We start from the raw sequence: 133,491 nt of genomic DNA on the forward strand, positions 1-133,491 counted from the left end.
CAACCTTGAGCTGGTGATGAGATTTGAACTGCTGACTTACAGATCTGCAGTCAGCTTCACTGGCCTGCAAAACAGCACTCTACCTGCTGTGCCACCCCGGCTCTCTCTATTACTAGTTCTATAGAACCGGACCAAACCGGCAGGAACCCACTTCTGCCTATAACGTTTAATATTACAAAATGCAGCTTTTTTCAACCTATGTCCATTTAAATGAACTACAGCTGTCATCATCATTAGTATCAGATGATCAGGGATACCAGAAGTTGTAATCAAATAGAGGCCATTAGTTTGGAGAAAACTGGCATGGTGCAAATGTAGTTTAAAGCACTCTGCATGCATTATCTCAGTAATCCAGATCATTAGAATTATCTATATATAGCAGATGTGAAGTTAGAGCATGGAAGAGATGGCTGGTTTAAAGCCATATAAATATGACAAGCCACAGAAGACACATCAGTAAATATTATAAATAAACTATACTGGCAAATCTGGAGAATGACTCAGTAGCCAAAAGTTTGGAAAAGATCTCTTCATATCAATAGCAAAGAAAGAAGTGCAGTGGTGGGTGCAAGCTATTTGTAAAATATCCTTAATCTTGCATGCTAGCAAAATAATGTTTAATATCATCCAACAGAGATTAGATTTCCATAGTTGCATGGAAGAAGAAATGCCAGATGTTAAAGCTGGTTTTAGAAAAGACGGAGGAAATCAAACTGAATGTCAGAACAGATGGTGAAAATAGACATGGTTTTAGAAAAGATTGAGGAAATCAAACTGGATGTCAGAACAGATGGTGAAAATTGCCAAAAATGTATGAGAAGCCAAAGGACAGATACCGGCAATTGATTCAAATATCAAACAAATATGCAATACATTGAAATTCTATATAGTAAAAATGACAACATCCAACATACCTTGTTTATAAGAACTTGCACTACAAGAAGATAAAATGGTTAGATCAATACTCTGGTAATTACCAAGCTAGAAGATTATAGGAAATCCTTCATTTTACTTTCTAGGAAAATAATGCTAAGGATCATCCATTGCAGATTAGAGCTCTACATGAAAAAAATTGCCAGATGTTCAAGCTGGCTTTAGCAAAAGTAAAAAAAAGAAACATTATTGCTGATGTGTGCTGGATAATTGAATAAGTCAAAGAATACCAAAAGGAGGTCAATATGAGCTTTATTGCATCTAGAAAGGTCTTTGATAGTGTCAACCATGTCAATTTGTGGAATATCCTTGGGAAAATGAGAATCCTAGAACATTTTTGCAAGATAGACCTTTAGAAAATGACTGTTCCTTTGTTGAATGACTCTTACAGGTGAGAATTTTATTCCTTATATCTATTTTCTTGCATGTATATCCATTTAGACATGCTCTAATTTACACGTTGTTATATTCCCAACCAATCCCTCAAGCATAGAATGTAACATATATTATAAAATGAAGAGTATCTAATTATAAACTTTCTTGGACAACTTGCATTTCGCCATTTTCCTAATTATTGGAAGGAATGGCAGCATAGGATTGCTTGCAGAAGCAATTGTTTTAGAAGCTAGGGACTACCACAAAAAAGCCGGAGTGGCGCAGCAGGTAGAGTGCTGTACTGCAGGCCGCTGAAGCTGACTGTAGATCTGTAGGTCAGCGGTTCAAATCTCATCACCGGCTCAAGGTTGATTCAGCCTTCGATCCTTCCAAGGTGGGTAAAATGAGGACCCGGGTTGTGGGGGCAATATGCTGGTTCTGTTAAAAAGTGCTATTGCTAACATGTTGTAAGCCGCCCTGAGTCTAAGGAGAAGGGCGGCATAAAAATTGAATGAATGAATAAATGAATAAATAAATAAAGTACTGATCGCTGTTCCTTCCAAATTGCTTAAAGGGGAAATTCTCTGTATACCCATGTTAAGAAAATTGATGAGTAAGTTGTGTTTGAAGCAGACAATCCCGCATGTAATTGACAACAAATTATATATATAATTACTTAGATTTGTTCAGTGATCATTGAAACCTACGACCCTAAACAGGTGATAGTTAGAGAACCGGAGTCCATAGATTATGTCAGTTCCAGCATCCTGCAGTCATGTAGTTGCCATTTGTGACCTTTGCTGGCTTCCTATAAGTAACATTAATGGGGAAACTGATAGGTGGTTACAAATAAGCCAACAACACAGGCTGTTAAGTGACAACCCCACTTAACAGCCTGTGTTGTTTCATTTAAGGATGGCAACTGGTTGGTGTTCTGATACAGGCTACTCAGATGATAGTTAAATAATTTGCTTCTTGGACACTTAAAGTTCAAACAGTTTCTATTTATTTCTTCATTCAGTACAATACAATTCTGTGACACAGCAGAATTACTTTCATTTTTTCCTGTGATAAACTAGATAATTTATCTCTAAAATTGCTTCACTGGCTGCTAGGAGGAATACTTTAATTATCTGGCCAGTTTCTGGTGATTAGAGAGGCAATAAAAATGCAATAACTCACACAATAAAAATGTCACATTCCGGAGCTTTTCAGGCAGATCCATGTTGGCTGGATGTCAGATTGACGTAAACAGTTACTGCTTCCATCCAACTCAGGACATGATGCAATTAATTAATTAATTAATTAATTAATTAATTAATTAATTAACAATGCTCTAAACCAGTGGTCCCCAACGTTTTTTCCACCAGGGACCGGTTTCAGCAAGACAATTTTTCTATGGCCCGGTGGGGGTGGAAAGGGGTGTGGTTGGGGGGCGGGATTAAGCATGGTGGTCCTCCCCGCCCCTCTTTCCCGCCATTGCCTTGTGGCCAGCAGAACCTGCCTCCCAAGCCCTCTTGCCCGGAGGGAGGCGAAGCGCTGGAGGGAGGGGGTCAGGCCGGCCCTCCTGCCTCCCCCCCAGCCAAAAACGCAAAGGCATGCCACGGCAGAAGCTAAAAGAGGCTTGAGCCTCCCGGTCCTTCCTGCCCCTCTGTCCCGTCCATCACCCTGCCTCCTGAGGCCTCTTGCCCAGCGGGAGGTGAAGCACTGGAGGTAGGGGGCGGCGGCAGGAGGGCCGGCAGCTGCTGACTCCGCGGACCGGTGCAACATGCCCCGCGGCCCGGTACTGGTCCGCGGCCCGGTGGTTGGGGACCCCTGCTCTAAACTGCATCTTAAAATCTCTTCCCAGTAACTTCTTCTGACCTTTTCTGCTGCCTTTTGAATTTTGGATCTATCCATCTCAAATCCTGACAGCTGGAACTGTCTGAAGACACAACTATCTGTAAGCTTTCACTCGAAACCTGTTCTCCCATTTCAACTTATCCCTCGCTAAAATTCTATTCATCTCCTAAATCAGGTAAATTGACAGGTTCCATTTCACCTTCTCCCTCTGAATCTAAGCATTCCAACGGCTGACAGGAAGCAGACACAACAGTTGGCAACTGCTGCCAACCTGCCTTTTATTGAGGACCTGTATACTGCATGAGCCAAAAAGAGGGCGGTGAAAATATTTACTGACCCTGCACATCCTGGACACAAATTGTTTCAACTCCTACCCTCAAAACGTCACTACAGAGCACTGCACACCAAGACAACTAGACACAAGAACATTTCCCCCCGAACACCATAACTCTACTAAAACAAATAATTCCCTCAACACTGTCAACTTTTTACTAAATCTGCACTTCTATTCCACTAGTTTTTCTCATCATTCCTATCATCCTTTTCCTCTCACTTAAGACTGTATGACTGTAACTCGTTGCTTGTATCCTTAAGATTTTTATTAATATTGATTGTTTCTTCATTGCTTATTTGACCCCTATGACAATCATTAAGTGTTATACTTCAAGATTGGTGACCCAAATCTTCTCTCTTAACCACACAGTATTGGTCTTACCTGATCCTCAGCCTAAAACTGAAACTATCTTAGGTTGCCACCTTGTGTACCAGGATAAAAAATAATTTCCCCCTTTAATAATATTCTGCCATTGATTCAAAGTGTGCAAAATTTATAACATTTGGCTTCCAACTTGGAGGCAAACTCCTTGTGAGCATACTAGATGTCTTAGGGAATTTGTGGCTTCAAACCTTTAGTTCCTAGGAAATAGTTTATTTATTTATTGTTAGTTTATTTATTTTGTCCAGCACATATTAGATAACAGATGTAGGAATAAAGGGGACATTAGGACAGGCACATTGGTGCGCTTACGCATGCCTCTTAACACAATATATGTGATAGTCACACCTATTTTTCTACAGATATGCATTTTTAACATTCCTTTCATATCTGTTATTTTATTATGCTCTTGTTTTGAAATCAATTTATACCTGCTATATTCAGGGAAGTAAATTGTGTTTATTTTATTTATTTATTAGATATGTATGCTGCCCCTCTCCGCAGACTCGGGGCGGCTCACAACAAAATACAACAATTCATGACAAATCTAAATAATTTAAAATATTTTAAAAAACCCCATTTACTAAGTAAACATACACACAAACATACCATACATAAATTGTATATGCCCGGGGAGATGTCTCAGTTCCCCCATGCCTGACGACAAAGGTGGGTTTTAAGGAGTTTACGAAAGGCAGGGAGAGTAGGGGCAGTTCTAATCTCTGGGGGGGAATTGGTTCCAGAAAGTCGGGGCCACCACAGAGAAGGCTCTTCCCCTGGGGCCCGCCAACCGACATTGTTTAGTTGACGGGACCCGGAGAAGGCCCACTCTGTGGGACCTAATCGGTCGCTGGGATTCGTGCAGCAGAAGGCGGTCTCGGAGATATTCTGGTCCAGTGCCATGAAGGGCTTTAAAGGTCATAACCAACACTTTGAATTGTGACCGGAAATTGATCGGCAACCAATGCAGACTGCGGAGTGTTGGTGAAACATGGGCATACCTAGGTAAGCCCATGACTGCTCTCGCAGCTGCATTCTGCACGATCTGAAGTTTGTATATTTGTATTATTCAACTCTTTATTGCACATTTCAAAATAGCATTAGAGAATATAAAACACATTTACTTTTCCTCCATGCAACAAACAGAAAACAATAGGGAATGTTGAGATGGTCTTTTCTCAATTATTTCCCCATTTCTTTATGTTTGCCAATTTTAACCTCTTTCCCTGAAGAAATTAAAATTAAAGATTTCTGACCAACTGTAATTGGGTTCATTTACTCCATTCTACAAGGGAAGATTGATTGATTGATCGATTTCATTTCTAAAAAAGAACTCTGGGTGATATATAGCAAAACATAAAAATATAAATTAGTACATAAAAATTAAAATGTTAGAATTAAAATGTTAGAATTAAAAATGTAAAAAGTTATAACAATTTTTAAGGAGGCAAAAATAATTAAACCCTGCTAAAAATTAGCTGAGAAAGGTAAAAACTAAAGATAGAGGAAGGCAAAAAGTCTTCTCAGCATGAAAACATCATATGAAAAAAAATGCCAACAGTAGCCTAGAAAAAGACATTCACAAATCTTTGACCAATACATGGAATGCACTATTCTTTGTCAAAATGCATTTATGTTAATAATTTATTTCACCTTTAAAATTTTGCCTTGAAATTAGGTTATTATGTTTATAGCTCTTATAGATATCAACAAAAATAATGGCTGATGTTGTATTTTAAGAATTCTGTTTATGATTGTTAAGGTATTATAACAGAATCTTGAGGTTTTTGGGATGTCTCTCTCTACATTGTATAACAAGCAAAACAAGATTAGGTTATTTTTGTAGTTTGGGGGAAGAGATTGGGATGATTTACTATTTTTTTCTTTCTCAAGATTGAGCAATGCTTTCTAGGCCTCTTCCTCTTTTAACAGTTTATTCAATCCTTGTTGCTTTCCAGAGCCAAGTTTACACTCCAACTCATGCAGGTAAAATAATAGAATAAGAGTTGGAAGGGAACTTGGAGGTTTTCTAATCCAACTCCCTGCTCAAGCAGGAGACCATATACCAATCTGGATAAATGGACGTCCAATTTCATTAAAAAAACGTCCCACGATGGAACATCTACAAGTTCTGGAGAAAAGCTGTTCTGGTTAATTGATGTGTCAGAATTTCTTTTTAAATTTTAGGTTGGATCTATCTTTGATAAATTTCCACCCGTTACTTCCTGTCCTGCCCTCAGAGGCTTTGGAGAATAGGTCAACCCACTCTTCTCTGTGATAGCACCCCAGCAGGCCTGCGGTCATTGATCTGATAGTATACCATCTGGATCTAGCTATTAGGGGATCTGAGTCTGCAGATAAGGGTGGCATAGAAATCCAACTAAATAAACAACTAAATAAAACAATTAATGACATGCATGTTTTTAAAAATGTTGTTTTTAATTGTTGGTTTTTAACTCTCTTGAACTGTTTTAAGGGGTTTTAATATTACATTGTATGTGTTATTTTTGGGTTGTGAGCTGCTGTCTTTACAAATCTGAATAAATAAATAAAACACATAAATATCTGAGGGACTGTCACAGAGAAGAGGGGGTTGACTTATTCTCAAAAGCACCTGAGGGCAGGAAAATAAGTAATGGATGGAGTGAATCAAGAGATCCAATTCACGGAATCACAGAATTCAAAGGGATTTTGGAGGACTTCAGTGCTCCTCCAGAACAGTGCTAAATCTGTATCCAAAAATAGCCTTGCTGACAAATCACACACGCAGCAGCAAATAAACCTGGGATGAATTTGGAAAAAGGTCCCAGGAGAACTCTTTTCATGCTTCAGTCCACATCCTTCTGAGTCTATGCTAGCTTCAGCCAAGCAAACTCTACTAAAGCCACCACCCCAGCTGCACGATGTATAATGCGTAGATTACACCCTCCCAAACTTAAGATTTATTGTTGAATAGAATTTTATTTATTTGTAAAACATGTATAGGATAGCAGTAGTTTGTATAAAAAGTCATGATAAAAGAGGACAATAGGACAGTAGGACAGGGATGGTAGGCACAATGGTGCGCTTATGCACGCCCTACAGTCCTCTTAGAAACGGGGAGAAGTCGACTGTAGACAGTCTAAGGTTGAATTTTTTGAGGTTTGGGGAAGAAACTAGAGTCAGGTAGTGCATTCCAGACATTGATGACTCTATTGCTGAAGTCGTATTTTCTGCAGTCGATTTTGGAGCAGTTTACATTTAGTTTGAATCTATTACATACTCATGTATTGTTGCGGTTGAAGATGAAGTAGTCATTAACAGGAAGGACATTTTGGTATATGATTTTATGAACTACATTTAGATCAGATCGCCTCCGATTTGATTTAAATGTAGTTCATAAAATCTAAATCTAACAGAAACCTACGAAATGAGTGATTTGGAAAGATGGGACATTCTACCATAGCACCATTGTAGATTTTCAGCAAATTGGAGATTTAGGATGCTGTGCTGCATGGGAGAGAAAATGTCTTATATTTTATTTTTTAAGAGTAGCGTGCTGCTCTTTATGAAGTTTTAAGACCAGAGATCTGAAGTTAAAAAATAAAAAGAGGTGTTATTGACATATTTAGAAAAATGATGTGGTCACCTACTCATTCAGTGACTCTGGCCAGCTCACAGAAAAACCCCAAATACCAAATTCAGCCCCCCCATCCCCAAACAACAATCCAACCTCTTGGGCTCCACATCATCCTGGGGTCCTCTTCTAAAACTGCCACCCTGGCTGCACATTATAATGAGAGTGGCTGATGACTGTTTTCCCTATCCGCAGGTGAATATAGATGAGAAGGGAAAGGGGAACTTTTATTTATTTTATTTATTTGTTTTGTCTACTACATAATGGAGGTATGTGAAGATATAATAGTATTTATATACATGGCACTAGTAGAGATAAAATATTAGAAAAACATTATAAATAATAATCATATACATGATGCTAGTAAAAAAATTATATATGTGTATATATGTGTACATACATACATACATATAAATATATACATACATATACAGTGGGTATGGCTAGCTGATGAAGCCAAAATAAGGCCGAAATAGATCTATCCTAGTCTCCCTTAATTTTCAAATTCAGCAAAAAAACCCAACATGTGACACATATATATACGTACATACATACATATATATACGCACACACACACACACATATATAAAGAAATAATAATACGGGACGGAAGGCACGTTTTGCACTTATGCACGCCCCTGAATTGGACTTTTGAATTGAATTGCTTCGGACTAAATTCCTAACGGCCCCTCTCCAGCTTCGTCTCTGAGGCAGGCAGCGCAATTAATCCCTGCAGATCTTTCGGGTAATTTGAAAGCCTGCAGGAATGCAATTAAGCAATCTGGAGAAAAGGCAACATGCCAACTCTCCCTCCACGCGCTCCAAACCGTTGAGCTACAGAAGCTCGACTCTTACAAAAAAGATATATAATTGGACAGCAAGGGGGAGGAGCGGCGCATGCTTATTGAGGCGGCCACGATCTCGCGCCTTCTCTCGCGAGCGTTCATTTCAGACCCTTTCTCTCCCCCCTCCCCCTCTTTTAGTGACGGCGATTGCCATAGTGACGGCAAATCGAAGGCCAACCGTCGCCGGAGTTTTGGTGTCATCTGGTTTTTTTTCCCTTCCCTCCCTCACCCTCCGGCGCACGCGCACGTCCTCCCATTTCGCCGTCCAGGGCGAGAGAGGCGCGAGCGAGCCTCCTGCGTTTGAGGGCGTGGGAGAAAGGGGAGGGGAGATGTGATGGCGACCGAGGGAGAGGCGGAGGTTGAGGCTGAAGTGGAATGGGTGGTAGATAGCATCGCCGGCTTTCTCCGCAGCCCCGCCTGGTCTATCCCCATTCTGGAGTTTGTGGAGCACAAATGTGAAGGTGAGAAAGCCTGTGGGGCCTGTGGAAATCCCGCCCATGGGCTGGTCGCCGCGTCCGAATTGCTATCCTCGGGCGGTGATTTTTCTGTATTCTGCTGGCTTAACGGTCTATGGACTGCTGCTGCTATTATTATTATTATTATTATTATTATTATTATTTTATTATTATTATTATTATCATCATCATCATCATCATCATCATCATCTCCGCATTACGGTAGTTCATGTGGAATGGGAGTACAGTATGTGGAATGGGAGTGGCTGCTGGTCATGATTCAGCCGAAGCTGTTTTGGTTTAGTATCGCATTGATTTCGGTGAGCCCGCTAACCAAAGGGGTGTTTATTTTTCCCTTACGATGTACAATGCGATGTAGAATTATTACACTCCCCAAATTAAGATTTCTTATAGAATATTATTTATTTATTTATTTTATTTGTCAAACATGTATAGGATAGTAGCAGTTTGTATAAACATAACGTGTTTATATGGTGGAAAGTCTTAAGCATAAAATGTATCAGGAAAGACTTAATGAATTCAATCTGTATAGTCTGGACTCGCAGTATTTCCCAACCTTGGCAACTTGAAGATATTTGGACTTCAACTCCCAGAATTCCCCAGCCAGCAAATGCTGGCTGGGGAATTCTGGGAGTTGAAGTCCAAATATCTTCAAGTTGCCAAGGTTGGGAAACACACTCTGGAGGACAGAAGGGAAATGATTGAAACATTTAAATATGTTAAAGGGTTAAATAAGATTCAGGAGGGAAGTGTCTTTAATAGGAAAGTGAACACAAGAACAAGGGGACACAATCTGAGGTTAGTTGGGGAAAAGATCAGAAGCAATGTGAGGAATTATTATTTTACTGAAAGAGTAGATGCTTGGAACAAACTTCCAGCAGACATGGTTAGTAAATCCACAGTAACTGAATTTAAACATGCCTGGGATAAACATATATCCAGACTAAGATAAATACAGGAAATAGTATAAGGGCAGACTAGATGGGCCACAAGGTCTTTTTCTGCCGTCAATCTTCTATGTTTCTATGTTTCTAAGTAGAATGTAACGATAAAAGAGGACAGTAGGGCTGGGACGGTAGACACAGTGGTGCGCTTATGCTTGCCCCTTACAGACCTCGTATAAATGGGGAGAGGTCGACTGTAGATAATCTAAGTTTAAAGTTTTTGGGGTTGGGGGAAGAAACCAAGCATTGATCGCTCTATTGCTGAAGTCATATTTTCTGCAGTCGAGTTTCAAGAAGTGTACATTTAGTTTGAATCTATTACGTGTTCGTGTATTGCTGTGGTTGAAGGTGAAGTAGTCATTAACAGGAAGGATATTTTGTTATATGATTTTATGAACTACATTTGGATCAGATCGGAGGTGATCTGATCTAAATGTAGTTCATAAAATCTAAATCTAATTGAAACCTATGAAATGAGTGATTTGGAAAGATGGGACATACTACCATAGCAAGTTTGTAGATTTGCAATAAATTGGAGATTTAGGATTCTGTGCTGCATGGGAGAAAAAGTGTCTTATATTTTATTTGATAAGAGTACCGTGCTGCTCTTTTTATGACATTTTAAGACAAGAGATCTGAAATTTTAAAAAAAGAGGAGTTTTTAACATATTTAAAGAAAAATGATATGATCACCTACTCATTCCTAGTGACTCTAGCCAGTTCATAAGAAGAAAACCCCGAAATACAAAATCCAACTTCCCCCACCCCAATAACAATCAAACCTTTTGGTGGGCTCCACATCATCCTGGGGTTCTAGGCCTCTTGGCAAAACTGTGTCTTCTCACTCTTTCAAAGGAGTATCAATGTGGGAGCCAATCTTCTCTCCATGTGGATGATGCTTCATAGGGAGGGAGCCTATTGTTCCCACTAGATCATGGGTGTCAAACTCGTGGTATCACCTTGCTGACACATGACATTTTGTGATTCCACCCCCCCCCCCCTTTGTGGAGCTGGGGTGGTCTCCATCCTGCAGGCCACCAGCTTGATACCCCTGCACTAGATGGACCTCTTTAATAAAGAGGACCATCAATGTACCCTTCCTCACTGATCTGTTGGTTGTAACCTGTAAAAGATAATTCTTCAGATAACTTGACCACAAATCATGGAGGGCTTTAAAGATGACAACCAGCACCTTGAATTGGACCTGGAAGCAAATCAGAACCAGTGCAGCTCCAACAAATGCAGTTATTTGGAATGGAATGTGTAGAATTTTAAGTATTTCCCCCCTTTTATCATGAGGGTTCTATTAATCTGTAGTTGCTTCTATTTTTCTTATAGTAGGTGTTTTTGTTATATTTTAGTTTATTGTAAACTTCTGGGAGTTAAAATTATTTGGTGGTATATAAATTTAAATAAATAGCAAATAATAAAACTACTAAAGTATACTACAGGTTAAAAACTTTTGTATGTATGTATGTATGTATGTATGCATGCATGCATGCATGTATGTATGTTTAATACAGTATATCCCTTGACATCTGTTTAATATTTTAAAGAATGGGATGAAAAAAATATAGAATGTTTTATGGAACTTGGTAGATTTAAAAGTAAGAATCAGAATGAGAGAGAGACAGTCAGACAAAGAGAGAAAGGAAGAGGATGTATATATATATATATATACATCTATGAGAGAAGACAGAGATGACAGGGAGGAAAGAATAATGGGGGAGAGTGAAAGAGGAGGAGAGAAAGAGATGTCAGAGAGAGAAAGAGAGAGATGAGAAAGAGGGGAGAGAGAAAAAAGGAGGTAGGGGGGAGAAAGAGGAGGTGGAGACAATGCCTGAAGGACTCCATCTTATCACTGGGTGTCCAGGTGCTTCAGCAAGTGGTGGGCTGGATTTCTATTAGTGGTTCGCGGGATTTAAAATTATGAATGTAGTGGTCCCTGAGGTCCAAAGGTTTGGGGACCCCTGGCCTAGGACACTGAAGCTGCTACTTCATTTGTTCATTGTCAAGATTACAGAGTGACTTGGCTCAGGTGAGCTGTCAAATCTTCCAAACGCTTTCTTGCAATTTCCTAAAATGAATAAATAGTGCGTGTGCGTGTGTGCGAGCGAGAGAAAGAGAGAGACACACACACACAGAGAAAGTGCTAGCTCCCTGACGTGTTACATGCACCCTCTTGGGGTGCATAAAATTGCCTTTGCAACACATTTGATACCAGCTGGAGCTTTTATTTTTATATATTTAATATTTTAGTTCAGATAAACTTTGTAGTGTGCAAAATGCAATTCTAACATATTAGATGAAACTATTTTTTTAGTTTGCATATTTTAAAGAACCACAAAATATTATTTTTTTCAGTTTTTGATGATGAGGAAGAAAGCAAGTTATCTTACACTGAAATTCACCAGGAATATAAAGCTTTGGTAAGTAGAATTCCTTAACCTTTAAAACATAATATATTAAAGAAGAAATGTGCTGTGTATCTTTTTGAATATACAGTGATCTCTTGGTTAGCGCGGGGGTTACGTTCCAAGACCTCCCGCGCTAACCGATTTCCGCGTTATACTGGATGCGGAAGTAAAAACCACCATCTGCGCATGTGCGCCATTTTTTTCATGGCCGCACATGCGCAGATGGTGGAGTTTGCGTGTGGGCGGCGGGGAAGACCAAGGGAAGGTTCCTTCAGCCGCCCAACAGCTGATCTGCTCCGCAGCGCGGAAGCAGCGAGGAGCCGAAGATGGGGTAAAGGCAAAGGGGAAACCCCATCTTCGGCTCCTCGCTGCTGCCGCGCTGCGGAGCGGATCAGGTGTTGGGCGGCTGAAGGAACCTTCCCTTGGTCTTCCTGCCGCCCAGGCAAAGGGGAAACTCCAAGATCGCTTGCCGCTTGCCGCTTTGCAGCTTGGAGCCTTGCTTCGCCTCCTTCGCTGCAATAGGCAAGCGGCAAGCGGCAAGCGATCTTGAGAAAGAGAGAGAAAGGAGGGCGACTTGCCAGTCCACGCCCCCCTGGATGAACAGCCTCGCATGGCCCCAGCGCCGGGCTCCGCTGTTGCCTCTGCCCCCATTCGGCTCTGCAGCTGAGAGGCCTTCCCGGCAGAGCCCTCCCCAACAGCTCCCGCTGCCAGCGCAAAAAAGAAAAGAAAAAGAAATCCCCAAAAGAGGCAGGCACAAAGCGGGGGCACAAGGGGAGCTGCCCGGCAGAGGTTGCTTTTTTTCTTCTCGTGGGCAAGTGGAGGGGGGGAGAGAGAAGGGAGGAAGAGAGTGTGAGAGAGGAAGAAAGAGAGAGAGAAATGATAGAAAAAAGGGGAGAAAAAAGAGAAATGAGAAAATGATTGAAGCATAGTGACAGGAAAGAAAGAGAAAGAGACAGAGAAGTGACTCTTGGTGATGACGTATGACGTCATCGGGTGGGAAAAACCGTGGTATAGCAAAAAAACCGTGGAGTATTTTTTAATTAATATTTTTTGAAAAACCGCGTTGCAGCGTTTCGCACTAATCGAGACCGTGCTAATCGAGGGATCACTGTAGTATAAAATGTAGTTTCATTATTTGGTGAAGTCTGAACCCAGAGATTCTTATGTATTTATATAATTGATTAGTACCTGTGTATTCCAAGAAAATATGCATTGATTAAGGAGGTGTTATATGTATGATGTGCAAACTCACATGATCTGAATTCACCTCTTCTATTTTGAGTCTGGATTGCTGTAGAACTCCACAAGAATATATTTTATTTATTTGTTGAATTATATGCTTCCCATCTTACTCCATAACATGGAGGAGACATCTGAATCTTGCTGTATTCCATATTGGAGCAACGTTTCTCTTTTCCTTATAACTACTGTCTTATTTTTTTTTAAATATTATAGCTACATTTATAAGGCCAGTCATCTCAAACAGTGTGACTCTCTGGCATGCAGCAAGAAAAAAAATTACAATAAAATATATATAATACACAAAAATACTGAGGGATTTGGGAAATTCTGTTGTGGAAGGTCATTCATCTACTAATAAACCATTTATATGATTTTTAGATTTTAACCTCTAGATATATACTTTTATTAATGTGATTTCATTGTATTTTGTATAGAAGATACAACTACTGTATTTCTTCATTTAAAATAATTTATGTCCCAATTCTTCGATAAAAAGATGAATAAAAATTCTGTTTTTGTTTTTTAAAGGTTGAAAAATTATTAGACAGTTATCTTAAAGAAGTTGGAATTAATGAGGACAGGTTCCAGGAAGCTTGTATGTCTCCTCTTGCTAAAACACGAACCTCCCAGGTAAACTTTTTAACAAAACTAAAAATAGCAGTCAGCAACCTTTTTGTAGCTAATACTGTACTTATTAAAAAGACATGGATGAGACTTGCAAGTGATCTAGATGGATTTTTTTTGTTCCTTTCCTGCAGTTAGTTTGGGATGTAATATATCTACTACAGTATACAGTAATACAGTTTTAATACAGTTTTTTATAGCAGGGAATTGGGCTGGAGTGGCATTTTGGGAATGACAGAGTGCTTTTAGGGATTATAAACGTCTGCACTTTATCAGTTTAGAATAATAATATTAAGCTAATGGATATGAATAATGTCATAAATCTGAAAATTAGGCAAATGTGATTTAAAATTATTCATTGAAAATAATGGAATTTATGCATTATTACTCAAAATGGCTAACATTTTGGCCAGACACAGACAAAAAAAATCAGATTGGTCCACAGAAAGAAATAGACATGGATTGCTAGTAGATTGGGACCCTTGTTGTCCTTATAGAAGAATTAAGGACTGAAATTTTCCTCAGTGTCAGTGAATGTATCTTGCAGTCAACTAATCAATCAGCTAAGAGTTGCTCATATATTGCTCAATGACTTCTAGAATAGCCACCAAGCAATTCAGTGTTCAGAGCATTCAATGCTAGCTGAATGCTCACTTTTGGGACATTTTTTCTTCCAAAATATACTTATTTTTTTAAAAAGTCTCCAGAGCAGTCTTAAAACTACATTGGTTTTGGCTTTATGTCTCCCATACCTGAGACCTTACTACATGTCTTCCTAACATTTTGATTATTCTCATAAGAAAATTTGGAATTGTTTACAATTTGAATTTGTTGGCACCCTGAGATAAAACACTTTTCATTACTTTCAGGCCATTTTGCAACCAGTACTGGCAGCAGAAGATTTCAGATTGTTTAAAGAAATGATGGTCCAGAAAAATATTGAAATGCAGTTGCAGGCCATTAGAATAATTCAAGAAAGAAATGGTAAGAAATAATAAAAAGAATAATATTTTCATTTGCTGTGATTGGCTGGAACATGGGTTTATGTGGATTCCCTAAATCTGGAGATATATAGCCAAGTCTGAGGGAGAAAATCAATACTGATCAAGGAAATCTGATGGTGCAGCAACGTAAGGACACCAGATCTGCCAACTAGAAATAATTTAATTTTAATCTAATCTAATTTAATTTATTAGATATGTATGCCACCCGTCTCCATGGACTCGGAGCGGTGAAATAGTTAACACTGGTGGTTTGAGTCCTGGTAGCACCACAGGACAGGATGAGCTCCCATCACTCATCTCTAGCTACTTCCTTGCCCATTTAGCAGTTTGAAAGCATTATTGTAAGTAGATAAATGGGTACCATTTCGGTAGGAAAGGCTAGCTGCACTAGGAGAACAGGCGTTGATGAGACGAGACAAGATTGGCAGAGGAGGCCCCGGAAGATGTCATCAACTTGAAAGCCATTAGCCAATTTGCTACATGCCACTGCCAAGCTAGTTCGCCCCCCTCCCCACATGTTGCACCATTATAAGTATACAGGAATGAAACCTAACTAACTAGCAATTAGACTGTCAGGACTACTCTGTAAAGTGTAGATCTCCCTGACAAATGTATGCTTTACGAAATAAATAAAGTAATGATGAAAGGAAGGCAAAGAGTCTGAACTATATTATTGTTTTAAATTCTCTAGACAGTGATTATTTACTATGGTATATTTACTTGCTTTCCCATGTGTGAAGAAATTGATCTAGTATCAATTGGAAAAAATGATTTTATTAAAAAGGAACATAAAAGCCAAAATATGTTGGGTTAAAACCAGGGGTGAAATTCAACCGTTTTGAACCAGATTGCAGATATACTGGTAGCGGTGATTTGGTTCGCTGAACTGGTAAAATCCACCCCTGGTTGGCCCCACCCACCCTTGCCGCTCACCCCTTCCGCTCTGTGTGTATACCCGAGAAGGAGAAGAAGACTGGCCAAACTTTTCTTCCTTCACAATGAAGGGAAGGAATCCTGCTTGGAAGGGAGTGCCTGTCCCTTTAAAGTACTTCAATCCCCAGGAGGGAGGGGGCTGGGCAAGGAGCAGAAGCTCTGCTGGGAATCGGAGGAGAAAACTTAGGCTTCTCTCTGCCATAGCATTCAATGTTAAATGCATCAGCAGAGAGAATCTGAACTTTTCTCCCTCCATTCACAGTGGAGCTGCTGCAGTCTGCCCCTTAAAGGTACTTCGACCCTTGGGAGGGAGAGTGGGGGGACTATAAAAGGAGCAGCTCTGCTGTGAAGGGACGGAGAAAAGTTCAGTTTCTCTCTGTCACACCATTCAATGTGGCTGCTTCTCTCCTTGGGCTCATACACACAAAGCAAACACGAGGAGATGTGAGAAGCAGCCAGGATGAATGCTAGAAGATCTGGCCGAACTTTTCTGTTGATTCTGCGGGTGTGCCTTGGTCGGGTGCCACCCCCCCCACCTTGCCGTGAGTGACATCAAGTTGGCCATGGCCTCTTAGTTACATGACCACAGAAGCCATGCCCACAGAACCTGGTTAAAATAGTTTCTAAAGAAACAGTATTTAATAGCCAAATCTATTTTCATATCACCATAAAGGCTGTTGCAATGGCAAGTACATCATCCTAAAATCAAACCATATTTATATTTCCTTGTGCAGTACAGTGATCCCTCGATCATCGCGAGGGTTCCGTTCCAGGACCCCTCGCGATGATCGATTTGTCGCGAAGTAGCGGTGCGGAAGTAAAAACGGTGTTTTTATTTCCACAGCAGCAGCGAGGAGCCGAAGATTGGGTTTCCCCGCCGCCTCGCTGCTGCTGCTTGTCCGCGCGCGTGCCGCCCGCCCCCCGCGCTGTTGCTGGGGCCGCTTCTCAGCTGAGAAGCGGCCCTGGGGTTTCCCCCGCGCGCGCGCGTGCTGCCCGCCCCCCGCGCTGTTGCTGGGGCCGCTTCTCAGCTGAGAAGCGGCCCTGGGGTTTCCCCCGCGCGCGCGCGTGCCGCCCGCCCCCCGCGCTGTTGCTGGGGCCGCTTCTCAGCTGAGAAGCGGCCCTGGGGTTTCCCCCGCGCGCGCGCGTGCCGCCCGCCCCCCGCGCTGTTGCTGGGGCCGCTTCTCAGCTGAGAAGCGGCCCTGGGGTTTCCCCCGCGCGCGCGCGTGCCGCCCGCCCCCCGCGCTGTTGCTGGGGCCGCTTCTCAGCTGAGAAGCGGCCCTGGGGTTTCCCCCGCGCGCGCGCGTGCCGCCTGCCCCCCGCGCTGTTGCTGGGGCCGCTTCTCAGCTGAGAAGCGGCCCTGGGGTTTCCCCCACGCGCGCGCGTGCCGCCCGCCCCCCGCGCTGTTGCTGGGGCCGCTTCTCAGCTGAGAAGCGGCCCTGGGGTTTCCCCCGCGCGCGCGCGTGCTGCCCGCCCCCCGCGCTGTTGCTGGGGCCGCTTCTCAGCTGAGAAGCGGCCCTGGGGTTTCCCCCGCGCGCGCGCGTGCTGCCCGCCCCCCGCGCTGTTGCTGGGGCCGCTTCTCAGCTGAGAAGCGGCCCTGGGGTTTCCCCGCGCGTGTGCCGCCCACCCGCCCACGCCGTTGCTCGCGCCTTACCGGGGCAAGAGGGGGAAGACCCAGGGAAGCCTCTGCCCGGCGGGGAAACTCCACCATCTACGCATGCGTGGAAGGGCACGCATGCGCAGATGATGGAGTTTACTTCCGGGTTGAAAACTCGCGATATAGCGTTTAGCGAACATCGAGATCGCGAAACTCGAGGGATCACTGTATTTTATTTCATACTGAAGTCAGATGTGTACAACCTAATTGTCCCCTCAATAAATCTAATTGAGGTTGCTACGTCTAAAAAAAACAAAAAACATTTTATTTAGAAAAAAGCTTTGACGAAAATTCATATTTTAAATATAATTTATTTTCTAGAAAAAAATTTGGACTTTGATAATTGAATAGTTTCTTTATCTAATTTATGTGCCTCTCAACTCCTCAAGGACTCTTGAAATTAAAACTTTTAATCGTCTTTTGAAACCTTTATTCTTTTTTTTTTATGAAATAGGTGTGCTACCTGACTGTTTGACAGATGGATCTGACGTATATACTGAAACTGAAGAAGAAGAAATGAAAATACTAAGAGAGGTTCTTAGGTTAAAAATAGTTTTTTTCTTTGTTTTATATCACTTACTTAGGTATGGTCTCTTAAAATAAATTTTGATTGCCACAAGACCCACCTAATTTGCACTTGAAAGCATTTTGCAGCATAGTGACTGAGGAGGAATTATTCCATTCTGGGTTAAATTATAGCTATATCGTTAAATATTTGGAAAATTTGGGATACAAAATTCTAGCTCGACAGACAAATAAATATTGATGATATTTTTACTGAAGGGCAATGGGAAATGTTACATTTATTCTTAAATCTTTGTTTTAGAAAGTGTCATTGCAAGTAATCATTTAGCAATTGTTTCTGGCAAAAGAGTTGATAAAGAGGGAGGGAGAGAGGGAGAGAGGGGGGGGAGAGAGAGACAGATGGCTGCTTGCAATGTTATATGCTTACTTGAGTAAATATAACATTTTGAATTTGAGTAAATAAAGTATGTTAAATAATAAAAGTCTCTTTTGAAAGTTCCAGTTTGGAAGATTCACATTTATTGTAATTTATTTTTTAATTTACATTTATATACAACTTTTATTCTAAGAACTTTTATAGATGGGGTCTTCTAGCCTGCATTTGTTTACCCTAAAATCTAAGCAGAGTCTTAAGTTAGTTACTTGGCTTACATCCAAAAATCCCATGGCTAGCCTATACTGGGAAATTAAAAAAAAAAACCTAACATAGTGGAAGACAATGTAGGCTCAGCATTTAAAGACACTGAATCTCTTAGCTGGAAAGCTGACAGTCCGGGTTCAAAACCCAAGCACCACAGTATAGGGTGAGCTCCCATTCCTGTCCAAGCTCCTGCCCACCTTGTAGTTCAAAGGCATGCAAATCTGAGTAGGAAGGTAACATTGCCTGTGCTTTTGGGCATGGAGTGGCATCCCTGCATCTATGATCATGGAAATGCTGGCTCCCTCAGCTAAAGAACAGAATTGACCCTTACACTCTAGAGTCTTTACCTTTTTATTTCATCGTCACTAGAAGCAAAATCTTCTGTTTTTTTCTTCTTCAAGGAATTCTACAGGGCATATAGAGATCTCTTATTTTATCCTCAGACCCTCAAAGCTATGATGTAGATTAGGATGGGCATAAATAAATCTACTGTCTAAATAGCAAAAACAGTAGTCAAGATTTGGGTTCCCTGGGTTTAATTATTCCTAATATTCATAGTGACATCTCACTTCTCTCCAGTCTCTGAATTCGCTTTTTCTATGATTTTGATTATTACATTTTCTTTCATTATGTTAGCTTAAATTTTGTATATTAGTCTTTTTTGCAAACCTTTTAAAGATGTATTTTAATAGAGGTAAATTTGCTCTGATTTTTCTTGTCATTTTTAAAACCTTTTTCTCTTTTGTAGGTTTATTACATTAATTATAAACTGCAACAATCATATAACTCTTAAAGAATGGTAAGGTAGTGTATATATTAAAGTAATTCTTGTTTATCTTTGCAGGAAGTCTAAGGAAGAATACGATCTAGAGCAAGAAAGAAAAAGAAATAATGAGGTATATTGGGAAATCAATTCAACAAAAACCCAAATGGTTGCAATTATATAATTATTAAATTATATAATTCAGTAAATTATTCAGTAAATTCAACCTTCAGTAAAAGCTGCCCAGAGTTGCTTCATAGTTAGATAGGCAGTATATAAAATTAAATATCGTATTTTTAGAGTATAAGATGCTCCTGAGTATAAGACACACATTAGTTTTTGAGGACAAGAAAAACTAGAAAAAAATAATTCTGTCTCTGCCCACTAACATCCATTGGTATTCATCTGGCTAGTGTATTTGTAGCAAACAGCAAACAGCCTGGTCAGTTTCAGCACTTATCGCAGCCTGATTCACAAGAGCAGCTGATTGGTGATTGGATTGGCCTCCCAGAATACTGTCAATCAGCTGTTCCAGGCTGTGGGGATTGCCACAGCCTATCGCTGCCTCTGTGTCACCTTTTTGGCCTCTGTCACTTTTTGGCCTCTGCGCATTACATTTTTGGCGTCTGCATGCACCATTTTAGATCTGTTACAGGCTGCCGGGATCGCTACAGTACATCGCCACCAATTGCCGCCTCATGTTGTGTTTTTGGCCTCCACATATTGCATTTTCGGCTGGTTCCCTGCCGCCGCCACCCCCACCAATCCCTGCTGCCTGGAAACGGCTAAAAATACACCTTGCGGATGCCAAAAATGGGACATGGAATTGGCTGAAAATGTGCCACATGGAGGCTAAAAACGGGACATGAAACTGGCTGAAAATGCGTTGCACAGATGCAAAACACGGGGCCTATGGAGATCAAAAACACGATGCGCAAGAACCGAAAACACGATATGCGGAGGCGATGATGTGATGCGGTTATTCCTTTAGCCTGGAACGGGTCAAAAATGGAGCTTGCGGAGGCTGAAAATGTAATATGTGGAGGCCAAAAACAGCTGAAGTGTGGGGGTGGGCGGGGCTTCATCAACATTTGTTGTATAAGATGCACCATTTATTATTTATTTATTATTTGGACTTCTAGGCTGCCCTTCTCTGTAGACTCAGGGTGTTTGGAAATCCAAACATTAAAATCTATAAAACTAATCATAAAGCCTAAGACAATAAATATTAAATTAGTCCTAAAAACCCCAATAATAACCATTCAACCACAACCACATTGAAGGACAAATGGAAGTGTCCTTGGAAGACAAAACCCACAGCCACTCCTTGTCACGGTTGAGATTGAGCCTGTTGGAACCTATCTATGCTGTTTTTTTATCACTGTTAGCCACCCCGAGTCTACGGAGAGGGGCAGCATACAAATCCAATAAATAATAATAAGCTCCAGAGACTGGCACATCACCTCTTCTGCTTCAATGAATTGGCACGAGGTGGAAATGTACAGCTGAGTCATCAGTGTACTATTAGTAACTTGCCCCATATCAACAGATGATCTCACCCAGGGGTTTCATTTATTTCTCATCATTGATTGAATAAAATGATTAGCATATTCCTACCAAATGAAATAGTTTTTGTTGTTAACTCTTGATTATTTGCTTGTATCCACCTGTGGTTTTGGCATGATTATGATGCATATCTTGACTTGATGATACTAAGAAAATAATACAAGCTGACATTTTTGTCCCTGACAAAACAAAAAGCTGATATTTGGAATTGTAATTGATGCATGACATAGTCAACCAATTCAAAAGTTCTTCTAGTTAATTGACTCATCCTTGTGCAGTGCTAACATATTTCTTCATGGAAGCTGCTGTTTCCTCAGTACTCAGTTGCCTGTGAGCTGTAGAGAGGTACACCACAAAGTGGTTTACTCTGCCTCAGAAAATGCCAGCAATAGTTCCTGGCAAAATATTACACAAAACTAGGTAATGGCCATTTGCCTGGAAGTTCATCACTGTTTCTATGCTGCCAGCCATGAAAGCTTATGCCAGTATATTGTTCTGGGTCTGTTTACCTAACTTACCATGTTGGATAAGTTGAGGTAGAAATTTGCACAATGAACTCCTTTCCCTATACATTTAAACGTTCAGTGCTAAGGTGTTTGCTGAGTATTATGAAAAAGGTTTTTTGTTTTTTGTTTTTTAACGAGAGACGGTAGTTTTATTTGTAAACTAGAAAAGTACAGGAAGCGATGAAACAAAATCTTGCAAAATCCTAATACATTCTTTCTTTAGGATAACAACTTAGTCTTAATGTTTTAATTATTCCTAAATCCTGCCAACTATTTTAATAATAAAGATAGTAACTAGATTTAAATAACGTTTATTAAATAATGCATTTTATGATATGTCCCCAGGGATTGGGCTGCATACAAATTCAAATAAATAAATAATAAACAGATGTTACAGTATTTTCTGCTTTTGCAATGCTTAAATTGATTTCTCAATATTTTTTCTTAAACATTCAGGCACATGATAAATTGAAATCATCTGACGTTGCACATAAATCTCCAGGACACTTTAATGAAAGTGCAGGATCTAAGAGGCCTCTAAAACACACTACAAAATTGCCAGGTATGATTATTTTTAGCTATTTGCCACATTTATATTAAACTTTGTGTATGTATGTACTTTCCAATTCAGCTTGATTCCTATTGAAAGAGCAAGTCCATGTAGTTTTCTCGGCAGCAAAAATTTTTGGAAATAGTTCCTCACTGCCTTCTAAGAGAGTGACTGACCTAAAATCACTCAACTGGCTTTGGGCTTAATGCAGGACAAAGCTGTCTCACAGTATCTAACCTAGTGGCTGTAATTACTACCTGGCTCTTTTATAAAACATACTTAGTATTTATTCATATTTCTGTTGAAATAAATTTCTTGCTTCAACTAAATTAATGCCAAACTTTGTTAGTTGGTGATATCCATTATAGCAATTGGTCAAAACTCCATCACAAACAAAATCCTTATTTTCATTTTAAGATAAATTTAAGAAGGTATGTCTTTGCTACTGAATACACGGACAGTGGTTATACTCATTAGATGGCGTAGTTGGGGGGGTGGGAGGAATAAAAGATATTCACTGTCTAATTCAGCTTTACCTGAAAGTAATTTGTTCATGACATGTATTTATTTCAGGTTTGTGGTTTTTCTGTTCTTTAAAGTTGCAGCTCTAGATCAAATGTCAAAAAGCTGTTTTTGATACTGAATCCCAGTTCTGCTATGGATTTATTTAGTTTTTCATCGCTTGTGAAATGGAGAAACAAAATAGTGGTTTTCCTTGTCTAATGGCTAAGGACACGTCTCCATCAAATTTAACTCTGAATTGCTTTGCCTATTTCATCATTTGCAATTATTCTAAGAAGGGAAAAATTACATGAAAAACCTTTGATTTTATTCTATTCAAGTTATGGATGATTAATATGTTCGTATATGGCAGACATGAGTATATGCATTTATTTCAATATATATTTAGGTCCAGAAGCAAAACAAACTGATGTATCTATTCAAGATAATTCCTCTGTCAAACTGAAGGAAGATAGCTTCAGGAAAGCAGTTGGGGATGGCTCTGAATATGTAACAAAGCAAGGAGTGCTAGAAGGACGTGTAAGCTGAATGCGTGCTTTATTAAAAAATATTAATGAACTAATATTTTGTAACACACACCCACACACCCACTCACATAACATGCAATAGCTATATAACAATAACATTCTAGGATCTTATAGATGTTGTGCATACCTAATAATACAAAGCATTCATTGTAGCTTACAGATTAAAGCAAGCCACAAGGAAAAAACTGATATATAAGCTCAATTATTGTCAAAGTGATAAGAGCAATTTTGTCAGGTTTTTAAATGTACTATATTCATCCCAGGATCCAGACAGATAGCAAAAGGTAGTGAGTTTTAATGGTGGGGAGCAGTAGAGAACAATAGATTATTTGTGGACTTCTGTTATGATTAGATCATTCTTTGATTGCTTTGGTGGCATTCCAACCTGCATGTAGATAGGGCTCATTAGGTCAGCTTGCCCCAGTCAACTTAAGAACTCTAGAGCAGTGATTTTCAACCTTTTTTGAGCCGCGGCACATTTTTCACATTTACAAAATCCTAGGGCATACCACCAACCAAAATGACACTCTAACACAGTACATATTATACACCATCAGGACAGACATAACTAGCTGAGGCTGAGGCTTCATCTAGTGGTGGCAACATTTACCTCCAGTCCTGACCAGGATTAGAAATCGGGACCACGGGGAGGATTAGCAACTTCAATTATTCGCCACGGCCACACAATGACAAGTGCGTGGCAGCCCGAGCGGTGACCTTCCTGGGTGTGAATGAGAGGTGGCATGCTATTGGTTTATCGCTAGTGGTCAGGATGAATCCTGGATGGTGATTGGTCAGTGAGCATTCCCTGTGCCTCCACTCTTCCTGTTGCTGATAGCTAGAGGGTTTGTGAGGAGAATGTTTATGTTCGGATGGAGGTGACTGGCGGCGGGCCAGATATATGGCCTCCGTGGGCCATATCGAGCATGCGGGCCAAAGTTTGGGGACCCATGTTTAATTTCTCCACGGCACACCTGACCATGTCTCACGGCACACTAGTGTGCCACGGCACACTGGTTGAAAAACACTGCTCTAGAGGGTTCCAGGAATAGCTTAGTTTTCTCTGAAGGTCTGATGGGCTTTAGAGGTTCTTGTAAATAGGGAATACTTTCTAAGTATCTTGGATACTGAAAGCTCTACAATACAGTGTTTGGTACACTACTTCCATCTTCCTTTGATCTTTTTAAAATCAGTTGCTGTGTCCATGATTCATTCTGACATCCAATTACTTTCTTCTTTTTCTTCATTTTTGGCAGTCTTTTTCACATTCTACTTGTGAAATTAGAAATAGAACAAATTCTTTAAGTTCATTCCATAATTCCTCTGGTTCTCAATGGCCTTTTACACTCCAAAGTGATCCTGGAAAATGATGGGCATATCTGCAAGATCTTATTGTGGAAACTGACTAGCTTTCTTTTTTCATTTTAACTTGGAATTTACATATGAGCAGTTGGTGATCTGTTCCACAGTCAGCATCTGGTCATAAATTTGATGTTGTAATGGACACTTCCATCTCCTTTTTGCAATAATTTGATTTTTATGTACTCCCATCTGCTAATGCCCCATATATTAAAAAAGGCCATCTTAAAAGCCACAAGACTTTATGTAAAGCAAATAACTAAAGGTAAAAGGAAGAAGAAACCGCTATGGTTTAGCAATGATGTAAGGGCTATAGCCAATGAAAAAAAGGCTGCCTATAGGAGGTATAAAGAGTCTGGAAGTATAGCTGATAGAGAGGTGTATAAAATGAGACAGAAGGAGGCGAAACAGATAATATATGCTGCTAAAGCCTCAAAAGAGGAAGAAATTGCAAAATCTGTAAAGAAGGGGGATAAAACCTTCTTCAGATATATTAGTGATAGGAAGAAGAAAAACTGCAGCATCACAAAGCTTAGTACCGGGAATAATACATGCATTGATGGGAATAAGGAAATCGCTGACCATTTCAATAGCTACTTCTGTTCAGTTTTCTCAAAAGACAGCTTACAAAATAATACTATAGAGGGATATAGCATTGCTTCCAGCTGTACGGATTCAGCTCCAGTGATCTTAGAAGCCGATGTCTTAGAAGAACTTGAACGATTAAAGATAAATAAGGCAATGGGTCCAGATGGCATCCACCCCAGAGTTCTTAAAGAACTCAGATCTGTCATTGCTACCCCCCTGACTGATTTGTTTAACCAATCCCTGTTAACAGGAGATGTTCCTGAGGATTGGAGAATGGCCAGTGTTGTGCCTATCCACAAGAAGGGCAGTAGAGAAGAAGCTGGTAACTACAGGCCAGTTAGCTTGACATCAGTTGTAGTTAAAATGATGGAGACTCTACTCAAAAAGAAGATAAACCAGCACCTAAAAAACAATAACTTATTGGACCCAAATCAGCATGGCTTTACTGAAGGCAAATCATGTCAGACTAATCTCATTGATTTCTTTGACTATGTCACAAAGGTGTTGGATCAAGGTGGTGCCGTGGATATTGCCTATCTGGACTTCAGCAAAGCCTTTGATACGGTTCCACATAAAGAGCTGATAGATAAATTAGTGAAGATTGGACTTAATCCCTGGATAGTTCAGTGGATTTCAAGCTGGTTGAAGCATAGACATCAGAGAGTTATTGTTAATGGCGAGTATTCTGAGCAGAGAGGTTACAAGCGGTGTGCCACAAGGGTCTGTTCTGGGTCCTATTCTTTTTAATATGTTTGTGAGTGACATAGGGGAAGGTCTGGTAGGGAAGGTTTGCCTATTTGCCGATGACTCTAAAGTGTGCAATAGGGTTGATATTCCTGGAGGCGTCTGTAATATGGTAAATGATTTAGCTTTACTAGATAAATGGTCAAAGCAATGGAAACTGCAGTTTAATGTTTCCAAATGTAAAATAATGCACTTGGGGAAAAGGAATCCTCAATCTGAGTATTGCATTGGCAGTTCTGTGTTAGCAAAAACTTCAGAAGAAAAGGATTTAGGGGTAGTGATTTCTGACAGTCTCAAAATGGGTGAGCAGTGTGGTCGGGCGGTAGGAAAAGCAAGTAGGATGCTTGGTTGCATAGCTAGAGGTATAACAAGCAGGAAGAGGGAGATTGTGATCCCCTTATATAGAGCGCTGGTGAGACCACATTTGGAGTACTGTGTTCAGTTCTGGAGACCTCACCTACAAAAAGATATTGACAAAATTGAACGGGTCCAAAGACGGGCTACAGGAATGGTGGAAGGTCTTAAGTATAAAACGTATCAGGAAAGACTTCATGAACTCAATCTGTATAGTCTGGAAGACAGAAGGAAAAGGGGGGACATGATCGAAACATTTAAATATGTTAAAGGGTTAAATAAGGTTCAGGAGGGAAGTGTTTTTAATAGGAAAGTGAACACAAGAACAAGGGGACACAATCTGAAGTTAGTTGGGGGAAAGATCAAAGGCAACATGAGAAAATATTATTTTACTGAAAGAGTAGTAGATCCTTGGAACAAACTTCCAGCAGATGTGGTTGGTAAATCCACAGTAACCGAATTTAAACATGCCTGGGATAAACATATATCCATTGTAAGATAAAATACAGGAAATAGTATAAGGGCAGACTAGATGGACCATGAGGTCTTTTTCTGCCGTCAGACTTCTATGTTTCTATGTATAGGGCATCATTTTGGTTGTTTGAAGCTACAAGGAAATCAAGGGAGCCATAGAAATTAGTAAGATGCCCTTTTTGGTTTCCTAAGCCAATTAAGGTTCCAGTCTCGTCACAAGCAGCACATTTTGTTTGTATATTGCTTGTATGTTCTGACAATTTCAAATGGAACTTGATCATGTAAACTTCTGCATCTGTGGTTGGAAGTCAACCGCAACAACACACAAGCACGAAATCAATTTAAACTAAATGTCAACTGCTCCAAACTTGACTGCAAAAAATATGACTTTGGCAACAGAGTAATCAACGCCTGGAATGCACTACCTGATTTTGTGGTTTCTACTCCTAATCCCCAAACCTTTAACCTTAGATTATCTACAATTGACCTCTTCCCCTTTCTAAGAGGTCTGTAAGGGGCGTGCATAAGCGCACCACTGTGCCTACCGTCCATGTCCTATTGTCTTCGTTATTTTTTATCATTAGTTATCTAATATTTTATTTGTACAAATTACCACCCTATAATTGTTTGACAAAATAAATAAATAAATATATATATATATAAATAAATAAATAAATTTGGACATTGACTGCATTTTATCAAAATTCTTACTTTACTCCATCTAAGCAATGCTGTCTTTCTTTACTTTTTGTCCTGAATGTGTTCTTTTGACTGAAAGATCCATTCCAATCAATCTTAATTCCCTGATGCTTAACATGTCCATTTTTAATTGCTTGAATTTTCATGTTGAGTTTTCTATGTTCATTTTAATTTCAACATCACAGAAAGCTGCAAACATAGGACCACATTTTCCTGTGTTCCATTTTTTCTAAACTTTGTTTTTCAGTCTCATTTTCAGCTGAAAGAGCATGATGTTTTGTGACATGGATGGATTTTGGGAAGGTTTTGATCACTTCTGCACAATATTGTATTTTTTTCTCTTGTTTTATAATTTGTTATTGGGACTTTAGCAACTGTATCTGATAAAATGTTTTTCAGAAATTATATATAAAATCTGATTTTTAAATTCAAATAGAAATTATCAGAACTTGGAGCAAAAGAGCTGAGAGAGCGTGAGGACTATCTAAAACAGAAACGAGATGCACTGATGGCTTTGAAGAAGAAATCAAAAACAAGTATCCCACCACAAAATATAGAACAGAAAGAAGAGTTGTCCACTTCCAAAGAGGTGAAGGATAACAAATTGCTGGTCTGTAACCACCTGTCTTCTTTAAAAATCAGTCTACTTTGGAAAACCATGGTTGTAATCTGAAAATGTACATCAGACTGAATATACTTTTACTAAGGCAAACAAGTTAATCTATTTAAAGTCAGTAGTTAATCTATTTAAAGGCAGTAGAGGACAGATAGTGAAAACAGCTAAATCTCACCAGTGGGGATGACTGTGGCTAGAAAAAGTTAATTCAGTTACTGACTAGCTCCTGGCAAAACATTCCTTTCATTCACCTGCAGCTGAATTGTGTTTGAGTGTTAAACATCTCAAGAAGTTGTCAAAAATATTGTCTGAAGTGCAGCCCTAGGAAAAAAAATTGAGATACCTTAGAAATTTCTTTTGATCATTTGACATGTCATCCCCTGCCTTTGACTAAACAGGGAAGATCTAGAGATAGGTTGCTTTGACTCTGCCCATAGTGGCATACAACTGTCTAATGCCAATGTGATCTTTTCCCCTCTTAAAAATAAAAGTAAGAAAAAAGTTTTTGAAAGCGATAGCCTACTAACATTCTTTTGGCCAGTTGAGGGAGGATAGATGATATTGAACATTTTTACTTTCCCATTGATGAAGTCATTGACAAACTTCATTGGCAATGCGATAAAGGTATAACGAATTTTCCCAGCATATAAATCAGAAAATACTATTACAGTATAAGAAAATGATTTAAACATTAGGCATAAATACAAATAAGAACTGAAATCACAATCATACATATTCCTGTCCAGGACAGAGCTAGTTTTCCCTTTCTAATATGTGAAGTAGCATTTTATATATTGCTTTTCTTGCTTTAATATAACCTATATAATGGTGATTTTATTTTTGTTTTAGTGTACAAATAAAAACAAACATTTATTTACATGTTCTACTAATTGTTTTTCGTCTTTTGCCTACAATCCAATTTATCTTGAGTGGAAATTTCATTGAAACAGATGTGAATACTAAACATAATTACTGTAAGCTAAAATATTTTTTCTTTTCAGGCAATGTCAGAAGAAGAGGAACAAAGATTGTTAAAGAAGCGAATCCTTGCAGCAAAACTAAAAGAAGAAGTCATTAATAAGCGATAGTTTAAAGAAGCTGCTTCTAAGGTTATATATTTGACCATGAACTGTTTGCTTACAACCATTCCATGCATTAACTTGATTTTATATATTATAAAAACAGTAATTCTTTAAATCGGTTCAAACGTAGAGTGGAAAGCAATGATTCCACTATTTTGTTTCTTGCTATTTCTGATATATGCTGGGTCAGGCTGGTGACTGTTGTACTTTTGTTGGATTTAATATTACTTTTTGAATGTTGCTGTCAAATACTTTTATTAAAACATTAAATTGGCTAAACTTAATTTTTGTCTTAAGATGGCCTCATCCTAAACAAGAGATGGGAAAAACATCTTCATACATGGGAAACATCAGTTCACACACTAATTAAAAACTGGGAAGATCATACATGTGCTTCACTGTGTCTGTTACCATAAGCAGATAGAAAAGGTTTAGTATTTCATAGGAATTGGATTTAAACTGTGTCATTGTGTGAATCAGGCTCAGCATGCATTGTACAAATGATAGCATGATTAACCAGGTTAAATGTTAGCATTTCCAAACCTTTTAAATGAGCCAATGCCATGATGAATTGTTTTGTATATACCATTCAGCTTCATTGTAATCATAATTATGCCAAACAGCTTTCTAGTATTGCTTATATTTCATTAGTCAGAGTAACTTAAAAATTCTACCTCTGTGGTAAGAAAACTTTTCATTCTTGTAACACAGCATAAACACAGGTCATCCACATTTCATATAACTTTTTATTAAAATAGTATTTAACTCAGACATGTTGGCAGATGTCATCTTTAAAAAAAAAATTAGTTGAAGGACCCCAGGCATTTGAAATGTAGGCTGTCTTGTGGCAAAGAAACCAGAATAAAAGAACTGAGGTGGAAGTATGTACCTGAGGCAGATTGTGTAATTTAAACGGGAGAAATTCAATGCATTTTTCACAGCTTTGCTGAGTGTTCAGATATTGACTGAAAAGTCACCTATTGTTTATATTGAAGTAAAAAACCCCAACTTTTTCCTCATGTATTGAAGCAACTTAAATGAATCAGCATATTCTAGCGTTTTTAATAGTCTTTAAAATAGGGTGAAAAGAAAATGATCCAGATGTGTATTGGATCTTTTTTCAATGATTTATTAAATAGTTTGGATCCAGGCCAGATGAACATCACTGTCTAGGAAATGGCACACCTTTATTTTCCTATAGTTTGCTATTCAGTTTTATGGGAAAGAGTTATTCTATGAAGGGTAAAGACTTGCCAAGAGTACTTGAAAAAGTGCAAGTCAACATATAAAATCTGCTGAAACAAATTGTTTCCGTAACAACTTCTTCTAAGTCTTCATTGAAAAAGAGAAAAGGAAAGCCCCATTGTTGGTTGCCTGGAGCCCCTAAAGGGCAGAAATATGTCCTTCGGACCACATTGTCAGTCATCACAACACACTGAATCAAATCTAAGAGTATTGCTTTTTCTGCTAGATTTGATTCAGATTAAATTGTACAAATCACTATCATTAAAATAAACTAAAATGGCCAATAAACTTACCATTTACAACAATAAAACAATAAAAAACCATTAATCATGGAATTACAGGGTCACATTTTAATTCCTGAATTTTACAGGTCAGCATTAGTATTACCACATGTATACAAATGGTGTAAAACAAGTACAGTGGTTTTCCCCCCCCCTCCAATACAAAATAAACTTCTGTTTCATGGAAAAAACTATACTTCATATCTACAGACAGCCCATCTTTTCAAACAATAGCTAAAATCAAAACTATGAAATTTCCAGGAGAAATGGACCCAAGACATACGTAAGAGTGACCAATAACTGAGGATTCCTGCTGGTTTCAATTTGTATCACTCTTACCACAATTTGTAATTTAGATAATTTTTTGTCCATGATCTCAGATCATATATGGCCAAACTAACATTAAAATATTTACAATTCAGTTGCTCTGAAAGGAAAAAAGTCTTTTTAAAATGGTTGCCTTCATCAATTTCCCTAGTGTACTTTTAGATATTTGCTTAAATACATGGAATGTGTTTAAGAAGCAGCTTTATGCTAAACCCCTTAGGTTTATAGTGCTGCTTATTAACTCTGCCCCCCAGATTACATATATCGTTGAAGTAAGATTTACGAGTTTCTGGTAGCATTTCACACCACCACCTGCTTTTCCTAATGTGAAATGTGGATGGCTGAAGGAAAGATTTTTGGAAATTAGCAGGGAGCAATTTCATTCAATGTTATTTCTGTAAAATGCTACTAATAACTGCAATCCAATTGTCATTTCAAGTACCAAGGTTTATTGATAGTTTCTAGAAGGTTGTGTTTTTTTTCTGGAAAGCTGATGATCTATAGAATGATTTTCCTGGATAGCTCCTTCTAGTCTGCTTGCATTTAGAACCCAGGTTCTTTTTTTCCCTTCCAAAATAATGGGAATTGAGAAAAAAAATAAAGTTTGCCACTCAACATGCACTATGTAGCAGTGTGCAACCCTCATAATTTGGCTGACTGTGCAAACAGTGGTCCCCAATTCTGATTTTTTTTAAAATGAAAAGATTTTTAAAAAGGCAATTGCTAAAAAAATCCCCACAATGGACAGCACCATTACGAAGTTATATTACTAGATTTGCAACTGAAGCCTTACAAGTTTCTTCTAGCTTGCTACAAACTGGGGAAACCCTGCAATATCAAAATTTCTTCTCCCATCCCCATCCCCTCACAGTACCCAAGATGACTATTTTTTCTGGCAAGCTTTCATTCCAGGTGCTGATTACTAATCCACTGTTTAAACATTTTAACAGTCTGAATGGCAGACTCCTTGACTAGAAAGGGATTAGGTTCTTTGGAAGCGTGGTGTTCTCAGAACATAACCTTTCTAGTAGATTTTTGTTTGCTACTCCTTGTATTCTCATGTATTTTCCAGGGAGAACGCTTTCTGAGTCAGACTATTTAGTTCAGTCACAGCATTTAAGCACCCTCTATCAGAGTTTGTTCCAACAATTTTAAGAGCCAAGACGAGGTCTTTTTCTTGGGGATGTTTCTTCTTCTTCCTCTTCCTCTTCATCATCAGGATAATCCACAAGGCCAACTAAACTTCCCTGTTGGATGTAAAGAATCACATGTGAACCAATGGAGAAGGACCTTACGAATAGCAATGCAACTATCACTCAATGAATTAATTTTAGAAAAGCTTTTCCAAGAAAAGATCAGAGACTAGCAGCTATGATAGCTAAATGACATTGCCATGATAGAAAATACTGGGGCAAAATATTAAGGAAGGTTAATTAAAGTCCTTGTTCTGATTAACTAATATAGTATAGATTGGGGTCATCAACCTTTCGGACCTCAGGGACCACTAAATTCATAATTTTTAATCCTGCAGATCACTAATGTGATCTGCCTAATGACCGGCTAAGTAGGTTTGGCGAAATGGTCATGTGGTTGGGTGGGCGAGGCCAACTTGATGTCACTCGCTGGTCTCTACTTGCCCCTCCCCGTCTCCCTGCTCAGGCTCATGAGGGCCCTAACAGGAAGCAGTTGTTAGAACTAAGCAGCCACCCTGAGAAAGAGTTGGCAAAACAGCTAATTCAGTTCAAATTGCATCTGGCTGACAAGGAGGCTCAGCAGAAGCACTTCACTGAGGATTGACGAGCACAGGCTTTCCAAGCAGAGAAAAGACTTGTGGGAGTTCAAGACCAGGTACTGGCGCCTGGAGGCTCAGTGGGCTGAGATGGTCAGCCAGTTACAGGCCATGATGCAGTTCTATTGGAATGAGGCCCTCCAGATCTTCAGCAGCAGTTATCTCCAGCCTTCGCCCAAAGCCTCGCACCAGGAGGCCAAAGCAGACACCAAGTTGGAATTTCTGCCTCTCTGCCCTGCACGAAAAGACCCTAAAGGGGGAGACTCTTTCCAGCAGCGCAAACATTTATTGAACATATTCAACCCAGAGGCCATAGTTTGAGGACCCCTAATTTAGTACAAATAAAATTGCAAATAATTTTTCTGTGGACCACCAAAATTTTCTCAAACCACCAGTGGTCCACGAAACACTAGTTGGTCACTGTTGGTATAGATGGTCTTACTTTCATGCAGCAGGACAACATGTTAATTTACAATTCTGGTTACTATATCTAAAGCTGTCTATATTCAAACTAGGACAATTTAAACAATGTAAATTTTAACAGTTGCACCTATGAACATGAAATCTGCAGATACAAAATTCAGCATTAGAAACAACCCTAATGCCTATCAATATCAAAATGGCAAAGTAGCCATTTTATGGCTTCAATATAGTACATTTTCAGTTTATTAAATATTTAACTTCCCAAATAATACATTTTAAGTGAGACAGATATTTTATCTATGTACTGTATTACACCTTAAGTGTTTCAGCTGGCCTAAACTTGCCAGACTTTATAAATGACTAAAAATAAAAACTATGTATTTATTTAAAAATTTATAAGGCTGCCCCTATCATAAAAATTATACTGGCAGTAAAGAATTAAAAATAATTTCATAAACCAAACAATGCATGCGGTTATAAGCACAAACCCTACTTAAAATAGGTAACATTATTTAGCAGAGTTTGCCTAATCATACTACCCAAATGCATAGGGCAGTGGTAGCAAAAGTGGAGCATGTGCAAATATTTTATGGAACCACCAAAATGGGTGTGCATGTGCAAATGATGATCTGGTTTTTAGCACACGTGTGCACACCGGTCATCTGGTCTGCCAGTTTCTGGGGCAAAAAACAGCTATCTGGTGCATATGTGTTGGCTCTGAGGATCCTCATACTTCCCTGCCCGCCTCCCCTGGTCCCCGTCAGGGTGCCGGACATCCTCACTGATGAGCCAATTCAGCAGTCCTGGACAGGGAGAGAAAGTTGGGCGGGAATTGCCACCTCCCTCCACGGGAAAGCCAGAGCCCCTTCCCGGCCTCGGAACAAGCTAGCGCAGTCCGCCTCTCTCCCACCACTTCTTCCAAGGGAGAGTTACTGCTTCCTGACCAACATGTCTCCATGCATGAGGAGCTGCGGAGATGGGGGTTGTGGGTTTGAGGACCCCCAGCCATGGCGAAGGGCCCAGCAGAACAAGCCTATAGGGGATGTGGAGAAGGAAATGAGCGTTCGACATAATCTAAAAATTGGGAAGGAACTGCTTTGCTGTATAATTTAAGCCTTGGAGGAGACAAATGCGCATCAAGAGCAGAACTGCAATGCAAAATGAAATCAGGAAAGGAAATCAGTGGGGAGCTGTGGGAATGGGGGGGGGGGCAGGAGGAAGAAGGGGAACAGCCTTTCTTTTACAATATTTATATTCCCCCCCCCCCAAATCAAACACACTCATTATCCTTAAATATACTTAGAGAGATTTGGCTGCATTCCTCCCGAAAGCCATACAAATTATTCATATGGCTCGGATTTGAGTGAGATGCATGCATGTTTGCGGAGTGGTGCCTGGCGGTGGGGGGGGGGGGAAGTTGATGGGAGCGGCATCAAGCCGGAACAATCAAGGTATCCCTAGCCTTTGAATGAACCTGAAGGGGGAGCCACATTTATCCTGGCAGCTGACTTGGACGGAAAGGGGACCAGGGGGCAGTGCCCCCCCCCACAAGTCCCATCTGAAGGGGGCAGTGTTCAGCAAGCTTTGGGTATCCTCCTGGATCCATAAGGGGGCAGCGTTCGCAACTTGGGTGTTCCAGATCCAAAACTGAGATTTGGCCAGGGAGACCATTGCCCAGGTTTGCCTGGTTTACCAGTTGTGGCCCTATTTGGACCAGGAGGCTCTACGCACAATCACTCAGGCCTTCATCACCTCTCGTCTCGATTATTGCAATGCGTTCTACATGGGACTACCCTTGAAGAGTGTTCGGAGACTCCAAATTGTCCAGAATGCAGCCGCGTGAGCTGCCATGGGTATACCTCAGTACACCCTTATAACACCTACGCTCTGCACTAGCTTCCTATTAGTTTCTGGGCACAATTCAAGGTGTTGGTTATTACCTATAAAGCCCTACATGGCTCAGGGCCAGACTATTTACGGGACTGTCTCTTTCTGCATACCTCCCAGAGACATTTAAGAGCACACAGAGTTGGCCTCCTCCGGACAATGCAGGTTGGTGGAGCCGCGGGGGAAGGCCTTCTCTGTTGCTGCCCCGGCTCTATGGAATCAACTCCCCTCCCCCAAATTCGTATTGCTCCCATCCTAATGGCTTTCCCTAAGGCCACAAAGACCTGGCTTTGTCGGCAGGCCTTGGGCCCATAAATTAATAACCATCATGCCTATATTGTATGAATGTTTATGCATGTTGATTGTTTAGTTAGTGTGGGTTTTAAATTGGATTTTATAGTTAGAATTGTATATTTGACTTCTTTTAATTGTTCCTGTATTTTTATATTGTTATAAGCCACCCCGAGTCCTTCAGGATTGGGCGGCATAGAAGTTGAAATAAATAAATAAACAAGCAAGCAAGCTCATGGCTTCTGGCCTGCCTTCACCTCCCAATCCATCCCATCAAACGGCAAATTAAAAGCTGTTTTCTAAAAGGCAGCAGCGGAGCCTCATTTGGCCTCTCCAAGATCCATAAATAAATGTATTCCTGCCAATAAAAATGCCTTGTTTTTCCCCTCTCCTCCTCCAGATTGCAACTCAACATTTTCAATTGCTGCTTGGGTGGAAGGCGGGTGGGAATGGGTTTGGCAGAGGGGCTGACCACAGAGCCCCTAACTGTGCTGAACCCCCTTCTCCTTCCCCAAATCTCCCAAGTGGAACATTTCTAGAAAGCTCCACATAAATAGATGAAAAATGCTTTGGGTTTTTTTGGCTGCCCCAGTTCAGATGGGGCTGAAGAGTCCCCGGGGTTGGTGTGTCTGTGGGCAATCAATGGGGAGGGGACTATGGGGTATCGGCAAGGAGAGAACCAGTTTTGATGAAGGGGGGTGAATATTTGGTGAAGCGTGCTGCACCAGCTCAAGGTGCCCTCGCTTGGAGGAAAGGAAGTGGTCTGGGATGGACCCTGAGCCAGTAGGGTGGGGAGGGGAGGAACTGCACTCTCCTCCGGCCCTCCTGGGGCAGCTCGCCTTCCCCACAGCGGCTTCTCCTTCTGGCTGCTCCAGCATCCTGGTCAGAAATGGCGCAACAGCCACCGGCAATGGGGAAGGAGCAGTTGCTCTGTGTGCCTGAGCTGGCTTGGTTGTTCCTGGTTTTTTGCCCTGCGGCTGCTGCCACAGCTCTTCTGGGGCTGCACAGCACGGACACAGGGGGAAGCGTGCAAGCCAGGAAGCAGTATGAGGCATGCCTGATAGGAAGTGGTCACGCTTCCTTGGCAGAAATGGGAAGGGGCTGTGTGGATGGCGGGCGGCTCTTTTGTGTTCTGGACCATGGATGTTCTGCAGGCTGAAAGTCTGGGGCCATGCAAGAAGCCTGCTTGGGTGGGGAGAAAGGGAAGCCGCCCCAGCCTATCCATCCTGGCAGACAGCTCAGTTTCCCTAGGAAGCGACCGATGGGTTCCCCTATTCTCTTTTAGCATGCCAGCCTGCTGCTCTTGCTGTCGCTGGTCTTTGCTCATGCGTGCCTGCCAGAAACCAGAAGACCAAGTGGACGATGTGCATGCATGTGCTGGAAACAGGAAGATAATGTTCCTGGTGCACACATGTGCACCAGGAGGCTACTCTTCTGGTTTCTGGTGCGCCTCTGTGCATGAAAATCAGCTGGCCGATGCACCGGAACCTGAAAGAGCAACAGGTGATGGCTCCACGTGACCAGACAGATGGCTGTGTGTGCACACATAGGTTTGCCATTTTGGGCCGAGGGAAACACTATGAAAATTATTTCAACTCATGTGCTCATAAATCAAAGGCACAATTAGGGTCAAACCTAATCTGACTTGGCTGAAAATAGTGCAGGTTGTAGTAGAATACTACTGACAAAAGATAATAATAATAATAATAATAATAATAATAATAATAATAATAATAATAATACAATAATAATTTATTAGACTTGTATGCCACCCCTCTCCGAAAACTTGGAAAGATATGCAGCTTCACTTCACGCACTGAGCAAATCCCCACTCTGGATTCTTAAAGTGTTATATATGGATGTTCACAGTATTTGTCCTTATCACATTACTAACAGAATTTTAAACTGCACAGCTCCATGTCACATGTTTAACTCACCTTTGTGGCTGTGACTGCTGTAGTCAAATTGGCATTCTTGGAAGAAGAACCGTTTGAACTTGCTGGTGAAGTCTGAGCTGCTACAGATTTATTGTTTGTACTATTTGCTCCATTAGTTGCACTAGTAGAATGGGAAAATGTAAATTTGAAGCCACCTGTGGAAGTCCTTTTGGGGAGATTTTCTTTGTCTTCACTTTCTTTTGCTAAAAGAAAAAAATGCTTATAGTAATCATTGAGATAGATGAAATCCACTAATTCAATCTGTTCATTATTTTCTTAACAAAATAGCATATTAGCAAGGGTGGAAAGGGGCATTTTATTTAGCTACATGCTTAGAACTTTTCTGATAAAACCAGAACATGACTCCTGATATGATTAGACCAACATTCTCTATCGATGGTTTCCTCTCATTACCAGCTGTAGTCATTTTAATTCCTAGTTAATCATCAATTTATTCAATTTTATTTTATTTATTCGATGTTTATGCCGCCCTTCTCCTTAGACTCAGGGCGGCTTACAACATGTTAGCAATAGCACTTTTTAACAGAGCCAGCATAGTGCCCCCACAATCTGTTACAATAGCATTTAGAAAACTAACTTTTGACCTATATTTACACTGACACCTGTTGCACCAGCCCACAGTCACAGGATCACAATTCAAGTTCTTGACAACTGGCTTGCACTTATGGCAGGCTGCAGCATTCTACATTCATGATTTATGTTTCTTTTTATAATTTTCAGGAAAGAGTCCCATTGGGGAAGCTGGATTTGCTTAATGATAACAATAAAACAGTCATAAAATCACCTGATGAGTTATGACTGAATAATTTAGGAGAGAAATTTCAAATTAAGGACTGCTTGTAAGTCACACAGAAATAGCTTGCGCAACAAAATAGAAAAAAAATACCTTTTTTTGTTTCCATAAACTTCTCATAACTTTCTGGAAAATCATCCTCAGACTTGGATTTCTCTACAGGTGGTACAATTGCTTCACCTTCTTCTTCTTCATCTTCATTGAACCACATTTCTTCATCTTCCTCTAAAGTTCTGGCATCTCTACGAAACCTATTGCTACGCAGTATAGACGGGACGCTGTAAAACATACAAAAAAACCCCCCAAAACAACCCTTTACAATTTGGTAATGTGTTGCAAGCAAGGCTGATAAATATACATTACATTTGTTTGTTATAGTATGGAAAAATTATTAGTACTATATATAGTTTTGAGAGTTTATGTTTTCATTAATGTTGCTATTATTTTAGGCTTCTCTTAATAAGTTGAGGGCGATACATGGAGTTTCATGAGTTTCCTTTTGAGCCTAAAGGCCAGGTGAAGCGTAACGCACATTTTCTATGCTAAACATAATCTGGATTTAATAAATGAAGCCCTGACATATTTTATCTTTATTATGGAAAATTTCAAGATCTGTTAAATTTTCTTTCTGTTATCTTTTCCAATCATTCTCTTTCTAGAACTACAGAGCCTGTTTTATTTTGATTTATAGATAGTTCATAGTTGATGAGAATAATAAACAAAATTATGCTCTTAAAATATTGTCAAAATATGTTTTTCAAAAAAATGTGCTTTAGTATCTAAAATACTGAACTAAGTCCTAAAGAAGATAATAATATGCCTAATGACAGATTCTATGGTAATATAGAAAGCTAACTGCTTAACACATATAAAAGAAAAGTCAAATGCACACCTTCTGATGGTTTGGAACACCAAGCTAGAAATATCCTCTTTAAAAACATCTTAATGTGCCAAGGAAAAAAAATCATTGCTATTACCTTTGCACTGACATGCTTGGTGGTACAGTTAATATCTATTCCCTTTCATTTATCACCCCATTTTCTACAATATCTTAACTTGAATTGGGCGTGCAAACACACCAAGACTATTTGTAAGTTGTGCTTGCTTAGAGCCCCTAGAACTTTTTCCAAAGTTCGGAAAAATTAATATCTGGAGACCATTCAATAATTTAGCTGTTCATCTCTCAGAGTACTACTGAAAGTCATAAAACATAACTCAACCAAGAATACAACATCCTTCCTGACAGCATGAATCTGAATTCTTTGGGTTTTTAAGAAATTTTTAAAATATATTTTTCAGATTAACTAAGAAGAGAATCCTAAGCATTAAAACATCACTAAAACAAGGACTGGAGACAGATATGGATTATATATAGAAATTCCTGAGACAATTAAAAATTGCACTGCTAAATATGATATAATATCTATATGAAAATTGCATATCACAATATTAATGGAACAAACAATAACAGCTCAGGAAACCTGCAAGATAGACTATCCTGTACTGGGTTTCAGATTTTAGTTTTAAAGTGTGTACCTGTTCAGTTTCTGGCTCTGTCTGTCTTTCTCCTGCTCATATTTTGTCTTCAAGCCTTTGAATGTTTGAACATATTCAATAGATTCAAGTGCCTTATAAAAGTTTTCAACAATATGGGCAGTAAGTGATTTGATATCTTCCTGCATTAATACAAAATAAAAGTTTAGTGCTACTCAGCTAAAAAAGGTAAGAAACATCAGTATGAAGCTCTTATTGAAGTTACAGTAATTTATGATAGCAAAAAACCTGTTTTTTTTAAAACCTCTCTCTTGAAGAACAGGACCATAAAGAAATTCTAAGTGATTCACATTTCTTTCCTACCTTAGTGAGATAATAGGTAATTTGGATATATAGAACAGTTTATACAACAGTTTGTTGCAGGATAAACAAAAGCAAGGGAGATTCGGACACCCGGACTTTGAGCTTTATTATCAAGTATTGTCATTATTATGGATAAAAGATTGGATTTAAATTAAAAATCAAAGACTTCTGGCTTTAGAAAGGCATAACTTACTACAAGGATGGCACGGATTTCTATGGAATGAAAAAAATAAAATACCCGCATACTTTAGAAACCATAAGATTAGAGACGCATTAATGGAGACATGGAATAAAATAAAAAAAGCACATACCAAGATGGTTTTCCAGCATGGAAGCCAGAACACATCCAAATACAATAAAATTAAATAAAACGGTTAATTATGAACAAATATAGGATAAAAAAGGTAATTCAAAATCAAGGCAACAATTAGCGAACCAATAAATTATAATTGGTGGCCATACACCCAGATTCAGTCTAGATTACAAAAAGACAAGAAGAATTTTGGAATTCACGAACAATTTTGAGTGTTAAATAAAATATTATTAGGTGAAGAAAAAAAAGGAATCACTAAATTATACAAATTCTTACTTGAATATAAGATGGAAGTAGAAATAGTGAAAGGAAACATGACCAGCTGGGCAAGACACATAGAATTTAACATAAACCTAGATCAATGGGAAAGCATATAGACTAGAAATTATAAAATTACAAAGTCAATAGCATACAAGGAAAACATCCACAAGATGTTTTACAGATGGTATCCCAATCTAAGACTGAATTGCTGGAGATGTGGATATGATAATGGAACTTTGTTTCATATATGGGGGACATGTCCCCAAATAAAGAAAATTTGGAATAAAATTAGGATACGGATGAAAGAAATCACCTTAAAAAACTTAAATTAAAACCTGAAATCTTTCTGTGAGGCATAATAGACCAGAATGTTTTCCAAGCTGTAAGTCTTTGCAGGTTTTTTTTTCATTATTCTTTCTCTGAGTAAGTTTCTTTCTAGCCCTAACCAGGTGCTAGCAATGTTCCCAGCTTTTACCAGCTTGCAAGCTTTTTCATTGTTACACTCTGCCAAGAATGTATTCCAACCCTGTCTTTGTAGGTTTTTTCATTGTTTTACTTGCTCCAAATATTTCTTTCCTGCCCTAACCAGCTGCTAACAATGTTCCCAGCTCTTACCCGCTTGCAAGTTCTTTCATTGTCTCTGCAATGAAGAATGTTTTCCAAGCCCTAAGTCTTTGCCAGGGTTTATCCATTGCTCTACTTGCTCAGACTGTTTCTTTCCAGGTGCTAATGATGTTCCCAACTCTTACTGGCTTGCAAGCTCTTTCATTGTTAGTTTCTCAGAATAATTTTTTTAAGCCCTTAACCAGGGGATAAAATAATGTGCTGAAGCTGACCAGGCTAAGGATGCAAGCCAGATGAATACCTGGTAAGCAGATTCTTTCCCCTATTTTCCTCCCCCAAAACTAAGGTGCGTCTTAAATTCTGGTGCGTCTTATATTCCAAAAAATATGTTACATAAATCAAATCCAAAATCTTTAATAATATAAAATAGTTACATATATTTTTATTTAAAAAGTGGGAATTAAATTCAGATTATTATAAATTTTAGTTATCTCTTGGGGAGGGGAGAATACAACATATAAATACAATGAATGAATGAAATTTTACCTAAAGCTCTATTTGCACATAAATCTATGCCTTGTCCAGCAGTTTGTGCAATTGCATGAAAAAGGATGTGGAGCACATAGATAACAATACTGATATTCATGGGAACAAAATAAATTATCAGAACTATAACCTTTAATTTTTATGTACATGTTTTTCCTTCATAATGTTTTCCCACAAGGGCAGTATCTATTAATTTCAGACCAATTTTGTGTTGATCCATTGGCTATGATAGGAATTGACCAACCAGCTTGGTCTGAGAGAGAGAGAGAGAGAGAGTGATAGGCCCCAAATTACCCATCCAGTTTTCATGTCTAAGGTAAGGGTAGAACTCAGTCTCCTGGTTTCTAACCTGGTGCCTTAACCACTAAATCACTAAATTATTAATTAAAATTACCTTTCCCATTAAACAAGAACATGTTTCCAGGAAAGGTTGCATTTGAATCACAGGGGAAAAACAGTTTAGATGCATAGCAGGGAAGTCCCGGGAATAGTTCTGAACAGAAGCAGTTTTTAGCTCACTGAGTAAGTAAAGTGGGAGTAGTCTAGGTGTTTGTTTTATGGAATTTAAGGGGAAGTCCCTAAGAATGTTTTCCTCTAAATCAAACTCAAAGAGGAAGGCAAAGAAAATGCTATATAAACCTACAAGACAGATTGTCATGATAGTGATTCATTACTGTAAGAAAGTGAAGCAAACACGTGCTGCTTGTGAGTCATGCTATCTGTTAAGATCAAAAATATGACCAATATAGTCACATCAATTTACAATCATAATTCTCTTCTTCTGCAGATAAATTACAATGCAAATAATAGCCAAATATGTATTACTAGAGACTTTGAAAAGGTGTAGAAGAAGACTTTGGGAGCTCAGGTGGCATTCTTTTCTTCCCGTCTAATCATGGTAATAGACCAGAAAGAAAAAGAATATTACTCATAATGGCATCAATAAGGCACACTTGGTCTAGATCCAGGGTAGACAAAGTTGGCTCTTCTATGACTTGTGGACTTCAACTCCCAGAATTCCTGAGCCAATCACGCTAGCTCAGGAATTCTGGGAGTTGAAGTCCACAAGTCATAGAAAAGCCAACTTTGCCTACCCCTGGTTTAGATAATCTACATTGTGCCTGTACACTAATGCACAAAGCCTAGGGAACAAACAGGACAAACTGGAATTACTAAGGCATGAGGGCCAATACGATATAATTGGTATTACAGAAACCTGGTGGGACGAAACACACGACTGGAACATGCAGATAAAGGGTTACCACCTCTTCAAGAAAAACAGGTCAAATAAGAAAGCAGGTGGAGTTGCATTATTCATAAAAGACCACTATACTGCCACAGAGCTATACCAATCCAAAGAAGATAACCCCCTAGAAACCATATGGGTTAGTATAAAAGAAAAGCGCAACACTACAATTGGAGTATACTACAGACCACCAATTTATACTCTAGTTTTAACCTTATCGTCTAATACCCCCATCATCCAAAGTCACCTGTCGTCAAAGTATCCAGTTTCCAGCATTATCTATGTACAGTGGTACCTCATCATACGAACTTAATTGGTTCCAGGAGGAGGTTCGTAAGATGAAAAGTTCGTAAGATAAAACAATGTTTCCCATAGGAATCAATGTAAAAGCAAATAATGCGTGCAAATCCTTCAGGAAAATCCCAAACTTTAGAAGGGAGGCGAACAGAGGGCAGGGAGGAGCAGCTAAAGGGGCCGGGTGGAAGAAGCAAGGCTAGGCTAAAGGGTGAGTGGGAAGGAAGAAAGGCAAGGGGGGCGCCCCTCCCTTTTCTTTTTTCAAAAGACACAGTTTCAGTGCCTTTGCAAGCATGCAAAATCTTTACTCCTCCAAGCTGCCCCTCCCTTTTCTTTCTTAAAAAAAGTGGAAAAAAAGAAACCCCTTCATCCCAGCAGCACCTGCTTGGGTTCGTAAGGTGAAAATAGTTCGGAAGAAGAGGCAAAAAAATCTTAAACACTGGGTTCGTATCTTGAAAAGTTCGTTAGAAGAGGCGTTCATAAGATGAGGTACCACTGTATTCATTATCTTTTCTAATTTGGATCTAGCAGAGAGGTCCCAAATCCCCAGATTGGCACCGGCAGTGGTATGCCAGAAGCCAGGCCACAAACAAGCGAAGCCCTATTTGAGGGTTAAAGCATGGAATACTATACTCCTTCTGGTCCATGGAAAAACCTCTTTCTATGGAACTGGTTGCTGATGCCCAAAAGGTTGAGAATTACTGATCTAGTAGATTGACAGGGGGTTTTAACTGAAAGCTTTGGTAACAAAAATAAAATTTTCATTTATTATTACTGAAGATGATTCTGAACTCACAAGTTGATGAGCCATAAGTTGATGAGTGAATGCCATAGAAGTTGTTTTAAAGAACAGCAGAAGGGTGTCCATAATCATATGTATACAGTTGTAACTATTTGGCTCTAAGAGATAAAGGGTCAGGGAGTATAAGTGAAGGATCAAATTTAGGGTCCTTTCATCTTACAATAATATCCTTATGGAAAAGAGGCCCTTTAATATTGCTACCTTTTTTTTTCTATTGTGGTTTTATAATTAAATTCTTGAGGTATTTCTACGCCTAAAACAATTATGTCTGATAAAGTTGAAAAACATACACAAAACTTACCACTCTGATGAATTCAAAAAGTTCAACGACTGCTGAATTCAAGAGATTATACCTAGTTCCATTATCCAGAAGAGCATTTATGACTGGTTCAAATAAGTTTCCTTTGGTAATATAACGGTTATAAAATTCATCTTTTAGGCCAATTATCCTCCTCAGAAAACGAAGGGCACCTATAACATTAACATATTAAAAGCATATTTCTTGTCTTTTCTCACATTCTTTGCATTTTATAATAAACATTAAAGGTTATTCTACTTCAAAGAAGAGCAACAAAAAAGTTGCACAAGAATTTTAAATATTTAAAAAGGAGCCAGCTGGCCTACTGTCCCTGTCCTAATGTTCCCTCTTATCAGTACCCATCCTATGTATATAAATTATGTTATATCTATGTATATTACCAATATGTACTTGACAAAAAAAAATAATTAAAAAAAATAAAAATTTTACAAATACATTAACCCCATGGATCTAACTAAGAGAAGTTACAGTATCTTTAAAAAGTGAAAGCATTTAAAAAGTACAAGCATAATCGTTTAGTTAATGAAAAGCAAGAGGGTTGATTGTGGATCGCTAAGTTTTGTGTTTAGGATATGTTTAAACTACAGCTTACTTATCAAGCCCTGGGAATCTTTCTGGAGCCAGCAGTACAGAACCACTGAAGATATATACAAATAAATAATAAAAACCAATATCTGGATTTTTTTAAAAATTCAATTTTTAAATTTCACAGTTTTAGCTTCTGTTTCCTTTGCTCTCTTATTTTCACTGCCCATCTAGTGGGAATTAGGAAATATTTTGGGTGTGTGTGTGCTAATGTTTAATTATCATAAAAGGACATACAGGCATTTATTATTATTATTATTTATTAGATTTGTATGCTGCCCCTCTCCGAAGACTCAGATTATGTGATAATTTTATTGCAAATACAATTTATTAATTTAATTTGTGACTGATAATATGATGACATTAAGACCAAATGCAATTTATAGCTCACTTTAGCTGCATTATTTCTTTATATATATGGTGTCATAGTTTTGAGTAATGACCCTAACTAAGTCAGAACTCTGAGACTGGAATTCTTCTCAAAGATATTCTTTATTGGGTACATCAAGATTAAATGTGAAGCCAACTCTAAATATTTCCTGTGGTTCAGTGTAATTAAAAGAGCAAATGATTCCCTCCCTTGAAGTGTCACAGATCACCTTGCCCAACTGGGTAAACGGCAGGCTCTTCAGGCACCCCTCTCCTTCCTTCCTCACCAATTGTTGAGAAGACTTGGCTCTACCAGCCTCTACCTGTGCTAAAATAGCATTCCAAACCTCTATTCTCCCATCTGTATAGCAACTGATAAACAAAACAAAACTGCTTTAGCCAGAGTTGTTTTGAAAATTGAAACATGAAACAGAAAGCACCCTGAAATTGTCCTGAATAAGCCACAAGAAGAGAACTGATCAAAAGTTTTAAAAATTCTTCTGTCAATTTCATTAAGTATTACAACTTTGTTTGGATTCAAGAAGACTTACTCAGTTGTGAATCTACTGATTGTCTTTATGAGTAAGGTTACAGGAGGAACTAAAATAGCATATCTTAAGATCTGGGCCAAACAAACCAAGGTACAAACTAGGAGTATTCAGTTTATCCCCAATATTGTCTTCTGAAATTTTAATTCACAGAAAATTTAGAAAAATGATTTGATGTCTTAAAATAGGGCTGTCAAAGTCCTGGCCTGCATGCTGGGTGTGTCACGTGCTGGCCATATCCATGCCCGGTTTAGCGAAGGGGAAAAAAGTCCCAATAGGTCACATGATGACGACGTGAGTTTGACACCCTTGTCTTAAAACATATTGAAGCTAGTGGATTACTTGAGGATTTGTAGATTTTGAATTGCTGAATAAAGGAAAAATAAATGATGTGCAACCTCCCATCAAGTCTATTATGCAGTGAGATATATTTAATTTTGGTTTATAAGTGTCTGCCTTCTCTTATTTTGCACATTTTTTACTGATTCTACAGTTCATAATGACAAGACTATAAACAGGCAATTATCCCACCTTAATTTCTGAGATTTACCATGTACTTGCTCAAGCATTTTTTAATTTTTCTCAATAGTATTTCTCTATTCATTTGTTCAGGATAGATTTGAACAAGTTCAAAACTGTGCAGAGCCACCCAGAGTCCTTTGACAGTGATACAGGTGGCATATCAATTTGATAAATAAAAATGAAATGTATCTTTTAGAGAAAACTCTGCTGCTACTTACACAGTGCCAAAAAGGTGTGTTTTGAATTCATCAAGACTAAAACTCTTCTCAGCAAGTCCTTGTTCATAATATAGTTTTTGATGTGATAAGTGTGATGTTCCACACAAAAAGTAAGCAGCTCCAAAATTAAAGCAAGCAGCTGTGCTGTCTGATAGTTATCTGCAAAATAAACAACACAGAGACTCAGGCAACCCTATGAAAAATCACACAAATATTACTCCTGAAATATGACTTATAATGCAGTCAGGGTTTTTGTAATGCAACAGAAGGGTCGTTGGTCTTACCTGCTAGCACCCAAATTTAACAAAACCGAAGACTAGACTGGACATAGCAAAACTCAGGCAATGTCCAGTAATAATTGGCTCCCATCCAGTCAACAACCTCCAACAGTCCAAACCCACTGTCCAAAGCAAATTTCACATGAGGAGTCAGCCAAACCATACTGTCCATGGGACTGAATGTTGGCTCCACCCTATGAGAAGAGGCATATCAGGTAAGACCAATGCCTCTTCTCCATTGTGGTTCTCAGTCTTGATGCCTCTTTCATAAGTGCCCTGGAGCGAGTGCCCTCTTGCCGGATGACATGAGCCTTGGTCATAATTTTGTCTGTTAGCACCAGGACATGAGAGCCAGACACTTGGCGTTGGAAATATTGGAGAGCCATTGACACCATCTGAGCAAGCTCTGAGGGATTAGGATGCCTATTTTTACCATATTATGATAACTTAAGTGCAATCGGAAATCAGCTTGGTAATGGTTGCGGAGAGGCATGCGACTTAAAAGGCAAGCTTCACAGGAGACCCGTGAATTCTAGGCTCCAGCAGATTGAAAACCCCGGGCATCCTCTTTTGGTGTGGCAGGTGGGGGAGTGGCTGAAGAGTGGCGAGTCCTTCTGATCACGTCGCCTGAGCATGAGGATCTGGTGGCCGTTGGGCGCAGCAAAATAAATCAGTCATTTGCTGCCCAACTATCAGCTGGAGCAGGAGATGGTAGCTGCCGTGGTTAGAATGAAGCCCAGAGCCCCTTTAAGTGCTAAAGACGCAAAGGAGCTGAAAAACCAATTCCTGTGGCAGACTGGGCTAAAGCCCCAGAAGGTCGATGCCACCCTGCATGGCCTGATGCCCACCAAAGCAGTCAGAGCCAAAGCTCTGCTGAATCTTTGGGCTCTCAAGATGGAAAGCAAGAGCCCAAACTCACACAACAGATCTTCTTGTGAATTTTAATCGGTGAAAAGTTTTGCCACATTCATCCTGCTGAAGACTGAGTCGAACCTGGGTGCTAGCAAGGTGGATCCTGGCAAAAAAAGACTCAGTCCTCATTCTGAGTGGAGGAGGACAACCCATCCTGAATGCTGGCTCCACCCACAATACAGAATGCTAAATAAGTCGTTACCTTAAAACAGATTCTTAAATGGACAAGTTAAATCATAATTAAGAAGTTGTCAAGCATAGATAATTGTTATTCCCTGTATTAATTACAAATTCTATAATTCTTAGATTCTGATGAATTTTAAGGGAACTAAGTCTATCTATGTATCTGTAACAGAACATTTACTCTATCCTGACAAATTACTATTGTTATTGTATTCTAGGATATCATAACAGCAAAGATAGTAAAAAGCAAATATATTCTTAAAATTTAAAACACTAACAATGATTTTGCTTAATGGTAGAGCAGAGTTGTTAATTTCTCCTATACTGTATATCAACTGAAAACATAATATGAAAATTGCATTTTTTCCTTCCCAATCCAGGAGAAATGGGAGATATTAATCTAAAATTTAGAACATAATCTTGCATGTCATTTTAAGTAATTTAAAGACTACATATATTTTGCACAATGATTTTCACCTACCTGGGCAAATGGTATTATTCTTGTTTGCGACTACAGCATCTTAAAAAAAAGAAGAAATGTTTAAGTCCCTACTTAGTATCTATGGTACAGAAAAAGTATTTTAGATAAGAAATATACTCATTTCAGAGCTGGAAACTGCTAAAGAATAAAAAGAGAAGAAAGAAAAATGATGCAAAGAAAAACAAAAAAAGCTGAAGAAACTAAAATAGATGTTTAGTAGATGACTTTTTTCATCAGATATTAATAAATGCATTATCAATCTTCCTTCTTAACTATTCAAGAAACTCCTGCAGCCCCTTTTCATCTTTTTCAATCATTAAATCAACAAATCATCATGTTATGTGTTTCCAGTCTTTTAAAAAAGGACATTCTTTTCTCCCTAGCGAAACAAGTCAATTTTGCCAGTTCTGCCATTTTTATAATCCATCCTTCACTGTGGGAATTCAGAACTATTTCACCTTTGAGTTTGCAATTTAGTTACTGTCAAGGCTTTAAATTTTAAATTTAAATTTCCAAACATACCAGAAGATGTTCTTTTATCATCACAGACGTTACAATGTTAGTCCACCCAATTTTGTCTGGAATTTCAATATATCCTCACATAAAATAGCAAGGAGCTGGTTTCTTATTAGCATATGTGAAATACAACTAAATAAGCATGTTATTATAGAAATACAGTAGTGGCACAGCCTGGGTCAACAGAGGGATCAGCCAAGAATCCCTATGTAGCCACAAATGTACCATGTCCAACCCACTGCGAACTTCCAGCAGGTGCTAATCATTAGCTGCTGTTAAAATTTATCATAGTTGCCACTTTGTATTTTTAAGCTACCCAGAAGCTTAAAAATACAAATGCAAAACAATAAAAAAAGTTAGAAGAGTGCAACCTTACAGGCAGCCTGGACTAAAATAATCAAATCAAATGAGGGGACTCACTAATGCATTCACCTCACACCTGAAAACAAAGGCAGGATAAATTTCCTGTATTGGATTTACAAAACAGACTTGTTAACACTTTGAAAAATTTTGCGAGGAGAGAAATAACAAATGAAAAGAAATGAAGTTACTGGATCTTATTTGAATGGCCTAAAGATAATAATAAAGATAACAATAAAGATAATAATAATAATAATTTATTAGATTTGTATGCCGCCCCTCTCCGAGGAGTCGGAGCGGTTCACAACAATAAAACATCATATACAAATCCAATGTTAAAACAGTCTTTAAAAAACCCCTATTAAAAACAGTCCTACAACCCAAACACACCATCCATAAAAAGGCAGCTAAGGATATATCAATTCCTCCATGCCTGGCGATATAGATGAGTTTTCAAAAGTTTGCGAAAGGCAAGGAGGGTGGGAGCAGTCCTAATCTCTGGGGGAGCTGATTCCAGAGGGCTGGGGCCACCACAGAGAAGGCTCTTCCCCTGGGTCCTTCCAGACGGCATTGTTTCGTCGACAGGACCCGGAGAAGGTCAACTCTGTGGGACCTAATCAGTCGCTGGGATTCGTGCGGCAGCAGATGGTCCCAGAGGTATTCTGGTCCAATGCCATGTAGGGCTTTATAGGTCATAACCAACACTTTGAATTGTGACCGGAAACTGATCGGCAGTCAGTGCAGCCTGTGGAGTGATGACGAAACATGGGCATATCTGGGAATGCCCATGATAGCTCTCGCAGCCGCATTCTGCACGATCTGAAGTTTCCAAATACTTTTCAAAGGTAGCCCCATGTAGAGAGCATTGCAGTAGTCCAAGCTTGAGGTGATGAGGGCATGAGCGACTGTGAGCAATGACTCCCGGTCCAAATAGGGCCACAACTGGTGCACCAGGCGAACTTGGGCAAACGCCCTCCTCGCCACAGCTGAAAGATGGTTCTCTAATGTGAACTGTGGATCGAGGAGGATGCCCAAGTTGCGGACCCTCTCCGAGGGGGTCAATAATCCCCCCCACAGGGTGATGGATGGACAGATGGAATTGTCCTTGGGAGGCAAAACCCACAGCCACTCCGTCTTGTCAGGGTTGAGTTTGACCCTGTTGACACCCATCCAGACCCCAACAGCCTCCAGGCACCGGCACATCACTTCCACTGCTTCACTGACTGGACATGGGGTGGAGATGTACAGCTGGGTATCATCAGCGTACTGATGATACCTCACCCCATGCCCCTGGATGATCTCGCCCAGTGGTTTTATGTAGATATTAAATAGCAGGGGGGAGAGGACCGACTCCTGAGGCACCCCACAAGGGAGAGACCTAGAGGTCGACCTCTGACCCCCCACTAAAACCGACTGCGACCGGCCAGAGAGGTAGGAGAACCACTGAAGAACAGTGCCTCCCACTCCCAACCTCTCCAGCCGGCGCAGGATACCATGGTCGATGGTATTGAAAGCCGTTGAGAGGTCGAGAAGCACCAGGACAGAGGACAAGCTCCTGTCCCGGGTCCGCCAGAGATCATCCATCAGCGCGACCAAAGCAGTTTCCGTGCTGTATCCGGGTCTGAATCCTGACTGTTGAGGGCCTAGATAATTGGCTTCTTCCAAGGACCGATGGAGTTGGAGTGCCACCTCCTTCTCAACAACCTTCCCCATAAAGGGAAGGTTGGAGACTGGACGATAGTTATTAAGCACGGTTTGGTCCAGGGAAGGCTTCTTGAACAGGGGACGCACAAGTGCTTGCTTGTAAGGAGCCGGCAAGGACCCCCTCCCGAAAGAAGCGTTGACAATCTCTTGGACCCAGCTCCGCGTCACCTCTCAGCTGGCCAAAACCAACCAAGAGGGACACGGATCCAGTAAGCAGGTGGCGGAACTCACAGCTCCAATGGCCTTGTCCACTTCATCAGGTGTCACCAAATCAAACTCCACCCAGACAGATGGACAAGGACGGGCCCCAGTCACCTCGACTGACTCATTGTCAGCCGACACTGCTGTCCAATTAGAGTCGAGGTCTGCCTGGATCCGAGTGACTTTATCAGCGAAAAACGAGTTAAACTCCTCGGCACTGCTCTGTAAGGGCTCCCCAACTCCCCCGATTCAGAAGGGAGTGGGTCATCCTAAACAGAGCGGCCGGGCGGGATTCCGCTGATGCAATCAAGGCGGCATGGTACGCGCATCTTGCCGCCTTGAGCATCACTTTGTAAGTCTTAATGTGAGCTCTTACAAGTGTTCGGTCGGATTCAGATTTACTCTTCCTCCATCGCTTCTCTAGATGTCTCTTCTGGTGTTTCAACTCCCGGAGCTCCTCGTTGAACCACGGACCTCTATGGGTTTAGTGCGGCGGAGAGGTCGCAACGGCGCAATCTGGTCAAGAGCCTCTGTCGCAGCCTTGTTCCAGGCCACAGCAAGAGACTCTGCCGAACTGTGTATAAGTGAATCTGGTATAACCCCAAGCACCCTCTGAAAGCCCTCTGGGTCCATTAGGCGTCTGGGGCAGAACCACCTAGTCGGTTCCGCCTCCCTGCGGAAGATCAGGATTCTTACAAAGAAAGTAATATAAAGTTGGTTTATTTAATCAAGCTTAAAATAGATACATTGTTATATCTGATATCTCTTAATAGACATGCTGACATCACAACTGAAATGATAAAGTTTTATGGGTTTATGGATGAGATAGGAGAAGGGAAGAAGAGTTCACTTATATTTTAAGAGAATATGATATTAAAATTGTTTATAGAAACACAATACATGTTTCATCCAATTTAAAATTCATAATATATAATTCTGTTACTAACTTTAACAAACATAGATCCTGAATAAGAAGAACAAACAAGAGCAAGAAATAATTATACCTTTGTCTGTTTTATCTTCAGATGTATTTGCCAAAAGTGGAGCAGTGAGGACATGCATGCAATGATTGTAGAAAAAATTTAGAAATTCACTTTTCTCAGTTTTCTAGAACATAAATATGTAATATATTAAGGACATATTTGAAGTTATGAAATCACAAATAGAATCAGTCATTTTACACAATTCCTAATTTTAATCTAAGTATCATTTTGGTGTTCCCTTTTTCTAATATCAGATAGTTTGTTCTCTGTTCTAACAGTTCAATTACTAATTTAATTGCAAAAATTATTACAATTAAAAAAACATTTTAGGCTAAATTTTCAGGATAAATTTATTTATTTATCTGACTCTATCACTATTATCATCTATTTTTAAAAAGCCTGTAAGCCATCTTGAAAGTGTCATAACACAAAATATTAAAATATTATCATCTCTTTTATTCATTAAACATGAAACTCAGTCAATTGAACATTTAAAAAATGTCACAAATATCTTTTATTTATTTACCTTTTATCCAATTGTACCTCACAATTTAGCTTGCTCAAAGGACTACTGAAATGAGTAGAATTGGGGCCATTTACATTAAAATCCCAAACTATTTCTATTGTAAACGCTGCCTATATTTTAAAACATTTACAGACCAGATTATATAATATACTAGCATAAAATCTGTAGTCACAGATTTTATGTGAGCATAAAATGTTATTCTATCTTTTTGGCTCATGGTCATGAGACATTATTGTGGAAGTGTTGCATCCCCCAAATATGACTTATAATCAAAGAAATAACTGGTCTGTATAAATAAAAATCAAGTTTCTGAAATAACAACAACAACAACAACAACAACAACAGAGTTGGAAGGGACCCTGGAGATCTTCTAGTCCAACTCCCTGCTTAGGCAGGAAACCCTACACTACTTCAGACAAATGGTTACCCAACATCTTCTTAAAAACATCTAGTGTTGGAGCATTCAGAACTTCTGGAGGTAAGCTGTTCCATTGGTTATTTTTTCTAACTGTCAGGAAATTTCTCAAGTTACTTCTTGTTTAGTTTCCACCCACTGCTTCTTGTTCTACCCTCAGGTGCTTTGGAGAATAGGTTGACTTCCTCTTCTTTGTGACAACCCCTGGGATATTAGAACACTGCTATCATGTCTCCCCTGCTCCTTCTTTTCATTAAACTAGACATACCCAGTTCCTACAACCGTTCTTCATATGTTTTAGCCTCCAGTCCCCTAATCATCTTTGTTGCTTTTCTTTATACTCTTTCTAGAGTCTCAACATCCTTTTTGCATTGTGGCGACCAAAACTGAATGCAGTATTCCAAGTGTGGCCTTACCAAGGCATTACAAAGTGGTATTAATACTTCACATGATCTTGATTCTATCTCTCTATTAATGCTGCCTAGAACTATTTTGACTTTTTTGGCAGCTGCTGCACACTATTGGCTCATATTTAAATGGTTGCCCACTATGATCTAATGCATCTCTGTATAGTGGCAATAATACAGATTGGCAGTATGCTATGTGGCAGTATGCTATGTGGACCATTTTGAAAAATAAAGCTTTAAAAACATTTTTAAAAATTTGCTCAAAATGTAAAATGTTCTAAGCAGTTTTTCAAAGTTAACAAGTATGCTTAAAGTTTTTATTAAATGTGTTTTTAGACAGTAAAGTTTCTTTACCCCTTTCCATTTTCTTACATTAGCTGTGGCCAACATGTTCTCAGGATCAATTAGAGTACGCAAGAGACCCATTAATTGAACAGCACCTCCAAGTTCAGGATCAGTGTCACAAATCATTTGCTCAATGACTACATTTATGAGAAGGATATCCTGTAACAAACCAAAAACAAGTTATGGCTTGCTTTCAAAAAATTAACAATATTAAAACTTCATAGCTCTCAAATATTTTGCACCCATATTGTGCCTAAAAATAACTATTTGATAACTATTTTTACAGAGTTTTTTAAATTTTGTGTTAAAATAACCTTGTAGTGAAATCAACGCTATACAGTACATCATACAAGACTAACACATACATTCCCTTTTAGCAGTGTCACATGACACTGCTGTGACGACACAAGTTTGACACTCCTGCTATACATTGATGAAGTTTTTTCTTTTGAGCCTACATACCTACAAATAGTCCTTGACTTATGACTGTAATTGAGTCTAAAATTATTATAGTTGTAAATTGTGATGATCCTTATGTGGGTTATTATGTGATTGTCACCAATTTTTACATTTTTTTTGTACTGGTTATTGTGATCATAGCGGTTGTTAAGCAAACATATTATTTGCTGTGGGACATTTGTTTTTCCCAGAAATTGGAAATGAACACTAGATTCCAGGGAAATGTTATACTGTATATCGTAGTCACATGACTGTGGGATCCTGCAAACAGCTATAAATGTTTGATTACGGAGCACCCAAAATGTGGCCACATGACTACTGGAGGTTGCATTTTCTATAGCACATAGAAAGGTGAGACTTGTGGCTCACACCCCTCATACTTTTGTAGGGACAGGATCCACAGGACACTCTGTTTTTGGACTATACAGAATGAATAAAATCTTGTTTGGTTTGATTCAGTTCCATACAATTATAATTACAAATGTAATTGCAATCATAATTGGTAATAATCAACAATTTGAATTGACCAGGATGCCTCCTGGCAAGCAACGCAGTGACCACAAAATAGTATTATTCTGCAATAGCAGATTTGAGCTGCTAGCAGCATGGTGGTGCATTCTGTGCCAACTGATGTTTCCACAATTTAAAATGAAGTTCTATATAGAGTGCATTACAACAGTCAAACTACATGATAATCGTCACTGTATTTTAGGATACATTACTGATGCAGGAACTAAAAATGAACAAGGTCTGGTTAAGGCATCCAGTTGAAGTTCTGGCAGTAGGTATGGATTCAGGAGGACCCCATTGATAAAGACCTGATTGGTGCAAGATCCACTATCAGAATTAATATTTTTGGAAAGCCTATTTATTGGCAAACAGGACCTCTAAACAGGACCTCACTTTCCAAACTCTGCATAGATAATGACAGTATTGTAACATGATCGTAACATGATAATAACATTAAGAAGATAATAATAATGAGTAGGGAAGGGCCTAGGGTTATTCAGAACAATGGTGGTGTAAAACCACCATAGGAACATTTGTTACATAGGAACAAAATTGTAGATAACAGAAGTATTAAACTAGTTTAGTTCTTGCTTCTTGAAATTTGCTGGGACATTTGTATTATTAATTAAATTTATTTAAATAACATGTCATTTATTTAATTCATACAGCTTACCCATCTCATGCTTGTGAGTCTGGGCAGCGCAGCGCACACCATTAAAAAACATATAACCAAATAAAATAATTTTTAAAATCCCATTAAAATACAAACAAAACACTTAAAATTATAATAACAAAAACATAGTCAAATGAATTATCAACCGATATACAACTATTTAGTGGGCTTCACATTTCCATGTTTGCGCATTAGCAAATCAAGGAGATGAAATTAACTACAGTGGTAGCTCTACTTATGAACTTAACCAGGTTCTTAAGTAGAAAGGTTTGTAAGAAGAAGCAATTTTTCCATAGGAATCAATGTAAAAACAAATAATGTGTGCGACTGGGGAAACCACAAGGCGGGTAGAGGCCCTGTTTCCTCCCAGGAGATTCCTAGAGAGGCCCCACGGTGGCTTCTCTCTGCCTTTCCCAGTTACAGTTTTGGAGGCTTTGGTTTGTAAGTGGAAAATAGTTCTTGAGAAGAGGCAAAAATTTTTGAGCACCCGGTTCTTATCGAGAAAAGTTTGTAAGTAGAGGCGTTCGTAGGTAGAGGCACCACTCTATTATGTCCTCCAATCCATATTTTGCATCTGATTTCCAGAAGCAGAAAGACAGAAAGTGACTGATTAAAGAATACATTGTTTAAACATATTATTGAGACAACAAATCCATGTTTTTAGGAGTTGGAAGAACATCATTACACAGAGAATACTATGTTTTGACAGAAGAACTTTGATTCTAGAAATGGCCACTATCTTTACTTATGGATATAAAATATATCTAAGAAAGTTGCATGGTTCTTACATCATCACTCTGCTGTGCTTCTTGCATTACAAATTCCCGAACCATAGATGGACTGAATTCTACCAGATAAGAAAATATATCTGTAGCAGCAGATCTAACTTGTAAATCATCCATACCCTGAAATAAAAATCAGATCACTTAGTTAAAATGGAACATTTCTGATAGAGCATTAACTTTATAGAAAAATTCAAGTGAAACGAAGACCTCAAATACTAAGTAGGGAAGGAACTAATTCAAGATACTGCGAGGCAATCAGATTGGATCTAAAGACTGAGGATCCTCCATCCTGCTATAACTTATCTCTATCTCTATCTCGGTCTCTATGTAGACAGCCATGGAGATGGCTCTGCAGCAGAAATGGATTCCTCCTGGTTCGGAATGGAACTTGGCAGCCTGGGTTGCTAGAACTTGCAGCGACCCAGGCCTGCCACATCCCTGAATTGGTTCTTCCAGCAGAGCCATAGGAACTGCCATCTTGTTTTTAGCTTCTGGGCATGCACAGCTTTTAAAAACTACTACATATGTGCATACACGTGTTTAAAGTGCGCTCCTGAGCAAACCAGCAGCAGGAGAAACCCGAACCCACCCTTGACCTGTAGGGAATACTCAGAAACTATTAATACAAATAGTTGTTTAACCATTCAGTCATGTCTGACTTTTGGAGACTTTACAGGCAAATGCTCTCCATACTGTCCTCTCAAGCACAACTTTTTTAGTTGTTGGATGATCATCTTTGTATCAGTTTTGATCTTATCAAGCCGGTATGTTCTTTGCTTGCCTCTTCTTCTTGTTCCACTAATCATTGCATCTATTTATATGCAAGACATGGCCAAAGTAAATCAGGTGTTGTTTTGTGATTTTGAGTTTTAATTATGTGTCTGGTTTTATACAATTCATCAACCATACGTCAGTCCCATGCCCACCCATATAAATAGAAAGGGTCAGGGAAAGCAATGGTGAACTATACTACCCAAAAAAAAATCTCACCAGAGCACCTTATGGGAATAACTCAGCAGGACTCATAAACAAGGGAAGAAGCATTTTTTAAACCCTGGGAAAGGAAATATGATTAGGAAGAGGTTCATGTTGGCTCCTCCCTAACTGTGGCGTATCAAAGGGAGAAAAGGTAAAACAGAAGCAACTTAGCAAGATTCTTTACTATCAATAAAATATAATGAAATATAGCATTTAAATAGCATGAAATATAGCAATAATGAAATATACCATTTTTGTAGAGTCAGTTTCTTGATCTGATCTAACTTGTTCAATTTGTTTCAAACATGTCCCCCCCAAATTTGATGTTCATATCCACATACGCACTGCATACTAGGTACATTTTAATTATTACATGTGAGTCAAAGTTCAGATGTCTGTTGAGTATATTAAGTTAGTATGTAAATATTTATTTATTTATAAATTATATAGCCATCTAGCTTATGTTAAACTCTTCAGTGCTTCCAAACAACAAACACCCAGAATAGTTTATTATTATTGTTTGGATTTCTAGGCTGCCCTTCTCCATAAACTCAGGGTTATGTGATAAATAAATTAAATAAATAAATAAAATTGAAGCTTCAATAAAAATTAGTTTAATACAATGCACATATACTGTATATCTATTGAAACCATAAACTTTTAAAAGGAATCAAAATTAAGCTTTCAATATCATTAAATTTCTCATACTTCTCATCCTACTCCAACATTTATGGAAAATATGCAGGGTAAATAATATGCAGAGTAACTCTGAACTGTATCTATTTCAAATGATAAGTATACACTGGAGAATGATTATAATCAATCATACAACATGCCTTGCCTGGAATTCAACTTACCATTACTATTTCAAGAGCAGGAAGAATTCCTAATTTTGCCAACGTTTTGAAAAAGGTGTCTCTGTTTTGAGGCTGTAATGTTTGAGAAAATGCACAGAACTCTTTGAAGAAATTAACCTGGACCAAGTTAAAGAAAAGATGTATATTAGGAAAAAAATACATTGACGATAGTTTAAATGAGCACAGAACATGTATTGTATGGCTCAGCAAAAAGTGTATGCATGTTTTAAAGGAAATATAGGTAAAGTACTAATTCAGTTTTTGCCTCTTTTTTCATTATTTCTTCCCCAAACACATCAGAATATTGTTCTTAGATCCAACTGGTATCTGAAACTACTGAATGAATACTTACCTTATTCAGTAAAAGTTTCTTATGCTTTTAATGTGTAATGAATCATAGGGACCTAATTATTCCAACATTTTGAATTTCAAACTCCTGACAAAGCTACAGAACACTATCTATTTGTTGACCTTACATTTATGTAAATCTTAGATCCAACTGGTATCTGAAACTACTGAATGAATACTTACCTTATTCAGTAAAAGTTTCTTATGCTTTTAATGTGTAATGAATCATAGGGACCTACTTATTCCAACATTTTGAATTTCAAACTCCTGACAAAGCTACAGAACACTATCTATTTGTTGACCTTACATTTATGTAAATCAGTCCCAAAACAATCAAACCAAACCAATGTAGCACTGAAGTCTTGGGTGCCATGTCATGATATAAGCACTCACACAAAGTCCGTCTCTGAGGGAGATGGGCAATTTTAAAATGTAATAAATAAAAAAATAAAGCAATCATAAATATAAACTTTCCACACATATGGAAGAGCTATGAACAATGAGAAGAATTTCAGAGTTAAATCTACAGATGAACTTACCAGTTCACGTCTTTTGTCATCATCAGTAGCTTCGTCAGTTAGTTGTGCAAAAACTTCAGACAAAAACTTTTCATCCTCCTATAGAATATTGTAATGTATAGTTTTAACACAAAGCTTGCTATTTTAAGAATTAGAATGTAAAATAATTTTATCTACAATTAGTACATTTTGTGTGCTACTAAAGTTATACATTTTTATGTTTTATTTTTACTATTATTTCATATCACAGCTTTACAAATGTTGTTTCTTTTCAGTCTCATTGTAAATGGTAAATTTACAATTTACAGTTGTAAATGATTCATTTGATATAAAATAACACTGCCTGTGGATAATATTGTAATTAACAATAAGTAATTCTCCAAATCATGAAGATCAGTTAATGCTGAAATGGTTCAAGTACTGTAGTTAGCTTAAGATATTTCCAAATAGCCACAATCTACTGAAATTCATATCATTATCACCTATCTATTACTATCCCTACTTAAATAACTAGAATGGCAAGAGAAAGCAGGGTTCTAAACTGCCTGAAGAGTTTAAGAATGTAACATAACCTCCCTGCTTCAGACTTGTGTGGCATGTATAAAATGATGAAGCCAGGCAAGTGATATGGTTACAAGGAGAGCCATTCTGAATTTTGAATAAGCTTGAACTAAATGCCTAATTTATGCCTCATCACTATTTTTAACAGATAGGTAAGAATTGCTATTGTAACTTCCCTAACCTAAAATTGTGTGCTTCAGAAATTGAGAGAGGGAGGGAAGATGGAAAGGTCCTCATATTGTTACTACTTTGTATTTTTGTTCTAAAATAGATTCTCCTCTCACAAGTCTCATTTGTTCCCAAATTCAAATTGGAATACAGGAAAACTGATAGAGGGGTGGATTTGATTTAAATTAAGTCAATTGAAATCATAATTTTAAAAGAGCAACTGTCATGTCTGCCCCGAAGCAGCTCCTCCTCTGATCCACTGTTGACTCACTGGCAGTCCCAATATTGCAGAATATACAACCTCATGCTACACACCAAGCTCCATTTCATGCTGAATAAAGTAAATTATTAATGTATCTTACATAAAATACAGCCTTTATATATTTACTCCAAAAGCATTTTATTAAAATAAGTTTAGTAAAAATTAAAAAAATCCAATTTAAAATTTTAAAAATGATTGTTTTAATTTTTTTAAAAGTCATTGACTTTTATCCTCCCTGACTGATAGGGTTGGAAGCCAAAAGGAAATTAATTGAATTGTTAATCCATTTTTTTCCTCAAAGGTGCTCTCTTTTCCAGCATTGATCTGTAGTTTCTACACATCACTCAAACTACTAGAAAATTATGGAATTATTGGAAGTGCCAAGGATTTATATAATCCTTGGTTAAGGCACCTTAAAATAAGAACATTGAAACAAGCAAAAAGAAAAAAAGATGCAGCAGGGCTCTTAACCAATACTGTGAATAGCTTTATTATAAAGAATTTAAGAGCTCAAACATTTTAAATTTCTTCTTTTTGGAATACCACATTTAAAGGTACCCTGTCATTTGGGAACTGTACAAAATAATCCAGAAAAAAATGTGGACATGAGTACATCGGTTTCCCAAGACATGTACTTTCAAAGGCAATTGCAGATCAACAGTTATTTTACTAATCTTAAGTATTCTCCCAATTGATTTACCCTATGTCAAAGGTATAGAGCCATGAGGGTGAACCTATGGCATGCATTCTGGAAATGGCACACAGAGACATCTTCTGGTTTTTGGCATGCGTACACACTCCTATTTGTATCTATTCTATATGGCACCAACACTGGTATAGAATATCTAGAAATAGTCATTTGTAATGTCAATAGTTCTAGTAGTAAATTCAACCTGTATTGGGAGTTTAATTTGTAAAGACTATACCAAGATTTAGAAAAAGAAATATTATGCATACTTGAAGTAATCATAAACGGTCTATTGTTAAATAAAGGCACATGATTACTTTTAGTTAATATTTTTTTAAATTAGGTACATATGGAAAAAAAATGAATTAATCTCATCTTTTTCTAGCATATCAAACCTACCCATATCCACATTTATGGTAGCTATGCTATGTTGTAAGCATAAAATCAATATAATCTTGCCAAACAGGTACAGGTGAAATATACTTTGGAACTGGGGAAGATAGTAGCACAAAAAGTAAGTCACTATTTCCTTCTTCCCACTATAACGTTTTCCAAATGTCCCTCTTTCTCATCCTTCCTGTTTCAAGAATAAGTTTACAAATTAGTTACTGTCGTTGATCTCTGAGAAATGTGTCATGCGATACAGTCATGATTACTAGTCAGTAGGCTGTGTTTCTAAATATTCCCTCCACAATTAAGAGTTAGTGTCAAAAACCTCATACTCATGACACATCTTTTTATCAAAATATCTAGCCTAGAACTAGTTACCACAAAGGATAATTACTGTGGCTCCCCCACATTTTGAATAACACTGCACAACACAAACTGATATTTTCAACGCAAACTGATATTTTTAGAAAAGGAATTCTGAAGGTACAGTCTGTTCTCTTTATTGCTGCTTGGCTACACAGTTAATAATATAATTAACAGTAGTTTGTGTGTGAAGTTGTTAAGCATGTGTCATAGTTTCTAAAAGATAAAATGTACTCTATAACTTTACCATTACATCGCATTAATAGATTATTTATATTTTAATTACAGATCATGCTTCTAAATATACAGCCATATTATTGTTATTAGGAAGCAAAATATTTACCTTAAAATATTTTGGTATTCAGTTTTTTGCTTGTAAGAAATATATATTTTATTAGAATAGAATAGATTAACAGAGTTGGAAGGGACCTTGGAGATTTTATAGTCCAACCCCCTGCTTAAGCATGAAACCCTACATCACTTCATACAATAGTTTGACTTCCTCTTCCTTGTGGCAACCCGAGATATTGGAACACTGCTACCATGTCTTCCCTAGTCCTTCTTTTCAATAAACTAGACATGCCCAGCTCCTGCAACCGTTCTTCATATGTTTTATTAATTTTTTTAATCAATAAAAAAAGTTTTAGCTGTATTGGAAATTGAAAAAAACTACTGTGTATCTTCCACCAGAACAATGTTTTCCAGAAATCACAGTAAAATGAGCTATAATGTTATCATTTCAACACAAAAGGAAAATATTTTAACTTAATAAGGAAGAGACCGGCAGCAGTTAGATCTCCTTAGTTGTTAAATTCAACATGGAATTACACCGTGAAAACTACTTTCACTTATTACTGTCCACAATTTAGTTTGGATCTGGATTACCACAATTGATTTCTAGGCATTTGAACTGAAACATCTTTATAGAATCCTCCTGCTTTTGAATCACTATTTACTTATATACAATATAAGAGACCAACATCCTACAGCTTTCTCTACAAATTGCCAAATGCTTTGGTTTTTTGAAAGGTCCTAGCTATGCATACTGTACAGTTTATTGCCAGTTCAGCATTGTTCATACAATAACACAAAGATTCATCCAACGTTTTTTTCCCTTTCTGAAGCAGCCTTGTAGAACAGGCAGTAACAAAACTCAAAATACACAATTTCATATTGTTGCAGTAGTGTTAACATAGCCAGAAATAAAGGAGACTTGTTTCTACAACATAGCTGTTGACAAGTATACACATTTATCTAACATGGGTCATGCTTTTTAAAATGTGAAGGGGTGGAAAGGGAAGAGCAGTAAGGACTACTGTAACACTAAAAGATTGCCTATAACTTACATTTATCACATACTCAGAAGTTTATTACAATTAATGCTGCAACATTATTAAAACCAAACCTTAGAAATCAAGACTTAAACACAATATTAAATATCTGCAAATCTAAAACTTTATTAAAACATTACCTAAGAGCAGTATGACACCACCCTGAAAAAGCCAATTCAGCTCAAATGGCATTATGATATTTCAGTAGAATACTTTAACTAAAACAAAAATAACTATTACACAGGTAAAACAGCTACTAAGAACCAAATTGCAAACTGACACAATAACACCAATAGCTTGTTGAAGAGAACCCCGAAAAAACATTGACACTACAGCTTGATGCAAAAAGTCCAAATGATCTCAAAAACCAAACAAGCTAAATATTTTGGAAGTTATGGTTATGCTCAGAATTCAGGTTATCAGTACATGCTAAAATGTTGTACTCCAATTGATTTTGATGACCTTGCATTAAATGAACTATAATTTATCTGCTTAATACTGAACTATGATATACTTAAAAAAAACTAATCCAAGAATTATAGGATGATACATGAGTTTTAAAAAAGTAGCTTTTGTTGCATCACCAGATTTACTATTAAGTATGATGGTCGTTTGTTGATTGAGAAGGAATAATAACTACAAAATACTTTCTAATGATTTTAATTCTTCATGTCACAATGTTTAACTATCACCCCAATTTGAAATCTCAGGTTGCATTTTGTTCCTTCCTTGAATTCTTCAGTGAATTCCCAGAGTTGTAAAACGGTCATTCTGCTGTAACTGATATGAAAATATTAAATCCATTTGAATAATTGATTACAATAATAGCATTTAACTAATCTAACAACACTGAAATGATTTTTGTTTTTCTCCTAGTCTTTATACCCTCATTCAAAGGCCAAATACAGAACTTTATTCTCTAAAAGTTCTTTGTAACATAGGCTTTGCATATAAACTATCAATTTTCAATTCCTATGCAATTTTGGAAAATATATCTTAAACCTGAGTCATTATCCATTAACCCATATGATATTGATCTAGGTAAACCAGTGATTTCACTTGGTACAAAGCAAGTTTTTTAAAATTCCTAATTAAACTTTCACCAATTTAGCTTCAACTCAACTTCTTCCTTCAGTCAACTACTATGATATGTTGGACATACATACATGCACAAAGGAAAAAAAACTGAGAAAAAAGTAAAAGCATATAATAGAATATTATAATCAGACTGAGAATACTTACAATAATAACTCAAGTTCTTATTTCCTGAGTTCTTTTCCAATTGGTTTTTATAAGAGTTACTGTTTATTTTAAAATGTCAGAAATTTATTTCCCTTTCCTCTTCCCACCTCTCTCCATTTTTATTTTATGTTGTCTTTTTCTGACTGTAAGCCTATGAACAAGGATTAACTTGCATTTACTATATCAGGCTAACAGTTCTAAGAGACTTTTTGCTGAATACTATGGTAAAAATACTTTAAATAAATAAATATCAGATAAACAATTCCAGAAAATTCTTAATGTACTAGATCATATAATTATTTACTTAATCAATTAATCACAACACATATCTCCATTCCACTTCTTCCTTTTCAGTGAACTTCTGGATTTCATTGGACCCAAAATATTTCACACTGAATTTAATTTAAACTATTGCTTAAGGAGAGGAGAGTGCAAATTCTACCCAGCTATCTTTGACAAATTTTACCCAGAGTTTAACTGAGTAAAAAACAGCCAATAGCTATGGCAGTAGCTAAACCTTGACATCACAACACAACATTTTAGAACTACATCAATATAAATATAATTCAGTATTATCATCTAGATTTGCTCCTGTGATAACATTTAGGAGGCAAATAAGGACAATAAATGTTGTCATCCTAATCTTGTTCATCAGGTTCATCAAAATAAGGAACAACTAGCAAATACGTAGGGTCTATGTATTTTTTTTCCAAATATATGAGGACCCGGATTGTGGGGGCAATATGCTGGCTCTGTTAAAAAGTGCTATTGCTAACATGTGGTAAGCCACCCTGAGTCTAAAGAGAAGGGCGGCATAAAAATCGAATAAATAAAAAACAAACAAACAAACATTCACTGTCATTAGTACAACTGAAATAAATGGGAAGCCCAACAAGAGCTTAGATATATTTTGCATATATAAGGTTCTTGGGATCCTGAATTTAAAATAAATTACGCCAATTATAGACTGATAAAAATAGGATGTTTATATTATCAGATAAAGATGGACAGATCAGTACATTCCCTATATACAGGGAGACACAGAGCCCAATCTGTGTATCATCAATGAAGATAAAAAGATCTTAAGAGTCACTGAAATCCTTTGGAGTTATTGCCAAACAGGCTATATAAGATTGAGTTATATGGTCAAAGTAAATTGGCAAAAGAAAACTTTCTATGTTCCTATCTCCCTTTTCTGGTTTTATCTCAATTCTATATATTTTTCTTAACTCAATATCAATATTTATAAGTATAATTTTAACAATCAAAGCAATAGCCAGAATATTTTACATTTATTTATTTATCCCTTTCTTTCTTTCTTTCCTTCCTTCCTTCCGACTTCTATGCCGCCCAATCCTGACAGACTCAGGGCGACTATTTATTTTCTTTTTATTTCAAAAGGATTTTTATTCAGGCTTTTTATGATTACAGTATACCAGTAGAAATTACTATATGTTTTAATATTTTTGATTAATTTTCAGAACCTTATGAATGGTACTTGACTAATTTTCAAAGAAATAAATTTTAACAAAATTAAAAAGTAACATCCTTTCCATACAGCCTATAGAAAATGTTCACTACTCATATATTGCTGCATATAGATGGCAGGGGGATAATAATGATATTATAAATATCTGTGATCATAGCATTTTACTTTCAGTACCATGTTTAACACAACTGCTTAAAAACTAGCATCAATGCTAACTAATATAAAAGAACTGTCAGAAAACCATGTACATCTCATAGCATTGATAAGAACTTATGTGTTATCAGAGAAATTTACTGTGTTCATGCAAAGCTTATGAAATACATCAATGGGTACACAAACAATACAGCTAAATTATGTTCTGAGTAGGCAGTGAAAAGTAATTTATCAGAACCGGTAAATAAGCATATGCAAATAACAGCAACATATTAAAAAGCTTTATGGTTAGCATCATTATTATATTTAGAATTTTCAAAATGAAACTCTTTTAGACGTTTGAATTCACTTACCTGCAGCATACTGACAATCTCGACTTTGTTAAAGAAAATGAATGAAGTAAGTGTAGAAAGAAAATTCTCTTCAAAAACAGAGGGTGTTGGCAAGATGATGTCCTGAATGTATTGTACCCTGTAAGTCTGATGAATCTTTTGTCTCAGTTCAGAGTCTGTTATGGGTATAACCTCTTTAAATTTTGCTGTTTTGGTCAAAAATTCCCTATGCCTTTTTGGTTGAGCTAATGCAGGGTCATATTCAAGGCATCCCACAACATCCATAATGCACTCATCTGAGAACATCACCTCAAAAAGTGTTGCTTTATTGAGGAACAAAATTCCTCGAATAATTTCATACAAATGATGCAAGCCTTCAGTATTTTCTAGGTTTTCACAAAGTTGGAAAAGCTGTAATAATTTTTTAATATAGCCTTCATTTTCCAGTGCTAAGGCTAACTTTTCTCTACGAATGGGTGATGAGAGAACTGAGGTAACTAGATCTGCTATTTCTTCGAGTTTGTTGAGTTCACAAGTAGGGAGATCAATCAAATGACTAGTTTCAGGCATTTCCTCAAAGCGCTCTTCTTCTGATTCATCAATGAGATCCTGTGTAACTTCTACAGAAGGGTCCTTCCCTTGAACCTAAAATTGAAAACATTAATAATTATTGACTTATTCTGACATATATTATAGATTTTGAAAGGCAAGGCGAAAGAAGTATGAAAATCAATGTTATAACCAAATATTTAAATCATATGTTAAGTATAGTTCTGACATTCTGTGAACTGTCAGTGAAATGGGACTGGTGGACTGCACACTAAATTTAATTTGCTGCAGCATGTCAGCTGATGAAGGAGTAAGGAAGGGAGGAGGAAGGATATTACGGTAAACCATCCCGAAAAGCTATCCACTTTTTCTGAGCAATATCAATGGTATAAGTTAATAACAGTATTTGTAATTGATGTTATACAGTAGAATCAGTCACTGGAAATCTCAAAATAATTTCACTGATATAAGCTGTGCTGAAATGGTATTTTTAAAAATGCCACTGAAAAATCACACATCAGCTAAACCAGAAAATGTATTTAGTAATTCATACTAAAAAAATTAAGATACAATTAAATGGGTCACCAGAACATTATTTCAATCACAAAGTTTATGAACAATCAAATCTAATTTTTTTTTAAAAAAATAAGAACTTTAAATGTAATCCTTACCTGGCAAATTTTTTCCCAGATCTCATCACAGCCAGCTTTTTCTTGAAAACTCAGAGCTAAATCATAATTTTCTGCTTCTGACCAAACAATCAAAGTGTCCTATTTTAAAATGGAATATTAAATTTATTATTTGACTCCACTGAAAAAATGTAATGTACAGCTAGGTTTAGGTATCCAAAAAATAGCTTTCAACCACCAGTGCAAAATGTAAGAGAATATGGGAAGAAGAGGGGAAAAGAAAGACAATCCAGCACTATTATATTTTTCTCCATGACTAGCCATACAACTTTTTTTTTTAAAAAACCCACATTTTATGTAAGATAGAAAATCCTGAATCACTCACAACCACTCATTTATTAGGAGCTTTAGTCCATAGAAGCATCTTACAAGAAAGATGGTAAACAATACACTATATCACGCTTACTATTTAATTGCTATAATTTTATTCACTTGAGTTGGATTTGCACATTGCAATAAACCATTAATTTTTTTAATTAATTAATTTATTAATTAGATTTCTATGCCGCCCTTCTCTGCAGACTCAGTGGGGCATTGTGATTGAAACATTATACTCTGGATTTATATAACATGCTAAGATAGAATTTTTTTTAAAAAAATCATAGTGTGCAAAGTCAAGCATACTTTGCATACATCAGAAGACAACAAAGAAAAGTTTTCTTCACATTTCAATGAGTACTGCATTGGGATTTTAATCCATGTAAATACTATGGAGTAACAGAATGAAAGGTATTCAAGTCCAGCATCTGTCATATGCAGCATTCTTTTTTTAAGTCTGTAAATGATTGCAAATAGTATAATAAGTATGAATTCAACTTTGAAGGAAGATAAAAAACAATTTTAAAAAGCAGTGGAAAACACTTTCTTTTTTTAATATAGTTTTTATTGAAACACTTCAGCACAGATTATCTTTCAAGAATTCTTATTACTATAAAAGAGTTATAGTGGGGGAATGTGTGTGTGTGTGTGTGTGTGTGTGTGTGTGTATGTATGTGTACGTATACTGCTCAAAAAAATAAAGGAAACACTCAAATAACACATCCTAGATCTGAATGAAAGAAATGTTCTCATTGAATACTTTGTTCTGTACAAAGTTTAATGTGCACAAAAGCATGTGAAATTGATTGTCAGTGTTGCTTCCTAAGTGGACAGTTTGATTTCACAGAAGTTTGATTTACTTGGAGTTTTATTGTGTTGTTTAAGTGTTCCCTTTATTTATTTGAGCAGTGTATGTATGTTCAAATCCCAGTGAGGGTAGGGCTAGCTGATGAAAGGAAACAATCTCAAAATAGATCTATACTAGTCTCCCTTCATTTTCAATTCAGCAAAAATATGTTATATATATATACACACATATGTGTATATATGTTACACATGCGCACACACACACACAGAGTTAAAGGCAAATATAGGCAGGGGTGAGCTGCTACAGGTTCGGCTGGGTTTAGGAGAACCTGTAGCGAGCATTATGGCTGCTTTGGAGAACCTTCAAATCCCACCCCTGGCTGACTCCTCCCACCCTGCCCCTCCCAAGAGTCTCCATGCGGCCCATTTTGGATGTGAGGTAAGTGCAGGGCCTGCATGGAGGCTTGGGTAGGGGAGGAAAATGGGCCTCCCAGAAGTTCTGGAAGGCTAGTACCAGCCCATTTCTGGCCACCGGAGTCCGGAAAACAGTAGTGGGTTCTAAATCTCTTTGCTACTGGTTTGCTGGTATGTGTGCATGTGACACATGCACAGAAGCATACTGGTTGGGTGGGCGGAGTTTCCAGAGCCCGGGAAAGGCAAAATTCTGTCAAGGAAACTAAATAGTCATTCATAATCAATACAATGCCAAGATGAAACTGGAAGATGAACTCTTCAGATCAGAAAGTATTAAGGGAGCAACTAGAAAAGAACGCACAGCTCTGAATACTACTTATGATGTGGTTTGATAAAAGTCGATAGGAACCCAGGGGTTGATGTGGCCAAAGGCAAAAGGAAAATATAACACAGAAAACATATGTATCCCATTTGTACGTGGAATGTCAAAACTAAATTGTTGTCAAAAAAAGAAATATCTAGATATAATACTGACATTATGGAAATCAGTGAACTGGATTAAACTGGGTCACTTCATCTCAGAATGACGTCAGATCTTCTATTGAACATTGTAGAACAAATGGAACAGTGAAAATTAACAAAAGATATCAAGGCTAGTGTTCGGACATAACAAAATGACAGATGATCTCAATTTGAGTCCAAGGCAAATCAACTGATATTGCAATGATTCAAATCTATGTTTCAAACAAGAAGTAGCAAGGAAGTGCTAACATCAGACTAAAAAAAGGAGATATATAGAAGGGTGGAATGCAAAATTAGAAATAAAATAACAATTGGAATAATGGGAAATGATGGCTTTGACGTACAAGATAAAGCAGAGACAAAGTATTAGGGAGCAACCAAGAAAACGGATTAGCTATAAGAAATTCTTCTTTCAACAGTCTAAAAAACAGCTTTATATTTGGGCACCACCAGATTAAAAAGACAGCAAGTACAGCTGGAGATGCTCAACTGGTTCAGCAAAAACAAGACCTAATCTCACTGAAACTCATATCCCAAATTATTTTTTACAAGATTATAATTTAACTTAAAATAAAATTTATAAGAATCAAGCTCAAAAGATACTTCAACAATATTACATGATTATGCATAGAATGTAAATTAAATTATGATAAAGATGAAACAAATAAAAATATCTCAAAATGCAAAAGGTCAGAGAAGGTAAGTCTGTAGACATAATGAAGCTGAGGGAAGATGACAAAAACACTGGGAATTTTATAGTCTATGGAAGAATTTGTATAATAATCAAGTCAGAACAGAATGTATTGGGAAAACAGCATACCAAGGTTTATATTGTCACCATGTTTATTTAACTTGCATGCAGAATTTAGCATTTAATTTTAAAGAACATATTCAGAATTGTGGAATTTTTAGATGTCAGCAAGAGTCTCTTGTGATGATTTCTTTCACTAAAAAACTATGAATATGGCATTGGAAATGCCAGACTAGGAGAAATTGCAACTGAAATTAAAATTACTGGGAGAAGTATATGAGGAGAACCACCTCATGTATGCTGATGATGGTATTTGATGGCTGGAATTAGGAAAGACTTAAAAAGTATCTATTGAAAGTGAACAGCATTTCAAAATTAATGCAGAGTTTAGTATCTGTGGATTGTGTGAAATTTAGGGATCATGTGAAAAGGTACCAACCAATGCATATAACTAGAGAAATTGATATAGAACAGACTTTTATCTTTCTAGGTTCAAAAATTAACAGTCATACTATGGCCATGAAAATAGAAAAAAATCTACTTATTTGTTGTAACATATTGGTTAAAATCGTGTCTATCAGAAAAACTGAACAAAAATCTTGAAAGTACCTTGTATATCTGAGGAAAAACAAATAGCAAATAATTCAGGATTAGATGAACTAGATAAAATCAGATTGCTTGCTGGAATCACTAATAATACAGGTAAAGTTTAGATATTTTGGACATATAATGTGGAAATAAAAGTTACTGGAGAAGACTCTGAAAATGAAAGGCAATTGAAAAAGAGGCTGGCAAAAGAGAGGGTGGCTTGATACTATCATCGCTGACAAAAGAACAAAGTCATAAGTATTCCAAGAAGCATTTACTGAGACAAAATCCCAGCAAAATTGTGTTCATTGGAATACAAAGAGTAAAAAATGATTAAAAGAACAACTAATTCAAATTATATAATTGTGAATAGAAAGGACAATTGTCTCTGGTGAGATGGGCAGCACATAAATATAATAAAAAATAATTATTATAAATTTAATAAATTATGAAAGTTTTACAATAATTAAAATTGAAGCAACCCTAGCCCCGTATCTTAATAAATATTTAACAAATTACGTATCTTTATTTATTTTATTGAAATAAAAGCATCATTAACAATAGTAGTTATTTTCAAATAACTGTAACCTACTACTTGGCACCAAACTTTGAAGTTTGCTGAACATTTATAGAGGCTGCAATAAATAGCTAAATAGATGCATTCGGCATGGAGTAATATAATGTAAACTAGTACATTGCAAAATAAATAATAATGTATTGATAAAAAATAAAACACAAAATAGTATTATTAAAGCTGGATTTTGACATATAACAAAACTCTAGTTGACCATTCCGCACACTGAATGATCCAATGATTAACACAATTGCCAGACTTTTTTTTTTTTAATAGCATTTTCAATAATAGTAACAGCTGAAATATACAGTTGAAAAAAAATACATGCCTGTTGTTTTTGATACGCAGTGTTTGGATTGATCTTCGATTCCAACAAGAGTGAACCTGAAATTATGAAAAAAAAATCCACTAGGAACTTAATAGGTAAATAAAAAGTCTTAGGAAACTTAAGTAATCATTATCCACTTTAAGGACTGTACTTTATTCTAAAATTTTTATGCAAACACTGATCAAATCTGGGAATTTTAAGATAAAATTTCAGTGTGTCCTTCACAAGCTGTGCACAATTCATTTACCTATGAAAATATATATTCTTATTTTTATTTGACAGCTAACATGCATTAAAATATATATTTACAAAGTAAATTATGTAATCCTGAATTCATGTATTATATACTGTGTCTAAGCAATTAGGTTTCATGGCAACAACTCTCAAGCAATCACTTCCAAGGTTCCTAAGATTTATGTAGTACACTAGCACTTGTTCCTTAACAACATCAATACAATTTCTCCTTCTAAAAACAGCTTTTCTAATTTTGAAAACTAACTATCATGGCTTTACCACAAAAATACTGAAACAGTAAAAAGGCCTTCCATCAGCATATAAAATTTGATACAAATGTATATTTTTCATCAAGTACAGCCAAGTTAATGACTAGAGATACTTTGCTTTCAAGTATAGTTTTAGGTTACATGTACTGAAATATGTCCTTAAATTCAGACACACTCAAAAAAACAAGAAAACAATATGTTGGATAAATGTTTAAAATGTAAGAATTTTAAGTATCCAACATTCTAAACAATAGAAAATATAGTAACACAAAGTACAATTTTTTTCAAGAGAAAATTTATAGTTTGTTGTAGACCTCTAAAAATTAAACAATTAAAATAATTGTGTTAAAATTTAAATGCCATTAATGCTACTACTTTCTTTGCCCCACACTAAACTCACTAAATTCCTGAAAATAAAGTTTAGATATAAGATGATGGAAAATAAGCAAATCCCTGAAGAATACTGTAAAATTGAAAGAAAATATGAAAACTGGAGCACTTTAAAAAAAAATGTTTTCATCGAGCAAGCTTCAGAGAAAACCAACCCAGAGTGCTGGGACATATCTGAAAAGCTAATAGTATCTGAAAGTGTAAATCTGTACTAGGAAAGGCGTATGGGAAAAAATAATCATTAGCCAGAACATCTTCAATAAATAACAGGATTACCAGAGTTTAGGATCATGAAAGTTCTGAAAGTTTTCTCTAAGTTAGCGTTTCCCACTCCTCACAACGCATTTAGTATCTTTTCCCCAAAGTCGCCCAATTTAACACTGACAGAGGAGTTACCAAATAACTTTTATAATCAAATGGAACAAACGAATCCCTTAAAGTAGTCAGTAAGGTTCCCTAACTGTAACATACACGAATTCAGGGGACTATCAAGGAGGTGCTTAAGGGTTTAGGGGTGGGAAGCCTGTAACATTTGGGGTGAGGGGGCTCCAATAACCTGACCCTACGATTTCGCCTAAATATAGAGAGAGACTGCACATTGCGGGGAGGAATCCGTGGCCTCAGCCCAGGGTGTGAGGTGGCGGAACTCTCCCACGGATTGTTTCCCATTCCCCTGGCTGGGCTCTATTGTCCCAGAGAGATTAGCAGCTGCCGCCATCCCCTGCCTGCCATTATCCTTTTCCCTTTCTCACCGTCCGACTCGGCTCGGACAAGCAGCGACATCCCTTTGAGCCGCTCCACGTATGTGGACGAGACGTGTCCGGTGCCTCTGTCGTCCCATTGCCGCTCTTCGTTGAGCGTGTAGACCTTCACCCGCCGCCGGGTATCCGACATGGTGGGGCCCCGGCCCGATCGCTAGGAACGGGGTGGGGGCGAAGGGCCGGCCGGGGGCTTGAGAGCGTCACTCAGGAGGCCTTTAACTCGCCGCTTTTCATGACGTTCAGGCCGGAGCCGCCGCCGCTCCGCTGCCTCAAGAGTACCAACTAGCAGCAGCAGCCACTAACGCCGCGGCGTAGCCGCCATCTTGTAATTCGACTCCTGTCCCGTCCCTGCCTTTCTCTTCCTCTTCTGCCCGGGGGAGGGAGAGGGACGGAAGGCCTGCACGGGCTCCACTAGCAGGGGCTATGGCGGCCGTGAAGGGAAGTAAAAGAAAAGGCTGTCAGATTGCGAAAGAGGAAGGGGTTGAGAATACGTCGCGCCTGCGCGCTGCATACTCGTCTGCTGGAGGCGGGAAAGCTGCGGTGTTCTGGCTCCCCCGCCCCCCTGCGGTTTCTGAGAAATGATGTCGTCTCTAAACAGGAAGTGTCTCTGAAAGTCCGTCTCTAAGATTCCCAGAAGTATTATCTCTTTTATTGTTTTATTAAAATAACCTGGGTTTCTTTGCTGACGGCGCTGTTGCCTTTGAGATGAAAGTCCTGTTCGCCTGGTTGCAAAGGCATTGAAGACGAGTAGTTAGGACCATACTATACTATTAAGAACGTGGACACGAAATCACCACCTACCGCGTTCGTCAGTTGTAAAACTATTTTTTCCCCATCAAGATTTTTAAAGCTGTTTTACCCTCGAACTCAGAGGTCTTCAAACCTGGCAACTTTAAGACTTGTGGACTTCAACTCCCAGCATTCTCCAGCCAGCTTAATCTTTTCCTTCAACAGTCTTTAGAAAACAATGCTACTTGATACAGCTGGAACAAAGCGGGGAAATAAGTAGGGTGGTATAAAGACCTTAACTTTAATTTTTGGAGTTGGAGTCACCTTTAGAGGCAAACTGACTTGCTTAAGGATTTTAGCTATACAGTACAGTGGTCCCTCGATTTTCATGGGTTCGAACTTCGCGAAATGGCTATACCACGGTTTTTCAAAAATATTAATTAAAAAATACTTCGTGGATTTTTCCCCTATACCACGGTTTTTCCCACCCGATGATGTCATATGTCATTGCCAAACTTTCGTCTTCCTTTAATAAATATATTTTTTAATAAACTTTAATAAATAAACATGGTGAGTAATAATCTGAATGGTTGCTAAGGGAATGGGAAATTGCAATTTAGGGGTTTAAAGTGTTAAGGGAAGGCTTGTGATACTGTTCATAGCCAAAAATAGTGTATTTATTTCCGCATCTCTACTTTGCGGAAATTCAACTTTCGCGGGCGGTCTCGGAACGCATCCCCCGCGAAAACACTGTAATTCATAAATAACAATCTTGATGCCCTACACTTTTCTTCAGTTCTGCATGGTTTAACGCAGGGTTGGCACTCTTTGGCCTCTTGAATGTGGTTCTTCTGTAGAAGCTGAGTTTCCGGCACTGCATATGTTGCCATTTTGTTTTAGGTATTTTTAAAAAAATTATTTTCAGGTGTTTTGCTTTCTGGCCATGTGGCACAGGAGGAAGCGAACCCAGCAGTGAGTTAAGTTGGAACCCACCAATTGGTCTCCCAAAGGTTGCAGGGATGGGGGGAGGAGGACAACCCAGCTAGAAGATTTCTGGGCTTGTGGTCCCATCCTACAGCCAGTCAGCGCTCTTCTTCTACCCTTTCATCCGGCCATTTAGTTGTGCGGGACATTGAAACTTAGGCAGGCAACTTGCATGCTGGGAGGGGGGCTGGGGGAGGGCATTTCTCTAGGATGGCTGGGTGGCATGTGTGATTCATGCACCAGTTGAGTGAGCCAGTGATGTTGGTGGCTTTATTATTATAAAATGAAATATCTTTTTAGGTGCCCTGTTTGACATGGCTACAAAGAAGCTGCAAAGAAAAATGGAAGACATGGAAAACAAAAATGGAAGACAAAAACAGTGAATTTAAAGTTGAATGGACCAATGCAAGGAAGAAAGCAGTTGAGGAACTTCAGAACAGTCAAGAAAAATCAAGCTCTATATTTAATTATTTGGATGCAATCTTCCAACAATCGTAATATTGCAAGTTTTGTGGTTAGGCAAGAGATTGCCAAGAGAGGAAAACCATATACAGACGGCAAATACGTAAAAAGTTGTTTTATAAATGCATCCAAAGAGCTATTTTTGGATTTTAAGAATAAGATATTCTTTAAAAAATAATAATAAAGTTACCATTGTCTGCTATAACAGTGAAAGATAAAACAGTCTAGATGTCTTCAAATATTACTAGCCAGCAAGTTGAAGATCTTAAATTGATTTGTTTTATCAATAGCACTTGATGAGTTTTGTAACATAAATGATACAGTGCAAGTTTCACTCTTTGTACGATTTATTTCAGCTACAGGTCCTAAAGAAGAACTTTTAGGATTATTGCCACTTAAAGGTCAAACATGTGGAGAGGATATAGCAAATTCTTTGAAAAGTGCTTTGAAAAACATATTCCACTGGATAAAATTGGCTCAATTTCAACAGATGGTGCAAAAAGTATGACCGAGGTAAGAAATGGGTTTGTTGCTATTTTGAAAAAAAAAAAAAATCACAAGATACTTACCATTATATCATTCATCAAGAAGCGCTTTGTGCGCAGGCATTTACAGAAAAAAATTTACAATTATGGAATTGGTGATTAAGATTATCAATTCAATTATAGCCAAAGCTCTTAATCATCGCCAATGTAAAGATTTTTTTTTAGTTGAAATGGAGAATGAGTGTTCACATCTGCTGCGTAATAAGGTACTGTACGTTGGTTATCAAGACGAAACATTTTGAAACATTTCGCTTCCTTATTAACAGAAGAGTATTTCTCCTTGAAATGGGTCACTATCTAGGACTAATGATCTATCAGTGGATCCAAAAATTTTATTTCATGATAGATGTTACATATCAGCTTAATCATAAACTACAGGGGGAAAGAAATACATTTTTTTTGATGTTAGAAGTTATTTCATTCAAAAACAAATTAACTCTTTTTGCTCAAGATTTTGAAAGAGAAACTTTGATTCACTTTCCAAGCTTGTGAAGCCTCATTGCCCTGAAAATCTGATATTGACATTGCTATTTCAAAACAACACTTTTAAATACGAGGAAAGCTTTTCTCAACAAGTTTTAGGAATTCAGAAACAGCAAAGCAGTTAGCCTTTGTTAAAAATCTTCTTAATGCTACTGTAACAAAATTAAATTTATCTCCCTTTAATATTAATGACTTTGAAATGCAATTGCTGGATTTAAAAAACAAAGGAGTATTTCTCACACCTTTGTGTAACACAAGTCATAGGGGTGGACAAACAAATGGAAACACCTTGAAAATCATCAAAATATATTTTAATATGGTGTTGGTCCACCTATTGTGGTAAATACAGCCTCAATTCTCCGAGGTATTGATTCATACAAATTGTGAATTGTTTCCAAAGGAATTTTAGCCCATTATTCAGTTAAAGCACCCTCCAGTTCTTTTAGAGACGATGGTAGTGGAAATCGTCTCCTTACGTGAATCTCTAAAATCGACCATAAATGCTCAATAATGTTGAGGTCTGGTGATTGTGGTGGCCAGATGAGATGCTGAACTTCATTAGAATGTTCCTCGTGCTATTCTTTAACAATTCTTGCTCTATGGATTGATGCATTATCATCTTGAAAGATGGCATCCCCCTCTGGAAATAGTTCTTGAACCATAGGATGAATTTGGTTGGCCAAAATCCTAAATAGTGATGGCGGTTAATTCTTCCATGAAGGGAAATGATTGGCCTGGTGGATTTCCAAGAAATAGCACCCTAGATCATTACTTAAGCCCGCCACGTTTGACGGTTGGGAGAAGGCAGTCTGGATGAAATGATTCTTTTGGCTGTCTCCAAATGTAAACATGGCCGGAGGTCGGAAAAAGGGTAAACGATGATTCGTTAGAGAAAATCACATTTTGCCACTGCTCGACGGACCATTTCCAGTGGTTTCTATACCTCTCTAAACACTTTGAAACGTTTGTCTTTGAGAGCAGAAATTTTCTAATTGCAGCTCTTCCGTGGAATCCAGATTTATGAAGCTCCCTTCGAACTGGGTTCTGTATGTGTCTATTGAGCTCTGCAGTGATTTTAGGAGCTGTGGTCTTACGATCCGCTCTAGCAATTCACTTTAGAGTCCAACGGTCTCTCTCAGACAACTTTGACTTTCGACCAGACCTGTCCTTGGCTGAGGACGTTTTCCCTTCTCTTTCAAAAGCAGTCATTACTTTTGAGAAATTACCTCTTGAAACGCCAAACATTCGGGCACTTTCTGTTACACTAGCGCCTGCCATTCGAGCACCAATAATCTGGCCTCTTTGAAAGTCTGAGAGGTCTGCCATTTCTAGGTTATAACCAATTTCTGTAAAAAAGGGTAGTTTAAAAAGCATATCAAATTACAGAATTTTTTAAAAAAACATGTCAAGTTTTGATTGATTTGAACATGTTCAAACATTGCCAAAAAGTCAAGTGTTTCCATTTTTTTGTCCACCCCCTGTACTTTGAAGTTGCCCAGAAAATAATACACCACTTTTCCCCCCTCAGCCTACAGTAATTGTACAAATGTGAAACTTTAGATATATGTTATTTGAATTGTCAGGAGTGTGTGTGCAAATTTTGCGTTTTTTCAGACAGATAGCGTAGCTGCAGCAGTTTTTTGAAAAGGCATCTGTAAGTGATGTACATTACAAGCAGTATGTTGTCATTGAATTTCTCACTGCGGAGAAACTATTGGGAACATTCACAAACTTTGGTGTAGTTTATGGAGAATCTGCAGTCGACAGGTGGGCACAGAGGGTGAGGCCATTAGAGGTGATTTGCACAGTGCATTATGGTTTGTGACCAGAACAAGGAGTGGTACTGACAGGGCATACATGCCCTTGTGTCTCGCTGGAGGACAGCCATAAAATGGGATGGAGATTATGTGGAAAAATAGGGAGTGTAGAAGAAATATCATTCTTTCTTGTAAGTTTCACTGTGTTCAAGAAGTAATTGTTGAAAAAAAATGTGGTGCATTACTTGCTGGGTGACCTTCGTGCAAGGGAATTTTATTGCCGTAATAACATCAAGGCAACACCAATTCCCAGTCAAAAGCCAAGCAAAGCTTATTATTTATTTATTTATTCGTTCAATTTTTTAGGCCGCCCTTATCCTTAGACTCAGGGCGGTTTACATGTTAGCAATGGCCTTTTTTAACAGAGCCAGCATATTGTCCCGACAATCTGTGTCCTCATTTTACCCACTTTGGAAGGATGGAAGGCTGAGTCAACCTTGAGCCGGTGATGAGATTTGAACTGCTGACCTACAGATCTACAGTCAGCTTCAGTGGCTTGCAGTACAGCACTCTACCTGCTGCGCCATCCTGGCTCTTAGGAAAAGCTCATGATAACCCCCATTGTGGATCAGAAGGGTAAATATAGCACTTTGTATAACAGCAAATAAACATTTGTAGAGTTTATTTTGTCTACTTCATGTTTTAAAATGTAGAAAAAGTTTCTACAAATGATGTGTGTAGTTTTGGAAAAGCTAGTACAAAGGCTTTCACAGACAGTAAATTAAATATTATAAAAAATCTGAAAGTATCTCAGCCTCTGAGACACTTGAGATATTAAAACTTATCCAATCAATTAAAACTAAAAAAACTTAGGTTTTTTTACAGATTTGTTACAATAAATCAATTTGACATGCAGATGTTAAGAAATGATCGGAATAAAGAAGTTGATATTCCTATATTATGGAAGTGTTTTAACTTCTATAGCAAGAGTGTCAATGGATCTCAAACTACAACTTACACAACAACATTTAGAATTTATTTGATTCTATTATGTTCATACAGAAACACTGTCAAAAACAGCATTTTTTGGATTTGTAATAAGTTTTTTTTTAAAAAAAAGTTTCTATACATTTTTGGGAGAAAACATTACGTGATTATGCAGCAAAAGCTAAAAAATGTAAATTATATTTTTCTAAATTATATATCTAATACATGGAATTTGACAAACAATGTATGTAGATTCTATAGCCTTATTATGACTAAAAGGTTGAAATTGCAACATTGAAAAGATAAAAATATGGCTCATTATCTGAATGGATTAAAGACCCGATTGCCCTTGCTATTTCTTATGAATGTACAGAATACTATTTTGCTACTTTGATCTATCTATTAAAGATATATAAATTTGTTCACATTCTTATGGATATTTTTGTTTAAGTAATTGTCAAAAGAAAAACTGTGTTTTAGAAAAAAGTTAAACAAATACAACAAAGAAAAATACAAATAATAAATTAGACATATATATATACTAATTGAATGCAAATGTTCCAACTGTATATATTTCTAATATATTTATAGTTTTTTAATATTTTGTATAAATGAGTCCCATATTTCATTATACTTGCCTATACATGTATAAGCAATCTGCTCTCATATTTATATTACTTCAACACCATTAATGAAATATTACATAATAATCAAAAATTATATGTACAAATTATTTTTTGGGGTAAAATTTTGGCATTTGTTTTTTAATCTCCTTATACTGAATGATTATATTGAGATCATCCACTCAGCATAAATGACAAGGCTCAAATTATCCTATTTCAAACACATTATACAAAATACTCAGCTCTCTGGAAAAGGCTCTAAAGTTGGGGAAAATGGCAGAGAGGAGGAGGAGAATTATTTTAGGAAGATTGTAATGGAGAAAGTCTATCTATGTAGTAGATAGCAAGTTGAAATTGATGGCACATAATATCAAATGACTTTTCTTGTGGTAGAAACAAAGATAAATTATATTGAATGAAAGAATTTTCCATCTTAAAAGTATTTGTAGATTCTGTAATTCCACAAGAGTATTTATTGTCAATAAAAGCTGCTAACCACTTTTATTTGCTTGTCAAGATTCATAATTTGAGATATTATACTTTCCTGGAATTAAAAAAACCAAACTTTCAAAAATGTGTTACAGGCAGGTATTGCATTTACATGTTTATGTTCAGAAGCATCTTCTTCAATGTGATTGTTCTTCCATTAAAATTATTTCTGAGAACATACAGTATATTACATAAATGTAATAATACAGATTTCTATGGTACATATATAGGAAAATAGCTTATGAATGTGAAATGTCTTTTTAGCCTAGAAATAATGATTTAAATAGATATTTGGATGGTATTGTATACTTCTGGAAACAGTCATTCTATTCATTTGAAATTGTCTGTCACCTTTTAGACAATGTATAAAGGACTATCAATTCTTATTTTTCAAAAGAATTCCAAAGGCATTAAACAAAAGGAAAAATTACATGATATTCAATCATATTTTTATGAAATTTAACATGCACGTGGTCATATAGAAACTTGTATATATTACCAATAATTAGTCTCTATCAAAGGAAACAGTTCTTCAGAATTATTTTTGTGTTATGCTGAATTGGCAGACTCATGAACTGCATTTCCTATTACTATATTTTTTTTGTCACTTAATGTTTTAACAACAGATGTAGCTGGAGCCTGAAGTACTTTTCGTGAAAGCCTCATTCTTCCATCAGTTGGATCACGTCCAAAGTACTTCACCTGTTCATAGAAGGAAATGAAATTAAGCTCAGGATGCAGCATGATTTCTGTAGTTTGCTTTACAACCATGTTGCCTAACAATATGGCAATACTGGCAGCCCCTCAACTTCTTATATATGAAAGAATTTTCTTAGCATTTTAAAAACATACATGTGTACATATACACAAACACTTTTAATACATACACACGAGGGCGTATACACGCACGCACACACACACACTCATTCTCTCTTTAGAATATTCTGGCATGAAATGTAACAAGTTTATGATCTGAAATGTAAAGTGGTACCTCTACCTAAGAACGCCTCTACTTAAGAACTTTTCTAGATAAGAAATGGGTGTTTAAGATTTTTTTTTGTCTTCTTAAGAACCATTTTCTAGTTAAGAACTCGAGCCTGGAAAAATTTCCCAGAAAATTTGAGAGCGGCATGAAGGCCCGGCCAGTTTCCTGCCATTCCCCCTTTAATCCCGGTCATCTTGGGCTTTTCTGGGTTGCCAGAGGAGCCTTTCAGTGGCCCTTAAGGAGGCAGTCCAGAGCGAACGAAGCATTTTCCTTTCTCTGGGTACTTGGAGAGGGAATAAACCTCTGCCAGCACCCGGAGAAAAGAAACGCTCCCTTTGCTCTGGGCAATCCAGAGCGAACGGAGCATTTCCCTTTCTCTGGGCGCTTGGAGGGGGAATAAACCACTTTGCTGTAGTGACATCCTCACGCTTCTTCCCATATGTTGTACATACTCCTGGTCAGTTGGAGGATTATGAAGAAATTGTAGACTCTGATAGAGATAGTGTTTATGAATTAGTGGTGGGCCAGGGGTTACAGGTAGTAGAACAGGTGGGAGGCCAGCCACAGGATGTGGCTATGAGGAATCTAGCGAGGAAGAATCAGATATTTGCTGGGTCAATCCTAAATTCAGAAGGGTCCAAAAACGTAAGGAACAGGTGTTTGGAAGAAGATATTAAGGGGAGGAATGGGTTAAATACTGGAGTGATGTATTTGGTACGTCAGGGGGTCAGTGGGGAAGAAGGGTGGAGTTTCAATGTTGTAGGGCTAAAATGAAAGGTATTTCCATTCAGCTCCCAAGCAAGCCAATGCATGCTGTGTTATTTTAGTCATTTCTACTGTTTTTGAATCATGCTGTCAATACATAAATCTTGTTAAAGGGAGAAGGCTGGGAGGAATGTATGAGGAATGCAATTAAGAAAGATAACGGGAGGAAGAGGAATGTGCTAGTATGAACTGTATTTTGAATATAGAAGGGAAGAGAAATAAAGATGGGAGTTTCTTTGTTTATGAAATACTGCATTTATTAAGAGTTATTTGTAATAGCTAAAGTTCTACCAGAAACTAGAACACCATACACCTGGCGTGAGGTTGCCTCCCAGAGCGTCTGAGTGCGGAAAGGCAAAAGGGGGCGCTTAGTCTTGGCCGGATCAACTTGGCTTCACCAAACCTAGGAGTCACCACAGTGAAGGAAAAGTGCCGGCTACAAAGCGAGCGAGCAGGAGGAGAGGGGAACCCTTCAGCATAAGAAGGAAGACGAAGCAGGTGGCAGCAGCAGCAGCAGTAGTGTTTTGGTCCAAGGAGCAGGAGGTTCCCTGCTCTTGCCCACCTGGGTTTCTTTCTCTGGCGCGGTGTATGGGAGGCAGCCATGCACTGGGTGTATAGGAGATGCGTACTCCTCCTCGCCGCCTCAGAGTCCCTCTTTTTTTTTAACCTTAAAGTTTTGGATTTTTTTGATTCCCCTCACCTCACCTTCTTCCTTCAGCAGCAACTGTCCTCCTCTCCTTCCTCGTCCTCCTCCCACCCAAATTCTGAGCTTTTATTTCTTTCCTAATGGGTTTGCACGCATTATTTGCTTCTACTTACAAACTTTTCTATTTAAGAACCTGGCCACGGAATGAATTAAGTTCTTAAGTAGAGGTACCACTGTATTTCCCAGAATTCTGAACTAGTGAAAGTAAACAGTTCATGGGGGAGAATGTGTCTGTAGTTAATCCTATTAAAAATGATAATCTCCAAGCATATATAATAAAGATGTAACAAGTTACCTGGATTTCTTGACCGATCTGTAATCCAATAGCACTAGGATGCTTAATCTAGAACAAAATATAATCTCATTAGTTGTCTCATAGCTTCAGATTGCTTTCAGTACAACAGCATAAATAGTTTCTATAAAATACTTTTCTTATGAATTATTTCCCAATTCCCCTTTACTCTATATTAACAACTAATGAGAGAATCAGCAGTTACACAGAATGTTTCAACAATATTGTTTAATATAGGAGAAACAAATTTTAGAAGTATTTAAAGTAAATTCTAATAGCAGACATACGATTCTACTTGGTGCCACATTATAAACCACTGCTTTCTATGGAAACACAAGCAACAAATGGTAATTTACTGAACAATATTGTTATATGGACAGAAAAATTAAAAAAAGCACCTTTCGTTGATCCAACTGCGAGTTGTGAAGTAGAACAGAACTCATATTTGGGTATAATTTTACCATCACCCCAGAATCTCTGCATTTTTTAAAAAGAAAAAAACCCATTTCATTATTTTTTATTTATTTTGCAACATCTGTATAACTCTTTAATCAAGGATTTAACAGTGAAAGAGCAGGAAGCCTAATATGGGGAAGGCCTAGTATCTCATCTGCATCCTATGTACAGGTATTTGTGCAGAAGTGGTGAGCTTCTTACTTGTTAGGCAACACTGACTTTATTCCCTCTTTGTTTCAACATTTTACCTAAATAAAGAACCTCATTTTATCTGACAGAGCAGATGTTATACATTATTTAACTTTTAAAAGTATTTTATAATCCTTTCCTCAACTGAACTTTGTAAATACTGTACAGTATTGTCAAAAATGGTTACACAGTTGAATTCTCTTCACTGAAAGAAAAAATATTTATGAAATCATCACCTTTTCATAGTTTTTGGAATAGAAAAAGGAAAGTCCTTATAAATTACATTTTCAGTCTTTTATTGCTTCTCTTGTATGACTTCACACACAAGGTACTATTGAAACTCCCAGAGAATCAAATGAATCAGTGTTAAAACACAATTAAGAGTCTGGGATAAGGTTGTGATAGTGGGCATTTCTGCCTTACATTATTTATGCTATATCTATGGAATTAAAATGATTAAAATTATTTTAAAAAGCATACACATAAGTAGTTGGGCAAGAAGGAGTCAGACATAAAATGAAAGATTTTAGATTAATGCCTTAGTTAAGGTATTAACCCATCTTTTCTCACTTCTTCATTTCATTTGAACAGTCTGTACATTACTGCCTGTTTCTTAATAATCCCTCCATCTAATATTGATTTTCCCCTCCTTAACAAAATTAGAACACTCCGCCCCTAAGAAACAGCCAAGAACGGTTATATATAAAAATGGTGATTTTTTTAAAAAAAATAAAGATTGCATGTAGTAAGTGTATGTTGTGTGTGTGTGTGTGTGTGAGAGAGAGATGGAACACATATTCATCCATATGTAGAAATACTATTTGATCAACTTCACAAGAAGCATTTGTTTACCTTAATTCGGTTATTGTTGCTGTATAAATAGCTCCAAATTCCAACTGAAAATCTTGCTATAAATACAAAGAAAGAAAAGTCGCAGGAGTAAAATACATATATGCAAAGAAGAAAAACATCCCTGCAAAAGCCAATGGATTTTAAGAACAGTTCAACCTTTTTAAAAACATGCAATATAGCACGGACCTACTATATTCAAATTCTCAAAGCTCAGTTTTTCATTCATTCATTCCATTCATTCAATGTAGTGCTTTGGAAATCAACTACAGGTAGTCCTTGACTAATAACAGTTCATTTAGTGACAGTTCCAAGTTACAACAGCACTGAAAAAAGTGACTTATGACTATTTTTCACATTTATGACCATTGCAACATCCCCATGGTCATATGATCAAAATTCAGATACTTGGCAACTGACTCGTATTTGTGATAGCTGCAGTGTCCCTGGGTTATGTGATCCTCTTTTGTGACCTTCCGACAAGCAAAGTCAATGGGGAAACCAGATTCACTTAACAAATGTGGCAAGAAAGGTTGTAAAATGAGGCAAAATTCATTTAACAAATTCCTCTATTAGCAACATAAATTTTGGGCTCAATTGTGGTCATAAGTTATATTTTATTTAAATCTATCAAATGGGTCCAAGACTTGGAATAGGAAATTGTAAACGCAACAGATTCCAAATGTCTGATATTTTCATAAAATTATTATGAATAATAAAGCTAAAGATATTAAAAAGGCTCTTACATCATCTTTGCATAGTTCATTAATAAATTCTTTTGCTTCATACATTGCTTCTGGTACTGGAGCAAATATGGAAAAAGTCTCTTCATCTACTTGGCTAACTGTTACCCCTTGGGAAGAAAAGCAGGCTACAATTAGTATTTAATTTATTGTATTAGTTTTCAAACAAAATGTGGGAAATATAAAATCTAAAATAGAATTTACCTGTTTCAGCTTGAAGTTTCTTTAAATTATAACCTCCTGGTCCAAGAAATCTCGTTCTTTTTGTCAATGGTACCTGAATAGTTTCTGAAATGAACAAAAGTTAAGATACCAAAACAGTATAACACTAGGATTTAGGGGGTAATTTTTTTATTTGTTAATTTTGCCTTTCAGAAGAGTAGTATACAACTGCATGCTTGTATTTAGAAATTTAGAAATGAATCTCAAGTTCATTTGACCAATGAGAATATCCTGCTAACAGGACACGGGTTGATAAAAGAGAAGATGAAGATTAAATTAAAGAATTTCTCTTACAGCACTATTATATCTGTTACAAATCTGTAGAGGTTTGGATAATCATCAAGAACAAAGAGTCAGCACAAAAAGGAAAAATAAATGAAAAACAGATACTATCCTTTGTCAGGTATGTTAATGAACACATTTGCTAAACAAAATTAACAGATTAATAAAAATGTTTCCCATAGATTTTATATGAATGTGGTTCACTAGTAGTCTAAAATGGAAAAAATACTCCACAGAGATACCAACATTTATTAACTATTTACAAAACCTTCTATAAATATTCCTACTATGATTTTTGTGGACAAGCAGCTATTTCTAAAGATTTTTAGAGCAATGCAGAGTAATTGCTAACAGTGCTGCTTGTAATCAATCAAAACTGCCATATTGCATTAAAGGCAGAACTGCTATTAAAAAAAACAGGATTAGAAAAATTATATTCAATCATTTTTTATACTTGACACCAAAAGTTGGTAAAAGTAGTATCTATTTTTTCTCCTTTCTCACTCTGCTTTCCTTTAATTTTTTTATTTGAACTTTTAAACTTGTTCAATTTAAATTCTCTTAAATATTTTTCCATTTCCCCCCCAAGACAAACATGTTGTGGTATCAATGATAAATACCCTTCTTTAACAGATTCTGATTTTATTGATACTATATGATTTGCAACCTCGGCAGATCATATATGAAACTGAATGACTAGAATGAAAACCATAATTCAAAAAAGTCACGCCAATTAAAAGTATGGGTCATTACCTGTAAGTGGTCCATTCTCCTTTCTGCTTGGTCTAGGTTTTGCAATTGCTTTGTGCATTATGTGCAAGATCTCTTTCTTTGCAACTATGGAAAAATCGGTAACATGTTTAAATACACAACATATACAATTTAACCTTTTCACTAAAAAAAATACTACTAGTGTTGTGCCTGTCTTTTAAAATGACTAACAAGCAAATCCTTCCCACCATTTCACCACAAGGGTTTGAGACACTTTCAGTCAGCTGTTCTATTAAGTTAAAAGCAATGTTATTTCCAGTCTAGAACTTTATAAAGAATTAGTATCTAAGATCAAATCTTTTGTCCAGCTCTCTGTACTATTTCCAGTGCACCATGAAAGTTCTCTACATTTCCACTGGTAGAAAATATTTATGAGAGCCAGTTTTGTCCAGTAGTTAAGGCAATGGACAAGAAAGCAGAAATGGTGAAATGAAATGAAAGACAGCTGGGTAACTTTGAGCCAGTCTTTCTCTCTTTCTCTTTCTTTCAGCTACACCCACCTCACAGGGAAAAAGAAGGTGTTTTGGACATGTACACTGCCTTGAGTTATTTGTACAAATAATAAAAGTGGGATATAAATAAAAGAAATAAATATTTTAAAGAATTTAAGTAAGTATGGAGAAAAAAGAGTAGCTGGGGAGCTGGGGTGGCGCAGCAGGTAGAGTGCTGTACTGCAGGCCACTGAAGCTGACTGTAGATCTGTAGGTCAGCGGTTGACTCAGCCTTCCATCCTTCTGAGGTGGGTAAAATGAGGACCCGGATTGTGGGGACAATATGCTTGCTCTGTTAAAAAGTGCTATTGCTAACATGTTGCAAGCCGCCTTGAGTCTACAGAGAAGGGTATCATAAAAATTGAATAAATAAATAAACTTATTCAATTTCTTTTCAAATTTTAAGCTTTTGTTGCAATCATTTTTACTATGGACCTATTAAGTTGTTATGTTGGTTCTTGGAATAAAAATTCAGTCACTTAAGACAATGACAGTATTTTCTGTAAGCAAAATCAAATATCAGATTTTTCAGACTATAAGATACACATAGCTTTTGGAGAGAAAGGGAAAAAAATCTGTCTCTGCCTCCCAGCAATTTGCCTCATTGCAGCAAACAGCCTGGTCACCTTCAGCACAGCGTGGTTTAGCATAAGCAGCTGATTGGCCATTGTATCTGCATCCCGAAATACCTCCTATCAGCTGTTCCAGGCTGCAGGGATCACCACTGCCCATCGCCACCTATCGCTGCCTCTGTGTGCCCCATTTTTGGCCTCTGTGCCATTTTTGGCCTGCTCCAGGCGGCAGCAATTACCGCTGCTGCCTATCCCTGCCATCTGAAATGGGCTGAAAATGGGGCATGCGGAGGCAGAAAAAGGGGTGTGTGGAGGGAAAAAATGGGACACATGGAGGTAGTGATAGGCGGCAGTGGCCACCCTTCCTGCAGTATGGAACAGCTAATAAGCGGTATTCTGGGAGGCAGATCCAACCGCCAGTCAGCTGGTTGTGCTAAATCAGGCTGTGCTAAAGCTCACCAGTCTGCTTGTTGCAATGAGGAAAATTACTGAGAAGCAGAGGCTGAAGGGTGGGAGCTGGCAGGGCTTTGCCAACATTCGCTCTATTAGATGCACAGACATTTCCACCCACTTTTTGAGTGGGGGGGAGTGCGAAGAGAGTATGTCTTATACAGTGAAAAACAAGATACATTTCTTCGATATTCTTTTTTAGGAATAAAATAAAAAGCATGCTATATGCACAATCCATTGCTGACATAGAAACAATGATAAACAAGGAACTTTGCTAATTTTTATGTTGAAAACAAAAAAATATATTAAAGGGACATATTCTTTTTAACAGATATATTATTTGGTTTAAAACTTTAACTGATCACTGTTATTAAAACAATTTTGGAAATATTTTGTTCAGATTAGTTCCAACTCTGTTTTCATTCTGGAAGTCCACAAGGCCTAATTCTGCCACTAGGCCTGGGGAAGATCTCATGGAATCGGGAATCGGGAATCAGACATATTTACAGATTTACAACTTATCATTTTATTGATATGAAAAATATAGGGAAAAAAGGAAAAATAAATCAAGAATTGTTGTTGTCCTTCTCACCTGTAGCTTGCTGAATAGCTTCCATTACAATTTTTAAGGGTATTCCTGGTAATTTGATATCAGCCTAATAATACACAAATAAAAAGTAAAGTTTAACATCAGTTAATATCAATGGAACTATTTTCTAGCAAAATGGGGGGGTGGGATAGATTAAGATGATTAGAGCTGATACCTGTAAGGCAGTGATTCCTTTATTTGTCCCAGCCATCTTGAAGTCCATATCACCATTATAATCCTCTATTCCCTGGGTAAGAGCATTTGAAATAATCAAAAAATTTGAAACAGTTCTATTAATAATCCAATCATAAGTGTCAACACAAATTCTGCTGTGATATTTTGCTCAGAACTGCTGGATGTCTCTAAACTGGGTATCTGCAACCTGTCGCTCTTTCATCCCCCTGCTGCGTCTCCCTGTTGGTTGAACCCACTACTGGCTGGCTCTGCCTCTCCCTCCCCTCCCAGTTACTCTTCGCCTGGCCTGAGAAGATAAGGGTGACGGTAGGGGATGGGGGCTCGCTCCATATTCCAGAGTGGGAGTAAAGCACCCCTTTACTTGTCATATCTCGTGGGCACTTCTTTAGGCCCTTGTTGGTGCGGTGCACACCTCAGTCACTCAGGGAGACATGCACTTGCTTTCCACCTCAAGGGTCCAGCTACAGCCAATGCTCTGCATCGTAATGGGTTCCAGGAAGAGGAGGGGATGCCATCTATCCCATTGCAAAGCGTGCTAAATTTAAGGGCTGGAAGAAGCACCTGTGAGATATGGCAAATAAAGGGGCGCATAGTTCCTGCTCTAGAATATGAAGCAAGTATCCATCGCCCGCTGTCTCCCTTATTTGCTCAGGCTAGGCAAAGAGTGACTGGGAGGGGAGGGAACGGGGGAGGGTCAACTAGTGATGGGTTCAGCTGACAGGAGCCACAGCAGGGGGATGAAAGAGCTTCATTTATCTGGGAACCTGAAAAGACCCTTGATTCTAATCATATGGTAAAAAGCACCCAAAGAAGAAAGAACATCAGCCAACCCCTCCCCTTGCCTGTTTTTGGAAATGGTTCAAGAAGGAACACACACACACATACACACACAAAAGAGAAAGAGAGAGATACCTGTTTCCCACAGAAACGCTGGGAGCCACAAAATTTGGGTAAGCGTGGCAGGGTAATGTCATGTGACTGGCTGGGAAGGAGTGAAGCAAAGTTGGTCACACCCATCCAGGTTTTTTGGCTCCCAGCGTCATTCTGTCCAAATGGCTCTTTGAGTGTTTAAAGTTGCAGACTCCTGCTCTAAACTGATGTCCTTGAAAAATAAAGTCAGCCAAAGTTATTCTAAATAGAGAGAAAATATTATTTTACTGAAAGAGTAGTAGATCCTTGGAACAACTTCCAGCAGACGTGGTAGATAAATCCACAGTAACTGAATTTAAATATGCCTGGGATAAACATATATCAATGGAGCCGGGGTGGCGCAGCAGGTAGAGTGCTGTACTGCAGGCCACTGAAGCTGACTGTAGATCTGAAGGTCAGCGGTTCAAATCTCATCACCGGCTCAAGGTTGACTCAGCCTTCCATCCTTCCGAGGTGGGTAAAATGAGGACCCGGATTGTGGGGGCAATAGCCTAGCTCTGTTAAAAAGTGCTATTGCTAACATGTTATAAGCCGCCCTGAGTCTAAGGAGAAGGGCGGCATAAAAATTGAATAAACAAATAAATAATAAATATCCATCCTAAGATAAAATACAGAAAATAGTATAAGGGCAGACTAGATGGACCATGAGATCTTTTTCTGCCGTCAGACTTCTATGTTTCTATAGCTAAATGCACTGATGCCAAAGCTTAAGCTATAAACCAATAAATGATGTACAGCATAATAAATATCCACTGTAAAATAATAATGATTAATAATAATTTATTAGATTTGTATGCTGCCCCTCTCCGCAGACTCTAACATCCCCAAGATTTCAAATAAGTTATACAGTATAATCTTTTTATGTTACAAAATCTTATTATAACATGAGCTTTGTCCAGTTTTTACACATTCAACCATTGCAGCATTCCCATAATCAGGTGATCAAAATCTGGACTTGTGGCCACTGGCATGTGTTTATGACAGTTGCACTGTTCCAAGGTCCTCTGATCACCATTTGTAACTTCACCAGCCAACTTCTGACAAGCAAAATCAATGGAGGAAGCCAGATTTGCTTAATGACTGAATTGCTTAATCACTTAATAATTGCAGTGATTCACTAAAATGTGGCAAGAAAAATCATAAATTGGGGCAAAACTGATTTAACTGTGCTGCTCCAATTGTGATTGTATGTCAAGAACTAATGGTATATAATACTCATATCAGGTGGATATTCAATTCAACATTTCAAAAGATGTGAGTTTGTACAAATGCAAGAAAAATTATATGACTGCCAAGCAAAAGAATTGAGTAATCTCCAGATTCCACTAGTGTTAATAGTTAACATTAAATTTCCATGATGATTGTATAACATTTAAAATACTTCACACAGAATAAATTTTAAAATACATATTTGTATTGTGGGCCCAATTGGCATATTGGAAACATGTGGAAGAGGCCTTCATCTGGCAGTGGTTAAACAATGTGTAAAATACAGTGGTACCTCTACTTAAGAATTTAATTTGTTCCATGACCAGGTTCTTAAGTAGAAAAGTTTGTAAGTAGAAGCAATTTTTCCCACAGGAATCACTGTAAAAGCAAATAATGTGTGCAAACCCATTAGGAAAGAAATAAAAGCTCTGAATTTGGGTGGGAGGAGGAGGAGGAAGGAGAGGAGGACAGTTGCTGCTGAAGGAAGGTGAGGTGAGGGGAATCAAAAAAATCTAAAACTTTAAAGCTTAAAAAAAAGAGGTACTCTGAGGCAGCGAGGAGGAGCACGCACCTCCCATACACCTGGCGTGAGGCTGCCTCCCAATACACTGTGCCAGAGAGAGAAACCCAGGGGGAATGGCAGGAAACTGGCTGGGCCTTCGTGCCGCTCTCAAATTTCCTGGGAAATTTTTCTGGGCTCGGGTTCTTAAATAGAAAATGGTTCTTAAGAAGAGGCAAAAAAATCTTGAACACCCAATTCTTATCTAGAAAAGTTCTTAAATAGAGGCGTTCTTAGGTAGAAGTACCACTATAATGGCATTTAAAAATGTGTAGGGGTTGCCAATCTGCTTAATAGATAAGCAGAATACATGAGTAAAAATAGTGGGTCTCCTAAAACCACATATCACTCATTGGATATTAGATACACAGATACTGTAACTTCATATGTCAGCTTTTGTGAAGACCTACAGTATGTGTACCGACCAGGAACTTGTGAATATACACTAACAATAAACCTTGATTCACAGCTAAATTAAGCAGCTATGTCGTTCCAAATAGGAAGCCTACAGAAAAGGTGATAAAATCAGGACAGAAATGTATTAACAAGGGAAATCAGAGCAGCAAAAAGAAGCTACTCTGAAAAGCTAAAGAACCAGATCTCAACAAATGCACCAGGCTTTCCATGCGCATGCAGTTCCAGAAAGTCGGCTTCTGTGCATACGCAGAAGAAAAAAAACCAAGGAGAAAAAAATTCATCTGATTCTTTTTACTCATGCTCCTTGATTCTCCAGTTCCAATGGCGGAGGAGTTCTTGTTCAAGCTCCAGGCCGTTCAGCAGTTGGTGAAATCATTAAGTGCTGTATTCCTGATGAATGTATCTTTTCTTTTATGTACACTGAGAACATATGTCTTGTGTGTCCAATCACATTTGGCCAATAAAGAATTCTATTCTAGATTCAAAAGGTACTCTTCTAATTCAAAGCTCTGCCTGTCATCATGTTATTATGAATTTATTTGCCAGGAATATATAATGGGTATGGATTTCAATTTGTTATTGGATTTTTGTGAAAAAATAATAATTGCGTAATAATTTAATATAAATTGTATAGATTGAAGATATCTCAAAATTGAGAAACAAACTTAAGGATACTCACCAGAATGTCTGTTAATAGACAATAATTTTCAATGTCCCCGCTCTTTTCAGGATTTGGCTTGGAAATCAAACCAATAGCAACACCAGCTACAGGAGATGATATGGGAACTCCTGACAGAGAAAAAAAAAAGCCCCAAATCATGTTGCTGAATGAAACCAAATAGGCTTTGGAATCCAACCTCTGCTCAGTTCAAAAGATATTTCCCACAAATGAAGGCAAATACTATACTGTATGTGTCCCAGGATCACGTTGCAGGATCCCATCTGGGTTGTTCAATGGAACCAGAGGTTTTGTCCTTCGAGCTTTCAGACTCATACTGGAGCCAGAGTGTGTGCTGTCCTGTGTGGTATTTCTAGTGTCTATTGTATGTACCCAGATTGGATCTTGCAAGAGACATTTTTTCCTAGCCTCAATGTGAACATATCCAAAGAAGGAAATACAGTTTTCTAGGTAATTTGTTTTATTGACAAATTCCTGTATCATTGAGGGGAAAATGCCCAACTTCCAAATAAATTTCCTCCCCCCCCCCAAGCTTGAATTCCTCCCAAACATTGACACAAAAGTGTTAAAAGTAAGACCAAAATACAATATAATTGGTCAGCCTATGTAGTGGACAGAAATAAACAAACCTAGAAAAATCACAACTCTGAAGAACCAATCAGACCCGGCCCTCTGGAACCAGCTCCCCCCGAAGATTAGGATTGCCCCCACCCTCCTTGCCTTTCGTAAACTTCTTAAAACCCACCTCTGTCGTCAGGCATGGGGGAACTGAGATACCTTCCCCAGGCTTATATAGTTTATGTATGGTATGTTGTGTGTATGTTTTTTAAATTATGGGTTTTTAGTTTTTTAAATATTAGATTTGTATTGTGCATTGTTTTGTATTGTACATTGTGAGCCGCCCCGAGTCTACGGAGAGGGGCAGCATACAAATTTAATAAATAATAATAATACTAACAACAACAACAATAATAATCAGAAGAGAAAAACTCCTGTCATGTAATTTTGTGTTTTGTACCTGTATCTGGTACTGGCTTAAAAGCTAGATACATTGCAATTATGATTAGAGTTCAGGAATTAGAAAGTTATCTAACCTACAAAACTAGATGAAATGAATATGTTTATGTCACAGATTGATATGAACAGCTGTGATTCCTCTGAGTGTTTGCTTCTGTGTAGAAGCAAGCAAGGGAATCCTCTTCCAAATTAATGTCCAATTCTCATTTTTAAATATTTCCTTTGTTTTCTTTTAACTCCATTTGCAGTCATGTGAAAAAGTAAGAAAATCCCATTGAATGCTTTGACTTTTTCAACATAGACATTTGATCTTAATTTCAGTAACCATTCTACTGTCTGAAAGACCCCCTGGAAGTGAAGATTTCAAACTGTGAATTTACTTAGACCATCTACCAGAAAGGTGGGCCAAGGAGATAACTTTTACTGTCCAGAAAAAAATACTAGGGTAAAACTAAAGTTTTCTCATAAAAACTAGGCAAAGACCAGGGCTTCTGAAACAATGTGCTCTGCATAAACAAGGGAAATTTGGTCAAAGTACCAGAATGCACATTTGATGAAAATCAAAGATAGTATTTCACCAGAAGATCCTGATATAAACTGTGATGCATGGTAGTGGAAATGTTATGATTTGAGGCTGCTTTGCTGCATCGGGGGGCTGGACAGCTTACCATGATAGAATCCTTATGAATTATCCATAGATGATGTTACCTAGTTTGTGTAATGAAATGTCTGCATGAAAACAACCATGATCAGACAGCACTCAGGACTCCTGAATTATTCATTGTACTGGAGGGTGCTTGAGGATAATGTAAAAGTATCTGTCAGGAGATTAAAGCTCAACTAAAAATGAATCTTGCAACATTACAATGTTTCTGAATATTCCAGTAGATTCACAATAGAATGGCTGAAAAAAGAGGATTCTGGAATGACCAAAGCAAAGCCCAGATTCAAATTCCACTGAGAATTAAAGAGTCTCTGTGAGGTGATTTAAAATGTGTCATTCATGCAAAAAACAGTTTGTATTATCCAGAATTGGAACCAATAATAAAAGTTAGATCTGAGCTTTATGCTATTTGTAACCAGTATTTCTAATTTTACTATTTTCATAACATTGTATTGCATAAATCAATTCAAAATATGAAATTCATATACTTTGGCGAAAACATACCTGCATCCATCAAGGCTAGACTCCCACCACAAACAGAAGCCATTGATGATGACCCTGGGGAGATAAATTATATGCTATCCCTTAATGCATTGTCAATTAAACACCTTTCTAACATATATTTACAAACCAGTTGCCTTCTAGTGAAAGTTTGGTGTAGCAGTTAAGGAATTTTATCAAAAACAGAGACAACAGAGTTCTAGTTCCTCCTTAGGTACAAAACCAGTTGGCTTTGATCTTGGGTCAGTTAGTCTTTCTCGACGCTTGGAAGCAGGCAAGGGCAGACCACTAATGAAATTTTGCCAATTACAATGTAGGGATTAATCCAGGAAATCACCAAGAGTCAAAATTGACTTGAAAGTAATCTTCCCCCTCCAAATGTTTCCCAGTAATATGAAAAAAAATTCATAACTGTTCATCAACTTTTGATTTCTATCTCCCTAGATCTAGAATCTTCAGTCATTCCAGATACAAGTTAACAAAGTAGTAATTCCCAACCTTAATGCATTTTAGAATTTTTTTAAATAAAAGCTTGGAATAGGAGTTGAAATATTAAACATTCATAAACTCTATTTTTACCAAAACCACAATGCAATTTTCTACTAGAGATTTTAAAAAAAAAGTACAAATCCCTTCTCCCAAATCCTTTAGACTGAAACAAAATATATAAAAAAACAAATACCATTTGATTCTAATACTTCTGAAGTAACCCTTATTGTGAAAGGGAATTTACTTGGAATCACCGATTTCAAAGCCTTCTCTGCAAGTGCACCTACAGGTAAAAATAATGTCATGAATACAAAGAATACTTAACTTCAATATAAACAATGAATTGCCTAAGGGTTTACTTACCATGACCAAGTTCTCTCCTATTTGTACCTGAAACTCTGCCAATCTCATTAGTTGCATATGGAGGGAACTACAAAGAGAAGGAAGACATTTTAAAATGCTAAGTTAAGATACAGAGCCAGAAATTCACACCCTATGGTACTTCAGAATTTAGAAATTATCCACACATTTTAAGTGGTTCATTTATTATCACAGTTCAGAAGAAAAATACTGGCTCTGGCAGTCCAATGAAATCATACTAGATGTTTATATCATAATAGTTAAACTGCAAAAATATCTACTGCTTGAAATAACTATAATAAATACAGTGATACCTTATCTTGTGAACTTACTTGGTTCCAGGGTGAGGTTTGTAAGGTGAAAAGTTCGTAAGACGAAACAATGTTTCCCATAGGAATCAATGGAAAAGCGATTAATGCGTGCAAGCCCAAAATTCACCCCTTTTGCCAGCTGAAGCGCCTGTTTTTGTGCTGCTGGGATTTCCCTGAGGCTCCCCTCCATGGAAAACCCCATCTCCGGACTTCCGCGTTTTTGAGATGCTGGGATTCCCCTGCGTTTTTGCGATGCTGCAGGGGAATCCCAGCATTGCAAAAACGGGTGCTTCGCTGGCAATGGAAGTCTGGAGGTGGGGTTTCCCAGCGAGGGAAGCCTCAGCGAAATCGCAGCTGCAGTGCTTATAAATGCTGAAATATAGTTATTTCAATCGCAGCTGCAATTTTGCCAAGGCTTCCCTCACTGGGAAACCCCACCTCCAGAATTCCATTGCCAGCGAAGCGCCCATTTTTGCAATGCTAGGATTCTCCTGCAGCATCGCAAAAACGCGCAAGTCCGGAGGTGGGGTTTCCCATGGAGGGGAGCCTCAGGGGAATCCCAGCAGCCCAGAAACGGGTGCTTCACTGGCAATGGAAGTCCGGAGGTGGGGTTTCCCAATGAGGGGAGCCTTCGCCTGGCAACGGAGGTCCAGAAATGGGGCATCCCAGTGACGGCGGCGGGTTCGTAAAGTGAAAATAGTTCGGAAGAAGAGGCAAAAACATCTTAAACCCCGGGTTTGTATCTCGAAAAGTTTGTATGATGAGGGGTTCGTAAGATGAGGTATCACTGTAGATATATGCATCTACAGCGTTCCCTCGATTTTCGCGGGTTCGAACGTCGCGAATAGCCTATACCATGGTTTAAAAAAAAATATTAATTAAAAAATACTTCACGGTTTTTTTCCCCTATACCACGGTTTTTCCCACGCAATGATGTCATACGTCATCGCCAAACTAATAATTTTTGCAAATAAATAACAAAAAAAAAATTATTGTTAATAAATAATTATGTTTATAAATATCAGGATCACTAAGTGTCTTATTCAATGGTGAGTACCAGTAATAATGGTGAGTAAATGGTTGTTAAGGGAATGGGAAATGGTAATTTAGGGGTTTAAAGTGTTAAGGGATGGCTTGTGATACTGTCCATAGCCAAAAATGGTGTATTTACTTCCGCATCTCTACTTCGCGGAAATTCAACTTTCGCGGGTGGTCTCGGAACGCATCCCCTGTGGAAATCGAGGGAACACTGTATTTGCCGTCCCCCGTAAAACTGTGCAGCATAGCTATATGTAAACAATACACACACACACACACACACACACACACACACACTGCAGATGCTGTTTAGGAACAACTTAAGGGGTATTTTATAAAAGTAATCACTTTTCAGTGGCACAAAATATTTTCGTTCATTTACAGACAAGAAAGGGTATAGCAAATTCTAAATGGTCATATACATTTAGTCCTCAACTTATAGCCAGGATTAAGTCCATTTCTGTTGCTAAATGAGACATTTTTTAAGTGAGTTGCCCCATTTAGGAAAGGATATGGAGGTTTTGAAAGAGATCAGGTGTCTGCCAGGTGCTACTGCAAGCAGAGAGAGATTTTTAAGATAATAAAGAATGCCAGTAAGGACTGTGATGTTGATGCTATTATATATCTTGGCACAAATGATCTGTCCCCACTGCACTGCAAGTAACTGCTACCTCTAGGGTTCCCACTTAAACAAGTTACATTACATGGGTTTCCTTCTGTTAGGCCATAAATCACATATTAGACTAAATTGTTAATTCATTGAGTAGTTTTGAGAGAAGTAGAATAGAGTTAGAACAGTTAGAACAATTAATCAGTGGAACAACTTGCCTCCAGAAGTTGTGAATGCTCCAACACTGGAAGTTTTTAAGACAATGTTGGATAACCATTTGTCTGAACTGGTATAGTGTTTCCTGCCTAAGCAGGGGGTTGGACTAGAAGACCTCCAAGGTCCCTTCCAACTCTGTTGAAATTCTAGATTACATTTGGGCAAAAGCAATGAAAAGCATCCAGAGTCAATACAGAGTCAGAATAAAGGTAGTCCTCAACTTAAAAACAGTTACGATAATTTAATGACCATTCAAAATTATAATAGCACTGGGAAAAGTAACATGACTCTTTCACATGACCATTGCAGCATCCTTTTGATCATGTGGTCAAAATTCAGAAACTTTGCAACAGACGGTTGCAGCGTTCCAGGGACATGTGATCACCTTTTCCGATCTTCTGGCAAGCAAAGTCGGCTTCACTTAACTCTTCTACTAACTTAACAAACACAGTGATTCAGTTAACAACTGTGGCAGTTAACAACTGTGGCAAGTAAGGTCATAGAATAGAATAGAATAGAATAGAGTTGGAAGGGACCTTGGAGGTCTTCTAGTCCAGCCCCCTGCTTAGGCAGGAAACCCTACACAACATCAGACAAATGGTTATCCAACTTCCAGTGTTGGCGCATTCACAACTTCTGAAGGCAAGCTGTTCCACTGATTAATTGTTCTAACTGCCAGGAATTTTCTCCTTAGTTCTTATGACACAGAGGAATTTTCCTTTTTGAAAAGCAATGTGGAATCAGCCCTAATAAGTTTAAGTAGTGAAGTTTATTGATTAGGCATCCTTAAAAATAATAATACTCAAGTGAAACAAATAAAAATATCATACCTCATAATGAAGCATAAAGTTTTTTTCCTTTATTCCACTAAAATAGAAATAAAAAGATATATAGATCTTAATAAGTGGTGTATAATTTAATCAATCCATGAACATTTCAATAAAGCTACTTTGTCCTCTTTCACACCAACCAACCAACCAACCAACCAACCAACCAACCAACCAACCAACCAACCAACCAACCAACCATGAAACTCAGGATATAGAGCACGAGAAAAACTTCATTTTTCCTGGCATCTTTCCCAAGCCATACATTTCTGCAGAATCCTTGAAATTTTCAGAAGCAATTTACTTTTTGAAGTAAGTTTATCTTACAGTAATGTATAACAAGTACATTATTATGGAGCCCTTTACCTGATTAGACCAACCTCTTTTAAGAGCTCAGAAACTAATCTGATGAACCAGTACAAAGTTAAAACTTTTTAAAACTAAGATGATGTGAAAAGTCAACTCCCATGGTTTGTAATCATTATAATTTAGCGGTCCCTAATCTACTGGTCTACGGCCTATTCGCAAAAGCCCCACTAGCACAAGGGTCACAAGTGCTTGGGGCCTCATCTGAAGCAACCTGTGCCCTCATTTACGCAAGCATCGTGGGCGCTAGTGGTTCCAGTTGTGCAAGCATCATGTGCACTCACTGTCCCACTTATGGTTAAATGAGGACTATCTATATAAGCAATGCTATAATCAAATGATCCAGCAAACAGCAAAAACTGGTATGTAAAGAAGGTGGGAGGAAAATATACAATGGAACATACCTGGCTACTGTAGTGATAAGATCAGATTTAATACTTGATTGTAATGAATCAAACGTAACTGTACAGAGGACCTAAAAATTAGCAAAAAATATTATAAAAACATTTCTCTTCATGTAAATTAAATTACTATAAAATAAAAATGATAGTAACATAAAATGCTTCAGAAACTCAGTGAAATCATACCTTCATTTCAAATGTTTCTGAGCTGTACTTATTTAACATTATATTACAAATATAAATACTGTATATTCAAAATTTCAATCAAATATATTCACAAATCAACTGAACTTATTTTTCAGAAGGGGAAAAAAAGAGAAAATATTTACTCTTTTTACCAGTTTAAGATCAAGAAATCTGACCACACATACTGTATTATTTTAAACTATCTACAAGATAAATTCATTGACATGAATATCTCATATAATGCAATTTTAATAGCAATGTAAAACAAAACAAAACAATGTCCTCTAATTTCTTATGCACAAAGAAAGTTAGGGATAATTTTAGAATAGCAGTCAATTTATTTCAAAATTTGTAGTACCAGTAGCTTAAAACATAAGTTTGATTTTAATTACAAACTAACAACATACCACTATTTGCATTGTAAAATGTTTTCCCTCTAAGACATAGATTCTTGCATTCATCTTCCCAAGTCCCTTAGCATAAAGTTTTTTTCAAAATGATGATAAAACTTTAAATCTTGAACTTGTTCATATAAAGCTTGAGTTTTGCTGCTGATTAATTCTCCTTTTAATGCTTTTATCAGGATAGCAGCCAAGCAGAAATAAATACAGTAATTCTTTAAAAATGGAACATTATTTTTAAAACAAATTTATAATATTCAAAACAACAGAAGTGAATACCTGTGTTTGTCCCCTTTGAAATAAAGCTGAACCATGCAATGTTTTAAACAAGTCCACTTCACAACTGATATTTCTAAGTGCATTGAAATTTCTACCATCACATCTAGAAAAATAAAAGTTAAAAAGAAATAATTGTTCCTTCCAGTCTTTTTTCACAAACTCAAATACAGAATGCATCCTTTGATTGAAATCCAAGAGCAGTGTTACCTATTAGAATCGATACAGCGTAGAGGAACATATTTATTACAGCACCTCTTGCTTCTACTATTCAATTGTTGTGTACATACTGGCATAATATTCAAATATAGGTCCAACTAAAATAGGTTCAGACCAAGTCAATCAACTGACACATATTTTTAAAGTTTTTAATCCAGTCTAACTTCTAGAATACATTTTTCCCTGGTTCATCATTCACATGTTCTCATGTAAGGGTTTCTATTCTTATTGGCTCATGTACAAGGCATGAAACATTTCAAAATCTATCCCACTTTTTGCCTTCCATTAGCACTGAAAATAATTTATCTTGTTCACATGTATTACACTTCTTTCTGTTTTGATGTTTTTAAAGTATATACAGTAATACCTCATGATACGAACTTAATTGGTGCAAGGAGGAGGTTCGTAAGACGAAAGGTTCGTAAGATGAAACATTGTTTCCCATAGGAAACAATGTAAAGTCAATTAATCCGTGCAACCAAACCCCCCCCCGCAAAAAAACGGCTTTCGGCGACTGCTGGAAAGCCGCGCGACTGTTTTAAAAGGTGACAGCCGGCCTGGGGGGCTTACCAGCACCCCCCCGAACCCGGGTTCGGGGGGGTGCTGGGAAGCCCCCCAGGCCGGCTGCGACCTTTTAAAACACCCGTGCCGCTTCGCAGCTGTCTCCCGAAGCCGAACGCGGAAGTTCGGCTTTAGCGTTCGGCTTCAGGAGACAGATGGGAAGCGGCGCGGCTCTTTTAAAAGGTCGCAGCCGGCCTGGGGGGCTTCCCAGCAACCTCCCGAACCGAACCCGGGGTTCAGCAAAATTTTGCCTCTTCTTACGAACTTTGTTCGAGTTACGAACCGGCGTTCGGGAGGCTTCTGGGAAGCCCCGCCGCCCGGCTGTTACCTTTTAAAACAGCCGCGCGGCTTCCCAGCAGTCTCCGAACGCCGGTTCGTAACTCGAAAAAAGTTCGTAAGAACAGGCAAAATTTTTCTGAACCCCGGGTTCGTATCACGAGTTGTTCGTAAGACGAGGGGTTCGTATCTTGAGGTACCACTGTATTTCATAAAGATTATTTTAAAAGAAAAAGAAAATAACTTCACTTAATTACAATCAATTCTACATTTACCTTCGGTATTCATTCATGATAAGATTTCTAAAGATTTCCTTGGAAACAACATTAAATGATTCAGTGATTTCATAAGAATCAGTCTCCGGAAACTTTTCTAGAAGTTAACATTGAAGAAAAATTATTTTCTATTCCATAAAAATTTAGTGAACAGGATCTATTTTAGCAACAAAATAATTAGCATGATTTTATATATTTTTCTTTCAGCAAATTCAAAGAGAACACCTGAGCAGAAATGAAAGCAACCAGATAGGAAGGAAGGAAGATACATGTATGTGTGTGTGTGTGTGTGTGTATATACATACTGTATAAATATATATATTTAAATGTATAAATATATATATTCTATTTTTCTTATAACCATCTTAGTGAAACCCAAAACTGTAGTTCTGTGGACACCTTACATGGATGTTGATGATAAACAAATGTGCGCAGGTCAGTGTGTACTATATAAAGAAAAAAGTGCAGACATAACAAAAAATAGAATTTTCACCTTCTTTCTCACACACTAGAGTTTGTTTTTTTACACCCAAAGAATGAGAACATTCAATCAAGCTAAACTCTGTAGTCTGAAGTAGTTTATATAGTGATGATGAACCTTTTTGGTAATGCATGCCCAAACCAGAACGTGTGCATATGCACACGGGCCACCTGGTCTTTGGGTTTCTGGTGCACCAACTGTACTTCACACGCTCTGCCACGTGTGAAAACCAGCTGGCCGGTACTCATGCATGCGCTGGAAACACGAAGACCAGGTGACTTGCTGCATGCATAATAATAATAATAATAATTTATTAGATTTGTATGCCGCCCCTCTCCGCAGACTCGGGGCAGCTCAACAATAATAAAACAGTGTACAATGAACAAATCCAATATTTAAAAGAAAATATTGAAAAACCCATTATTTTAAAAACATACAACACAAGCATACTATACATAAAACTATATAAGCCTGGGGGAGATGTCTCAATTCCCCCTTGCCTGGCGATATAGGTGGGTCTTAAGCAATTTACGAAAGACAAGGAGGGTGGGGGCAGTTCTGATCTCTGGGGGGAGTTGATTCCAGAGGGCCGGGGCCGCCACAGAGAAGGTATATGCACTGGCAAGCTGGTCTTCAGTCTTTCAACGCTCCAGCAAGTGGGAACACCAACTGGCCAGCATGCATGCACACAGAGAGGCCGCTGTGTGCCACCTCTGGCACACCTCTGGCTTATCACTTTAGTAAAATCTGGGTTAGATTTAGGTTACTGACATATTTATGAAAAAGAATCTGTACACAAAAAGTATCTCCAAAATATATTTCGTAAAATGCATGCACATAAGAATTATTAAGGTATCTGACCTTTTAGCTGTTCTTCTGTTTCAAGCCTGATTTTGTTGATAGCTTCATCTCTTGAAATCTAGAATGCAAAATGTCTATGTATGTATTCTACCTTTCACCAATAGTGCCCAAGATGGCAAAAAACAAACAAAATAAAATTCAAACACAACATCCTATTTATTAAAATGAGAATACATATTCAAGGGAAAAAAATCCACCAGTTCAAAATCACATCAGAACCTTAATTGTCTTGCTGAATGATAATATAGACACAGAAAACACTACTTCCATTTGCAAGTAGCATGGAAAAAATGCTTTCACATTCTTACTAGAGGAATATCTAAAAGTGGCAGGGAATTTCTCATGTACAAGAAAATCATGTCCAGGAAAAAACAGTACAAATTTTATAGATTATGGTACTTTAAACCTATTGCAGATAGACTAGCAGTTTCCAATCTGATGTGGACCAGGGTATTATCATTGCAAGCTTTTGAGTCAAGAGTCAGTAACCTGATAACTGCAATCATGATTATGTATCTAACAGTACTATGGGATACCAAAAATAAATTGGAAGTAACAGAAATGGTTAATTTCATGGATTTTGTACTTTCCTGAGATTTGGGGCATTTTAAAATATTGTGGGAGATTTATTTTTAATTACATTTATTAAATTTATATGATACATAGCAGGAATGAAATTCAATAGGTTCTGACAGTAGCAGAAATTTTGAGTAGTTTGGAGAACTGGAAAATTCCACCTCTGGCTGGCCCCAGAGTAAGGTGGGAATGGAGATGTTGCAGTATCCTTCCCCTGTCATGCCCACCAAGCCATGTCCACAGAACCGGTAGAGAATTGTTTTGAATTTCACCCTGGTACATCAACTATAACCTGGAGTATCTTTGCAGACAACAGTGGTCCATGGACTGTGGCCTAGGACCCACTGACACTTATAGCTGGGAATGGTCTTGTTTCATAAGAAAACTATGCATTTAATACTTCCATCATCTTCTTTTGGGGTTTTTTTTGTAAAAAAAATATAAAAAATCCAACATAGCACATGCGTGTGCGCACAAAGGGCACATGTGCCCACAATGCAGAAGGAAGCAAACTGGCCACGCAATGCAGGAGGAAGCAAACTGGCAGTGAGGTAAGTTAAAACCCACCAGTTTCCTAATAATTTTATTATTTTATGGCTGGGAGTCACCACATGGGGAACTGTATTAAAGGGTCCTAGCATTAGATTCTTACTGACACATGTGGTTTTGCTAAAGAATTTTGGCCAGGTGCTATACTAATTGAATTTTTACAATGCCCAACTCTCAGTGATTCTCTGTTTTGAACTATTGTTTGCCTCTTGAAGCTAAGATCAGTATGTTGCCTTACTGGGATGCACAAAGAAAATTTAGAAGGGATTATATGAATGAAAATACTTACTTTATCATGTGTGAAGTCTGAAAATACTGCTGTGACTTTTTCAGACGCAAGTCTTTGCAGAGGTGGAGGAGGAAGCATGGAAAAATAAAGAAGCAATGTAGCAAATTCATACTTTAATAAGTACTTCATTCATATTGTATATATTTAATTTTCCTTTTGCTTTTAAAGAATAAACCCTCCATCATAAACAAAATTGGTTTAGTAAAGTTTGCTTTTAATTTACAAAATATGCTGAATCTTATTTGAATTTGTTAAGTGAATCCCTGCAGTTAAGTTAGTGATATGGTTGTTAATTGAATCTGGTTTCCCCATTGACTTTGATATCAGAAGATCATAAAAGATGGGACACTGCAACTATAATAAGTATGAGTTAGTTACCAAGTGTGTGAATTTTGATCATATGACCATAGGGATCTGCAATAGTCATAAATATGAAAAATGGTCATAAGTAACTTTTTTCAGTGCCGTTGTTAACTTCAGTCACCAAATGTACTATTGTAAGTTGAGGACTACGTATATAAAATGGGATTTGAAGAAAGTATAATATTTTTGTGCTCCTTCAGTGATTTGACATTAGGCAGCATATGTTTGTGTGCAACAATTATGTAGCTAGAGTTATTTTTAAGTAAAAAAGAATACAAGGAACCAATACATATTCAATTACGGTTCTCCAGATGCCTGTGCCCACACTTACTGTTGTGCATATTTCACAATCTCCTCAGGGGCAGTGAATAACTTCAGGTCAGTTCTCTTTTTGATTCCTTGCTCTCTTTCCATCTGCTGTATGCCTTGAATGATCTGTTGGGTATGCTTCAAACCTACTTTGATGGCATGGCAGAAATCTTGTTGCAATATGTTGTCTGCTGCAGCTTCCAACATAACTATTGAATAAAATTGAGAGGTAGTTAATCATTCCAACAGCTTTCAGTATGAAATATGCTAGGTATTAACAAAACTTCTAAGTAAAAGAAATGGCCAGCCTATATTATGTAATGAATTAAGATTAATGATTTAAGATTAATACACATGAAGACTTAACTACTTTGTTGCAAAGAAATCTATCCTATTTCACTTAGCTTTTTCTACTTTGGCTTGAAAACACTACTTTAGAACCTTTCTCAAATAACAAGTTAAACTGAGTCACTGGCAAACAGCAATAACATCCGCAAAAAATACTTAAGTCTATGCTTTGCAAGATTTTTGTGATTCAGAAGTATTAAGTATTTTATTTAATTAATCTATATGGCTGCCCATTTTGCAAATGCAACCCTGGGCGGCTAAAAAAAAACAATAACAAAATTAACAAATAATAAACAAAGTATTCAGGGGTAATAATTTATCTTGAGACAATTGTAAAAAAAACACTAAATGTTTATTCATTGTGACAAAAAGTACTATTTGAAGAAGGCATTTGGGATGAAGCAGATTTAGTAATCTAAAAAAGGTGTTTAAGTCAGGTGCATAAAAAAGATTTTCAGAAGTGACAAAGTATCATCAAACGTGTCTTTATAAGCCAGTGGTTCTCAACCTGTGGATTGCAAGTCCTTTGGGGATTGAACAAGCCTTTCACAGGAACTGAGACACTACTCCTCTATCAGTCTCCAGGTGATTCTACCCACATGCAAATCTGTACCATGGGATCTTATGAACATACGCAGAATCTGAATTTCCAGCACTGCGCATGCGTCACCATCTTTTTTTGCATTTAAAAAAAATTCTGCACTGTGCATGCGCGTATGCAAAGTGCACGTGCACCCACGAGGTGTACCCTCACTGCGCAAGAGGAAGCAAGCTGGCAGTGAGTTAAATTAGAACCCACTCCTGAATTTCCTAATAATTTTATTATTTTATGGTTGGGGGTCACCACAACATGAGCAACTGTATTATTTTATTTATTTTATTTCTATGCTGCCCTTCTCGAGACTCATGGCGGCATACAACATTAAATATAATATGTAAGAAATCTAATAACTATAAATTTATTAAAACGTTTTAAAAGACCCCATGTACACTCACACACATTCATCTAATCCAATCATATCTCGTATCGGCTGGAGACAGTCTTATCACTCACAGCCCCCATGACCACCGACAAAGGTAGGTTTTTAAAGCTTTACGAAAGACAAGAGGGAGGGGTGGTACATATCTCTGGAGGGAGTTTTTTCCAGAGGGTCGGGGCCGCCATGGAGAAGGCTCTTCCCATAGGCCCCCCAGTCGATACTGTCTGGCCTACGGGACCTGGAGAAGGCCTACTCTGTGGGACCTAACTGGCCGCAGCATTAAGAAGAAAAATGGTTGTCTTTTTAAATCAAAGCTACTTACCACAATTGGACCAAGAATTTCAACTATAAGTTGTGACAGTTGTAAATCAAGATATATATATGACTAGACCTGATTTTATGACTCTTTTTATAGTAGACACTGTATGTCCAAATCATGTAATTGTTAAGTGAATCATGTGGTTGTAAAAGTTGTGAATATAAACCAGTTGCTAAGTGACTAAAATATAGTTATGTGGCTGCAGGGGAGGGGGGGGATTTGATGACATCTAGAAATGCCTCAAAGGCCATAAAGCACTTCTGAGGCTGTCTGTCATAAATACAGATGTTCATTAAACCAAACAGTATCAAGTCTACGGAGAGGGGCGGCATACAAATCTAATAAATAATAATACTGTAATAATAAAGTCAATAATTACTTCTATATGCATATCTGAACCACTTACCAATATGGTTCCGAGGAGCTCCAGAAACCACTAAATTCAAAGTACTAGAAGACATTTCTTTTCGAGTGGGATTAATAACAACTTCTCCATCAATCATTCCAACTCTTACAGCTCCTAAGAAGGTACTCCATAAATTAAGATATACGATCAGTTATGCAAATCAAATAGAAATCAAACAATCACATTAATAATTTGTGAACCTTTCAAATGTTTTTGAACCACAAAAAATACAGCTTAGATAATGCAGGCAATTTACTACTTATCAAATTTGCTATTTAAAAGGATTTGCTTTACTGAGCAAATATTTTAAAAGCTACAAGACAAATGCAATTCCCACACAGTGCTTGTGTCTAATTCAGCAAAGAAAGGAAAGGAAATAAGGGAAAATTTTTCCTTGCTTAAACTTGAGAGGATATTAGAATAATAGTAAATATAATGTATAATAAAAGCTACTTCCCTGGTGCATCTCTGGCACCTCTTTACAATCAGATTATGATAATTTAGAAAGGGGAAATATAATCTCAAGTGCTAGGACTGGAAGCAGTCGTGAACTTTGAATATAACTCCCAAAATTTATATATTTATGTATGTTATTTAAAAACTACATAATAGTTTAAATTATCATCTGTACTTACCAATAGGTCCATTCCACGGAATATCTGATAATGTAAGAGCTGCAGAAGCTAAAAACAGTAAGAATTATTATTTGAAACTGCTTATGGTGTTTCAAAGTCTATCTATTCTAGAGAGGAAAACAGATTTTAAAAATTCATTACCTGCATTAATTGCTTGCACTTCAGGACTGTAGGAATCATCTACAGCTAAAAGATTACAAATGATCTAACACAAGAAAAACAAGTAATAGTTTTAGTTAACAGTAATTGAATACTAAATTTCAATAGCCTGCTAAATGGTTCAACACTGAGCAAGAAAGTCTCATGCCTCTTTCGTTGTTTAATGCATTTATGAACAAATGTATAAGGAATACTTAAAACGGGTTGGAGGCATATTGTCTGAAAACATAAACACAACTTTCGTATTAGTTGAAAACCCAAATTATGTGCAGAAATATTACATAAATTGCAAAAAAAAAATAAAGGAATTAGAAGCATAGCAGAATGTTCAGCAAAAATGGAGAAATGGGCAGATAATTTCAAGTACTCTTTCTTAGAGGAAAATCAAGTTTTACTAAACAGTGTTGATACTGTCCAAAAACAACAAGCTATGATAAAATGCTGCATATTTTCATTCATATTATTAGGCTTATTTCTTCTTTGATTTTCTTGAAATCCATATGCTTTTATCAAATGGGAATCACATTAAAGAAAAACGCTCCTTTGAATGGTAGTTGGTTTGGGAATGCATTAACAATCTACTAAATTTCCAAAGTTTTAGAGGACACAAAGAAGAAAAGGAAATTGTTCCTTGCCACTTCCAGAAACAAAAGCAGCTCTATAACAGAAAAACAAATTGGATTCTACATTACTAAGTAGCCACTTAGCACCAATATTTTACTGCAAACTAGATAGAAAATTAGAAATGGCCAAGGTAGCCTACCTGTGTATCATAACAGTAGCCTGCTGGAAAAAGTGGTCGAATTGATCGATCTGTAAAATATATTTGAAGATACTGTATTTTTTAAAAATCCAAAAAAAATAATTAATTAAAATAAGCTCAGATCATCTATAAAGGTCGCAACCTTGAATATGGCTTTTATAATAAAAAAATTCTCAATTTTAGTCAAAGGTTTTCCAGAAATAGGTTTGTGGCATTTATTTTTATGATCCAGTACAAGTAGTCGTTGATTTACAACCATGGAAGCCATCCAATAGAATTGCACAGGTACAGTATATATACTATCTCACTCAATATAATTGTGAGAGGGAACTTGGAATCCTAGTGGACCCCTATTTAAATATGAGCCAGCAATGTGCAGCAAAAAAAGCTAACACAGTTCTAGGCTGTATTAACAGGGATAAAATCAAGATCACATGAAGTGTTAATACCACTTTATAAGGCCTTACTAAGGCCACACTTGGAATACTGCATCCAGTTTTGCTTGCCAAAAGGATGTGAAGAGTCTGGAAGAGTGCAGAGAAGAGCAACAAAGATTATTAGGGGGCTAGAGGCTAAAACATATGAAGAACGGTTGCAGGAATTGGATATGTCTATTTTAATGAAAAGAAGGATGAGGGGTGACATGATGGCAGTGTTGCAATCTCAGGGATTGTCACAAAGAAGAGTGAGTCAAGTTATTCTCCAAAGCACCCGAGGGCAAGACAAAAAGCAATTGGGGGAAACTAAACAAGGAGAGAAGCACCCTAGAACTAAGGAGAAATTTCCTGACAGAACAATTAATCAGTGGAACAACTTGCCTTTGGAAGTTGTGAATGCTCCAACACTGGAAGTTTTAAAGAAGATATTGGATACCCATTTATCTGAAATGGTGTAGGGTTTCCTGTTCTGAGTTTGCAAATATGCCTCATGTCCCAGCAAAGCATGGGGGCAGGGGCTGCTTTTTTCAAACATTCGTTGTTGCTACATATTGCCAACTTCTTCCACCTCCCTTCCAAGGAACAACACATGTACTTTTAGCATGGAAGGCAGGAAAGGCACAACAGAATAGGAGGGCGCCCAAGAGGACAAAAGAAATAAAGTTCCCTATTCCTTCTCTTCCATCTTTTTCTCTTTGTTCTCTGGCTAGGCTCCCTCCCAAACTATCAATGGTTTTAAATTCAGATTTGTCACTGTGATCGCATTATGGTATTTATTAAGTTAGTCACCCATCTCGAAAATATAGTATGCCAGGCAAAATGTATTAGTTTGTTCTGACCGTTACCCACCAAACCTTACAGTAGAAAACAATTTATCCATCCATCCATCCATAAGCATTTGTTCTAAAACATATAACTCTCTTGAACATATGCCCCAATGCTACAAAGAATATCATTTATTGATCAAATTTATATGGCCATTTCGCAAGAGATACAATTAATTGAATATGATCCAATTCAGAACTGTCTCCACAATTTGTCTTTTGAAGAAAACCAAACTTATAAATAAGACTACTTGATGTTTATACTGCATACCTATTAATCTGCTTGTAAGAATTTCATGATCTGTAGTACCCAGTTCTCTTCTCAAGTAATTGGTAGGTATTCTTCCTACAGCAGCAGCCTTTTGCCGATAGTCAACCTAATATAAAAAGCAGCATTTTGTTTTGAACTTTTAAGACAAGGTGACATTTATATAATGAATTAGGAGAAAACATTTCAGTTTATCTGGTCTATTCAGAACTATGAAATATTTTTTAATACAGCTTCTAAAAACCTTATTATTTTGACAATTGTTTTGCATTATGACCATAAGTTATACATAGTAGTCTTCAACTTACAAGTTTATGCAGTGATCATTTGACGTTATAACTGCATTGAAAAAAAGTGAATTATGACCATTTTTCACACATGACCATTGCAGCATCCCTATAATCTACATTTGAACACTTGACAAGTAGTTTATGTTTATTAGAGTTGTAGTTTCCAGGGGTCATGTACCCTTTTGTGACCTTAAGAAAGTGGTTCTCAACCTGGGAGTTGGGACCCCTTTGGGGGTCTAACAACGATTTCACAGTGGTTGCCTAAATCATGGGAAAAGGCAAATTTCTAAAGCTTCTATTCTGGTGCCTTGGAACATATTTTTACAATCCGGCCAATCAGGTGTTTACAGTGGGGGTGTCCCTCTGACTTTCCTGCCAATCAGCTTAAAACTCTGTTGGGAGAATTGGCACTAGACTTATGGTTGGGGGTTACCACAACATAAGGAACTGTATTAGAATTAGAAAGGTTGAGAACCACTGCATCTTAAGAAAAACAAAGTCAATGAGGAAGCCAGTTTCACTTAACAATCATGGCAAAAAAGTCATAAAATGGAACAAAACTCACAAGAAATTTCTCACTTAGCAACATAAATTATGGGCTCAATTGTGGTTGTAAGTCGAGGACTATCTGTAGTATTATGCTTGGCATATAATACTTTAGAATTGTTTACTGAAATACATACCACCAAAGGCAGGAACTGAGATTGAGAAGCTTTCGTTTTACTGACCGCTGTCACCATCACTGCTGTATCACCTAACTTAATTTAAACATACAAAAAACAGAGGAAACAGAGATTAATTATTTTAGTTCTATTCACAGGATTCATTATATTTCTAAGGATAAAAATTGAGGGGAGAAACCAGCCCACAAATCTCTTAATCGTATGACCAAAATTATTTCACAATGAAATGAATACCTTAACCACAGCACAACCATCAGCAAATCTGGCTAATTTTCCTGAGGATATTTCCAATTTCCTAGAAAAAGAAGAACATAAATCTTAGTTAATCTTAGAATATTTTTATCTCAACCCAACATCTTTCTAATTCTACAGCAAATATTGGATGCCACAGAGAATTTAAGAGGTGTGGTGGGGCAGTACTGCAGGCTACTTCTGCTAATAGCCGTCTGCCTGCAATTTGGCAGTTCGAACCTCACCAGGCTCAAGGTAGACTCATTCTCCCAAGGTGAGTAAAATGAGGACCCAGATTGTTGGGGGCAACCAGTGGACTCTGTAAACCGCTTAGAGTGATCTGCAAACCACTGTGAAGCGATATATATACTGCTCAAAAAAATAAAGGGAACACTCAAACAACACATCCTAGATCTGAATGAATGAAATATTCTCACTGAATATTTCATTTGCACAACTATTCCATTTGTACAACAGCATGTGAAATTGATTGCTTCCTAAGTGGACAGTTTGATTTCATAGACGTTGGATTTACTTGAAGTCATATTCTGTTTTTTAAGTGTTTCCTTTATTCTTTTGAGCAGCTATTAAAATAAAGTGACCAGACATCCCACTTTCAGTGGGACAGTCACATCTTTTCATGATTTGTCCTGTGTCCCACGCCCTTTGAAATATGTCCCACTTTTTTTCCTCCCAACCAGCCCCTGGGGAAGAGGCTGGTGGGAGGGGATTCCGGGCTCTCCGCTGCTGCCTCGCCCTCCCTGCCCAACCCAGCTTGGTCGGAGGTCGCTGTGCTTACTTCTAGCCAACTGTACAGGGTCTTTGCCCACCCGTTTTCCCCGCCCCTGGACGGGCCCAGTCATATCCCGGCGCTGCAACCCTGCAACCCGGGAGGAGCTTAAGGGCCGGACGGGCCTCTGCTGGCTGCTCTTCCTTCCCAGCACCCGCTCCAAAGAGGAAGGCCAGCTGCGTGGATGAGTAATGGGGCAGTGGAACTGGGGTGTGTGTGTCATCCTTCCATTCGCCCCCCCTGCAGCTGGCCTTCTATGTCGGTCTTGAGCCAGGCAGGGGTGTGTGAAAGAGCAGCAGAGGAACTTGGAGGGCAGGTCAGGGGGCTGTCCGGGTCCGCTGGGCAGACTCCACAGGAGAAGGAAAGCACCTGCTGAGTGTTTAGACCCACTTCTCCTCTCGGGCACCATTGGGGCAGGGAAGAAAGAGAAAGCGAGAGAGAAAAGAGAGGAGGAGAGAGAAAGAAAGGGAGTGAGAGAGAGAGAAAGGGAGAAAGAGAGGGAGAGAGGAAGGAAGAAAGAAAGAAAGAGAAAGGAACGGAGAAAGAGGGAGAGAGAGAAAGAAAAGGATGGAGGAAGAAAGCGAGAGAGTGAGATTTTTTTGCTAAACTTTTTTTAGCCTCCCCCCTCCCCAAAATGGTGTCCCTCTTTCCCAATCTTAAAGTCTGGTCACTTTATATTAAAACAACAACAACACAGATAGCCCAGGGAGGAAGTCAACTTGCACGTGGTCAGAACTACTTGAGATACTCCGAAACTTTACTATGCTTTGGAAAGCTTCTCCAGGGGTTTTATCATCCCCGCGCATATTTTCCTCCTGGGAGGAAGAAGAGGCTCCCTCCCTTGATAAGCCTTCCTGTCTTTCCTTCTTACTTGTGTCCAACATCCACAGTCGTCTCTATAGAGGTGGCAGGAGAGCTATTAAAGCCTGTGCTCGAACTCAGCCGCATAAGGCGAAGGCAGCCAGGCCCCCTCAACCGAAGACCCGCAGGGCCTACTTCGCGGGAGGCCGCTAGCACAGCGCTCCCCACCGACTTCGTCCTCCATCTCAGCCACGAACAGCAAGCAGCACAGCAAGCAGCCATTAACTCTTAAGAATCACCCGGCAAGGCGCTCGCTTCACATTAAGATACTGCTGATTGGCTTCTGCGCAACAAGCTCGTTCGCCATTGGCTCCTGCGGCACGCGCGTGCGGGGTTAGCTGGACGAGCTGAGAAATGGAAAGAAAGGGACGGACGGAGGCGGGCGCTTCCCGCGGTTCAGTTTCGATTCCCAGAAGGAGGGAAAGGACGGCGCAGAGGTGGCCGCTCGCCCTCTAGCGGTGGGAGTTTCCTCGCAGTTTTAAAACTTTGTACCATTCGACCAATCCTTCTTGCGCTTTTCCTGTTCCGGGGAAGCTCGACAGAATGCGAGTTGGAGCCTTTCTGAGCAACATTTTAGGTTGGAAGACGGAGTTGACCTACCTGGCTTCTCTAAATGAACCATGGCTTAGATATTGAAACCAGAGGTGAGAGAGATTATAACAGTGATTTGCTACCAGACACCTGGTCTCAATATCTAAGCCAGGTTTCATTTAAAAAAGCCAGGTAGCCCAATCTCAACCTAAAATGTTACTCAGAAAGGCTCCAAATTCGGTTGAGAGAGATTTAGAGAAGTAATTTGTTTTGTTTGTTTCCAGAGTGCCTACCATCCCCTGTCCTATTGTCTCTTCTATATCTCATATATCTTCTCTTCTATGCCTATATCTTTTCCTGCTATTCTCTCTGTTATATTTTACTCCTTTCTCCTCTATTCCCCCTTTAATACATTCTACCTGATTATATCCTCTATAACCTTCATTGTGTATTATTGTGTATTGGAAAAAACAAATAAAAAATAAATAAAACAGAGGGATCTAGGACCAGGAAGGTACTAATATCACACTATAAAGCCTTGGCTAGACCAGTGTTTCCCAACCTTGTCAACTTGAAGATATCTGGACTTCAACTCCCAGAATTCCCCAGCCAGGGAGTTGAAGTCCAAATACAGTGGTCCCTCGACTTGCGCGTTCTCGATTAGCGCGAAACGCTGCAACGCGGTTTTTCAAAAAATATTATTTAAAAAAATAAAATATTAAAAAATAAATTTTTTTTAATTCTGTTCCCTGAATGGAGACCGCCGGCCGCTCAATCGGGCCGGCAGGGAACAGAATGGAGCCTTCCGCGGCGGGGCTGGGGGAGCCGAGCCCAGCCCCGTGACATTCGCTTTCCTGCCACCCGCAGCCGAGTGATCGTGGGCTCCTTCGCAACCTCAGAGAGCTTCCTGGTTTTCGTGAGCTTTCATGCCCAGGAAGCTCTCCGAGGTTGCGAAGGAGCCCAGGATCACTCGGCTGCGGGTGGCAGGAAAGCGAATGTCACGGGGCTGGGCTCGGCTCCCCCAGCCCCGCCGCGGAAGGCTCCATTCTGTTCCCTGAATGGAGACCGCCGGCCGCTCAATCGGGCCGGCAGGGAACAGAATGGAGCGTTCCGCGGCGGGGCTGGGGGAGCCGAGCCCAGCCCCGTGACATTCGCTTTCCTGCCACCCGATTGAGCGGCCGGCGGTCTCCATTCAGGGAACAGAATGGAGCCTTCCGCGGCGGGGCTGGTAGGAGGGGAGCCGAGGGGATAACCGAGCCCAGCCCCGTGGGATTCGCCTTCCTCCCGCTTGCAGCCGAGTGATCGTGGGCTCCTTCGCAACCTCAGAGAGCTTCCTGGTTTTCGTGAGCTTTCATGCCCAGGAAGCTCTCCAAGGTTGCGAAGGTTACATCTTCCGCTGCCAGCCAGGCCATGCTGGCGGCAGCGGAACAATCGCTGGCTGTCAACTTTTCTTTTTAAAACTGGGCAGGAGCTGACTTGCCTCCCCAGTGCTAAAAAGAAAAGTTGACAGCCAGCGCTGCGAAACCTTCTTGCGACATCTCTCTTCTTTCCCCCCCTCCCTCTCAGGCAACCCATTCACATGCCATTAACTTGCACTGAGCAAGAGACGCACCCTTCTCGCCATCTCGTCGCGCGCGGGTGGGCGTGGCAGACAAAAGACTGCCGCTATTCCAGAGGGGGCATTCCGATTTTCGAAAGAGATGGGAAAGGGGCGGGGCGGCTCGAGTCACGTGACCCGGAGCGCTCCCGGCGAAATGAATGACTTTTTAAAAAAGGGGGTTCAGGCTCAGGAGGACCACGGAAAGCTGCGAAGATGGCGGCGTCGGCGTTTGGCGGCAGGGGGATTCTGGCGGCTGGTCTCCTTCGCAGTCACGTGGCCATCGTGACGGGCGGAGGCACGGGCATCGGCAAGGCTATCGCTGCTGAGTTGCTGCATCTCGGTGGGCAACGGAGCTCCCAAAGGAGAGAGCCGAGTAGCCTCTCTGGCAGCGGGCTGATTTCTCCTCCCTTGAGGGAATGGGAGAGGTGGAAGGATCGAAGCTGCCAGGTTACAGACTCTCCTGTGAGGCCTTCCTCCCTGTTATGGATGGTAGCTTTAGGACTTGGACAAGAGTGACAGGATGTCTCTGGAGATTCTCAGTCTTCCATGGTTGTCCCAAAAGTGCTTTCTTTCAAAAGGCAACTGGACTTTCTTGATTACAGTGATCTCTCGAGGGGCGAGGTGGGGGAGAACGGGAGGCTCAGCATTCCGTCAGCCGCAGCGCTGGCTGTCAACTTTTCTTTTTAAAACTGGGCAGGAGCTGACTTGCCTCCCCAGTGCTAAAAAGAAAAGTTGACAGCCAGCGCTGCGACTGACGGAATGCTGAGCCTCCCGTTCTCCCCCACCTCGCCCCTTCCGGTTTCGGCGTTCGGCAACGGAGTCCGGCGCTGGGGCCATGCGGGGCCGCTCATCCAGGGGGCGTGGACTGGCAAGCGGCAAGCGGCAAGTGATCTGGCGGGAAGACCAAGGGAAGGTTCCTTCAGCCGCCCAACACCTGATCCGCTCCGCAGCGCGGCAGCAGCGAGGAGCCGAAGATGGGGTTTCCCCTTTGCCTTTACCCCATCTTCGGCTCCTCGCTGCTTCCGCGCTGCGGAGCAGATCAGCTGTTGGGCGGCTGAAGGAATCTTCCCTTGGTCTTCCCCGCCGCCCACACACAAACTCCACCATCTGCGCATGTGCGGCCATGAAAAAAATGGCGCACATGCGCAGATGGTGGTTTTACTTCCGCATCCAGTATAACGCGGAAATCGGTTAGCGCGGGAGGTCTTGGAACGTAACCCCCGCGCTAATCGAGAGATCACTGTATCTTCAAGTTGACAAGGTTGGGAAACACTGAGCTAGAATACTGAATTCAGTTTTGGTCACCAGACTACAAAAAACACATTGAAACCCTAGAGAAAGTGCAGAAGAGAGCAACCAGGATGATAAGGGGACTGAAACTAAAACATACAAAGAGATGCCGGGAAGCAAAAAAGCTCAATTGACATGCGCCTGCATGTGCCTCCCTGTGTGCGATTTTGCTACGTGCACAGTCGCAGGAAATGTAATTGCGCTCGATCCCAGACTCGCGTTCCAGAGTGGGGCTGTGCATAATTAGGCGTTCTGGCAGCAGCCCACCTCTGGCTGGGCAGCTGTGACGGAGGGATCTGTCTTGGGCAAAGGATCAGTTCATTCTCCACTGAACGACAGCTGAGACTTTGCGCCAGTCACTCTCTCTCAGCCGTAGAAAGCAGACAGACAAATCACTTCTAAAAATCTCTCTCTCGCTCTCTCTTTTATATATTTTAGAAGCTGCTTCAAAGGGCTGAGAGTGTGTGGCTGGTCCTTTATGCCTGAAGCATAAAATGTTTAGTCTAACCTCAACTTCCCGTAGTTGGCAGTAAGAGACGTAAAGTCTTTAATCTTGCATTACTCATTGCCTGTGATTGATTGCAAATTGTTTTAGGATAGTTTTCTTGTTAAAATACATTTGATTACCTGCCTCCAGCACCTTCCTATAGCATTGCTGCCCTGTGGGATGATCTTCGCACCCTGAGTGATTTTGCTGGGAGTATATTCTCTTGACATAAGTTTCACTTATCCCTTCCAAGAACATCCCTATGATACAACGAGGCAACATAGCAAAACCTGTGTGTGTGGAGGAGAGAATTAAATTATAGTGGATATTAAAATAACACATTACCTTGCAAATCCTTTTGAGAATACAAGTCTACTTTGAAACAAATCCCACTGAGTTTACTATTATTTATTACAGCATTCCCAGGTAAGTACCTGTTTGCTTCTTATGTTTAACAGACACTTCTGAAGGAAAGGTTTTGAATAAAATGGAGATTCTATTAAAAAGAAATGATACCATCTTATGTTATTAATAAACCAAAATTGGGATATATATATATATCTGCACCAGGGAAGGGTTACATATTTTTGTGTCGAATCACCCTGGTGTATTGAAGGAACATCACAGCTCCTTATTTGCCTCTCGGCCCAATCCAGGGCCATTTCCAAGGCAGTTAATTTTATTGATAGTCGACAATTCTATCTGTGTCACATGTTTTATTGCTGAATTTGAAAATTAAGGGAGACTAGGATAGATCTATTTCGGCCTTATTTTGGCCTCATCAGCTAGCTATACCCACTGGGACTTGAACCTGCAAAGACTGGGTCTCTCTGTATTGCTCAGGCTGCAACATTTAATAATAATAATAATAATAATAATAATAATAATAATAATAATAATTTATTAGATTTGTATGCCGCCCCTCTCCGCAGACATACACCACACATGGCCCGGCTCACCCCTGGGGGCTAAGGGCAACCTTCTTCTGGCCCTCGGCACTTCACTGGCCGATAATTCTCAGAGCCTCGAACCCGTGAGCTCAAGCTATCCACACCAGTCTCAGCCTCCACAACACGCTGGATTACAGCCCCACGCTACCCGAGCCCGGCTGAGGTACTACCTGTTTCCAATCACCAACCTATTCCATCAGGTCCAACAAGAGGGGAATGCATTCGGTCCCGTCCACCAGGGAGTATCATCTGGTGGGGCCTAGGAAGAGAGGCTTTTCTGTCATAGCAGTGCTTTGCAGAACAGCACCCCAGCTCACCCAGAGATCAGATTAACCCTGAATTTTGCAAGGTCTTTGCCAATGGGCTGCAGACATAGGAGCATGGTAGAGCTGGTATAGTGGCTATATTGACTGTTATGAATAGACATGATCATTTTGTTCATAGACTCTGCATTTTTACAAACAAACAAATAAACAAACAAACAAATAAAAAAACCACCCTGTTTTGCCTCAGAGAATTTCAAAATAAAATACTGTACTGTGTATCTATAACAGTGAGCTCATAATAGGGCAACTCTATCAATATCAAAATGCCACTTAAATAGTTGAGCTAGTTTCAAACTAGATTTTGATTTTCTTTCTCTCTTCCTTACTCCCATTCTTTTTCTTTCTCTTTTCCTTCCTCTCTTTTTTCTATCTGTTTCTCTCTCTTCCTCTCTCTCTCCTTCCCTCTCACTCTTTCCCTCTCGGCTTCTGGGCAGGTTTGGAAAACTCTGAGTTGATGATGATTTTTAAGTGAGCGATTGCTCACTGCTCAGCTTAGAGGGAACTATGACCACATGCATAAAACCAAACCCAATAAGACCATGATATATAAGAACATTTAGACACAATTGTTACCCACAGCCCTGTGACTAAACTTAAGCTTTTGGGATCAGCTGAAGTTTTGAAACTGCAGCTCACATCCCTCTCAGCAGTGAATACAGCCAATTGAATACACCTCCTTCTGAGATCCTATTATGGGATAGAGTTTGGCATCCAACCAAGGAACAAAAGCATCTCTCCAAGCAACACCTGATGATCAATAAGTGACATTTGTTGGATAGGGAAGCTGTTTTAATTGCATTTTTTTAATGTAAAATCAATGAGATCACATCAGTGTCTTCTGTTGTGGTTTTGTGTGTGTATGTTAGATGTACCAGGCAAGAAGAGAGAAAAATATTTTCGCACCTAGATTGTCTGTTTGTTCGTTAACTCTATCTTTCTGTCTTCAGGGATTTAAAAAAAATATTAATAGATTGTCTCAATTAATGGAGATTAGAAAAAGGGATATAAGCAAAGACAGAAAAGTATGGTGAGTGGGATAAGAACATGTACAATTATTTATCCTAGATTTATCCCCCATATTCCAAGCTAATACCATAATTAGCCTATCATAAAAGATAAAATTGACCCCATAGATATTATGTTCAAGACTCATTGATGACACGAATTAGAATTATTGACTGACTGATTGATTGTGCCTTCTCTGTTTTAGCACCTGCCTTCTGGAATAGTATCCTCCAGAGATTCATATGGCTCCCATTTAGACCTTACTTAAAAAGAGACCTCCAGTGTGGCTTTCTCCCCAGAACCTGGACTAGAATACTGTACATAGTTCCCACCCCCACCCCTTTCGTGGGTTGGTGGATTTGTGAAATTGTGATTGCTTCCCCCCCCCAGAATATTATCTACTTTATTATTTTAATTATATTTTATACCCCCCCTCCCCAGAATCACATTGGGTAGAAAATTGGATAGCCTAGAAATTAAATAAATACACCTTTACCCCACTGCAATCAGTATGACTCTCAGCTGCTATTTTATTCTACTTTACACTAAAAATAACCTAAACCTTAGACCTTAGTTCGGTGTTTCCCTACTTTTTCTTTTATGGGAACCACTCTTGTCAATAAGAATGACCTTTTATTGGCATCATACCAGCCAGAATCAACAATCCATTATCAAGTGAGGTCTACAGGATTAAAAAATTAAATAAAAATATATTTTTAAAAATTGTGGCTCCAAACTGCTTAAGAAATGGGCAGAGCCCTCAGGGTAGGAAGGCGAAGAATGAATTAGATTGACCAGCAATCTTCAGATCAGAAGTTGTGAACCTTTACTCCAGTAAGTCTACTGCGTGAATCTTTTCCTCAACAGATGTTCTTCAGATGTCTTGGGAAGTTTGGTGGAATTATTTATCAAAGTGTAGCATGAATAGAACCAGTTAGAGGAAAATTAGTTACAAAATTGCAAGCCTTAAAGATCTTGGTTAGTCTAACTTCAACATCTCTTATTTGGCAGTAAGAGATATAAAGGCTTTAATTTTGTATTTGTTTCATGTGATGGATTGATTGCAAGTCATCTTAGGATAATTTGATCCTGAAAGCAACATAAACCTCTGTGAGATAAATATGTAATTCTTCTAAAATATCTTTGTGATTATATAGTCTTGTGTGATTATTGAACCAGAAACACACTGAAAGGAAATCTTTCAAATATTGTAGTGCTTATTAAAGCTCTCCTCTTTTAGCCATTAGGTGGCATCATCAGCTAACTATCTGATCAAGAGTTTTTAATAATTGATTAATGAAAGTCCTTTCCTCTTGCAAAGCTGGTAGGAAAACGAGTAAAAGAATTAAATCTCATTTTTCTTGGAGCCAGACTGAAAATAAAGAAAACATTTGAATAATTAAAAATCTATGTCTTGTCATGACTTTGACATAAAGAAATATTCTAAAGTAAATTTAATCCATGCTGAAACGTGACTTACAAAGGAAATAAGTCGCATTCCAATACATTATACAATACAACCCCACCACTTTGGCTTAGTATCAGAAACTCAGGTTTTAATCATTTTAATCTTCTCTTAATGCTACAGCTAAATGCTCACATTTCAACCATTCAATGTTACTATCTTACAGCACAATAGCCCATAAAATGTTCTTTCCCAGTGACTCACATTAATCTAAAAACTAAATTAAAATTTCCCAGTAAGCTTTACAGAGCTGCAGCATTGCAGAAGAAATTTCAGAGCACTTCCATTTTTGTGCCAGTTTGAGAGTAGCTTCAGATCTCTCTTTCTATGATAGCAACAGTGTTGGAGAGTCAAACTGCTTTAATTCAGTTGCAATGTAGTTGGAACTCCTGCAAAGCTTTTTTCCCCCTTAAATTGTTCTGCTTTCTTTTCCTTACTCCTCAGCTTCAGGCCTAATAAAGAAAATGATAGCTTGAAGGCTTTGCAATATGATCTCAATAGCTCAGATAAAAGGATATTTTTTTTAAAGGACCAAAAATGGTCTGTTTCCCACTTTTCTTCAGCACAAAACTCCAGGATTCCTTCTTGTTTCCTTCATTGGGGATGGGAAGAATTGTGTCCCTGAAAGACTGGCAGCAACTTGGGGAAAGATAGTGATTTTCATCCTTTCTTCTATGAGTTTCAGGTGGGCAAATGCTAAGGCAATATCAAAATTGCTTTTAAATAGTTTTTTGGGAACAATATGGAACCACCTTCAGATAAACCAAGAAAGAATCAGAAAGGAAGACTATCCAATCCAAAGACCATAATGATTCACCATAAATGAAGGGTACAGATTTGTCTTTGTTGCAAAGAACTGCCCAACTCAGGAAATTCTTTTTTAATCACACACAGTCTCTCTCTTTGTTAGGAAGATGACACAGATAATGTTTGGAGAATGCTGGCAGATTCTCAACTCTAACCTTTTCATTCAATTCCTTCTACACTCTGAGCTCTACAAGAAGTGCTACATATAGTGGTGGAATACACTGATTGAAATTATGGGATGTTAAGTGAAGAAGAATGTAGACCTTGAGATGTGGCAGGTTGATGAAGCAAAGTTATAGATTATGCTCATACTATTTATTCAGAGCCTTTATATTGCCAGCCAAACAAGTAGGTTGGAGGGAACAACTTGGAAAAATGCATTTATTGAAGGTGGCTGAGGTAGAGTGGATTTCTAAAATTATGAAACTAGAGCTTACCTCCAATTTCTCAAATTAAATGAAAGGGCCTTACTTCTAATTAGAATGTATAATTAATAGCGAAGCAATTTTATTTATTTGTATTCCACTATTTTTAGGCTGATCTGAACGTACACAACACACCTATTTTCCCACAAAAACCACTCCCTGAGAGGGGTTGGACTGAAAGTGACTGGCCCAAAGTCACCCAATCAGGATTCATGGCTAAGGCAGTTCTTGAATTCATGGTCTCCCCTTTTCGAGCCTACTCATTTACACAAGAAGGTTTGTCCATTGGTCTTGGAGGCCTTTATGTTGATATAAACCTCAACCTAATAAAAGTGGATAGATTTCTAAGAATAGGTTTTTGGCACCTGAGGAAAAAAAGGTTTGCCATCACTGATATAAGGTATTTTTTAAATTATACTCACCAAGTCCCCCCCCCCCCAAATAGTTTAAGAAACCTAATAAATACCCCTGAAGTCTTCACTCGAGTTTACACATTGCATACATTTATATCAACTGTTGGAATATACAAAGTTCCCAGAAATATCCAAAGATATTTCTTGAAAATTTTAAACTAAGAGTATTTCAACAATCCAGAAATGTCAATTTTACACAAAGTTTTCATATGCATAATTGTTTTATTACATAGCTATTCTCTGACTAGGCTTGGCAAATAATTTTTAAAAGTTGTGTTGTGTTTTGTCTTTACAGATTAGATTTTGAGATTTCCTTTTAGAGCCTGATATATTTAACAAACACAATAAGGCTGTTCCCTTAAATGAGTTAGAGAATACTGTTCCAAGTACTTAGAATTGCCTTCTGCAACTAGGAATTAAACAATTTCCATTTACTTAAAGGGAGCAATTCCATTTATTTTGACTTAACATTTTTGTCTAGAAAATGATGAAAAGAATGAGGAAGGATAGAAATGATATTGTCTGGACCCCTCCTGGAATACTGTACTTGGATAATGATAAATTATGGTGTTAAGAGTACTACAAGATTACCAGCCCATCAGATTCCAGTATAAAATGAACAGAAGATTGATCTATTATTACTATTTGCAAATCTGTTCCTTGTGTCCCTTTCAATATTTTATTTATGTACAGCCACTTAGACAAAGCAAGTAGAGGCAAAATTGTCCTGTTTCAGTCATAGACTAGCTGAAACTCTCCCAGCCCCTAGATTTTATTCATTTGGACTGTTAGTTTCAGAGAGTACAGCTGCTTTAAAATGAAAGTTTTCAAATCATTGGAACAAGAGAGAAATATCAAGATTTCAAGCTATTACAAGACCCAATCATGATGTCCCTTGACACCCTAATTTAGTTACTGGGATAGAACCTCTATCTGGATGTGATGAGACAAGAAGCATGAATATTTGGCACCTTCACTTTAAACCTGCCATTATATCCAAGCTTCAGATTCTCAGGTAAAAAGATACTGTTAATATTACATAAAACTCTCTTTTGCTGAGTGCATGGACATTTGAAAGCTACTGCATTCATTAGACAAAAAATACAACACCAAGCAAAAAAAAATGGGGCAAAGTGATGCAAAATACAGAATAAAGACATATAAACAACTGGATGAGGCCTTGTATCCCCTTGAAACACAAATATGAAGCTAAATTGTTCAAGCAAATAGAGCAATAACTTACAACGATAAGCTAAACAAACACATACATTGTGTCTGCCTAACCCTTTTGTTGCATTAGACCAGGAACGGAGACGTGGGAAAAAAGTTTGCTTTTGGGTTCCAATATAAACCAATCCAAAGCTGCCACTTGAGCAATGTGCCAAAATATAAATGCCATTTGTTGGACCCATAGAGAGTTCATAAATCTTACCTGCCAGGCAAAAATGTTTGCCCGCCTCCACTCTGCAGGCTGGGACTGAAAGGTGGTAGGAAGCTCTTCTCCTTTTCAAAAATTTAACAATTGGTCATGTCAACAGGAACTACTAAAAAGCAAACAGAACAAGCCACAAACAAAGGAAAACACATCAAGCCTGTACTTTACTTAGGGCAGATTCATACCATAGGTATGGTTTTAAGAGAAGGGAAGGAGACAGGTTGAATGACAAATTACCAAGCAGAGAATGAAGTTGTTTTCTTCTCATGCATGTATAAGAGAAATCTTATGAACATCTCCAAAAGATACAGAAAAAAGAGGGATAAAAGAATGTTATCAAGTTAAACATGATATTGAAATAATGAATAAATCACCATTTTACTTCTCTCTGTACTAATAGAAAATAGGTTTATCCCACTGAATGAGTACCTAATAGATGGAGTCCAGTCTATGTGGTGAAGAATGCTAGGGTTTGTAAATCTGCAGTGTGGAACTTTTGTCCACAAATGCCTTAAATTGATTAGCTGAGATTTAGACCATGCTAAAGAACAAAAGTTCCTCAAACATCTGGAAAACCCATCACAGAAATTTCCCTGTACAATTTGTATGTAGTATAATAGCTCTGCTTTAATTACCCTATAGTTGTAAACTCTGCAGAGAATTATTTTGGTAAGATTTCAAAATTCTATTACCCTATAATAGAGGTGGGTTCCTCCCAAGTTCCCAGTTTCGCCTGAACCAGTAGCAAGCCACTGGTGACATCACAATGTCACGGAACCGGTTCTGTCGGTACCGGTCCATGAACACCACCATCTTTAAAAAAAAGATTGGTTGAATTTTGAATGAAGTTATGTGCTCAAAACGAACTGGTGAGGAAGGTAAGTAGAACCTATCCATGTCTATGAGATTTTGCTTTGAGCCTCAGAAGGAGCTGGGCATCTGTCCTCCATAGAGATATATCTTTGTATTTCCTTATTAGCACTACCCACTACCAGATCTTAGCTGTGCTCCCTTGTCAACACAGGTTTGCCAGTTTTCCCCCCAAAAGAATGTTAGACTTGTTTTTAATAGTTTTTGCAGTCTTTTGAAAACACACTAATTTTTTTCTGCCCAGAATAGTGATATTAACGGGTTCAGAGAACCCAATTCTGTTTGGTAGATGCTGCTAATCATGTCACTATTAAATCTATGAAGGGAGTGAGTGATAACTTGCTTCCACTTGGTAGCGTTTGTTGCTTTTACTACTTTTATTATTCCTGAGGGTTTGCAATGAGTGTTACAACTGTTCCCTTAGCTAGGGGTAGGCAAAGTTGACTCTTCTGTGACATGTGGACTTGAACTCCCAGAATTCCTGAGCTAGCATGATAGGTTCAGGAATTTATTTGTTTGTTTTGTCAAGTACATATTGGAGGTATGTAAAGATATAATAATATTCATATACATGATACTATTAAAAAGAAAAAGAAACATTAGATATAAGAATATTCATATACATGATACCAGTAAAAAAATAAAAGAAACATTAGGACGGGACGGAAAGCACGCTGGTGCACTTATGCATGCCTCTTACTGACATCTTAGGAATCGGGAGAGGTCAACAGTAAGTCTAAGGGTAACGTTTTGGTGGTTAGGAGATGATACTACAGAGTCTGGTAGTGAGTGCCATGCATTAACTACTCGGTTACTGTTCTGCCAGGCTCTATGGTATGAGTTTCCCAAAAATTCAAGGGTACAAATTTCAGACACACACACACTTGAAAGTTCAAAAACAATGTTCTTTATCACAAAATTCAAAAGAAACAAAGCACCCTTTTTGTATTGCAAAGAGCACTTGTCCCAAAACAACCTGGTAGTCTGTACAATCCCCTTAACCAGTCCTTAAGTACTTAGCTAGCAGCTGTGAAGGAACGTCACAGCCCTCCTTCTTCCACGAAGTGAAACACACACTTTGCTCTGCTTTGGTTTCAAAGTCGTGAAAAATCAACAAAGTCTGGAAACAGCAAGGCACGGTCCTGAAGAACAACGATCAGATAATCTTCCACAACCGCCAAGCCAGCACGCTGCTATTTATATCAGCAGCTCTAATTACTGGAGCCCCACCCAAACACAGGTGGGCTCCCTTATCTCCTGTAATATTTCTTCAATTGGTCTCTTCTATGCATAATTCTGCGCCTGCGTGGGTCTAACACTCCCTCATCCGAATCGACCGAAGATAATGGAGATTGGCTTCCTGGGCTGTGTGCAAAGCCCCCCTCTTCCAAGTCACCCCCACCTTCTTCTTCATCCAAGGAAACTGCACTACCTGACTGTCGGCAATAAAACAGACCTATGACATGTTGATGTTTCCCCTGCATCCACATCCACATTCCTTGCGGCAGGAGCTGGGCCAGAGTCAACCACAACAGTTACTAAAGTCGTATTTCCTGCAGTCGAGTTTGGAGCGAAGTCCACATGTCATAGAAGAGCCAACTTTGCCAGCCCCTGCCCTTAGCAATTAATTTTATTTATTTATTTATTTATTATTATTTATTATTATTATTTATTGGACTTGTATGCCACCCCTCTCCGTGGACTTGGGGCGGCTCACAACATATAGCAAAACAGAACAGTACAGTTATCCAATTAATATACTAAAAAGTTCTTAAAATTCTAACCTTAAAAAACATCCATTTTCATTCATTCAGCAATCACACTAACAACATTTGCTGGACAGGGGAAGATCTAATATCCCCAGGTCTGGCGGCAAAGATGTGTTTTTAAACTCTTGCGGAAGGCAAGGAGGGTGGGGGCAGTGCGAATCTCTGGGGAGAACTGATTCCAGAGGGCTGGGGCCACCACAGAGAAGGCTCTTCCCCTAGGTCCTGCCAGCCGACATTGTTTGGTCGACGGGACCCTAAGGAGACCAACTCTGCGGGACCTCCTCGGTCACTGGGATTCATGTGGCAGAAGGCGGTCTCGGAGATAGTCTGGTCCTATGCCGCAGTTCCTGTGGCTATTAGATTGGCCATGGTGATTTAGACTGCCCCTGGTGGGAGGCTAACATTTTGCATAATTCATTCTGGCTTTTCTAGCATTGGGCATGACTTGTTTTCCTACCACTTGTTAATTAGGCAACTTTGGTCACTGTCCTTCGTGATTGTGGGCAAAATTAAGAGATTGGTGGATGCTGCTGGCTAATCAAGAGATCATTTTTCAGCCGGTCTACCTCTATTTCTAAGTCCAAAGTTGGAGAAACCAGAAGCAAAGAGAAATCAATGTTAAACTGCTCTGAGGTCTAAACTAAAAAAAAAGCCATTATTAAAATAATGGTTAAGACACCAGGCTAGAAACCAGAAGACCATGAGTTCCAATCCTAGTGTATCTGAGAGGGGCGGCATACAAATCTAATAAATAATAATAATAATAATAATAATAATAATAATAATAATAATACCACCAGCTGGATGATTTTGGGCCAGTCACTTTCTTTCAGCCTAGGAAGAAGCCAATGGTAAACACCCCTAAATACCTTGCCAAGAAAATTGCTGGGACTTGCAGTTGCCAAGAGTCAACACTGACTCAAAGGTAACAATCACAACCTCAAACAGCTGTTCATATTATCAAGTCACAACTCATAGATAACTTTATTTGGGCTTAAAAGGTAAGCAAGGTGGATTCTGGTTAGGCTTTTAATTGGGTACTTCCAAGGATCAATGGGGTTAAAATAGAATGCAGAAACACATCTGAAGAAACAGCAATAAACCACGTCTATCCTGTTGCCAAGAAAACTGTATGATCTCCACGTAGCCTTTAGGTATTTAGCCTAATGCAAAAGATACTTCATTTTTCATCTGTTAAGTATCATATGCACTCATTGATTCCTGGAAAGAGTAATTCACACAGGATCCATTCTGTAAACCTAGAAATTTGTCACTGATCTTCCCATTTGCCGGACTTTTCATAAAATGGTTCATAAACGTTCGAGCTTCAGAAAAACTCAGCTTAGATGTCTTTGGATTATGCCTAAAATCTTGTTTCTTTTATAATATCTAATAACATTCCAAATTAGTCACAGTATTAGCCAAAATCCTTTAGTATTACATGCTACTGAACTAACTTGGCATCTGAATTTGGCAGTTCTGGGTTGGATGGGATTATTATTTGTAAAATGATAAATTAGGAATCTTAAAAATATCACAAAAGAATGGAAGTATTGACCTAAACTCTCCTGTATGTGTACTTTTGTGTTTGCATGCTTGTTTCCAAGGTCACAGAAAATCTTTTTACAATGAAATCTAATTTTATCACACACATGGAGAGTCTGTTACAAAAGTGTGTTATCCTATCAATTCACATAATTTGTTTCATGTCATCATGTATACTGTGCAAATAATGTAATTTGTACCAATTCATGTCATTTGTGTAATAGCATGAAAATATAATTTGTATCCATTCATATCATTTGGATAATGAAATAATTCTAGCAGTGGCATAAATGATAGAAGTTTGATTTATTTCTTGTGAAGTCTGTTGTAGTACCGACTGCTAAATAGATATTATTATGTTACAGGCTGATAGGTTAAGCCTGTTTATTTTCTAGAAATGTAGTACATGCAAACTATATCAGATATTCCTAATTCTTTCAAATCAAATGTTCATAAATTTTCCCCCAAAGGGTCTTCTATCAATATGGGTTGCCTGGTTAGAGATTGGATTTGTTTCTATATCTGTCAGCTAGACTATACAATGGTACCTCTACTTAAGAACTTAATTCGTTCTGTGACCAGGTTCTTAAGTAGAAAAGTTTGTAAGTAGAAGCAATTTTTCCCATAGGAATAAATATAAAAGCAAATAATGCCTGCAAACCCATTAGGAAAGAAATAAAATCTCGGAATTTGGGTGGGAGGAGGAGGAGGAAGAAGAGGAGGAGGACAGTTGCTGCCGAAGGAAGATGAGGTGAGGCGAATTAAAAAAATCTAAAACTTTAAGGCTTAAAAAAAAAAGAGGGACTCTGAGGCGGCGAGGAGAAGCACGTGCCTCCCATACACCTGGCTCAAGGCTGCCTCCCATACACTGCACCAGAGAGAGAAACTCAGGTGGGTGAGAGGGGCAGCGCCACTGAAAGGCTCCTCTGGCAGCCCAGAAAAGTCCAAGGTGGCCAGGATTAAAGGGGGAATGGCAGGAAACTGGCCGGGCCTTCGTGCCGCTCTCAAATCTCCTGGGAAAATTTTCTGAACTCAGGTGGCTCAGCTGTTAATTCTCTGCCTTACAAGGCAGAAGCTGCCAGATCAAATCCCAGTAAGGGTGTGGCTAGCTGATGAGGCCAGAACAAGGCCGAAATGGTGCCATCCTAGTCTCCCTTAATTTTAAAATTTCAGCAAAAAACATGTGATACATACAGAATATACTTGTCGGCTATGAATAAATTAACTGCCTTGAAATGGCCCTGGGTTGGGCCTAGAGGCAAAAAGCAGCTGTGATGTTCCTTCAATATACCAGGGTGATCCGACATAAAAAACATATAGCCTCTCCCTGGTACAGAGCTGAAGGGATCAGGTCTGGTGGCTCAGCTGTTAATTCTCTGCCTTACAAGGCAGGAGCTGCCGGATCAAATCCCAGTAAGGATGTGGCTAGCTGATAAGGCCAGAACAAGGCCGAAATGGTGCCATCCTAGTCTCCCTTGTATGTATGTATGTATGTATGTATGTATGTATGTATGTATGTATGTATGTATGTATTTATGTATATGTGTAGTTCAGGGAAGCTTCCTGAAGCTCCGGAGTGCAAAAAACAGCCAATCATGTTAAGGCCAAATATATATATTGAAGCCTGAAGCCCCGGAGACAAAAAAAAAATCCCAATGGACAAACCGGAAGTTCAGGAAAACGCACTTCCAGTTTGCCATTGTGCTCTTTTTTGTACTCCGGAAGGCTCATGGAAGCTTCCTGAAGCTACGGGGTGCAAAAAACAGCCAACCATGTTAATGCCAAATATATATTTGAAGTTTTCCTGAAGTGTCTGGAGGATGAAACAGTCTTTCCCAAGGCTGATAATCATCTGGCCAGCATGGACATGCATGCTGGATCTGAAGCATGGCAAAGTCTCGCGTTCCCTCTGATATGGCTCCGTGTGCCACCTTTGGCCCTCGTGCCGTAGGTTTGCCATCACGGGTATAGGTCATCTCCCAGCCGATAAGCTGATATGAGGGCATTCTGTACCTCTTCAAACTCCAGGGTTGTCTTCTCCAAGACATCTGTGTATTTTCATCAGGCATTCCTTGATTGTGAACACTCAAGGGAGTTTCCTGGTTTACCTCTAGAACTGCCTTGCTGACAGAACTATGTGAACATGATTCAAAAGAAAGCTTTATGGATGTTATTAAAAAAAATCCAGAGGGAAAAACAATAAATAGATCTCTGGCTGTATAACAAACTTTTCCAAATTCCATGAAATTTAGTGCTTGGTTGAAGATTGCACTGGATAATTTAGGGCTTCCCCCTTTTAAGCATTCCAGAACAAAGACAGAATTCTTCATTCCCATTAAAGTTTCATGTTTCTATTTTTGAGTTTCATGACTGGGGGAAGAATAAAACAGGCCTCTCAGTAAAGTCCTCAACATGTTTCTTCATGTTTACCCACTTTGTCCCTTTGCCAGATCTTTATGGTTGTTTGTGTGTGTGTATGAGTGTGTGTGTGTGTGTGTGTGTGCATGGGGGGGGGGTGTTAGCTCTCAAAAGACAAAATAGCCTCATTAAATATTAGGATTAAAAGATAAGGACTCTTAAGATATAAAGCTCAGTTCTTGATTGGACAGGAATGAAATGGCTGGTTGCAATCTTTCATAGGAATGATTTGAAGTAAAACAAAAAACGATTCTTTAAAAAAAATCCCTATTGAATTTTGGAAGGATTATAGATGCACACATACACATGCACACAAAGTCACAATTATCTGGGGCCAGGAAGTCATGCCCAGATGTTCACTTGACAAGCCTGAACTCTGTTTCACTAATCAAGTTGGTACTGGCTTTGCAATGAATTTGGGAAGTTCCTGCAAGATGCAATTAAAACATGTAAGTATCTGCCTCTGATGTTTTGAGTTCCCTAAGTGACTTCTAAAATGGTATGCATTCATCTAATATAGGACCCATGGTGCTGGACTGGATGTCTTTGGCTGTATAATACTAATGGTAATATATCCAAATATATTCCAATTAAATACCCTAACCAAGATGCAACAAGCCACTGAAAAAGCAGTTAATATTCAGAAATGTGGAACACTTGTTCAGTATTGTGCGGTATTATGCAGTGCAACACTTATTTTCTGAATTTGCTTGCCTTTTACTTTCTCCATTAATAAAACTTAGAATATATCAGATTAGTCTACCTAAATGGTTTTCATTCAGATACAAATCAATACTATTTCCCCTTTTCCTATGTCCTTTGCTTTTAACAATATCCCTTAATATATTTGGAAAGCATTTAAAATGTGTCTAAATGTGTGGGTGTGTTTTGTAATTTAGTACAGTAATTCTTTAGGGTTCCCCAGAAGCTCCTAAAAAAATGGCTATGTTTGCAGAACATTGTTATCTCTTTTCTAGGCTGACATTTATCCATTTTTTCCATTCAATCAGCCCACCGTACATAACTGTATTTCTTATTCTGACATAGAGTACTTCCACATACTTGCTGGGTTCACCTCCTCCACAATTTCAAAAACATTTTTGCACTGCTATGTGACTAATCTCATTGCTGATATCTTCACAGTACTCAATGGACTTTTTATTTTAACCTTACCTAACCTCTCACATTTTAAAAGCAAAAATCGCTATACCTTTAAGTGGAAGACTTTTAGTCCTGGTTAATTGCAAAGTAACACGATTATTTCCTTTGGGTGAAAATGCAACCCACCAAAAATTTGACAGTTCAAGTAGCCATCACTTAGCGACTGCTTTGTTTAATCATCATTTGCATTTACAGCAGTGATGAAAAAGCAACTTTACCATCAATCCTCACATTTAAGTCTTTGCAGGTCAGTAAAGCAAAGGAAAGCTGATGGGAGATTATAAGCATAGACCCATTTCTTCTAGTTTTTTCTCATCATTCCTATCATCCTTTTCCTCCCATGTAGGACTGTATGACAGTAACTTGTTGCTTGTATCCTAAGATTTTTATTAATATTGATAGTTTCTTCATTGCTTATTTGACAATCATTAAGTGTTGTACCCCATGATTCTTGACAAATGTATATTTTTCTTTTATGTACACTGAGAGCATATGCACCAAGACAAATTCCTTGTGTGTCCAATCACACTTGGCCAATAAAGAATTCTATTTTCATTTAACTTTGTTTAATGACCTGGTTGCTGCCCTCAGTTGTGATTACTAAATAGGGACTATCTATACAGTGATCCCTCGATTTTCGCGATCTCGGTCTTCGCGAAACGCTATATCGCGATTTTCCCCACCCGATGACGTCACTCTCTTCCTTCCTTTCTCATCTTTCTTTCTCTCTCTCTTTATCTTGCTTCTTCCTCTCTCACACTCTCTTCCTCCCTCTCTCATCTCTTTCTTTCCTTCTCTCTCTTTCTCTATCTCTCCCCCTCTTGCTGGCGGGCGGTGGGCAGCGGGCGGGCGGGCGAGCGGGGGCATCAGCGAGGAGCCGGGCTTTCCCCTTTGCGTGGGCGGCGGGGAAACCCCGATCTTCGTCTGCTCGCTGCTGCTGACGCCGAGCAGATCAGCTGCTGGGCGGCCGCAGCAGCAGCGAGCAGACGAAGATCGGGGTTTCCCCGCTGCCCACGCAAACTCCACCATCTGCGCATGCGCGGCCATGGAAAAAAGGGTGTGCATGCGCAGATGGTGTTTTTACTTCCGCAACCCTACATCGCGAAAAATCGATTATCGTGAGGGGTCTTGGAACGGAACCCTCACGATAATCGAGGGATCACTGTATAGTGCACAGAAAGATCTACAATTTTAAACTGCTGTTTTACAATATAAATTTACTGCAGTGGCATACCAAGACAGTGGTATGTGTGCTTCACTCCAGGTACAGACAATAATGAGCTATATTGTCTGAAGATAGTATTCTATCCAAAACATGGTGGTTGTGGGTGGGAAGTTGGATCACTGCTGCCAGCACATCAAATAGCTGCTAGGAGAAAGGCAACTGAGATGGAGAAAGGCAGGTTGGCAGAACTGTGATTGGACCAACCTGTATTCTGTTACTGTTCCTGCAGCTGTTGCTTAGCCCCATCAGCTTCAGGGCCCAAATATGCTAGGTATGCCATTGCCAAACAGAAAATATGAATTACCTGCCAGTTGTCATCCAGAAGGAAATTAAAAATGAAACATACTCTGAGAAATGCTTACATTTTGCTAAGCAAACTGATAAATCTGTGTGGGCAAAGTTCTGGATGCGTGGGTGGAACTTTCAACTAATAAGAGTCCATTCTTTAAGTGGAATTGGTGACTCTCTTGTTTTGTACTCTCTCTTGTTTTGCTATAGAAGATACCAGGATTGGTGCTGCTGGAACACAAGAGTATTAAAAGGCTTTGACAAGACCTTTCAAGCTTCTAGATTACTGGACAAGGGATATTCAGAGGCTGTATCCAGAAGTCCTGCATTCGGATGCTTTTTACATTTAGTGGGATCACACTTCTCAACAATCTCAGTATTACTGGTTGAAAATTATGATAGTTGAGAGTAAGGAGGGGGGGAAGGGCTGGGAAAAGTCCTCTATTTCCTCTTGTTCAGCTTGTGTCCAC

At 38.4% G+C, this 133,491-nt stretch overlaps 3 protein-coding genes across 4 annotated transcripts; 1 reads left to right on the forward strand and 2 right to left on the reverse strand.

Annotated features, from left to right (window-relative positions):
• Nucleotides 1–8,243: 8,243 nt before the first annotated feature.
• On the forward strand, nucleotides 8,244–29,419 carry CFAP36 (cilia and flagella associated protein 36). Its single transcript, XM_070734767.1, has 10 exons — nucleotides 8,244–8,787; nucleotides 12,111–12,175; nucleotides 13,934–14,035; nucleotides 14,899–15,013; nucleotides 18,075–18,162; nucleotides 19,630–19,681; nucleotides 22,077–22,182; nucleotides 23,081–23,211; nucleotides 27,874–28,026; nucleotides 29,055–29,419. Exons 1-10 carry the CDS (start codon nucleotides 8,661–8,663, stop codon nucleotides 29,139–29,141), a joined length of 1,026 nt encoding a protein of 341 aa, XP_070590868.1. The 5' UTR covers nucleotides 8,244–8,660; the 3' UTR covers nucleotides 29,142–29,419.
• Nucleotides 29,420–29,863: 444 nt separating this feature from the next.
• Nucleotides 29,864–73,704, reverse strand: PPP4R3B (protein phosphatase 4 regulatory subunit 3B). 2 transcript variants are annotated; one of them, XM_070734764.1, is made up of 16 exons: nucleotides 73,177–73,704; nucleotides 71,532–71,587; nucleotides 67,212–67,310; nucleotides 66,013–66,636; nucleotides 59,034–59,111; nucleotides 58,147–58,263; nucleotides 56,315–56,431; nucleotides 53,912–54,043; nucleotides 52,213–52,315; nucleotides 48,428–48,466; nucleotides 46,574–46,732; nucleotides 44,314–44,483; nucleotides 39,666–39,805; nucleotides 38,223–38,407; nucleotides 37,316–37,518; nucleotides 29,864–32,235 (listed from the first exon to the last, which is right to left on the reverse strand). In XM_070734764.1, the coding sequence occupies exons 1-16, from the start codon at nucleotides 73,316–73,318 to the stop codon at nucleotides 32,140–32,142; spliced, it is 2,460 nt and encodes an 819-aa protein (XP_070590865.1). In that variant the 5' UTR covers nucleotides 73,319–73,704; the 3' UTR covers nucleotides 29,864–32,139. The 2 variants fall into 2 exon arrangements, with proteins under 2 accessions (XP_070590865.1, XP_070590864.1); XM_070734763.1 differs by having other exon boundaries at nucleotides 53,894–54,043; nucleotides 73,177–73,595.
• Nucleotides 73,705–80,197: 6,493 nt separating this feature from the next.
• Nucleotides 80,198–113,309, reverse strand: PNPT1 (polyribonucleotide nucleotidyltransferase 1). Its single transcript, XM_070734766.1, has 28 exons — nucleotides 113,022–113,309; nucleotides 111,364–111,424; nucleotides 111,130–111,204; nucleotides 110,160–110,265; nucleotides 108,628–108,677; nucleotides 107,847–107,910; nucleotides 107,706–107,753; nucleotides 107,071–107,184; nucleotides 105,040–105,226; nucleotides 104,346–104,397; nucleotides 102,932–102,989; nucleotides 101,590–101,686; nucleotides 100,262–100,364; nucleotides 99,399–99,469; nucleotides 98,632–98,668; nucleotides 95,630–95,696; nucleotides 95,460–95,549; nucleotides 94,781–94,834; nucleotides 92,596–92,705; nucleotides 88,782–88,853; nucleotides 88,610–88,673; nucleotides 86,487–86,570; nucleotides 85,434–85,517; nucleotides 85,233–85,339; nucleotides 84,490–84,545; nucleotides 83,391–83,469; nucleotides 82,996–83,043; nucleotides 80,198–80,946 (listed from the first exon to the last, which is right to left on the reverse strand). The coding sequence occupies exons 1-28, from the start codon at nucleotides 113,231–113,233 to the stop codon at nucleotides 80,794–80,796; spliced, it is 2,403 nt and encodes an 800-aa protein (XP_070590867.1). The 5' UTR covers nucleotides 113,234–113,309; the 3' UTR covers nucleotides 80,198–80,793.
• Between the last annotated feature and the right edge of the window lie 20,182 nt (nucleotides 113,310–133,491).

The sequence above is a fragment of the Erythrolamprus reginae genome, chromosome 1, assembly GCF_031021105.1.
Source record: "Erythrolamprus reginae isolate rEryReg1 chromosome 1, rEryReg1.hap1, whole genome shotgun sequence".
Classification (NCBI taxonomy): domain Eukaryota; kingdom Metazoa; phylum Chordata; class Lepidosauria; order Squamata; family Dipsadidae; genus Erythrolamprus; species Erythrolamprus reginae.

Excerpts from the sequence above, each read along its gene's own strand:
- PPP4R3B (XM_070734763.1), bottom strand. The coding sequence starts at position 73,318 with ATGTCGGATACCCGGCGGCGGGTGAAGGTCTACACGCTCAACGAAGAG. Across the intron at positions 67,311-71,531 it reads CTGCGTATCAAAAACAACAG|GACACTTTGATTGTTTGGTC; the intron begins GCATGTATTTTT and ends ATTTTAAAATAG. Across the intron at positions 38,408-39,665 it reads CAGAGCCAGAAACTGAACAG|CGTCCCGTCTATACTGCGTA; the intron begins GTACACACTTTA and ends TATGTTTTACAG.
- CFAP36 (XM_070734767.1), top strand. The coding sequence starts at position 8,661 with ATGGCGACCGAGGGAGAGGCGGAGGTTGAGGCTGAAGTGGAATGGGTG. Across the intron at positions 12,176-13,933 it reads ACCAGGAATATAAAGCTTTG|GTTGAAAAATTATTAGACAG; the intron begins GTAAGTAGAATT and ends TGTTTTTTAAAG. Across the intron at positions 22,183-23,080 it reads ACACACTACAAAATTGCCAG|GTCCAGAAGCAAAACAAACT; the intron begins GTATGATTATTT and ends ATATATATTTAG.
- PNPT1 (XM_070734766.1), bottom strand. The coding sequence starts at position 113,233 with ATGGCTGCTTGCTGTGCTGCTTGCTGTTCGTGGCTGAGATGGAGGACG. Across the intron at positions 102,990-104,345 it reads CAGACTTCACACATGATAAA|ATTTCAAGAGATGAAGCTAT; the intron begins GTAAGTATTTTC and ends TTTGCATTCTAG. Across the intron at positions 88,854-92,595 it reads GTCTATTAACAGACATTCTG|GGAATAGAGGATTATAATGG; the intron begins GTGAGTATCCTT and ends GCTCTTACCCAG.